This window comes from Gadus morhua, chromosome 22 (assembly GCF_902167405.1).
Source record: "Gadus morhua chromosome 22, gadMor3.0, whole genome shotgun sequence".
NCBI classification, from domain to species: Eukaryota; Metazoa; Chordata; class Actinopteri; order Gadiformes; family Gadidae; genus Gadus; species Gadus morhua.
In genome coordinates this window covers 11,435,426-11,572,826 of record NC_044069.1, presented here as the reverse complement: position 1 = coordinate 11,572,826, position 137,401 = coordinate 11,435,426, and the positions used below count along the sequence as shown (strand labels likewise).

At 46.4% G+C, this 137,401-nt stretch overlaps 15 protein-coding genes across 35 annotated transcripts in view; 11 read left to right on the top strand and 4 right to left on the bottom strand.

Annotated features, from left to right (window-relative positions):
- LOC115536079 (SH2 domain-containing adapter protein E) overlaps window positions 1–2,755 on the bottom strand; it is a 7,402-nt gene extending 4,647 nt beyond the window's left edge. The window contains exons 1-2 of the mRNA XM_030347731.1: window positions 1,700–2,755; window positions 220–337 (exon numbers count right to left, since the gene is read on the bottom strand). Coding sequence (XP_030203591.1) covers window positions 220–337; window positions 1,700–2,191 — 610 coding nt within the window. The 5' untranslated portion in view covers window positions 2,192–2,755. The remainder of the gene's footprint in view (window positions 1–219; window positions 338–1,699) is intronic.
- An 828-nt stretch (window positions 2,756–3,583) lies between these two features.
- On the top strand, window positions 3,584–8,561 carry pygo2 (pygopus homolog 2 (Drosophila)). 2 transcript variants are annotated; one of them, XM_030347156.1, is made up of 3 exons: window positions 3,584–3,800; window positions 5,205–5,254; window positions 5,405–8,561. In XM_030347156.1, the coding sequence occupies exons 2-3, from the start codon at window positions 5,213–5,215 to the stop codon at window positions 7,025–7,027; spliced, it is 1,665 nt and encodes a 554-aa protein (XP_030203016.1). In that variant the 5' UTR covers window positions 3,584–3,800; window positions 5,205–5,212; the 3' UTR covers window positions 7,028–8,561. The 2 variants fall into 2 exon arrangements, with proteins under 2 accessions (XP_030203016.1, XP_030203015.1); XM_030347155.1 differs by having other exon boundaries at window positions 3,584–4,622.
- Window positions 8,562–9,011: 450 nt separating this feature from the next.
- On the top strand, window positions 9,012–33,882 carry cgnb (cingulin b). 3 transcript variants are annotated; one of them, XM_030347542.1, is made up of 21 exons: window positions 9,012–9,079; window positions 13,079–14,303; window positions 14,401–14,501; window positions 14,588–14,657; window positions 17,309–17,424; window positions 17,676–17,808; window positions 18,798–19,010; window positions 21,683–21,810; window positions 22,105–22,131; window positions 22,618–22,732; window positions 23,404–23,604; window positions 23,819–23,917; window positions 25,439–25,699; window positions 26,061–26,231; window positions 27,235–27,396; window positions 27,904–27,993; window positions 28,447–28,530; window positions 28,829–28,947; window positions 29,329–29,437; window positions 29,736–29,899; window positions 31,201–33,882. In XM_030347542.1, exons 2-21 carry the CDS (start codon window positions 13,110–13,112, stop codon window positions 31,301–31,303), a joined length of 3,660 nt encoding a protein of 1,219 aa, XP_030203402.1. In that variant the 5' UTR covers window positions 9,012–9,079; window positions 13,079–13,109; the 3' UTR covers window positions 31,304–33,882. The 3 variants fall into 3 exon arrangements, with proteins under 3 accessions (XP_030203402.1, XP_030203404.1, XP_030203403.1); XM_030347543.1 differs by lacking the exon at window positions 9,012–9,079 and adding an exon at window positions 9,641–9,755; XM_030347544.1 differs by lacking the exon at window positions 22,105–22,131.
- A 1,539-nt stretch (window positions 33,883–35,421) lies between these two features.
- On the top strand, window positions 35,422–50,464 carry tuft1b (tuftelin 1b). Of its 3 annotated transcripts, none has more exons than XM_030346792.1 (13): window positions 35,422–35,544; window positions 35,992–36,036; window positions 42,867–42,953; window positions 43,693–43,794; window positions 43,926–44,012; window positions 44,207–44,281; window positions 44,375–44,464; window positions 45,793–45,903; window positions 46,372–46,595; window positions 47,043–47,148; window positions 48,532–48,615; window positions 49,014–49,114; window positions 49,414–50,464. In XM_030346792.1, exons 1-13 carry the CDS (start codon window positions 35,437–35,439, stop codon window positions 49,487–49,489), a joined length of 1,296 nt encoding a protein of 431 aa, XP_030202652.1. In that variant the 5' UTR covers window positions 35,422–35,436; the 3' UTR covers window positions 49,490–50,464. The 3 variants fall into 3 exon arrangements, with proteins under 3 accessions (XP_030202652.1, XP_030202655.1, XP_030202653.1); XM_030346795.1 differs by lacking the exon at window positions 35,422–35,544 and adding an exon at window positions 35,809–35,823; XM_030346793.1 differs by lacking the exons at window positions 35,422–35,544; window positions 35,992–36,036 and adding an exon at window positions 39,132–39,285.
- A 26-nt stretch (window positions 50,465–50,490) lies between these two features.
- LOC115535528 (uncharacterized protein C1orf43 homolog) lies at window positions 50,491–53,845 on the bottom strand. The gene is made up of 7 exons (XM_030346803.1): window positions 53,093–53,845; window positions 52,884–52,985; window positions 52,635–52,743; window positions 52,455–52,508; window positions 51,781–51,947; window positions 51,413–51,471; window positions 50,491–51,087 (listed from the first exon to the last, which is right to left on the bottom strand). Exons 1-7 carry the CDS (start codon window positions 53,153–53,155, stop codon window positions 50,877–50,879), a joined length of 765 nt encoding a protein of 254 aa, XP_030202663.1. The 5' UTR covers window positions 53,156–53,845; the 3' UTR covers window positions 50,491–50,876.
- Window positions 53,846–53,926: 81 nt separating this feature from the next.
- On the top strand, window positions 53,927–75,959 carry ubap2l (ubiquitin associated protein 2-like). 12 transcript variants are annotated; one of them, XM_030346779.1, is made up of 30 exons: window positions 53,927–54,029; window positions 55,546–55,684; window positions 55,947–56,024; window positions 56,407–56,517; window positions 56,897–57,071; window positions 58,289–58,393; window positions 59,152–59,221; window positions 60,764–60,808; window positions 61,747–61,853; window positions 62,401–62,460; window positions 62,570–62,622; window positions 62,756–62,847; window positions 63,153–63,336; window positions 63,582–63,783; window positions 64,264–64,556; window positions 65,563–65,741; window positions 65,980–66,100; window positions 66,261–66,300; window positions 66,428–66,620; window positions 66,709–66,775; window positions 67,091–67,394; window positions 68,133–68,221; window positions 68,828–68,881; window positions 68,997–69,078; window positions 69,487–69,704; window positions 70,310–70,415; window positions 72,214–72,339; window positions 73,404–73,471; window positions 73,824–74,021; window positions 74,151–75,959. In XM_030346779.1, exons 2-30 carry the CDS (start codon window positions 55,589–55,591, stop codon window positions 74,244–74,246), a joined length of 3,612 nt encoding a protein of 1,203 aa, XP_030202639.1. In that variant the 5' UTR covers window positions 53,927–54,029; window positions 55,546–55,588; the 3' UTR covers window positions 74,247–75,959. The 12 variants fall into 12 exon arrangements, with proteins under 12 accessions (XP_030202639.1, XP_030202641.1, XP_030202640.1 ...); XM_030346781.1 differs by having other exon boundaries at window positions 67,088–67,394; window positions 68,834–68,881; window positions 73,827–74,021; XM_030346780.1 differs by having other exon boundaries at window positions 67,088–67,394; window positions 68,834–68,881.
- A 334-nt stretch (window positions 75,960–76,293) lies between these two features.
- On the top strand, window positions 76,294–79,592 carry hax1 (HCLS1 associated protein X-1). Its single transcript, XM_030346801.1, has 7 exons — window positions 76,294–76,479; window positions 76,764–77,026; window positions 77,188–77,393; window positions 77,491–77,551; window positions 77,653–77,786; window positions 78,547–78,667; window positions 79,072–79,592. Exons 1-7 carry the CDS (start codon window positions 76,409–76,411, stop codon window positions 79,143–79,145), a joined length of 930 nt encoding a protein of 309 aa, XP_030202661.1. The 5' UTR covers window positions 76,294–76,408; the 3' UTR covers window positions 79,146–79,592.
- A 93-nt stretch (window positions 79,593–79,685) lies between these two features.
- On the top strand, window positions 79,686–83,098 carry LOC115535527 (aquaporin-10-like). Its single transcript, XM_030346802.1, has 6 exons — window positions 79,686–80,234; window positions 80,681–80,807; window positions 81,156–81,293; window positions 81,559–81,677; window positions 81,975–82,192; window positions 82,640–83,098. The coding sequence occupies exons 1-6, from the start codon at window positions 80,148–80,150 to the stop codon at window positions 82,860–82,862; spliced, it is 912 nt and encodes a 303-aa protein (XP_030202662.1). The 5' UTR covers window positions 79,686–80,147; the 3' UTR covers window positions 82,863–83,098.
- Window positions 83,099–83,559: 461 nt separating this feature from the next.
- aqp10b (aquaporin 10b) lies at window positions 83,560–87,469 on the top strand. Its single transcript, XM_030346799.1, has 6 exons — window positions 83,560–83,811; window positions 84,622–84,748; window positions 85,114–85,251; window positions 85,565–85,683; window positions 86,233–86,450; window positions 86,624–87,469. The coding sequence occupies exons 1-6, from the start codon at window positions 83,587–83,589 to the stop codon at window positions 86,823–86,825; spliced, it is 1,029 nt and encodes a 342-aa protein (XP_030202659.1). The 5' UTR covers window positions 83,560–83,586; the 3' UTR covers window positions 86,826–87,469.
- Window positions 87,470–89,141: 1,672 nt separating this feature from the next.
- On the bottom strand, window positions 89,142–99,337 carry znf687b (zinc finger protein 687b). 3 transcript variants are annotated; one of them, XM_030346773.1, is made up of 10 exons: window positions 99,251–99,337; window positions 96,218–98,557; window positions 95,728–96,047; window positions 93,565–93,749; window positions 93,124–93,300; window positions 92,634–92,796; window positions 92,205–92,531; window positions 91,313–91,413; window positions 91,128–91,215; window positions 89,142–89,924 (listed from the first exon to the last, which is right to left on the bottom strand). In XM_030346773.1, the coding sequence occupies exons 2-10, from the start codon at window positions 98,541–98,543 to the stop codon at window positions 89,199–89,201; spliced, it is 4,413 nt and encodes a 1,470-aa protein (XP_030202633.1). In that variant the 5' UTR covers window positions 98,544–98,557; window positions 99,251–99,337; the 3' UTR covers window positions 89,142–89,198. The 3 variants fall into 3 exon arrangements, with proteins under 3 accessions (XP_030202633.1, XP_030202635.1, XP_030202634.1); XM_030346775.1 differs by having other exon boundaries at window positions 95,752–96,047; XM_030346774.1 differs by lacking the exon at window positions 99,251–99,337 and adding an exon at window positions 98,892–99,084.
- Window positions 99,338–99,539: 202 nt separating this feature from the next.
- Window positions 99,540–104,398, bottom strand: LOC115535523 (26S proteasome non-ATPase regulatory subunit 4). Its single transcript, XM_030346798.1, has 10 exons — window positions 104,267–104,398; window positions 103,590–103,730; window positions 103,332–103,446; window positions 102,605–102,691; window positions 102,420–102,488; window positions 102,035–102,250; window positions 101,754–101,862; window positions 101,373–101,504; window positions 100,932–100,984; window positions 99,540–100,173 (listed from the first exon to the last, which is right to left on the bottom strand). The coding sequence occupies exons 1-10, from the start codon at window positions 104,290–104,292 to the stop codon at window positions 100,000–100,002; spliced, it is 1,122 nt and encodes a 373-aa protein (XP_030202658.1). The 5' UTR covers window positions 104,293–104,398; the 3' UTR covers window positions 99,540–99,999.
- A 3,932-nt stretch (window positions 104,399–108,330) lies between these two features.
- mrps21 (mitochondrial ribosomal protein S21) lies at window positions 108,331–109,838 on the top strand. The gene is made up of 2 exons (XM_030346804.1): window positions 108,331–108,494; window positions 109,255–109,838. Exons 1-2 carry the CDS (start codon window positions 108,412–108,414, stop codon window positions 109,433–109,435), a joined length of 264 nt encoding a protein of 87 aa, XP_030202664.1. The 5' UTR covers window positions 108,331–108,411; the 3' UTR covers window positions 109,436–109,838.
- A 1,479-nt stretch (window positions 109,839–111,317) lies between these two features.
- On the top strand, window positions 111,318–115,012 carry ciarta (circadian associated repressor of transcription a). Its single transcript, XM_030346800.1, has 6 exons — window positions 111,318–111,553; window positions 112,398–112,745; window positions 112,875–112,950; window positions 113,077–113,155; window positions 113,275–113,428; window positions 113,610–115,012. Exons 2-6 carry the CDS (start codon window positions 112,407–112,409, stop codon window positions 113,973–113,975), a joined length of 1,014 nt encoding a protein of 337 aa, XP_030202660.1. The 5' UTR covers window positions 111,318–111,553; window positions 112,398–112,406; the 3' UTR covers window positions 113,976–115,012.
- A 526-nt stretch (window positions 115,013–115,538) lies between these two features.
- On the top strand, window positions 115,539–130,561 carry rprd2a (regulation of nuclear pre-mRNA domain containing 2a). Of its 3 annotated transcripts, XR_003974515.1 has the most exons (13): window positions 115,540–116,024; window positions 119,830–119,959; window positions 120,267–120,427; window positions 121,035–121,087; window positions 121,832–121,958; window positions 122,144–122,319; window positions 122,952–123,300; window positions 123,731–123,937; window positions 124,384–124,539; window positions 125,307–127,338; window positions 127,375–127,530; window positions 130,101–130,172; window positions 130,326–130,561. XR_003974515.1 is itself a non-coding variant. In XM_030346788.1 (10 exons), the coding sequence occupies exons 1-10, from the start codon at window positions 115,853–115,855 to the stop codon at window positions 127,169–127,171; spliced, it is 3,396 nt and encodes a 1,131-aa protein (XP_030202648.1). In that variant the 5' UTR covers window positions 115,539–115,852; the 3' UTR covers window positions 127,172–128,199. The 3 variants fall into 3 exon arrangements, 1 of the variants encoding a protein (XP_030202648.1); XR_003974514.1 differs by having other exon boundaries at window positions 115,539–116,024; window positions 125,307–127,530; XM_030346788.1 differs by lacking the exons at window positions 130,101–130,172; window positions 130,326–130,561 and having other exon boundaries at window positions 115,539–116,024; window positions 125,307–128,199.
- Window positions 130,562–134,426: 3,865 nt separating this feature from the next.
- celf3a (cugbp, Elav-like family member 3a) overlaps window positions 134,427–137,401 on the top strand; it is a gene marked incomplete in the record, with an annotated part of 11,675 nt that continues 8,700 nt past the window's right edge. The window contains 1 exon segment of the mRNA XM_030346797.1: window positions 134,427–134,503.

Here is a 137,401-nt window from a genome sequence, read left to right as displayed (position 1 = left end):
TTCACCCCAGAGAAGCAGAGACGGAGCTGGAACAGAGAGTTCACAAAGCCTTCTGGCTCAGCTGACGCGTTGTCATCAACAGAAAAAGGAAATGCACACATCATCCATGTGCTAAAGGGCCAACAACTCTTGGTACCCAATACCAACCCTGTCAAATCTCCCCCAACCAAAAACCCAGAAGGTCCCCTGGGTCCTCTCGTATGCATACTGGTCCCTTACCAGTGATCATCTGCTGTGCGTCGTAGGGCTCCATGTAGCCGTCGTTCTCCCCCGCTCTCTCTGCCTCTCTCTTCTTCTGGGCGTCGAAGGGGTCCGCATAGTCCTCCAGGATCACCACCTTGGAGGGGAGAACACAGCCAGGTGTTATCTCATGGTTTTTGGTTCGGTTTGACCAGCTGTGAGACGAGACTGTCTCTCGTTTGGGCGTTCTGTTTCGAAGTTTTATAAAAAAAATGAGTTCAGAAGACAATATGATTTTAAAAATGATTGCTTGATCATTTTGCGGAATGATTAATAACAACTTACAACCCCTTGTTGTGATGTATTGTGTATTCATTGGTGCAGTGTGTTGTGGGTTTGGCTGTTGTTGATGGGACTTTAAAAAAAGGATGCTTTCCACAAAGGGAGAACAATGGTCAGATAAGCAGCAGCAGTACGAAAATAAACCCTGAGCTGCTCTATTGTAAACCTGTGATGTCCAGCAGGCTTCATGGCCCATCCCAGTGGTGAAGTGCCTGTTCTCTTTTATGGCGGCTACTATTTGCTAAGATACAAGTCTCTCACGGCCTACTGCACGGACGTCGGTCCTTATCTTCGCTGTATTCCACTGTAGGTCTAATCCTCTGAAATGACCTTGTGGAGGCCGTAAGTGTTGTAGGACTATACAGGACTCTGATTTATGTCTCAACTGCAAAAGGAACAACCAACCACATTGCCGGAAGGATAGCACACACTGGGGCGCAGACACACAGACACAGACACAAAGACAGAGACACAAAGACACATACAAAGACACAGACACAAAGACACATCAACACACACACATGCACACACACCGCATATATCAAATAGTTCCAAGATCAAACTATAACAAACACGCTAAGTGTTTCTGCCGGGGGGATTTACCATTATTTGAAACATAAAACGCCACCCTCTAACTGAAGTCTCTCCTTCCCCCCATCCCATCAGTTCTCTTTAGTCGTCTCCTTGCCTTTTCTATTTATCTTCTTTTTATCTTTCAGTCTCCCCCCAAGGCCACCTGGAGGGTTCCTGTGTTAACACCTGAGTGTCAGATCACACTGGGGGGGGGGGGGGGGGGGGGGGGGGGGGGGGGGGGGGGGGGGGGAGTGAAAGAGAGCAAGAGAGCATTAGGGATGAGGAGGAGGGGAATACTGGGGAATACCGGGGGACAATAGGGAGGGAGGAACTGACGCAAGATACATGTTCAGACCTTTGATTGGGTCTATAAACATAATAACATCATGCATGTTTCAGAATCATGTGGCAATTGACAATACAAATCAATAGGCGACCAATATAAGTATAATAATAAATAGTAGGCTATAATGGTGAATAAGCTACTCATGGATTCTTACTTTTGCTTTGAATCTACAATTAGGCTACTAGTATTTAATTAGGCTATAGTGATGGATGTCAATGTAATTATAAAGTAGGCCCACAGTTGGCTATTACCACTTACCGTTTCGGTTTTGTTGGGTGATTGGGGTTTCTCTCTCTGAGTTTGGTCTACCACTGGAGGGGTAATGGCAGCGCTGTTGAAGTTCGGAGTTTTGTCTTGTTTGTCCACTCTGATCAGACGATTAATGTAAGCGTTTGCTGAACTACAGCTCTTTGATGTTCGCTGCTGTTGCTCTTCAGCGACACACTCTGTTTTGGAATTTTTCCGACTTTTGCCAGGTAGAAGACTATCCCAAACCTTTGCCTCCTTAGGGGAACTATTTTTTTCGGTTTTACCCTGGTCAGGGGCAGAATTCTTTCGATTCCTCCCGGACAAGAGAGAGCCAACTCCGCCACCTCCGCTGTCAACAGATGAGTTCTTGCTCTGACCTTTGGAGCTCACCGCCTTGGTACCGATGCTTTCCACCATCCCCAGTTTGCCTCTGGATTCCGAACGGGTCCTGTCGGCACCGTTCTTCAGATTGCTGGGAAATTCCTTGAACCACTTTGCCATCTTAACTAAGACACAATTAAAAATAAAAAAATAACGTAACCCAGTTTACCAATGCGGAGGAGACGCACCTTTCCAAATAAGTATTTCTGACAAAAAAACGTCCGTTTCGTTTCGTTTACTTCTTTAAGTCCTATCTATGATGTTGAAAATATGATATCACGTTAAGGCAGTGTGCCTATGCCTATATTCCTCCAAAAGTATGTAGGCCTATTATACTGTAAAATGTAAAGTAGCCTAAAGATAATTAAATACTAAATGAGCAAATAAGCATAGGTGAAAATATTAGCTATTTAGGCCATTTAGCAAAAAAAAAAAAATAGGATTTTCTTTCTTTATCCCATTTGTAGTTCTTGAGAATATGTTCCTTGTTCCAACACTTATTCTCTTTGAACGAATAGATGCCTCTTGAGTAGGGAGACTCCAAACACTCGGAAGTTGTTCTTGCTTCTGATTTGTGGTCCCATTCCAATGTTATCTGGTAGCCTATTTTACAACTTGCCACTGCCGTGCGAGAGCTAGTTGATGCGCTTCAACATGTGAGGATTTGTGAAGGTGTGTGGGACTAGGGGTGGGTTGTGTCGTGTGTGTGTGTGTGTGTGTGTGTGTGTGTGTGTGTGTGTGTGTGTGTGTGTGTGTGTGTGTGTGTGTGTGTGTGTGTGTGTGTGTGTGTGTGTGTGTGCGTGCGTGTGTGTGTGAGTGTGTGTGTGTGTGTGTGTGTGTGTGTGTGTGTGTGTGTGTGTGTGTGTGTGTGTGTGTGTGTGTGTGTGTGTGTGTGTGTTTGCGCGCGTGCGTGCGTGTGAGCGTGTGGGGAGGGGGAGTTCTGAGAGGTGCTGCAGCGGCTGAAAAATCACAGCAACAGTTATGGTCCGAATAAAGCCAATGGACTCGTGAGTGCGCGAGGCGGCTCGAATCTAACTATATGCATACCATAATAATAAAATGAAAGGTTAATCCATAAATTAGAGCAACTGAAGTTTTCTTCTGAAAGTTTTGCGGACAGGAGTACCTACCCATCACCACTGACATATCCATGGCATTACATTCACAACTCAACGGATCGTTTAAAAAATACATATAAAAAATTGTTATTGACGTTAACCGTATGTTTAATTGGTGATATCGACAGTGAAACGAACAACGGCACTAATTAATCTCATTAAGAATTGTTCCAAAGCGTTTCGTACCAAAGTGGTTTGGTCTGGGATGTGCCACATATGCAGATGACAGGGAAATAGGGGACACATTATTAGAACATATGGAGGTATCATCGTACAAGACTCACGACTCCCTGTCTTTTCTTTAAGTCTTAAATATTATGAAAATTATAGCTTTAGTTTTGACGTTTAAAATATTTGTATCCAGGATTAATCTTTAACGACACCCCCGTTTTTCCCCAAAGTTGCAATGTTCCGCGGTGTGCAATACCTTTGCCTGTCCCTCTTTGTCCGGTGGCGAAAGGCCATTATTATTATGGCAAAATTTGCGTTTTTAAGCGAAAATAAATAAGTGTTGGAAGGAAACAGCAGATATACACTAGAGGTGGACCGGTTTACCTGCAATGACTCAACAGGGCGTTTCTTTTTAAAGGACAGCAGAGCAACGGAGAAGGGTATAGTTTGCTCTAAAAAGACTGCAAGCTGGCTAGCTAATTTCACTAGCATGCTAACGTTGGCTTGAAAGCTAATGTTAGCATGGTAAACACCATATTCCGAGTACACGCAGATTGTTTTAATTTAAGGGGGATACAATGAGAAACAATGATCGTAATAGTTGATTTATTTTATGCATCCTGTTTTTGAATAGCCATTTACATGCCACGGTTATTCAGTGAATTATACAGTCTACCTAGCTACTCAAATTGGATAACGTGGCTAGCTAGTTAGCTGAACTTTGGCTAGCTGGTTAGCTGAGCATTGGCTAGCTAGCTGGTGCTAGCTAGTCTAGCAGCCTCACATCTGTTAGTAATCATCTCAGAAAGTGAGGAGGGGGTTTCTTCAACTTGCATGCACTGATTAACCGGCCAGGTAGCAAGCAACCCGTTTCTCGGGCAGCCGAACCTGTCTTGTGCCTACTAAAATATATCCGTTTTATATAGCTTGTCTACTTGAGCTAGCGCTATACATTTTTGTGCAATTTGTTGACCAAATCCCGGCGTGACAGACAGCGTGGTGAAAAATTTGCAGCTGGAAAGTACATTTCGCAGACCTGGGCAGGCGAGATAATAGTTAAAAATACGTTATCCTTATAAAGCCGTCGCTGCGAACGCCGATACCTGCCCGGCTATAGCCGTCAAGACTATAGCTGTCGTCCTTTTTACCTTTTTTCTTGCACATGAAGGGTGATATGCAAAATCACCCACACTCTTATTAGCTAATGGCTACCGAATCGGGGAGACTACTGGCGGGACAAGGTCAAGGAAAACGAGGCAAAGGTAGGAATAAATTTCACCCATCTCCAAATCCGATCGGAACCATCCATTACTACGCTGGAAAGGGGCTGTTCTGTTGCTCTTCCCAGATCCCTAATTGCCTCCCCATTCCTAAACTTCACGACTATCTCTCGGTGGTGGTTGTTTTTAAAGTGGATCAGTGATACGGCGGGCCATGTCTTTCCTGCTATCAGTGTAAACTTTGTATCCTCGTTTTCATGTCTCCGTCTTCTCCTGTCTCCCTCATTGATCTTACCTCCTCCTGCCTCTGTTTTCGGTCTCCCCCTATCTCGCCTGGGTCATTTGCAAGTCATAACCTTGGTGATGATAACATCTGGATGTTCAACATCTTGTTCTCATGCCAGTCTATGTCCCCTCATTGAATCCATCTCAACTTGTAGACTGGAAAGAGAGAGGGCCCTAGGTCTAAAGCTGCTACTCTGTCACTAAGGGGTATTGGCCAATTCAAATGTGTTGTTTGCAGGTTATTGGTTGGTAGATAACAGGTAGATAAAATGTAGAGGCAGTAATTAGTTATTGGCGGTATTCCCAAATACCTCGTTCCATTCATATTCTCAATTTCAGCCTCACAGATGAAGAGCCCGGAGAAAAAGAAGCGGAAATCGAACACTCAGGCAAGTAATGCCCTGATCAGATTATGTCAGTGTCTGTTGCCTGTATCTCAATTCCGCATTTCTATGTCCAATTTAGTCATACCAGTGTTGCTATCATGTTAAAAAAAAAAAACCTTTCATTGTGTTCACATCCTTGCCCCACACCTGCAGGCGGCTGGGTTTTCCCATCTCTCCGAGTTCGCCCCGCCTCCCACCCCCATGGTGGATCACCTGGTGGCCTCCAACCCGTTTGACGATGATTTTGGTCCCCCATCTCGACCCGTCGGAGCAGGTGGCCCAGGCGGTTCTCCGTTTCTTCCCGGCCAGGGGGCGCCTGGAGGCGGTGGGTACGGGGGCGGCGGCAGGATGGCTGGTGGAATGGGCTTCATGGGGGGGCCGGGTGGACCAGGTGGCGGGCAGCCCGGACGGCGGCCGCCTTTCGGCCCTCCATCTAATGCCGGACCTCATCACCAACTGAGCTTCGGCGGGATGCCTGGCTTTGGAGGAGGCGGGGGGGGCGGTCCCGGAGGTGGTGGATTTCCACCAGGTGGCCCGTCCCAATTCAATATGCCCCCCAACTTTAGTCCACCCATGCACCCAGGGCCAGGTTTCAACCCCATGCTGTCTCCAGGAGGAATGGGGGGGCCAGGCGGAGGGGGCCCCCCGCACCCTCGGTTTGGCATGCCCCAGCAGCAGCAGCATGGGCCAGGCGGCCACCCGTTCAACAGTCCGCCGTTACCTGGTGGGGGAGGGCCAAGGGGACCCCCGCATGGCCCCATGAACCCCATGGGGGGAATGCCTCCTGGAATGAACATGATGGGGGGCATGGGTGGTGGCCCTGGTGGAAACATGGGGGGAGGGCTGCCAGGTATGCCCCCACAAGGACAGTTCCCTCCCTCACAAGACGGCCCATACCCGGGTCCAAGCCCCCCAGGACCAGGGAACGAGGAGGGCAAGAACTTTGGAGGAGGTCCTCAACCTGGCCCGCAGCAGCAACCGCCTAACTTAAACCCGGGCGGCCCCCCTCCTAACAACACTACAGCCGGGCCTCTCCCGAACTCTGGTCCTCCGCAGCCCGGGGGAGGCTTCCCTGGCCATCCGGATGCCCCACAACCCAACCCCAACACGCCCGGCCAGCCTCCCTCTGCTTCCTCCCAGCCTAATCCCAACTCGTCACCCACCGGCCCTCTGAATGGCTCAGGCCAGCCCCAGCATCCGCCACCCAATCAGCTGCAGTCCAGTAATCCCACTAACTCAAACAACTCCCAGCAGCAGCAACCACAATCCACTCCTCCTAACTCCGGCCCAGGATCCAGCCCTTACATGCAACAGAACAACACTCCAGGTTCTGGGGGCCAGATGGCCAACGCGCCCCCCAACTCAGCCCAAAACAGCATGACCAACAATGGAGGCAACACCCCCGGCAGCAACCCCAACCCCCCGTCCAACTCCACCTCGACCCCCAACACCCAGTCTCCCCTGCCCTCTGGCCCGGCGCCCCCTTCCACCGGTCCAGGCTCTGGCCCCGGCAAACTGGGGGGCCCCGGCATGGTGTTTCCGTGCGGCTTCTGCCTAGCGGAGGTGCACGACGACCAGGATGCCATCTTGTGCGAGGCGTCGTGCCAGCGCTGGTTTCACCGGGACTGCACGGGCCTGACAGAACCCGCCTATGGGCTGTTGACCCGGGAGAGTAATGCCGTTTGGGCCTGTGACTTCTGCCTCAAGACCAAGGAGATTCAGGCCGTGTACGTCCGCCAGGGCCTGGGCCAGCTAGTGGCGGCCAACGAGGGCTAAGGGCTATGGAGACGGAAGACGCGTTGTACAGGAACGACGGTCAGCGAGGCAAAGAGACAGTATTTGCTTGAAATCGATGCCGTCTGTAACATATGAGCTACGTGCTGAACCTTCTCTTCACTTGCCCTTTACTTGCTTGATATACAAAAAAATAATTTGTCCACATCGTTGCTTATCCATATACAGCACTTTTAGTGACCCTAGGCAATTACCTGTTACCCTCGCTCCACAGCCAGTCATACCATGCAGTGAATGTCAAAAGCCCACAATCCTTTTTAGATATCTCCCAACCAGCATAGCACTGACACCAACACACTACCTCGCATACTTTGAGACTGACTAGTGAAGAAGCTCCTGTATTAACAAGAGACTGACTCAGCCCGAACGAGTGTTGATGCCTTTGTCACGTTCTAAAACACTAAGGCAAATGATAAGGGTGACGCCTTCACACAGTAAACCTATGTTCTGTGATTTCAAAGAGATATGCTCCTACACATTTTTAGGAAATAAGGTTTTTGATAAAGTGTTTGACAACTGGTAAGGACTTTAGCTATACCTAGTGTGACGCATGCTTGTTTTATCAGAAACAATCAAATTTGTTCACTTAAGCAGCCTAGGAAAGTCTTAAGGCTGATATACAGTCAAACTAACATAGGCTAATTCATCTGAAATACATAAATAGTGCAAAATTACAAGTAGCATTCTAGTGTCTAGTGCCCACATAAAGCAGACAATAAAATATTTCACTTTCCTTATGTTTAACTTGACTAAGTGCTGATTTTATCCAAAGGAGACGCGACTTTACCCATAAGCTCCAGAAAATAACTGCCATTTAAAATGTTAACTTCAGCACAGAAGACAAGCCTGGACTATGTGCCTGTCCATTATGAAATGGGGAGACTAGTGATGAACAAAGATGAGAGTATGATTCTTTTTTTTTTGTTTTAACTACATTGAGTCAACCATAAGTAGTTTTTTTTATATCAGTCGAGACTACACACTAATTGTGGAATCAGTGCTTTTGGGTGGTGTTGGCATAGAAAGTAGTGGCATCATGTTATAACCGATGTGCAATGTTGTGCATCATATTGTTTCTCTCTTTGAGTTGCATGTGAACCAATGCAGTAACTTGTCATTTATGTTGAGTGCTGGTCTCTGCTAGGGGCCTTGAAGTAGACCAAATAACTAACAGGTGAAAAGTGTCCATTTCCCCCCCCAACCATTTCCGCTGTCACGGTCGACGATGTTTGTAACTTTCTCCCTCTTTTTCTCTGTTCTTTCTTCATTCGATGTCCAAGTTGCCTTGTTTTCAGTTGATCCCTTGTTTTGTACTGGTATCTGTGCTGTTTGATGTGCTCTCTGTCAACCTTTGGTAGAACCAAGGGGGAAATCAGTGAACCTTATGAGTTGGGGACGGGAGGAAAGGTACTGAACTCTGAAGTAAAGACTTGTTTTTTTACTTGTCCATGTCTGTTTTATTTTTCATTGGTTGCTAATTGTATTAAAATGTGGTCTTACCGACCCGCTAAAAGAGGTTTTCCCATCTTATTTCACTATTATGTGTTTACATATTTAAGATGGATATAAGCCATACAATGAGCTGCTAATGATAGTCTTTTCAGATAAAACTTAAAATACAATCAACCCTTGGCTTTAATGATAAATTGGACTATTAAAAACCGAATGTAGCATATATATTTTTTAATGTTGAGTATCAAAAAGAAGGCTAACGGGTCACATGGGCAATAATATAATGTGAAACTGAATGGCAAACTTAAAAGAATACAAATCACTATTGAGTTTGATTATTTATAGTGTATTTAAAATCGGTATAGGGTAGGTAATTAAAACAAACAATATGTCAATATTGAAATCATCCATGAATTTTTCCAATATGATGATGGTGACAGACTGGAAAAAGCTCAAAGTGGGCGTGGCTCGACCATGCAGTCTACCAATGGGTTTGGTGCTGAGGCGGGACGAAACGTATCCGACATACAGGCAACAGGTTGCACTGTTTACACGGGGAAATGTTCTCGGATCTCCACTGAAGTAGGTGCATCTTTTTTCTTCTTAAACTACGAATAGCCTCCGCAATACGCACCGCTACCCTCCAGTAGTGTGACGACAGATCCCGTGAATTGTATTGGCGTATGACTTAACCTTGCAGGTGTAGTATAATCAAATATCTTGTTGGCTTAACCCAGCTGTTTGAATAGTGTATATTTTTGATGGTTATTAGATAATTTACCCCATCGGTTGGGATTTTGAGGGGTTAACTAGGCTTGGCGTGTATACCAGTAACCTTGAATGCCATCTCTGTATTTCGCGCAGTCTGCGTTTTCCACAACGAGCGTTTATTACGTCTGGATACGCAATAGGTACACCTGTGGCTTAATCGCTGCATCGGCTGTTTCACCTCACTTTACTCCGCTCTTCCTCGTCTCGATAATAAGGATACAGTGCGGAGAATGCCCCTTTGTCTCCTTGCTATCATGATCGGGATGTACCATTCACACACACAGTGTGTTAGCCTGGCGCCTATAATTGGATCTGACAGTAGTAAAGAGGATATGAGTGGAGGCTGTAAATAGGACGCGGACACGTCTTCACGTTTCACAGGTGAATGGTGCGGCATCCCTGTCGGTCGTTTCTGCTGATCTGGGGTCGGATGGTTTCATGTACACAAGCTGGTTTCGAGACACAGCGATACTGACTGACCGGCTAGGTGGGTGTGACGCAATTTATTCACCAGAGACACCGCTGCTCCATGTGGTCTTATTTTCTTTTCTGACCAACACATTTCGTTAGCTTAAAAGCAGAATACACGTTTACTATGGCCTCTTTCCTTATTTTTTGCCCATAAGCACCAGGTAGACCTGTTCATAATGCAATTTCGCATTAATCTCTATCCTAATGGCATATGGTTTGGTTACCTGTCTATCGATTTGAAGCTTGACATGTTTAACATCGTTACAGCACAATCAGCCATGAACAGTTTCTGAATCGTATCTATTCATAAGAAAGGTTTTTAAAAAACATATAAATCACAATGTGTGATATCAAAACGTGCCCCCGGGGCAGGGTTTCGGGGCTACTTGATTGGCAAAGAACCTGCTTATGTCCCAAACAACCTGCTGCAAAACAGAACAATAGCATCCAAAACAATGCTTAGGGACATGTCTTGAATCCAAACAGTTCATCTTGAGGTGTATGCCTATAAGTCCACCAGTCATTGTGCTTTTTTTATGGGCTTTTTTTATTTTATACCCCAAATTATCCTTCCATACCATGGCTCCGTCACTACAGTTAATGATGAATTAACAAATATCTAGAATACAACTAAATCAATATATATTGACATATTTTCTATGGTTTTATGATTAATTTATATCAAAATGAGATCAAATACATTTACTTTCAAGCGTCCAATCATTTTCAGTCCTATAATCACACCTCTAATTTACTAACTCCCCAAAACTCAACACACCTTTACAGGAAACCTGTCAAGTGTGAAATTCCCCCTGAAAATGATTACGTTTGAAAACGCCAACAATGCTTGCGATTTATGGCCAGTAACAATAACTAACGAGAGGGGACAAGATAATGAAGTGAAATAAGGGTGTAGACAGAGCGAAGGGGAAGCGCAACAATAGCGACAGTCTTGTTTGGTGGCATTCCTGTCTTCCTCCCTCCACAAGGCCCGTCCTTGTGTCAAGAGGTGAGCTAATATTCACGGGGGAAACTCAAACCAACGCTACCGTTTCGATAGGTTATTGTACAGCTGCTCTTGCGCCGGCAGCTTGTGTTTGCTCAGGTAATACTTTAACCTGAGCGATGCACTTTCAGCCACCTGAGCTGCATTTCTCCCGTTGGAATTCACCCTGTGTTGATGTTGGGGATCGTTCCACCTGGTTAGCACTGCTGACTAACATGAGCCAAAAGGCTGGTGTGTCAAGGGGTTAAATATGACCCCTGTGTCTGGTTTAAAGAGTTGTATGGCTTCTCTTTACTTTTGGATGGAGGATCCTGATTGAGTTACTATTCGTTTTAAATCAATTGTTCATGAGCAAGCTTTCGACACGCTGAACATTCATCCTCCTCTGCACAGCATGTGTTACTAACCACTCCTCTGGTTGTACAGCTTTGCCCTTGTATGTTACTCTTCACAAATACATTCATAACCACGCGGTAGCCTGGATGGCATTGGAGGAAGAATGCCAGACATTCCAGGCTGAATGATTACAAGGGAGTGGGCAACACTCATTTGATGATTTAATTGTGTGTAACACCACTCGCCACGGTCCTCCAAGGTTACACTGTAACCAGAGGTCGGAGCTAGTTAGTGTTTAATGCACCTGCGCTCGGCACCTCCTGACAAACACACAGCGAGTTCCCATAGAGTTGTTGTGCGGTTTAGCCTTGTATTGAAAGTGGGGCTGAGGTTAGGAATCAAAGCAAACATGGTCTTCCTGCAAGGGATTCTGTTGATTGTTAACTATGCATCGAAAATACATGGCCTAGTTGACAAATTTCTAGTTGGTTCAAATTGTAATTTCTAATTATGTTATGGTTTTTATTTAGCTTTTTCTCTGTGCTGTCATATACTTATTTCCTTTAGGTTATATAAGCGTAAACAAACACGATGGTAGGCATTCACCGTTCCACGCGGACAAAGCATCAATAGGGCTGTGTGTGGGTGCGTGTGCACACGTCGCTCCGTGTGTGCATGCTTGCCCAGCTCAAAGTAAACACTGTCCTCCCCAGTTAGCCTCTTCTGATGTCTGGAGACCGGCGGGGACATTTTGTGGCAGGCAAGGATAGGGGCGTGGGGGGGGATGGGAGGGTGCCAGGCCGGGGGCATTCCTCACATAGCCCCTAGTGTTTAATGCTCCACAGGTCCTGGACAAAAGCAGGAGTATCCACCTTTGCACGGTTCTGTGTGCTCCTTTTCAAAGCAGGACTCGCTCATAACAACTCGGGCAGCTCTGATACTGTCCGGGCCGGTTTCTGCAGTGCCTGGCGGACTGTGATAACGTAAAAGGCTTATTTGGAACACAGAAAACCCACGGTTCCACTTGTTTTCCCCTATGGGGTCCCCTATGTCAGAGAAAGGTTGTTGTTAGTTTAAACAACTTTTTGATCAGGGCCCTGATCTGCCACTATCAACCTTCATTATCCTTAAATGACTGCTGAACTCCCAACAGGGAAAACCAGGTGTTCAGCCACACATTTGTCACACATTGTTGTGCGGTGAGATGCCTCTCCACTCCCTATGTTTCTAGAGACTTCTAATTTTTCGGTCATTCTTTTTTTATTCTCTCTTGCACTTGCACTTGCTCTCGCTTTCACTCTCTCAAATGCACACACACACACACACACAGACACACACACAGACACAGACACAGACACAGACACAGACACACACACACAGACACAGACACAGACACAGACACACACACACACCTAGTAGGACCCAACCGCACAAAGAAAAACCTTATTGTCTCAGTGGCATATCTGCTATGGAATGAATACCTATTGTGGGGGAAATAATTGGGGTTGAAATAGTACCAACATTTATAGCAGTAACCCATACTCTTTAGTGAGTTATTTTGGATCGTATCTGACAGGAAAGTACTCTTTTTAGTAGTACATTTTATGAAGCTAGGGAAAGACGAGCAGACGAAATAGAGACTTTAAAGCTGATGAAGTCTAGGTATTGTGCCTCAATGGTTGATCGTATATTGTAGGGGATGACAAGTTAATAGCTGCAAAATGGCTCTACATAAATAATGAAATGTCTGCTGCATATCATAGCCTACTAAAGCAGTCGGGATTGTTTGTTTTCAAGGTATTTTCTGTAGTCGTTCATTTCGTTCTTTTTATATTGAAGTTTCCCTACAGAGCCCAGATAAAAACTCAAAACTGGGCTCGGAGAAGACTCACTTCACTCCTCTTTGCATGTTTTGTACACGCTGTTCCCTTAACCCGCTTTATTGGAGTCAGCTGATTTGAATTTGCGACCCTTATGGCCCTTCTCTTTCTGTGCAGGTCGTCCGGGGAGATACCAAGCCAAGTGAACATGAGCGCGCTCTCCACAGACAAGAAGCCACTGGTGGACTACGGCGTCCAGATCCGCTTCATCAACGACCTGCACGACACGGGCGGCGGGATCCCCGAGAAGAGCCGCGCCGCCGCCGCCGCCACGCCCCCTTCCAACAAGTACGGGGTGGCGGTGCGCGTCCAGGGGATCTCCGGGCAGCCCTACCTGGTCCTCAAAGACGGCGAGAAGGGGGACTCGTACGGCGTCCAGCTGAAGGCGCAGGCCATGCCTCAGAGTCCGAGTCTGAGCCCTGTGCCAGGCTCCAGGTACAACTCCTCGGGCAGAGACCCCAAACCGCCTGGGTTCCCGAAGCCGTACGCCCCCGTCGGAAACACAAGGAGCTCCTCTGTGTCACCGGCAGAGGAAGTAGAGGGGGAGGTCTTTGGGAGTCCCCTGAAGAGACCACCCGGGGACGGACAAGCCGTGGGCCAGGTGGGGGACGGCGAGAGAGGAGCCGCTCCGAAGGCGGACCCCCTACCCAAAACGGTGACCAGCGGTGGAACGGGGAAGAAACCAGAGTGGGACAGTGGGGACGAGTTTAACGAGGCCGGACTGAAACGCGTGAAACGAAACGGGGTGGGGACGAGGTCGGTCAAGCAGAACGGGTTCACCTCGGCCGGATCGCTGGGGCGCCACAGCGGGAAGACCGTCATGCAGAACTTCCCCCTGGAGTCTTTCCCAGAGGGCCTTCCCCCTCCGCCCTCTCCGTCTTCGTCTTCCTCGGCGCGGGCTGAGGAGGAGGAGGAGGAGGAGCGGGCCCCGGCCATAGACACCGAGTCGCTGGCCCCCATCAACAAGCTGATCAGCAAGTTCAACAGCAGCGGCCCCGGAGGCTGCCCGCAGACCCGGGGCCGCGCGGGGGCCCGGCAGCGGCTGAGGTTTGACGAACGCAAACGATCCAGGAGTCTGGACGCTCGGAGAGAGGCCGTGGTAGCCCTTCCGCTGCCGGCCTCTCCCACGTTCGACGCCGTCAACCCCTACGCTAGTACCCCCACGCCTCGATCGGCCCCCTCAAAAACGTCGGCGTCACCCGGCTCGGCGAGCGTTGGCCCGGGGACGAGTGCCGCCTCTGTCACCACGGCGATGGCGTTCCCCACCTCCAAGCCAGGCTTCAAGTCGTTGCGGAGCTCGGTTGCCAAGGACACCCCTCATCCAGCCATACCAAAAAAGCCTGTAGGTATTAAAATAGTAGCGCGGCACTTTGAACTAATTTCTCTTCTGCTGCTACTAATTGGGCTGCAGAGACTCATAACATGTTCCCTCTTCAAAGGAAACGCCGGCTCCATTAAGGCACCAGAGTCGAAGCTTAGACGTGTCCAGTGATGAGGACGAACAGGCAAAGCAAGCCATATACAACATCCTCAAAGACGGGTAAGATGAGGACACTTGGTAGTTGACAAACGTGATATTTTTAGTTTGTGTTTTCCAAAACTTTTTTCTTTACTTCTGCTTCTCAGGTCAAGTGCGAGTGAAGCGTCCATCAAAAGAAAGGTCAACCTCATCTATGCAAAGACCAACCCTTTGAAGGTATCAATCTATAGTCATATATATTCAATGCTATATAAGTATACATAAGTAAGTCAGATATCCAGGATGTAGGTCATGAGGAAAAGCAAATGACGTAGTGCATATTTAATCTGACCTGTAATAGTATCCCAGCACTGAATGGAAACTGTGAAGAAAGAAATGCTTTCCAACTTTCACAACACACATATTAAGCAGTACTAAAATAGTGTGACTATATTTATGCTTTGCCTAGAAAGGGAATCTTCAGTGACATTCTTTGTGACCGAATGCTTTATATCTTTGGTTGTCACTGCTGTCAATGCAGTCGGGTTTCATTAGCACATGAAACGCCATTTTAAGGATTCTCTTCTGGAATGCAAAACATCCGCCGCCCAAATGAAACAAGGGTGCTGATTACTTGGCCGCACTTAAATGCAACAGAAGAAGGCCCAAAGGTAACCAGTAGCTCCTCGCCCTGGTAGTAAATCTGAATACATTTCCATCCCCAAGGGATCTCATTGAGTTCTCGCCTTCCCATAATGCAAGGCGTCTACATTGCCCTCGCGTTAAGCACCGGGAGTGTTTATGAGGCCTTATTGCATCGCCTCTCACGAGAGCTTAATGACCAACCCGTGGCTCGCTCTCCTCGTTTTGTCTCTTGGCAACGCATGCACCTGAGGGGAGGGGAGCTGATTGCACCCGGCCCGGCGTGTTAAAAGCGCAGTCATTGATATTCATCCATAATTGAGCGGAGGTGGTAACCTGGTAGCAGCTGGTGGGGCTAGCCGCCTGTCCGGGATGAGCTCCGTTTCAGGGAGAAGGGGGTCCGGGCTTGAGGGCCGCCATGTGTTTCCTCCAGGGTTGCCACGGTTTCCTTTTGTTAGTGGTGTGTATTCAGTGACTTTTAATTGGGGTGTGTGTGTGTGTGTGTGTGTGTGTGTGTGTGTGTGTGTGTGTGTGTGTGTGTGTGTGTGTGTGTGTGTGTGTGTGTGTGTGTGTGTGTGTGTTAGTGAAGAGGGGGTCACCTTGGACACGGCCGTAGCCCGGTGGTGGCTCCCCTCACAAACAAAAGCAGTCCATTAAAGTTGAAACAGTGAAAACATCAACATGGGTATTGTGTATACAGAATTGACCTAATAATTTGCCTGAATCAATAGCAACACAATGGGATTTGGTAAAGAAGTTAGAATAGTTGGTGTGAATCCCAGGGTCTTAGTGATAGGAGAGTTTGCATTAAAGCTCACTGAATGATGATGTGTGGTTTTCTAAGGTTGCCTAGTATCAAATATAACGTTATGGTGAGTTAAGCTCATGTCAACACATCCTAGCTATCGAGAAGTTTAAAGGGGTGGGGGTGAAGGTTCTTATCTCTGTTAAGCCCCCCTTTATTTCTTGAGCGGGGCTGTTGTGAGTTGCTGGGTTGAGCATATTCTGATGTAGCGGCGCAGAGTTAGCTCCCGATAGCGCTGTGTGACGCTAAGGATCGAGATGGTCTCAAACTATGTTGATTTAGAAGACTTTGAATATAAGAAGTCTTTAAACTGGGGGAATTCTCTGTAAGTCTGCTACTTCTGGATAAGATGTATGTCTAAAGTGGTAGTTTTAAATTGGTTTAGACTCGCATAAGGGAGTGTGACCTGTTATTTAATTTTTAAACGCCTAATGTTTTTTCTTAAAACCGTTACAGTATTTGAAACTTGTAGCAAGAAGTTCTCCTTGAACCAGAGTTACCTTATCCTCTTTGATCTTTGTACTTGTTAGGTTTGTTATCTTGTCTGGGTGTGCCTATTTTGACATCACCCTCAGACAAATTGGATAGGCCTACTTAGTTTAAATCATGGCAAAGATTTCATGCCATCTTTCTTTTTTAACAACTGCTCGAGACCTTGAGTACAAAGCTGAAGCAATTTACACCAAGGGCTCAATCCAGGGCTCAGCGTTGTTGGATGGCATTAGAGAAAAGGCTGCTGCTCATTATCTCTTCGCTGGAGCGCAGAGTACATGAAACAGGCTCCACAATGGGGAGTTATCTGCCAGCTGTTATAGCGAGGGCCAATCAAACGAAAGACATGTGTGCAAGCCTCTTCTCCCCATCTACTGCTGATAAGAAATGAAGCGGAAATCGTGAACCCTCCTCCCCTTAGGCCCTCTGTCTCTGTCTGACTCTTTGTCTCTCTCTCGCTCTCGCTCTCGCTCTTGCTCTCGCTCTCGCTCTCTCTCTCTCTCTCTCTCGCTCTCGCTCTCGCTCTTTCCTTCCGTAGAGGTGTGTAGGAGGGCTGTACAGCCTGTCTCTTCTCCTTCTGTTACTTCCCTTGTGTTCTCCTATGCAGGGAACGTACAGGGAGGCTAAGTAATGAAAGCACAGTGGGGGCGCCAGCCCGGCAGCTCTGCAGTTGTACAGTAAACCCGTCTGTAAAAAGTTGTTGACGGCAGAGCATGCTGACAGGGCCCATAAAGTACTTTTTTGTAACTTTCAGAAACTTTTGAGCCGTAGAAGTAGCTTTTGGCGTATAAGAACAAAGTTGGGGTTGATATACAGTGATATATATATAGTTCTTAAGATCCAGACAGACCATCTGCTGTGCTTGACGGCGTAGTTTGTGGAAGATTCTTCCCGATGTAACTTCTGTCTTCCCCCTCTCGGTCCCACTTTTGTGTGTGTGTGTGTCTAGTTCCGAGGATCAATGGGAAATCCAAACAAGGACGGTGACGAACATCTAAACGAGGCCAAGGAGCTTCGGGAGCAGCTAAACCGACTCAAGGCGGAGCTGAGGGAAGCCCATGATGAGTGAGCAGATATACATCTTTTACACATCTGTGCGCTTGTATGTATGTGTGTGGGTGCATGTGAACGTGTGTGCGTGACGACGATTAACCCAAATCTATAAATCACGGCCCATACCCGGATCACTCGCAACCCCCCCCCCCCCCCCCCCCCCCCCCCCCTCGCAATCAAGTACCGGCACTCATCCACTCGATAACGGGGCGTGGCCCTGACATGAGCTGATGCTGGCGTGCAATGTGTCTCCCGGCGTGCAGACTAGCAGAGGGGCGGATGGCCAGGGAGGCTTCAGAGTCCACCGTGCGTCAGCAGGAAGACCAACTGGCCGCGCTGCAGGAAGAGCTGAGGAGGATCTCGGAAGACTCCCCCTACAGCGACTCAGTGCAAACGGTATTGACGGCGCACACGCGTACGCACACACAGTGATGCAGATGTATGCACACACGCGCAGGCACGTACTTCTACACACACGTACGCACGCACGCACACGCACATAAAGACACATACATGCCCTTATGCAAAAATCGGCGCAATGCATCTTGACAGACTGACCCAAGAATGGACTGACATTGCTTTGTGTACACACACACACACACACACACACACACACACACACACACACACCTCAGCTGAAGCCATACACACAAATCGTTTAGACATTATGTCCAACATTATTTACATAGTCACAACACTTCTGCAATCATTCCACACAAAACGATGTGTGCTCGTGTCACTAATCTTTGGAGGGATATAATCTCCTGCTCCTGTACTGCTGTTTGTACTTATTGTAAACTGTTACTTTATACTGTTGTCATCAAAAAACAGATGTTTTTAATTAAATAAAGATGCTTTAGGATTGTAAATAGAGAGAGAGTATGAAAAACACATCCTCTTTCTCTGCTCCCTCCCTCCTGAGTTACTCCGCCATTGTTGCATTTAATTATCTATGATTGACAGGTAAGATGGAGCCCCCGAATAAATCAGGGTAGAGATGCCCTGTTTGTTTAGAAAAATGGCAGGCAGTGGCCTAAAATCTAGTTTGGCTCATGCAGAAGCAGATATTCTCACAGCGCATTTCACACACTAATAGCTGAAGGATCGGCTATGGCATTTCTAACAAAGAACACTCGCATGATAACTCTTCAACCTTAAACCCAACACACCTTTACATAAGGTAAAACAAAGACCCCCTAATCTCTCTCTCTCTCTCTCTCTCTCTCTCTCTCTCTCTCTCTCTCTCTCTCTCTCTCTCTCTCTCTCTCTCTCTCTCTCTCTCTCTCTCTCTCTCTCTCTCTCTCTCTCTCTCTCTCTCTCTCTCTCTCTCTCTCTCTCTCTCTCTCCCCCCCTCCCCCTCCCCCTCCCCCTCCCTCCCTCCCCAGGACGTGGCGACACTGCAGGCCGAGCTGGTGGAGGCGGCCATGCTGCGGCAGCGGCAGGAGGAGACGCTGCACCAGCGGGAGCGGGAGCTGACCGCCCTGAAGGGGGCGCTGAAGGAGGAGGTGGAGTCCCACGACGAGGAGGTGGAGAACCTGAGAGAGCAGTACAGCCAGGACATGGAGGTCCTCCGGAGGACCATGGAGGAGGTCTCGCAGGTAGGAGAGAGGAGAGACTGGCTACGAGGTAGCTCAGAGGCTAGGCTAGTAGGCTACGGGTGGGGGTCAACTCCCATGTCTCAGAAAGGTACTGGGCTTTATTCCTAGTGTACACAGAGGGAGACCGGTAAGCATCCTAGGGCAAGAGGCCCTAATCCCCCTTAACTGCTCCCCCTTAAGTCTGTGTTCATCCCCCCTACTTGCTCCTCAATGACATGTTTACAAAGTCTGTGTTTATCCCCCCTACTTGCGTCTCAATGACATGTATACAAAGTCACTGTTTATCCCCCGACTAGCTCCAGAGTGACATTTATACAGGTTCACTGTTTATACCCCTACTTGCTCCTCAATGACACGTATACATATTCACTCTTTATCCCCTACCTGCTCTTTTAATGGTATCTGAATTCAACAGAAGCTGCTTTGGATGATCTGTTAAAATGAGTGAAGTTTAAGTCCTAGTAAAGGGAGGATTTGTATGAGTAGACCAATGTAGGAGGAACAAAAGCTCACAGCTTCTGTTGCTTCAGTGTCAACAAGCTCAGAAGACACTAAGGAGACAACAACAGATGAGAAGGAATACGTCGTCTCTGGTCGTGTCTTTGTTCAGTTCTGGGCCGTCCCAGATAAAACAACAATACCGCATATCCAATTCAAGGTGACAACGTGTAGGACTGGAATATCGGCCAGTAACCATAGGTGCTGCAAGTTTCTTCCTTATGAGCCTTCTATTTTTTTTGTCCCGCCTACAAGATATTGATTGGGTCAGTGAAGATGAACACCGAGCCTAGTATCACCCTGGCAACCTACCCCAAACCCTGAATCGCTGAACATAATGAAATTGGCGTTAACTATCCCTATTCCTCCATATGTACCCCATTCAGTTATTACTCAGTCTCCAACTGTGAAGACTAGAATGCGTATATTTCACAAAATAGACTCAGAACTTTAAGATATGTTATTGTTCAACTCTCTCAACCCTCCACACACTATGACGGCGGCCTGGTTATACTTGAACGTCAAGTAGCAAACTCAACTGATGGAATTAGTCAGAGGAGGAGGCTGGAGTTAAACATAGTTCTTTTTATGGTCTTGTATGCGTCTTCTTTAAGTCCTACCCGAATGCCTCTCACATACTTCTTCCAGGTTTCGTAGTCCTATATAGTGTCAATAAAACTGCCAACCTGAAATGTGTGCAAACACTGACTCCAGGGCCGAAACTGCAGTGTTTAAACACCGATCCCGTATAATATTCACATATGCAAAGCTGGGGAGGGCTTAAGACGTACAGGAGAATACACAAAGGGTAGCAACCGGTTGCTATGTGGTGATATTCTGGTGGCGGTAGCTGGTGTTCAACAGAGTTTTTTGATAAAGTGTCCCGGGTGCCACAGGTAGTCTATTTTTGGATCACAGAGCTCGAGGACAGGCGGCAGCCGTATAAGAAAACACAACACATATTCGAAGAAAGGAGTTCTGTTTTGACATTTATTTTTGTCTGTGGTAGTAAAAACAAATGCTCACAGCCTCCCCTCGCCTTGCTGATTGAGTCAAAATGTTTCATTGCATTGTGTATTCACTTTCGGCTTTTCAGAAATTTGCATGTCATCTTTTATTGATGAAGATGTGTGTCTGGTTGTGGTATAGACTGAGACTGTGGGAATAGTGCCCTGTAGGTAAAGTTGAACACCTTCTGCTTGGCAAAGTAAAAGCCCCCCTGCTGGTTTTGTTGCTCCTCCACGGAGGCAAGCTAATCTCACTAATGAATGAGTTTCTGGTGCTGATTAGCGCGACCCAGGTTGTTGACTCCAAGCGCGGCTCCTATTTTTTTGAACCTGGAAGTTCCACCTCTCACTCTTGTCTTGTCCCACCTGAGAACGTACACCTGCATCACAACTCAGCATGACCTCCGTAAAGTGCCCCAATGTCTAAAAAGGAATATAGAGCCCTAGCTTGGACACTATATTACAACCAGAACTCTCGAGGCTTTATCTTATGGGTATCTTTATCTTTACCCATAAGTCCGCTTGTGTTAGCGCTGAGCGTATGTGATGTTAAACAGTCGGCTCAGCATCACATACATTAAAATCATCCACGATTGATGTTAGATATGCGTGGCGCTTGCTGCTGCAGCAGCAGCAGCAGCAGCAGCAGCAGCAGCAGCAGCAGCAGCAGCATACTGTATTGCTCGGAGCCTCAGATACCCTACTGTGGAAATGTGGAGTTCTGAATGTTTATACCCAGGATTTGTTTACATTTAGTTGTTTGGCAGACAATTTGATCCAAAGTGACTTCCACGTGAGGCTGAGGACAATCCAAGAGAAAAACGATAAATATTGGAGCAAATACAAGTGATGCCCGGGTAGATTTAGGAAAAACACAACAGGACAAGGTATCTGGGAATCAGCTGGTATCTGGTAGGACTCCACTGGTATCAGTATTATATAATTATAATAATGATTTATCTTGATATTATATTATTAGATGATATTCAACCCAAAAAATAATCTAATGGTCATCTATTCATTATCTCTATTTAACCAAGTGAGGAAAGGCTGTCTGTGTACTCTTGTTTACTGAAATGTATTCATTTTACCAACTTAATTTACTTTAAATGGAACATTAACTCAATTCAACATCAATTCATAATGCCCTGATAATGTGTGTGTCAGTCCCAGGAAGACATCGAGGAGGAGAGGCAGAGGGTGAACGCCTCCATGGTGTCCCTGGGGGATGAGCTGGACAGCTGCAGGGACCAGGGGGACACCTGGAAGACCCAGCTGGAGGCCACCCAGCTAGAGTGAGTCCCCAGCTAGCTGTTAGCATTGTGTTGCTGTGTCAAGGCATTAGCCTAGCCGCAACGCTAGGCCGGTATGTGAAACGTGTCCACACGCTTCACATACTTTTTGAAGGTTTCCCAAATAGTGGAATTTTGAAGGCTGAAAGAATAAAATAGTTTTTCTGGTAACCTTAAAATATATCAGGATAAAATCAATATTAACCTTATAATATGGTACATTTTTGTTTCCGCATAATTTACTTAAGTGGGTTATTTTTTAATTTTTAATATTTTGACTTAACCTGTGATCCTCAGGACTCAATGGAAGGACAACAGTCAAATGTGAGAGAGAATACAATCTGTGTGGTTTGAGTTTAGTGGAGTTGTGATGCAATGTGACGAGAAACCCTTTGGCTTGTCGGAATAGGATCGCTTTCAATTAATATAACTTGTCTGTGTGTTAAATGATGTAAATGATCCTGATCAATTGTTTACGTATTTTGTCTTGATTTTGTTGAATTGATTTGACTTTAACTTTTTGTTTATGATTTTCCTCTAAATCAGGGTGCTGTTGATTCAATAACCCTATATCGACTGATCTTTTATGAATTTTAAATCCAATGATGATGTCGCTATAACAACACTACCAATCAATTGTGCTGCAAATTCTTTATTCTCATCCAATCCCCCTAAAAATAGTGAAATCGCGGTTTGAAACCAGTGTCTCGACCTTGTCTTTGTGAGTGTGTTTGTGGGTGCAGAGCTGTCTCTCAGGGCTCCATCTTCTGCACCTCACAACCCCACTTGATCCTTCCCTCCACGCCTCAGGCTGCAGCGGTGTCGCCGGGGGAGAGAGGGGCTCGAGGGGGAGTTGAGGGAGCTGCAGGACTCGGTGTCCTCCATGAAGAATCAGACGCCCGGTGTGGACGATGGGCGTTTTGAGGTAAGAATCCCTGGCGTGCGCCGTGCCCTTGCGCAGAGATTATGGGTTGTCAGGTTGGCTTGAAGGCGAAGGGCTTATCTGCTCTCCTCAGTTGTATGGCTTCCCTTTCATGTTTTTCAAAAATTGCCGATGGTATTTATTTATTTTTTTGTGCCGCTCTTTATCATTGCAGCCGGTCATACATATTCATCAGCTATTTATATTCTAATTCCACGTCTCTATTCGTCCATGTATTAGTGCGGCTCTGATTTTCCCTGTCTGCAGATTAGTTCATCCCCTCTCTGTCTCCATCACCCTGTTTTTCTCTCTCTCTGTCTCGCTCGCTCTCTCTTTCTCTCTTTCTCTCCCTCTCTCTCTCTCTCTCTCTCTCTCTGTCTCTGTCTCGCTCTCTCTGTCTCTGTCTCGCTCTCGCTCTCTCTTTCTCTCCGTCTCTCCGTCCTTCTCTCTGTCTCGCTCTCGCTCTCTCTGTCTCTGTCTCGCTCTCTGTCTCACTCTCTCTGTTTCAATTCACTTTTGTATCACTGTTTCTCTTCATCATTGTGTCTGTAAAATTGCCTGGTTTACGCACACACAAACACACACACACGCGGCCCATATAACAAGCTTTGTTGTGTGCTTAAGCATATTCCCGTCCTCCCACATATTATTCATCTTTGATTACCTGCCCAAAGGCCGCTCAGCGTTGCCATGACGATCTGAAGCGGACTCGCGCCGAGTTGGACAAACAAAAGGCAGAGTTGGAGCAGAAGTGCGCCGAGCTCCAGGCCCTGAGGAAGGCTGGCGAGGGGGCGGAGGCCGGGCTGCGGTCTGAGATGAGCAGGCTGAGGGACCAATCACAGAGCGACAAGGCTGAACTGGAAAAGGCAAAAGAGGTACGGCATTGTGTGGACAAAGAATACCACCTGATAGGGATCTAGGAGATCAGTAACAATTTGTTTGTTTTTTTGTCTCTTCCACCCTGTGATTGGTTGTTTGTTTTTGATGGAAGGGCGGTTATCGCCTTACATTACATGCACTGGTTTAACTCTGATCCATCCCGTCCCTCTCACATCCCTCCTGCTCTTTCCCCCGCCCTGATTCTTTCAGTCGCTAGCGGGGTTTTCAGCGAGACCCGTGCTGGAACAGGAGTCGGCCCAGGAGCTCCAGGAGGCCAACGCCAGACTCCGAGAGCGGCTGTCTCGCATGGTATTAGCCGTAAACACTGTGTGTCTGTGTCTCTGTGTGCTGTATGCAAAACACAAAGAAAGGCCGTCCCACGCACATCAAACATTCACCAGTCCATTGACTCCAAGCCTGAGGCGAGGCAGCGCACCGTATTCATGTCTGTATATGCCTTGTGAGTTAAAGGCAAACACACAGACTGAATGTATACGACAAGGGAACGTATTTTACAGAGAGGATGTATTTGAATGTGTTGTGTAGGCGTGGAGAATCCTATTGGTTTCAGTGGATTAGGAGAGGCTGTTGCTGCGCTCAGGGTAGCAGAAAAAGAGTCTAAATATGTACACTGGCATACGGTGAATGGTACTTAGAGCTGCTATGGGAAAGATTTGAGTGAGAGAGAACAGAAAAGAGCAGATGAGAGGGAGATTTTGAAACTAAGCAACCAAAAGCCAAAGTCCTCTCCCTCTCTTCTCCCTCCATCCCTCCCTCCCTGTCTTACGCCACCATTGAGTCGTGTTGCATTTCCCGCCCCTCTGATTGACAGCCCAGATGGAATACCTGAACCAATCAGGGAAAATATTCCATGATGGCTCAGAGATGCCCCGGTTTGGTCTGTTTCCAGAGGCAGGCCCTGTCAAATCAAAACAGATACTTTCTCAGCACATTTCACTCTAATAATGCTATAACACTTACGATGGCTATGCCAATTTTTAACAAATTAAATTCAAATACTAGCTCTTGAAATCTGCAGCACCTTTGGTGACATTGAAAAACGTTGATACTCTTATTAGCCTCACAAAATCCTCAATGCTTTACGAGATACCATGTCTATTTTGTCCTCCGAGTATGACTGCATCGACTGCAAGTCCAACCAGAACCCAGAGTGCTGTTTCACTTATTTCATGGCTCAAACCCACGTCGATACTTTCCGTGTAGGTGAAAGCCAACCCTTTGGTTCGCTTTACCACCGATACTTGCATCGCGGAGGGCAGCAAAACTCCCTCATTACAGAGACTGTTGAATCTAGTCCAGGGACTGACTGTAACGTGCGCGTTTGGCTGAACCCAAGTGCACAGACTGGCGACGAGCGTGGAACAGAGTCAATAGTTTATTTCGTCGACAGGCGAGTAGTCAGACAAGCAGGGATCAGGAAACAAACGGGGTAGTCAGACAGGCGGGGATCAGGAACCGGCAGGAGAGTCAGACAGGCGAGGATCAGGAACCAGAAGGAGAGTCAGACAGGGATCAGGAACCGGGAGAATAGTCAGACAGGCCGGGATCAGGAACCGGGAGAATAGTCAGACAGGCCGGGATCAGAGAGCAGGCAGGAGCGGTGGTAGGTCAGGAGTAGAATCGCGGGAAAGCACTGTGAAACACAAGAGACAATCTGGCAGGGAATGTTTGGGAGGAGAGGACTGATATAGGGGAAACACAGGTGAAGGTGGTTGGGTTAATTGGGAGTGATCAGGGTGGCAGGCAGGTGAATGAGAAAACCAGGGGCGGATCATGACACTGACCCTCTGTCTCCCCCCCGGCCCGCAGACCACCAGGCGCTCGTCCACCCTGCCCCTCAGCCCCGGGGCGGAGGAGGCCCTGGAGGTCCTGGAGGACGAGAACCGCGCCCTGAAGACCCAGCTGGAGGAGGCCCGGCGGGGGGCGGCCCGGCTGGGCAAGGAGAAGGAGGAGCTGGGCCGGCGGCTGGAGGAGCGGGACCAGGAGAGGGAGGCGCTGCGACGGGGGAAGACGGAGCTGGAGGAACAGAAGAGGCTACTGGACCGCGCCCTGGACAAGATCAACAAGGAGGTGTGTGTGTGTGTGTGTGTGTGTGTGTGTGTGTGTGTGTGTGTGTGTGTGTGTGTGTGTGTGTGTGTGTGTGTGTGTGTGTGTGTGTGTGTGTGTGTGTGTGTGTGTGGACTTGTATAAACAGTGTTTTCAAATTTTGGGGAAGCAGGAGATTTAGGGATTTTGTAAGCTTTAGAAAATAATTATCCAAAAGGTCTCGTCAATGCTGGATTTAACAACAGGACTGCCTAATGACTGACCTACTAGTATGGTGCAATGTGCAGACGTTGACTGGGACATCTATATTCTATTGTATTCTATTTCCCACTCACCCACTCTTTGCCTCCCTCTCCTCCTCTCCGTGCTCCTGCGGGCGCTCCAGATGGAGTCGATGATGGGCGACTCCCGGCAGTCTGTGATGGGCCTGCAGACCCAGCTGGAGGAGTACCGGGACCGCTCCAGGAAGGAGCTGCTGGAGGCCCAGCGCAGCAGCAAGGACCGGCTGGCAGAGCTGCAGAGGAGCCAGACCAGCCTGAAGGCCCAGCAGGATGAGGTGAGGACAGAGTGGGGGGGCAGGATGCAGTGATGGTGGCCATGATGATTATGATGAGGAGGAAGATGATGGTGGTGATGGTCCTGATGATGGCGGTGATGAGGATGATGGTAATGGTAGTTATGGTAATGATGGGATTGGTGATGAGGATAGTGATGATGCTAATGATAATGGTGATGATGAAGAGGAGGATGGTGGTGTTGATAATAAGAAGGGCGAGGATGATGATGTTGTCATGTAGGAAGAGGTAGTAATACAGTTCTGTGGGACTGAACCGCTTACAAGCTATTCAAAACAAATACTGTAGGAACCCTAATACCTTGTCATCAAGGTTAAGGTAAGATAAAATGGTACTTATCTGGTCTGTCTGTCTGGTAATCCCAGACAGGATTTCCGGGTTACATCATAAATATGATTGCAGTCCTTTTGTTTATTCTGTTTCTAATCTGTATGGTTTGAATGCTCTAGAATCCAGACTTGTTGTTTGTCTTGACTTAATAGCAGTCGTTCCCAGAGAACATGAATTAACTTTCAAGCCAACAGGGAAACTTCAAATTTGGCAGAGCATAAAACTTGGTCTTAAAACGAAATGTAGAGCAGTTTATTTTCTTTGGAGACATCAGCAGTTTGCATGCGTTTGCCTTCCACTATGAAGAATGGTGCTAATCATAGCCAGCTTGTCCTTGCAGTTGCAAAAGAACATATATTTATTTTAGTCTTTTTCAGATAATTGAAACCCATCTGGGCCATTTGGACATTGCCAGCAAAGATCTCTATCCCTAACCACACACACACACACACACACACACACACACACACACACACACACACACACACACACACACACACACACACACACACACACACACACACACACACACACACACACACATAGACACACACACATACACATAGACCTTTTAAAGTTATTAATCTATTCAAAACGAAACTGCAAATTGGGGAAAGGTTATTTATGCCGCATTACGTTATTGCCCTGGCGTAGGTCTCCCGCCTGAAGAAGGACCTGCTGGCGGCTGGCGAGGAGCGGGACGGGGCCCAGCTGGAGCGGGACCTGCTCAACGGGCGCCTCAAACACATGGAGGAGGAGCTGGAGGCGGAGAGGAGCACCTACACAGACCGCTCCCGGGAGGTCCGCAGCCTGGAGGTCAGTCCGGCACGCACGCACGCACGCACGCACATACACATACGCACGCACACACAGCTCCCTGGAGATCCGGAGCCTGGAGGTCAGTCCGACACGCACGCACGCACGCACGCACACGCACTCAAAGGTCAAAGGTCAAATGGGGTTAGGGCAGCATAAGTTATGCGGGACATGATGAGTGGCGGGCACCTCGCAGCTGTGTCCCGGGGTATCTGTCGTGCAGAAAGGTGGAAGTTCAACATCAGAAATACCCAGAGTACTCCTTATCTTATCGGAGTAAGTTATTTGGATCGTTTATGACCCTAAGCCTAAGCTCCCTCTGTCAATATTAACATTTCATTCATTCCATTGGCTGCCCTTTTGTCAACTACTGTTATCGTGGTATCCCTTTCTCACGTTCATTAACTAACTACTTTGCTTTCTGTCTTTTAAAGTTGTGGAGGAAACATTAGTAGATGTCTCTGAACTGTTCATTAAAGTGTGTGTGTGTGTGTGTGTGTGTTGCAGGATAAACTCAAGTCACTTGGGATTGAGCTGGACGAAGAGAAGAGCAACGTGGAGCTTCTCAATGACCGAATCGCCCGAAGCAGAGAACAGGTACACACACACACAGGCAGACAGACACACACACACACACCCTTCGTCACGTGGAGAGGCATGCAAAGCGAGCAGGAAGTAGGGCTACTGTGTCACAGAGTCAAACAATAGCACTGTGACCTATTTTACCAGCCACTCCTATGCGTGATGTGCTTGCAGTTGATTCCCTGACACCCCTCCCCTCCCTCCCCTCTCTTCCCCTTCTTCCCTCTCTTCCCTCTCATCCCCTACTTCCCCCTCTTCCCCTTCTTCACTCTCTCCCCTCCCTTCTCTCCCTCCCTCTCTCCCCCCTCTTCCCTCTCTCCCCTCTCTTCCCCTCTCTTCCCTCCCTCCCTCTCTCCCCTGTCTCCCCTCTCTCCCCTGTCTCCCCTCTCTTCCCTCTCTTTCCTCCCTCCCCTCTCTCCCCTCTCTCCCCTCTCTCCCCTCGCTCGCTCCCTCCCCTCTCCCCCTCAGGTGGAACAGCTCCGGTCTGAGCTGATGCAGGAGCGCTCGGCCCGACACGACCTGGAGATGGACAAGAGCTCCATGGAGAGACAGGTGGGGCTCCCGCCGCCATTTTTGTTTACGTACCGCACGTAGATCCTCTACTTCTTTAAAAGCGTTGGTTGCCGTGTATCATTTGAATGTCGTCTCGCATGTCTTAACAAACTGCCACCTTGGACCAAGCAAAGGGAGTTCTGAGGAGAATTTATTTTTATTAAAATTAAATTCAAAATATTTAAATTGAGCTGAACCCAACCGACAGACCGAACCCAACCAACCAGTCGATGGGACACGGGGGCTATCCCTGCCCCGTTGTAACACTGATGTTCTGCCTCTGTTCTCCTACCTCCAGCTGAAGGAGCTGAAGTCCCGTGTGGTCGACATGGAGACCCCGTCGCGCCCCTCCGCTGGCCTCGCTGTGCTGGAGAAGAAGGTCCTGGAGCTGGAGGAGACGCTGCTCAGTGAGGAGAGGTAGGGTCCGACACCCGCCCAGGGGAACCGGGGGTCCGGTTCAATCTCCGCCAAGGCCTTAACAAATATCCTTCCCCCTGAAATGCACAAAAGAAAACATGTATTTAAATCAATTGTAATATTTAAAAAAAGATTGGTAGGAAAATGTAAGATATGTGAAGAATGGCGAAATGCCACGGGTGGCTGTACAGTACAATGTCTACAATATTAAAATCCCAGCCTTAAGGTACGGGGTTCAATCTTTGGATAAAATGGTGTGCTAAATGACCAAATAGTAAATACTCTACAGGCTCTACAGCTGGCCTGTTACCACAGATATTATTGGTCCTTGTAGTGCATGGGTTGTGTATGTGCTCATGTGTGCTGTGTGGATGTGTGCAGAGAGAAGGTCACCATCATGGCTTCCCAGAGACGCATGGAGAGGAGGCTGAAGGACCTGAACGCCACCCTAGACCAGGAGAGGAACCAGTCCGCAGAGCAGAAGGATCAGGTAGAACAAACTAGCTATATCGATATTGTAAATACGTTTGCCTTTTTAGTCTGATTAGTACAAGTGTGTAGAAGGCCTGTCCTTTCTGGTCTGATTCAGCCCCAAATGGAAAAGACTTGATCTCCACCCCTTGGTTGCAATCCACACATACAGTTCATGCTGGCCAGACGGTTAACCTCCTGCCACACTATGCTCCTAAGACCCTCACTTATTCTGGAACTTTCTCTTGTTTCACTCTGACCTCTCTCTATCTCGCACTCTCTCTCACCCTCCCTCCCTCCCTCCCTCCCCCGGGCAGCTGTCCCTGCGCGTGAAGGCGTTGAAGCGGCAGGTGGACGAGAGTGAGTGTGAGGTGGAGCGTCTGGAGGGCGTGAGGAGGAAGGGCCTGCGGGAGCTGGAGGAGCAGCAGGAGCAGAGGGAGGCCCTGCAGGCCAAGGTGACGGCGCTGGAGGCGGAGCTCAAGTAAGACCAAACAAACACCACCGTAGTTCAGCACGGAGCCACCGGGGGCGTGATGCTAGGGCAGCTATGGAGGGTTGTCCGACATGACTTGAGTCAGAGAGAGTCTTATGAGAAAGTGAGTGAGGTCACTATAGACTACCTGGTAGGATTTCACAAAAGTATCCCCCAGTAACATAAAATGCGACATTCTAACGAAAACCAATTATCATTTTTTTTCGGCAAGCGATATATTTTCTCAAGTCCACAAAATAGTATCCATGCAAGGCATACCAGTGTACTTTCAGATCGGTGGCCCATTTAGAAAAAGATCTGAGGCTAGAACCCTTTGTTCTTGCCAGAATCAAGGGCAAGGACGTGCGATTCTATAGAGAACATTAAGGCGGCTGTAGGTACGATTCGGGAGTTCTAAAGAGAACAAACAAGAGAAATAGAAGAGCAAGATTTAGCTCTCCCCATAACCCCAACACTTCTCGGCTATTCAGAATGATGCATTTTACGCATCCATGATTGATTCCCCCAACCAGTCAGGGAAGAGGGTCGCTTATTTGTCAGGATTATGGAATTCCCCTAAATTGCCCCATACAGGGGCAGGCTTGGTGAACTCTAAACAGATCTGCTCACAGAGCATTTCCCTCACAAATAGTGGATGGATGGCTATAGAATTTCTAACTAATTAAACTCAATCTATAGCATCTTTGACCGATATAAACTAGTACTAGTACTTAACTGTGTAGCAACTGCAGTAGCTGCTATGATTGCTGTAACACAGGGAATTGGTTAGCCTAGCGATTGTTGTACTTGCACTTGGTTCTATGAACATTCTTTCTGTACCGACAGCGATATATTGATGCACTTCTTATGACAAATGTACTTATTGCTAAATGCCCTAAATGTAAAAATGTAAATGTAGAAACTGAAAGTTTAATATCACACTCACAGCATGGCAGCTTCAGAGCACCTTGCACACATCTAAAAATATCACTTGTTCTAAATAGTGAGTTTAGAACAAGTGATATAGTGTGATATAGTGTTCAGTTCAACTGAGTTAAATTGAGCTGTATGATCCATTCATATTTAATGAAGATCAATACAAATGATATCCACCAGATGGCGTGCTGTACTAGCTTCAATCCCTAACTGGGTTAGCTACCTGTAGGTGGAACTGTAAACCTTTTATAGTAACCTCCTATGTCTTCATGAAATAAAAACAAATAAACCTCAAGCAATAATTAAAACCAAATGAATAACAGATAATGAGGAATTGTGTCTAAATGACCGTATCATCCTTTTGGTCCGTGAAGGCGCAAGGTCCAACATTCACGGACTTTGGCTCTGAGCTCGGTGAACCTCAGCTCAGAAGACGAAGACCTCCTCACCGAAATCCACCTGCAGAACAACAACTGATGGAGGGAGGGAGGGAATAGGAAGGTTAAATTGGATATAGGAGTATTTATGACTTTTTTCGGGAAGGAAATGGAGGGGGGGACAGGTAAAATATAGATCTATAAAGATTTGTAATACAAATCGAAATGCACATATAATACATATTATATTTTTTAGTCTCAAAAGACTCCTATTGTAGTAGATCGTTAAAGGGGCACCTCAGGGCTCAAGGAGTATTGTCATATGACGGAAGTTGGATCGAGTGAAGGATGCTGTGAAATACAGCACTGCAACAACGGAACACTGAACTGCAAGCAAAGGCATACTTCAACAGTAAAAAGGCTGTAATGATGTATTCTTGGCACCGTACACTGATGTTTTAACACTGTTTATTTTCAGCTCAAAGGTATCAGCTTTCAGCGATGTTAAATGAATACATATACTTCTCACCGGTTGTAGCGATTCAATGTAATGAATGCATGTTTTTCTGAGCGATTGCTGAAGAACAGACATATGGTGTACATTTGGAAGTACAGGGTTTGGTGTGCATTGCTTCAAATCGACATGAATGCATTTTTACTCCATATAGCCATGGTACTCTATACTAATGTAGCATTCTGCATGCTTTATTTTGTATTTTGACTTGACTACAGAAATCATTCAGAATATTCCTAGCCTAGTTCCTGCATGAGTTGTAAACTTGTAGTGCTCATGAATCAAATACCCAAGTACATTTGTGTTTGGTTTGCTGTCAGCCTCCGCATGATACGTTGTGTACATTGTTGTAGCTAGGTGAAGGTACACAATAGTATTGGTTTTCAATGTATATCAGGAGTTTAGATCTAAGCTTGTTTTGTACACCTGACTGTGACGGTGGAGATGCATTTTTAACTGAGCCTTTATTTTTTACACTTTGACTATTCAAACCCTGTATTGAAGACAATCAAAGGTGCGAACGCCCCAGATTTGATGTAGCCGTATTTTCAAATACGTTTTTCAAAAGCTTTTTTATAAACTGACGGAAATGAGTGCGGTGAGCTACGTTTTCTGTTTATAATACTAGCCTGTGTGCATGTTTTCACTCAGAAGCCTTAAACATGATTATGAGTTAATTGTAGATGTTGTTTGGAGCTTTATGCCTTTGATGTTCAGTGTTGTCTGTTTTGGTGTTGTCTTTCGTTGCTTTTGAAAGGATTTCATTTTTTTAGTCATCTGTGTGAATGCCAAGTTTTGAAGTGGAATAGACATTCCTGTTTGAAGTGTGGTTACTTGAGGCTACACATGTTTTGTTGTTTTTGTCTTTTGTTTGATGTTGTTGCATATGCCTTCTGTGTGTTATTAGACTATCGCTGAATGCATTTCTCATGAGATTATTACCTTTAAATGTGTCACTTTAAAATGTATTTTTACTGCATCTCAAAATTAGTATTGAGTATACATCAATGTTCACAATGTGCTGTTGACAATTGGTGACATGTGGTTCAATGCTTGGTACGATTTTTCCAAAGCTGTTATACCAGATTTATATATTTCAAATAAATTTTGGACATGGTGGAAATATGACATTTCTTTTACTTTGTTTTCCAAATACAAGAAAATAGAATTTGCTGTGTATTTTACATTGTGTACACTTCTTTCATTTGATTTGACAACAGTGATAGTTACAATGTCCTCAACGGCAGGCCTAGTTTGACTGTTTTTGTATTTTTACTTCTCTTCTAATCTACCCACTAGATTATCACAAAATATGTAAAATGCACATTAATCAATAATTTATGGCATACAAGTCGGCCCCTTCAATTATTCGTAATAATTTAGTAGTTTATTAAGGTTTTTGTGTGATGGGTGCCTCGTGTATTATCTGGGATCCACACATATAAACTGCGGAGCAGATAGGACTGTGCTTGTCTTGCCATGCACATAGCGTTCTCCATCACTGCTAGTTGGCAGCGTCCCTCTCTGGAGAGCCAAGAGGGATGGAGATGATGCAGAAGATGGAGGAGAATGTTGTTTTTGTCCCCCGACTAATACTTGAGATTACTGAGGTTAACCACCATGGCTTTCTGTACGTTTAATGCTTTTGAAGGGAAAAAGGAAATAAATAGTTTCAATAATATTCTGTTTACAAATTGTAATCACAAATTGTAATTGTTTACATTTGTTTTTCTTTGAAAACGAATGGAGGTGCAATAAGATTGTTGTGGTTGAACCTATCTCTGTTCTCTCCTGGGTTACGACATGTCTGGTTGTAACCTCGTGATGGACACCTGGTGTGTCCTGGGCGTGACCAGTGACATCACATCTGTCTGTTCCAATCTCTGTCTCACCCTCTCTCTCTCTCTCTCTCTCTCCCCACCTCCCTGGGAATGACTTTGGATTAGAGACATGCCCGAACTCTAGACAGAGTTGGGGCATGAAGATTGCTTGAAGATTGCTTACTCTTCAAACATTAAATGTGTCAAATAGCAGATTGAAAGCTTGGAGGGAACCATGCTTATTAAAAAACACATACTAAAACCACTTTAGTCAATCATTCAATGTGTCAAAAAACAGAAGGAAAGCTTGGGGTAAATCATGCTTATTAAAAACACATACTCAAACCACTTTATAATCGTTTTTTTTTCATCTTCTAAATAATTTATTATGTTATTGAACATTGATGTACATATCATCGAGTGCCCTATCCTGCTGCAGGAAAGCCCACATGGCTACAGACAATATATAGTGTCTGTAGCGAGTTGCAAGTCCCCTTGCCTTGAGTTGCATGGCTGATTATCTTCAGAGGGCAAGAGTCGTGTGCGACCTTAGCACTGCCCGAGTGAGTGTACCGCAAGGGCTCCTTAATCTCTGAGTTTAGTGTAATTGCTGCAGACATCAGGCTATTATCATGTCACCTACCCCAGTCATCCATACGTGTTGCTTCTGCTTTCCACAAAGCTGGAGTTCAGTGTACAAGCTTTACTCATACTGTGTATCGTGATGAGTGCATGTTGATCTTAATGCATACAGGAAACACACCTACTGACAATTGCATACAAGCGTAATTACATGGCATCAATCAGGATCAAAAATTGACATTGGTGGTTATTTTAGCCTAACTGTTTAGTGTTTGCTTAAGGTTAAAATTTGTTCTGCTGGAGAAGATCAACAGTGTGCGTGAGAATCTATAGCAGGTCGATGAGAACCAGCATAAGCAGGTTGTGAGTTATGATAGCAGTTCTGCCGGGGGTTAAGCCTCCTGTTGAAATTTATGACAGTACAAATGCCATTGCGGGATGTTTTACGGCACTTGCACAGAACCCTGTGAACATACCATGCTGGCCTACTGTTATTAGTTTCATGATGTGTCTTAATGATGGATGGCGACAAGTTAAGGACTTGACCTAGCCAGGGGGAGTTTTGTAAATAAAAAGCATGTTTACTTTTGGGCTCGGTTACAGTGGACTTTCTTTTCAATGTGATGACCATTTAACCTTTGGATTACATTCCTACCCAAGGGGTTTATGTGATTTGCACAAAATTCAAAGCTGTGTGAAGCCCATTGTGTTAGTTAGTCACACATAATTGCATGCCTTGACTTCAATTGTTAAATATAGGAGGTAGGCCTTTTGTTTTGTGTCTGGAAAATGGATGGGCTCAGCTAGTTTGTTTCCTGCTCTTTGTGCAGTGTGGTGGAAGAAAAAAACACAAAAATGTTCTTCTGATGTGAGAGATTTTAGAGGATCCCTTTTATCTGTTTATTTATCTAATGTCCACAGGAAATGTGTCATGAGTTAAGTTTATTAAATCAGGTTTTATTTTTACCAGTATTTACACACCGTCTGTAGGCAGGGCCATCTCCCGCCATATCTGCCAACAGGGAGAAAGGGAAAGAGTTCAGCGGTGTCTTTCCGATTGAAGTGAGCCTAAGTAGCAACTAGGCTCTTAATCTATCAGACACCTGGCAAGACTTATCAAACAACTCTCGGCTAACATCTACATCCACTGCCCTGGCAAAGAATCAACGTCTGTGTCGTGTTACTTTTGTGCAGAGTGTCAAAGGTACATCGAACCTTTTTCAGATATCCATTTCGGCAGAGATGGAAGAGCAGTAAAGCTTTTTCATGTGTTTTTTTTATTTACGAAATGAGAATACAAATACTACGGAAGGGCACATGGGATCCATGTGGAAGAAGATCAGACGAGCTACAGAGAACAAAATGTTCTGGTTCAACACCAATATGAAGTATCTACCAGATGGCGGGGCTATCCACTTCCACCAGGTGAGGACCTGAAGAAGTCTTAAATTGAAGTAAAGCGGTCGCTTGTTGTGTCCACAGTTCCAGTGTAATCGACGGTACCATTGACTGTAAAATACGGTCATAAAGTGGCTATGGCCAAACTATTGTCCTGCCTCCCCCACGTGTGCACGAGTCTCTTGTTTTCGCGCATTCCTCGGGAGGTGATAAATTCAAGGGCGAGTGGGTTGACTACCAAGTTGAGCACGAGAGCCCGTCGCGGAGGGAGGCGAAGCACGCGCAGACGGAGACCAGACACGTTGCGTGAGCGAACGCCGACCTCTGTTATCAAAAGTTGGATTCAAGCTGCAGCATAGCCTGTTGGCTAAATGGTTGTGATGTTTGGGCGGAAAAAATCGACGACACTGAATGGCTGACCTTTAACTCTCTCTGTTCATCTGTTGTGTTCTACTGCTCTGCCCTTCTGCGAAGATGAGCGGTGGGGTCGCATCTGGGAGCAAACCTTCCAGGACTGCTGTGAGTTGCATTTAGACACGATGTTTGGCTGTTGTGTTTTTTTGTTTTTTTCACCCTTTTGTTTTTGTTTGTTGTATAGGAAATTATGTCCATTGTAGCCTACTCGGTAGACGTGGCAGGTTGAATTTGCATTCGGTCTAGAGTTTCCATTACACAACTTTAGCCGCTGTATAATGGCAGTATTCAATTCATTGTAGCCTACGTTTTTTCCATTTAATTTATCTTATTAATTTTGACTTGATTCATGATTTATAGGTGGAAGGGTTTGGGATATATATCCGTGAATATGACTTGCCTCAGTTATGCCAGTCAGCCAGCCAGTTAATTGAGCCATGGGGCCATTTATTACACAAGTATTACATTTTATAACAACACATCAGCTATCAAATATTACAAGGCTTATTCGTATAAAATAAGATACATTTTCCTTGACTTTCAGAATAGTGCCAGTTCATGCCTCACTCCCACTCCCTTCCCTCTGAGACCGGTGTCTTTTAGCCATTTATCTTTTTTATTTCGCATGCAATGTTCTTATGGCACTTTGTGGAGCCTCTGATCATCTTGAAACTACCCTGTGATGGTTGTCAAGACATCCTTTCTAATTTCCCATCCATTAGGACTCCTACATCTCCGCAAGAGCTATTGGTGTGTTACCTTTATGGAGTATAGTTAATAGAGCAGTGTTTCCTCTGAATCTAGTTCATCATTATTCTTAAGTGTGCACGATGCATTATTTCCGGCCTAGATACCTTTGCCACTGAATATCAAGCTAATGAATTTGATCAGAAAATCTATTTGCTCAATCGGTTGACTCAAGGTCCCAATATATCTTATCTTGATCTTTGTCTCCCTCATAGGGTAAAATGTCAAACCTCAAACCAATTCCCTTTCTGTCAATGTTTGTCCATTTGTTAAATATGATCATTTTATCAACACATTGGATATAATAATGTGGAATATTTTCTGATATTCCTTGGAAAAAAATCTTTGTATTCAATCTCTTTTCATGTCTTATGTTGGAAGTCATTATTTGACAAGCTCTCATGATGCATTTTTATTTTTACAATGGCTGGAGATTGGACTGCAACTTCTTTAGAAGCTGAGACTCAGTGAAGTTCTTGAGAAAAATACTGGCCTGTCATCTTTGAATCCATAATTCACAGTCAACTGTAAAACCAGGAGTTCAGAATAAATCATAAAATGTATTATAAATGCATTTTACTTGTGTGCACAGGCGAGGCAACCTCAAAACCAGAGGAAATATTTATTCACCAAACAGGAAAGACTGTACTATAAAACATGGTTACTGCTGTAATCATGTTGATTACATGTATTTCCTTGTTCCTTTTTAATAACGAGAAAAACGCAGAATTGTTCCAGGATATGATGTCAGGATTTGAACAAAGTGCGTAAATGAGGCCCAAACATCATATTAACCTCATCAACCACTTGTCTAGAAGGTATTATTTGCATCTGACTGAGGTATTCACATAATTATAGGTGAGTTGTTATTAGATGAGAGAGGTGAGAGAATTATTTGATCTCAAAATATGCAAATGCAACAGGCTACAGGCTTTAAACAGGCTTTGCAAGCCGGCATTCTTTTTTTGTTACATTGTCTGTACGTGCTGGTGTGTTAAAAAAAAAGTGAAATGACTCCTCGCTAGGAGTACACCAGGCTAGGAGTTCAGTTTTCAATCTACAATTATAGACACAATTATAGTCAAGATTTATTTTCAGAACAATGACAGTGCAACACTGTGTGTAACACTTCCTATGATTTTTCTTGTCACACATGCCAAACAGGGTAATGACATACCTGCAGACTTTGGATGAGCGTGCCATTTCAAAACATCGACGCTTGCACATTAGTTGGAAAAGCTGCTCTAGTATGCACTTTAGTTCTGCCAAAACAAACATGCCAACTGAGTAGGGTGTTATCACTACAACACCATTGACCTGAGCAAAATGGTTTAATAGCTCATAGTCTCATAACATAATAGCCTATTAGTGTCTAACCACCGATGATTAAAACTCAACTTTAAGTAAAACATTAATATATGAATGTGCAAATTGGATGCCCAAAGGACACACCAGGGTAAAACAAGTATAAACCACCACATATACACACTCAAGCAAACACACACACGCACAGACAAACACATGATTAGATCTTTTGGACTTAGTAGCACTGAGATGCAAGATGCTTTGCTTCTGTTTGCACAGTTCACAGTAATGTTTACACAACACGAGTATAACTGCCATACCAGTTCATACTGTACAGAAATGCCTCAACAATCACTTATATAACCCACCAAACATTCCTCACACCTCTGCTACCAACAGGCGACATAGCATTCTCGCTGCTGGAGAATATCAAGGTTATGCTTCCCCATTCTACCCTAGAACCCCATGGAGCCCAGTTCATTAATAATGTCTCTGAATCTGGGAGCTTTTTACATGTTTTCCCCTGATTTTCAACTAATTGTATTGAAAAATAATTAACAATGTGCGAGCTATGTAACTTGACTTGCGTCTAACCACACGTGAGTATGTTAAATCACTTATCTTCGGAATTGTTATCTTATCGTCTCGCCAGAAAACTCTTTTCAGCTGACTCGTCCACGTAGTTGGCTTCGCTCCAGCCATCAATGTTAGAGTGTGTGTGCTTGTTGGTTTGTTTGTGTGTATGCATGGACGTGTGTGTGTGAGTGAGAGAATGTGTGCATGTGGTTGTTTCTGTGTATGTTTGCGCATGGAAGCCTGTGTTTGGCTTGTGTGTGTGCTGTGTGCGTGAGTGTGCATGTTGTCTTGTGTGTGTGTGTGTGTGTGTGTGTGTGTGTGTGTGTGTGTGTGTGTGTGTGTGTGTGTGTGTGTGTGTGTGTGTGTGTGTGCACCCATGTGGGCTTCTGTGTGTGTGTGTGTGTGTGTGTGTGTGTGTGTGTGTGTGTGTGTGTGTGTGTGTGTGTGTGTGTGTGTGTGTGTGTGTGGTTGGGCTGGTGTGTGCGTGTGTGTGGCCCATACTCGCTCTGCTGTGAGTACAGGATAACGAGTGAGGCTGAAAGGGCTGGGCTGCTGTTGGAGCCGCACCCCCTCTCTTCCATGTAAGGAGAGCCAGAAGCTGCTGGCTGTCTGACTTCCCACATGCTTAGTCACACAGAGCCAACGTCTGACTGTTTCTTTAACCCTCGCTCGCTTCGTCAGCAGCAAGAAAAGGACGAGTTGCCAGACACTGTCTTCTGTCCGGGGGTAAATACTTAACTTAAACACTTAGCTCAACACAATTGTCGTTCTAATTTTTGTATGCTGTAATGGTTATTGTGATGGTGTGTGTGTGTGTGTGTTTGCCTGCTGCAGAGTTCATTTTGATTTATTTGTTAACTTCACCATTAACTTTGAGACGTTACCGACGTTAAGAATGTGAAAGTGAAATAACCGAAAGGAATTTGCCTTTGGCCGAAAGTAAGTCCTCATTAAGTTCTCTTCATATTGAGCCCCAGTTGAATCCAAGAAATCTTTCAGTATGTGATAGAGCGACACCACTATTGAATCAACCTCTGCTGGTATTAGTTCTAAAAACGGCTTTTACAGTTGGTTTGATGGGGTTCCATCATCCAGGTTTTCATTTAAGAGCACTTCTTGTTGTTTTCCCATTCGTCAGAATGAACAATGGTGCAGTGTTGCTTGCCGTGATTAGTGCCTCAGCAAACTCCCCAATAGTGTAAATATATAATTTAGTTTGTCGGCTTACGTACAGTGTTGCTAACCCTGAGGCAGAATGTTTTCTTTACTAACATGGCATTTTAGCTTGGACTGTGGATCGAGGGAGTGAATAGTTTGGGGATTCGACGGGAGCTGATTTACAGTGAGGGATTTCCCAGGCGGTCAGTGCCCTAGAGCAATGATGTCATTTCCCGAATGAGTAATTCACAGATTAAACCAAAAAGTACATCGCCATTTTTAGCTCTGCAAGTGCCAACTGCTGTAGGTTTTGGTGTAATACATTCACTGGTTGTTTGAAAATGGGCAATAGTTGTAGTTGTAGTGTATGTTCAATCACTAGCTCTGTGTTTGACCACTCTCCCCTTTGCTCTGGGATGTTGACTTTCTACGTGTAAACTAGGGCTACGTGTGATGACAAAGCAGCGCGGGTTGCTATACCGCTGGTCTTTGTGTGGCCATGTACCCCACCAGGTGTACTGTAACATGGAGCGAGGCCAGGTCTCAGGAGACACAGAGGCAGTATCGGTGAGCCATGGGAAGACTATAATATTTCCAAGATACCTGACGCACGTTCAAACCCTGTGGTGCACTTAGTAGGGCGATGCTAGGGTGAAGAACGACGCCTTGATAATGTGAATCTTTATTGTTCGGCATGGGTGTTTTTTAAGTATATATCTTGGTACTGAAAAGGCTGTAGCATTGCTACAGTGTCTTTGTGTGTGTGCATGTCTTTGTGTGTGTGTTTGTCATGCCCGTGTGTGTGTATGTCTGTGTGCATGCCTACATTGCATTCCATTGCATTCTTCTCCCTAATTAGAAGATGCTTCAATATGCAAAAGACATGATTTGATAGTCAACAGCCTAGGGCGGGAATTGCGTGTGCTGGGTGGGAGGCGGGGAATATTGAATCTTTACGTCAAGTGATGTGAGAGTGGTTAGCACCGCACCTTCCAAGGTGTGTCTCTCTCTCTCTCTCTCTCTCGCTCTCGCTCTCTCTCTCTCTCTCTCTCTCTCTCTCTCGCTCTCGCTCTCGCTCTCTCTCTCTCTCTCTCTCTCTCTCTCTCTCTCTCTCTCTCAGCCCTGAAGCTGCCACTCCCTCAGCTCAGGATTTGTTCCAGAGACATGATGTTAGGGAACGAGACAAGGTGTTGTCCCCTGGGGAAAATGGCCTTTGGCCTCTCTAAATACTGTCACAGATATAAACAGTAATTATATTTTAGAACTGTTTATATTTTGTGAAGTTATCCATCCAAGAGATTTCTTTGATCCTATGCATTAATTGTTCTACCTTCCACGTGGTCCAGTTCATCTGCCATTGGCAGGTTGCGGGTGTATGATAACTGTGAGTTAACGACTGCATTCTTCCCTGGTATATACTATGCATTTTACACATTCCCTACATATGGTTGATATGATTAACTTTTTGTGAATAGCCCCATGTGTGATCTGCCTGACCTATACCTACACACATACATGAACCATATGTACACATGCTCTGAATCACGAGCACACACACAGACACACAAGCACACATGCACACACACACACACACACACACACACACACACACACACACAAACACACACACACACACACACAGCCTCTGAGACGGGGTGGTGAGTTCTGAAAAATTCAAGGCCTGTACAGACCAGCCACGGAAGGATGCATCACATCCTTACTTTCAAACAGGATGTTTAGCAAACCCTGACAGAGTGTAACAGGTTTTTATATCAACTGTATATCTTCCTTAACACACCTGTGGCACATTCAATTATTATTCATTTATTTAAAAGCTCATCCGACCAAGTAGCTGTTGTTGTTTAAAATTGTTGGTGGTAAGATGTTGAAGTCCTTTGTCATCCTAACCAATACGTTTGGATAGTTATTTATTGAATGGATTGCTTAGATATACAAATACATACAATTGTACATAAGGTAACCATAAAAGCACCTTTAGTCTGAGCGGTTTACTGATGATGGCCACTTAGGTCTACTGAGACTAAAAACTCCCATCACAACAACATTTTCTTCCCTGCAGCAAATAAGCCTCAAACTAGCCATAACAAATTTCCCGCCTGTGTAATGCAATGGAAGTCCCTCTGATCTGATCTTATGATAAGATTTTAGGGTAGAACACAATACATGAGGAAGAAGCAGGCAGCTCTTAGATCCTGGAATGTAAATGTTAGCAGTTGTACAATCGGAAGATTAAAGACTTGATTGCTATCAAAAACACATAAATCGCAAAACACAACAATATGCATTTGCTGCATATTGTTGTATGCATTTGCACAAGACTGTCATGTAGAGAATATTGTCATACATATGTTTACCAATACTCATGAGAGTACCAGTATTATAGTATAGTTATTTTGTCCGAAACTAAATAATGGTGAGGGTCCTTAGAGTGGGGTGAAATAAAGACTTAAATTGTGAGTTTTGATAGAAGAGCTCTCTGTTGGGGAACATTTTGAGTCCATTACACCCAGACATGTTTTTGGACATTTTAAATGGCAAAAATAACATTATATGGTGATGGGATTAAAGTTAAATACTTAAATAGGCTGGGTTGACACACCCTGACTGGTTCTGCTGATCTCCTGAACTGGATTTCAACTGTAGATTGTGTTCACAACATTAGCTTCTAACTTCTGTGGAGGTGAGATTATGTTTGATTCACTGCTAAACAAAAGCAGTGACAACAGAGTGTGCCCCGCGCTCCGGCACCACAGATGATGGTATTTCTGGCCCTTAAAAGCGGAAGTTTAACTTTTCCAGTCTGTAACTGGATAGTGCGCACAGTACCATTCTACAGCAGATCAGGAAGACGGGCTTTTCCCTCATAGACACGTGTCTATGATGTTTTACAACCTGGCCTTGTACTGCACCCACACTAGACCTTTGCTTCAAGACAGTTTTACGGGTTTGTCCCTCCTTTCGTTGCTGTGTATCCTCACCTCCCCATGACGGGCAGCTCACACATTCTTGTTGCGGTGTCTTGTCCACTCCTTGTCTACAGGCCTTGTCTAGCAATATGCTGAACCGCTTTTCCTGCGAGCTCCTCAAAGACACTCTACGTAATGGATTACCTGTATGTTTGATTTAAGGAGGAAAGGAGGAAAGGCAGACAATCCAAAGGGAGCTCACAGAATCGGCTTCACTTGCCCGATACTCCAGAAGAGCCGTGGAGCCAGGTGAGAGAGAATCAAACCTAAACCCGATAATAACTTCCTTCTACCCTGGAACATTTAGAGAAATAAACTGCACTTCCTTCTCTTCATGAAGCAAAACATTTCCATAGCAAATTCGAAGAGCATTTAGTGTGAGAGCGACTCCCCACCTATTTATACCATAGCAGTAGCAATTTTGCCTAAGGAATCACTGTGACATGTGGAAGTTTGGACAAAGAAACTGTGAATCTGGTACTTTAAGTACTTTAGTGAATCTTATAATTTCACCAAAGGGTTAATGCTAGTGTTACATAAGTGGCAGGTACGCTCACGTTCAAAGATCTAAGGCCGACACAACACAACAGAGTCATCTGGAACAATTATATTGGTAACACTTTTCAGTGAAGTGGATCGGAGACAATAACAAAAGAAAGGTTTGATCACACAAACCGGTATGAACCTTTAATGATTAATTCTTCAATAGAAGTAGACGGCTGGTGTGTTTCGCAACCATTGTATTCTCGCAACTATTATTTATTGCAATTCATTTTACTCTCATAAAATAAATGCTCAGTCCAGCACTAAATCACAAGCGAGCTGGTCTGCCCCCTAGTCATTTCTGTCATGTGTTTTTTCTGTCGTGCTTCTTTCCCATGCTTCGGTGCTCAAAGTATACCGACTGCTATCGTTTAAACCTACTTACCAAAATAACTAATGCCACCTGTGAAATGATTTTCTCCCCTCCTGATGGTCTTCTATGTAGGTAATCAGTGACACTGTTACCAAACGAGAGGATCGTGGTTTGGAACGACACCAGACAGCCGAGCCGATCAAGCACACGGAAGAGCAGGTGGAAGTTATTAAAGTGAGTGTCATCATAGTTATCCTTATCACTCAGTTGTTCTTCTGCCATTCATGTGTCAGCCGCCGACTCTGACATGTAGACAGCCTATTCTCTTCCCAACCTGTTCCAAACCTTCTCGTCTCTTCTCCCAGTTCTACCTGGAGTCGCGCCGACCAGGGGGAGAGGGCCACCGGGAGAGTGTCAAGATGCTGACCGACGAGGTGTCGCAAATTCAGGAGGTGGGTGGGATCTGAACCGTAGACACACGCCTGCGCGCGTGTGTTCATGTTTGTTTTGGTTGTATGGTCTCCTAAGTTTGACGTCCCTTCCTTTGGGTCCTACACACACAAAACCACACATAAACAAACAGGGATGGAAATTCACATGACTGTCACCTATTGATTCTCCTTTGGTATACTTCTATCTCCCACAGGTGAGGTACTGCTTGAAGACGCTCCGGGCGCAGATGGAGGCCCGAAAGAACCAGAACCACCACCACCACAAGAAGGTAGGGGGACTCCACCATGCACCCTGAACCGTGAAGCTCACAGCACACAGCGCTTCGTACCCGCACTGATCCCCGCCCTGCTTGTCTTTTCAGAATCCAGCCACTGACGTGACAGACCTAGTGTCGAATCACAAGCCGCCCTTACCCAATGGCGTACCTGCTCAGCATGACTCAGAGAACCTGGTACGCTCCCTTCTCCAACCTTGAATCATACGGATTGTTAACGAGTCATCGACACACACCTTTAACTGGTACCGTTTCTGTGTAGTAAATAGTTTGTTGCTTCATCAGCGTAGTAGGCTGAGGTTTTCTCTAAGGAAGAAGGGTGTGGGGTCGGTTTGAATGCAAAAGGATCACAATTCAAATGATGGGTTTAGGTTTCATCACAGATGAATTATGCATACCGAAACCGCTCCTGCCAACTGTCTGCTGGTTTGACATACATTCATACATCATCATCCACGTACAAACACACACACACACACACACACACACACACACACACACACACACACACACACACACACACACACACACACACACACACACACACACACACACATACACATACACACATGCACAAACATACACACATGCACAAACATACACACCACACACACACACACTGCATGTTATCCAATCTCCCATACATTTTTTATATCCTAAGTATTCAATGAATGATCAGCCTGTGCCTAAGTAGTATATAAACAGGGACATTATCAAAAACTCTCTCCCCTACTTTTCTACTGCTCTTCCATTTGTGAAGCTGTAAAATTGTACAATAATCCAAAGTCCCCTGTTTAATTGCATTGCCTAAGTAGGATTGTGGTGCTAACAATTAAGGCTATATACAGTATATGTCCTGTATATAGCCATGTAATATAGCCAAAATAACGGATTTGCTACGATACTTTGGAACACAACTTTAAAATAATTACTGTCTGACACAGGACATATCATTAGCCTCTATGTGTGTGTTGCGTGTCTCTTTCTGCCTGTCAGCCATTATCTCTGCCTCGCTCTCTCCCCTTCTGTCATCATTAGTGTCTCTCTGTGTCCTCCTCTCCCTCTCTATTTCTGTTATTATCTCGATCTCTGGCTTTCTCTCTCTCTCTCTCTCTCTCTCTCTCTCTCTCTCTCTCTCTCTCTCTCTCTCTCTCTCTCTCTCTCTCTCTCTCTCTCTCTCTCTCTCTCTCTCTCTCTCTCTCTCTCTCTCTCTCTCTCTCTCTCTCTGTGTGTCTCTCTCTATCTCTCACTCTCTCCACATCTGTCATCATTACTGTCTCTCTGTGTCTTCCTCTCCCTCTCTCTTTCTGTTATTATCTTGTGCGTACACACTCTCTCTCTCTCTCTCACCGTCTGTGCCATCTCTCTCTAACTCTCCCCGTCTGGTGTCCCTTTTACCTCTGTCTCCCTGCCCTTGGGTTCAAGTATTTGCAAGCCTAAAGTTGATCCCCCATGTCGGTTTCGGCCCGCCCTCTCTCCCCCACTTCGCCCGCCCTCCCTCTCAGGTCAACCGGCACCAGGAGGAGAGCGTGACGCTCAGCGAAGCCACAAAGCGTCTGTACGTCCAGCTGACGGAGGCCGAGGACAGACACCAGGAAGAGAGGGACAGACTGAAGGTCTGCATTTAATACAGTGAAATAATTCCATGGAGATATGAGTGGGCTTGATGGCTCCCTTCAAGTTTCTGGGATGTCGTGGAGTAAAAGTACACTGTGAAGTAGTAAAGGAGAGTTTGAATGTCTAGATGTAGTTTTGGAGGGTGTGCTTTAGTGTGCCTTTTTCAGAATCTCTCCATTCTGACGTTGGCAACTGATTTTCTGTGGTTCAAGTCTTTGCCCGATTTAGTCGAAGGCTGAGTCATCCAGAACCATTAGTCACATGGAAAACATTATTCGGGACGGTAGTGTTGGGTTCACTTCATGAATCCTCAAATAAAATACAACCTTGTTGCCAACTCATAAAATGTAAAGACTCCTAACTTATCAATCCCACTCAGGCTAATCTACCATTCATCAGTATGCATTATGTACAATGGCTATGAAAACATGTTAAAAAAAAGCCTCATGCTCTGTGGCCCCCTACAGGCGGAGAACAGCGAGCTACAGCGCCGCCTGGAGGAGCAGACAGCGCGGCTGCAGCGGGCGGAGGGGTTGTCAGAGGACCGGGGCCGGCGGGTGGAGGGGCTGGAGCGGCTCCTGGGGAGCCTGGCGGTGGAGAGCACCGGCCTCAAAGAGAAGGTGGCCGCCGGGGAGATGGAGCTGGGGCGGCTGAGGGAGCAGACGCAGCAGGGCAGGGAGGAGCAGCACAGGTAAGGGCCTGATGGTCCGAGTGACTGAATCCTGGGGAAGGAAAAAACGTTTTCCTATGAGACCGACCTCACCATGAGATAGAGGACGGGTTGTTTTGCTGTCGATGTTGTTGGAGTAGATTTCTACTATTCTTTTGTTTTTTTATTTTTTTTTATTATTATAACCCCCGTGCATATGTATCAAAACCAATACCAAAAGATTATCCTGTAAGATCAGTAATCTTTGGTCCAGTTTGATCCGGTTTAGGTTACTAATACTAAGGATAGTTTACCTTTACCGTCACAAAACTATTTGTAAACATACATTTTGAGTATATTTAATTGAAGTATATTTATTAAGTGTGTGTGTGTGTGTGTGTGTGTGTGTGTGTGTGTGTGTGTGTGTGTGTGTGTGTGTGTGTGTGTGTGTGTGTGTGTGTGTGTGCCCATGTATGTGTTTGGCACCAGGAGTGAAGCGTTGGAGAAGGAGTTGGCCAACATGAAAGAGAAGATCCATCAGCTAGATGACATGCTGAAGAGTCAGCAGAGGAAAGTTCGACACATGATCGAACAGGTACAAATAAACACACACACAATTTTAGGCATGGCACTGAATGTTTGATTTATTCCACCTGTGTTTTCGTTTTATTGTTTCCACATACATAAAGGGCCATTTAAATCAACTTGCGTTGTTTCCCCGGAAATAAATAATAGGCCTGAGGCTTTAGGCCTTGCCACGTCCCTCCCAGGCTCATTATCTTTGGCAAATAAAATTATGAGGAAGCCGGGGATGAAACCGGTGATAATCAACAGGATGAAACCTCTTCCTCATGGAAGTTCCTGCTTGTTTTAGAAGAAGCCAATATGCATGGCAGATGCAGCCCCCGTAAAGTGCAGAGCACACTACACAGATATAAACACAGTGTGGGATCAGGAAGTCCAGCATAGTCCAAGGTAATCAAGATTTAGATTCGTCAAAACACGTTTCATTTAATCAAGGCTCAACTTTCCAAAATCGTTGGGTGTGTGCAAACCAAAGACCCTAACCTCATTGAGAAGATTCAACAGCAAATTACAATTGTGAGTTGGCAACTGACAAAGGAGGAGAACGGTAATCTTTATTGTAATTGTTGGTGTCATTCTGATGCATTTTTGCGATTGCAAATCAACACAACATTGTCCAACAGTTGTTATTTATGCAGACAGAAAATCTGCCAAAGAAAGTCATTACTTCTGTGCTTCCTTTGGGGTTCATTATGCACTTGTTCTGTTGTGCTAGCTCAAGGCACAATGACGTGGACATATTTTACCTAATAAATAACAGGGTTATGATTACAGGTACACAAGTCACCTGACCTCCTTAGACAAGGCTGGCCAAGTACAAGAGACTTTGAAGGAAGCGCACACATTTAATTTGCTTTCTCACTCTGAAACAACCCATGCAAATGCAGACCATCCTTTACCTCCCTCTGACGTACACAAACCACCCACACACGCACACTCATACACACTGACAAGGACACACACACACACACACACACACACACACACACACACACACACACACACACACACACACACACACACACACACTCATTCTACAAACACAATCACTAAGCAAATTGACCATCCAGTTCCTGCATGCACACAGGAAACCATTAAAGTGGAAATTTGATCTTAAATCTATCAATGAGTAACGGTTCATCGATGTTGGCCGTTGAGCTAAGCGGAGCCTCTCAGACATGTCCTGCCTTGAATAAGTTATGTTGCATTGGTCTCTTGATTGCCAGTTCTTGCTCTCATGCTTGTGTGTGTGTGTGTGTGTGTGTGTGTGTGTGTGTGTGTGTGTGTGTGTGTGTGTGTGTGTGTGTGTGTGTGTGTGTGTGTGTGTGTGTGTGTGTGTGTGTGTGTGTGTGTGTGTGTTGTTCCATGTCTGTGTGTGTTTGTCTGTGTACAGCTGCAGAACTCTCGGACCGTGATCCAGGAGAGAGATCGAATAATCGTGGAACTAGAAGAGAAAGTGGCCTACCTCGAGGCTGAGGTCACTACAACTTAAGCATTGTCCCCTGTACTAACTACTAGTCATCTCAAATCATTTGTTATGAGGTCGCCCTATTTGTGTTTGATACCCTCAAAGGACCTCACAACCTTTATTCATTTCAGTTGAACCACCTGCGTCCATAAACTTTCCTTCTTTTACTTTACTTACCTAATTTCTAAAGGGCCTAAAGCTTTAGGACTCCTGCCTTCAGATCTAAAACATGTTTGGATAAGAAGAGGGGGAAAGAGTGAAGAGAGAGCCTTTTCATATGTGTAACCGTTGTGCATGCTGCAGCATGCGGCTGTCTCTTCCACAGATATAAAGAAAAAGCCCCAGTGCGCTACATGCAATCTGAACCCTAACCCCCTGTACCCCGACTCTGTTCCTCTTGCCTGCAGAACCGGGAAATACACGACCGCATGGAGTACATCTCCGGCTCCCCGGACCCCCCACCTCCAGAACTGACCGAGTCCGAGGACAGGCAGCAGGTGGTTTACAGGTAACACGCACATCTCACCTGAACACACACACTCTCTCACATGGGCGCAATGGCAAAAACATGCACACAAACACATTCACATATATATATATATATATATATATATATATATATAAATATACACTTAAACACACACACACACAAATGCGCGCAATGGCAAAAACACGCGGACACACAGCCACAAATATATATAAGCACACGCAAGTATATATATATAGATATATACACACTTATACACTCACACACACAGCCTAGTCTCCGTCAGATGTTTCACTTTGTTTTTTCTTTCCCTTTCACAGTAAAGTCCTCATGCCATCCACACATGGCAGCTCAAAGAATCTTCCTTACATAAAAGTCATCGAGATCAAGTCCTGAGCCGGAGAGAGTGAGGGGCGAGGGAGAACGCTGTGAACAGGACCGCCTTCCTCGCTATGCACCCGGCTGAACTGCCACAGAATTCACCAGACTGTTATTTGTAAATAGGTATTTATTCACCCCATTACGATATGTTACGGTTATGACTGGTTCGAACGAGTCTGACAGTTGGGACGGAGTGGACTTTTGGCGAGTGCTGCTTTTGGCCGGTAACACTGTGTTGAACGCCTTCACTCTGCTCTAACGTTTATTATCTTAGTGATGTGGAATACACAGCAGGAAGGTTGGTCGTTTATAGCATGTGTTCAAATCATTGCAGGGAATGAGGTAGAGGGCAGTGTCGTCACAGTAATTTCTTTTTACAGTTTTCCTTTTTGCCTTTTCTTCGCCTTTCTACAGCATCTGTTAATAATTATTGTAGGTAGATGTGTGGCAGAGAAATGTTGACGATCAGGTAGCAATGTGTTTTAAGTGTGTCTGCACTTAGTTCCACTTAACTTGAGTTTAAAAGCATTAGGGTCAACAGGGGGGGTCAAGCTCCTGATTACTTTGCAACCCATTGACGATGGCATATATTATACACAGAAGGATGCTCATACTTCAAAGATTCAGGTTTAACACCTCCGTATGTACTATTTGATTGGGAAATGGACAAGGAGTCTTATGTTTCTATCCTAGATGATAGCCTTATAGTTTCGTACCTCCGGCTACCTTGACAGTACCTGGAGATGTGAAAAATGTATATAAATACCTGAAGTTGCTAAATAAATCAGTCTAAATTGATTAAGATCTGATGTATTCAGGTTGTTCGTTCTTATTCAACTTTCTCTTATTTAATTATTATTATTAGTTCTGTCTACCCTAACCCTGTTTTTCAAACTTCTAAGCTTTTCATGTTTTTCTTTACTGTACATTAAAACAAATATAAGGTGATGTTATTATACATTTTCTTTCAATAAATCCTGTTGAATTGCGCATTTGAGTACTGTCTTGTCTTCCTCTGAAGTTTACAATTTTATTACCAGAAATGTTGCTCAGTCATCACATCACTGAGTGACTGCTGCCACCTAGTGTGCAAAAAAACAACTAGCAATAATACAGGCGTGTCTGACGTTTATCTCAGATCACACATCACAATGAAACACAAAGCCACAAACACCAATACACAACATGATTTGAATAAGTTAACGCATTCTGTACAAATATGTCTCTCTAACCCATCACAATATGGATCAGAAGATACATTCAAGTCAAGTAAGAAAATATAAATGCAGTATTACTCCAAATTGTTCTCCCATTCCCCGCATTGACCTCGTCCCCTGTTTGTTCTGAGCATCTCTCTTTTTCTCTGTGTGAGAGCATTGGATCCCCTCCGAAAGTCTCTCTCTCACAAGGTGCTCTCCAGAGTGTTGTAGTTGTCCTTGAAGCTCTTGAGCTCTAGGAAGTGCTTGGGCCTCTTGCTGCGCTGGCTGGTGGAGGGCAGGTAGGTGACCTGGATGGTGGAGGGGGTAGTGCCGCGTGCGGGGGAGCCCGTCAGGTCCTTTGCGGCACACTGGTGCTGCAGGTCCAGGCTGGTGCTGCTGGAATAGGCCTTCACCCTGAGGTTTGGGAGAGAGAGAGAGAGAGTACAGTCAATAACACCCACAGAGATGAGTGGCTCCCGATTCCAGGGAACCGTTGGATTACAGTTACTCCCTTCCGAACATTACCCAATTAGTCCTTTGTTTAACGGTTCTAATGCTTTGGCAATGGTGTTTGGAAAAAACTACATTATCCAGATACTTGCAACTTAATCTATTTCCTACACTTTTATTTACCCCACTCTTGAGGAATAGTGTGTATTCAAGTGTTTCTACCAAACTGCTTACAAACCAATGAGATGTTTGAATGTATTGTAGCGGACACAGAAACACAGACACTTACACATCCGCTAATTCATCTAGAGCTCGTTGGTATTTCAAATACTCGGCTTCCCCAAAAACCTGAAACATAAAGCAAGGTTTATCCACTGGTGACAGTGCAGCAAAGGTTACTGCAGAGTTACGTGTGTCACGCTGAAAAGAGCTTTGCAATTGTGATCAATGATTCATATTCTATTCTATTCAGATGAATGTAAAATCAATACATTGGCTGCTTATGAGAGAAAGCATTGACTTTTGAATGTCCACGCATCAATCCACAATCTCTATTAGTGGCCCTAAACAAAACCTCAACAACAACACTCAAAAACATTCCAAGCCTATTCCTCAGACCAATCGGCCAATCGGCACGCGGACTCCCCGGCTACACACCCCGGTGCCATGGCGGGCGTTGTCGTAGCCTTCCAGCAGGCGGTCGATGAGCGCGCTGCGGCTGCTCTTGATCAGGGAGTGAGAGTTGCGCAGCTCCAGCAGCCAGCTCCGGAAGCTGCGACCGGTGAACGCCCCGGGGGTGTGGCTTATCTCCTGCAGCGTGATACCTGAGGCCCAGCGACAGGTGAGGGCGGTAGGGGACATAGCATCGGTGGGGTAAACCATCTGCTGCTATTTCAAGAGTATGTTTTCATCCAAAGGGACTTAAGGTGGGATGGTCTTTTACAGGAGTAACGTAAGAAGACAGATGTGGGGGTCGAATCTAGGAGGTAAGGGTCAGGCATCTCAAGGATGATAACAGATCAGCTGAGGACATTGGAGATGGACCCCAGAACCTTTTGGCTGGGACTCTGGGGCTCTGCCCCTATGTTCTGATGTTAAGGCCCAATCCCATTTCTACCCCTTACCACTTCCCCTTACCCCTTCAAAACAAGGGGGAGGGGTAAGGGGAAGGGGTAAGGGGTAGAAATGGGATTGGGCCTAAATGTCTAGGTTGTAAAAACTCAATAAATGAGCTTAACAGTTGTAGTTTCTTCATGGATTTCTGGCTGATCAGAGGTTACACGGAAAGCAGTACCTTCATTATGCAACAAAAACATCTATAACTCTCTCACCTGAGTCGCGAATGGCATCAAGGGCTTTCATTCTGTACAGGTAGTTGTAGCAACCTTTGAATTACAAACACATGCCCATGACTCAAAGTCAACATGTTTATATGACAGTTATAACAATTCAACAACGAATTTGATCAGACACAAATGTGAACTGCATACAGGGAAAACAAAGCGACTCACTGATTTGTGAAGGATGCTTCAGCCTATCGTCCTCCTCTGATAACAGACGTGGCTCAAAGCGGATTTCCTGAACCTTGGTAAGCCTTGAATCGATCTTCTCCCTCAAGCCCTGTAATTCATATACTTTATTGCATCATGCTTTGATTCTTATGAAGATATTATAGGGATAACATAAGGCTATGCTCCATTGTACTGAAGAAGCCAGCACTGTTATAAATGCACAGAGGAAAGAGCGCAAAGCAGCATTACCTTAGGTGCATTGTGTCCAATGGGCGCATGGGGTCCTCGACGAGATCGCATGGCAAAACGCATAATTTGCCTCTTAACGAAGATGAATAGCAACACAAACACCTGCACATAAACGTGGTAGACTGAGCTGCTACATTGATGCGACATCCATACAGACTAATTATCTATTATTGTAAAACCAGCTGGGTTGGCCATGCAATGATACTCACCAGACTTCCATAGGCCATTACTAGAACTACATTAACTCCAGATAATGGTGAAGAATCTGCCATTATGTCTTTTTATGTGTGGCACCAGGCTGAATGAACAGCTCCCTGGACCACGCAAGTTAGCAATCTAGCTAGACCATAGACACCTGACTGATGGCTAGCTATGTGCCCCTGGTTTTAATATCACTATGTACAACTAGAACTTGTCGACAGGATGCTCGCTTTGCAAAGCTACATTTCGCATTGAATTAAATCCTCTCAATTTGTATCAACAAAGCGAGGTATTTCTCGTTAATGTCGCTAGCCATGAAAAATGATAACAGCACAGACGATTAGGAGACAGTATTTGCAACCCTTAACAACACCGTAATAACGTCGTAGCAGGGCAGTACAAATCGGCGGCACCTGCGCACTGGACCATTGATGATTCCTGAGGTAAAACCTATTTAATACAGTCTATGGATACAACTTTGAATTCTCGTTATTATTAGGTCTTATTTTATTGAGAAATCATTTTCATTCGAAGAGACGTGCAGTATTCTGATATATAGTCTAATCTGATCAACATTTTAAAAATCATTATGTTGTCATCTTCCTTAAGACCATAACCAGTTCCATTATTTTAGGGAAATGGTGGTTGCATGTTTCTTTAAATATAAAATGAATATAATGGATAGTAAAATAGTATGCATATCACAGAATGGCGTTAATTCATGATTAAATCTTACAGTAAAAAGGGGTATTGTACAAAAATACAAATTTTTGGTAGCAATATTTTTCATTTAGATTGGTGAGCATCTATATCAGACGTAAAAAGATCCATATTCATATTCCAGCTAAAAGTGGGTTGATCACATGTCTCCGGTCCAGTTTCCTTGAATCTCTGGGTGAACCACGTGACGCAGCTATCTGTGGTGTCAGAGTGGAAAAGAAACAGGTAAATTCAGAGACTCTCGCTTGTTGTCTGCATGAGTCGGTTTGACACATTTCATCAAGTTAGCGGTGTTGACTTGAGGCTCAGAAACTAGCTCATGGTCTACATCCAACTCGGAACTCGACAGAGAGGGCTCTTGGTCGCTTGTATTACAGAATACCTAACACTGAGCAGCGTTTCTGGTCAGTATCGTGCTATTTTTCATCTTTGGGGCCTATAGGCCTTACTTGTGCCTCGTACTCTTGTATTCACAAAGCCCGAGCAGCAGATGGATTCGGGGCTCAAATTAGCGAGGATTGTTCGAAGTGCGTTTGCAGATCGCTAGGTTGCTAGCTAACTAGCTAACGTCCGGTTATGGGAAAGCAGTACAAGTTAGCTTAGCTACAACCTAGCCTGTTTACGGTCAAGTCAGTCCTATTCTCCCCTTACTTATACTTGGTGATCCAACCCAATGGAGCTATTTTATTGAACGGATGAAACTTGTCTTAATGGGAGCATTTTAGGGTCCATGTTAATTTCCTGTTGATTTATTATCCAGTGGGTCGACATCACCGTAGTGAACGTCGCCTGGTTTTTTTTTTTTGCCATGAGGTGAGGCTGCGAGGAGCGGAAACCCATCGAGACTTCAAGGCTAGACCTTTCCCCTGAAGTCATAGCAGCTAGCATGTTGACCATGCGGTGGGTTAACGCTGTCGGTTGTATCCGACAGGCCCTGGCTGTATATTCTCATGCTAGCTCAAAGAGGACTTTACGTAACGATCTCCAGATTTCAGTCGAAAGTATACATGTGCGATGTTTGGAAATGATTCGAGGCTTCAAGACGAGATGCACGGTGTAAATCCCGCATGATCCGGTTCTCAATATGAACGCGTTTATTTGATGTTGAATAATCGTTGTTGATCAAGAAAGTGGGTGTTGTTTTCGCTTCTTTATAACGTGTGGTACCCAACGGTACCACACCATGCTCTGCTCCTCTCGGATGACACCCCGTGTTTCGCATTGGCCTTTCGACACCGCCTTTATTTGATAATCTAAAGCAACTGCACCAGTACAGAATGTCTAATGCACAATAATAACTGCAATATATTGCTGTTCAATCTTTGTGGTTCAATTATAACTACTCCAGGCGTGTCCTGGATAATCGGAATAACGTTCCTGCATGGTTTGTCAAATATATCTACCCAATTCTATAATAAGCTTTAAGTAAGACTTCGTTCGAGACCCAAACCAAGTTTAAGACTTTCTTTATTACGTATGTAGGGTAGCACACCAGTAACATCAAGACACTAACCAATGTACTGAATGCCAACCTATTAAGAAAGATCCGTGTGACCTATTCTGAATGGATTAGCGCAACTTTAATTTGGATTTGTAATAGTTGGATGTAAAATGTTGTTGCCAGTGTCTGCTTGGATGCAAGTGTTTCACATGTGAATAAGTACATGATGAGATGCAAAGTGTCCTGGATGCCAGTCAAACTTTCATCCTCCTCTAAGGCTTTTTTTCCCTCCATCTCCAGGTGTTTTTTCCTTTGTAAATACTGTTATTTGTATATACTGTAAATGATGACGTCCGTGGGCGGAAACCGGGCCCGGAGCAACTGGGATCAGACGCAGGGCCAGACACAGAGCCAGACACAGCACAAGCAGAGGCCCCAGGTAACACCATCACAACCGCTAGCTGCTGTAGGAAGTAACTTGCTCCCTCACTCTGTGGTTTACAACCTCCTCATTTTAGTATGTATTGGTTACAGAATGTTCACAAAAGCATTTTTAGTCACCGTTTTTCACTAGTCACCAGCTATGACCTCCACAGCAGGTCTTGATTTAAAATGCTTCTATTATTACATCTGCCGTGGGGAAGCCAAATGTGTCAACTTATGCATGGTTAAATAGCTCATTATAACTTCTATTCTTTTAGGCTACTGCTGAGCAAATCCGACTCGCACAGATGATTTCTGACCACAATGATGCAGACTTTGAAGAAAAGGTCAAGCAGGTGAGAGGAAATAAGTTGTCTTCTTATTTAGTATGTAATTCATGATGTCCCGTTGGACGCCTGGCTCAAGTTGAAAACCACAGGATTGGATGTCTTCTCTTTGTCTGGTGTTACAGACCAGTTCAATGTTTTCTGGAGGGTCCTACTTATCATTTCTCAAAGTAGTGACCTCATTGGCAGGACCTGTGCCCTAGAATTACTTCAACAAATTGACTTGAATTGACTACAACATTCAGTTTCTAATCCTAAATAATGATCCCCCTAATTAAGAAAACCCTATAAAAAAATTTGCCGAGAGCTGCATTTATTCGTAGATTGTTTTGATCAGTGACTTGTGTCCATCCAATACAGAAGTCTTAATGTTCCACCCTCCCTCCTGCAGCTGATTGACATTACAGGCAAGGACCAGGACGAGTCAATGATTGCGTTGCACGACTGCAACGGGGATGTCAACAGAGCCATCAATGTGCTACTGGAGGGCAGCCCAGACACTGTGAGTATGGGCTTTGTATGGGGCCAGAGCCCCTGAATAAGTGGGGTTAGCACTGGGATAAACGAGTGCAGTGAGATTAACAATAAACACAAGTTGTAGTCACCGGGCGGAGCATAGCCCGAGCACTAGCAGGACCAGATGCTCTACAGTACAGTGAAGTGCAGTCGTATAGGGATGAATGCTTATGAGAGTAAGGTGCTTGAGTACAACAGCTACACTCAAAGTATTTTACTAAACACATCACACCAGAAAAAGTTTGAGGATGACCTTTAGCCTGGACAAATGTGCCATATCCAGAGTTGGTTATGACACTTATGACACGCTGTCGAAACCACTTACTGGAAGGTCTGACGGACTGTGTTCGCTCTCTGTTCCCAAGGACTCGTGGGAGATGGTGGGGAAGAAGAAGAGCTTGTCGGGCCCCAAGGAGTCGATCCAGGCTGACACGGGGGAAGACGGGAAGGAGAACCGGGACAAGGGCGGCGAGAGGGACGTGGCCCGCCGTCGGGGCGGTGCTCCGCGTCGGGGGCGTGGGGCCAGCCGCGGACGCGAGTGTGAGTCCCTCCAACGCTCATGCGCGCCGCTAGTCTTCGTACTCATGACGAGGCGCCCCTGAAGGGTCGTTCTTTATACAGGATGTGATCTCTATACGTATACCTTTTCAGGGAAGTTTGTTTGGTCATAATGGACTGATTTGTCATTCATCAATGACATTGACGTCCATCCAGTAACTGCCAACAATACATGCTCATTCTGCATCTACATTCAGCCTAGAATTCAGTGCTTGCTTTCATCCCATTTTAAGAGGCTCTGATATTGAAAAGGTTCACCCACTTTTGCGTCGTTCATACTGCTGCTGCTGCCAGCCTCTTTATTTTCTCTTAATTGATATGTTTGGTTAATTTGCCTTTCGGATTTGAATTACCGACAACGTTGGCAGTCAGGCGCACATACAGTCAACTCATCATATCCTGTGCTGTGGTCTTGAGGCAAAGCTGGTGTGCCAGTGAAAACTAAGAGCGTGAGACATCCATCTGTCGCATTATGAGGGATTGATTGCACACCGCTTTTAGACAGTGTTGGACCTGTTTTAAGTTTCCTCTTGGTCATTTCATACCCTTTTTTTATTTTTATTGAACTAACCGTGCTACTACAGAGAATTTATCCATGCAAGGGCGAATTCGGTAAAACCGCAACCCCAACCTGAGCAGGGCAATGATGGAAGTGCAGCGTGGTGCTTTTAGGTTGACGATAGGTCATACTTGTTCCAGATAAGTCTTGTTCGAAAGACATTGGACAATATTTCACACTATTGGCTCTTGGTTGTAATGCAAAATTGTTTGTCGTAATTATCAAAATGAAATGTGATTTTTATGTTTTGGTGAAACATTATGATGTTTGGCTTTGGCTCCAATTGCAATCCTACGGTCTGTTGAGTCGGGCGAGCTGTTGGCTTTGCCCTTGTACGATCAAAGCACCCTGACATGGGCCTCGCACGGTTGGGTGGCAGCGGCTGTTGGTAGTTTCACGTCCACACAAGCGTAGACTCTGGACGTATTGCAAGTTTACACTTGCCCCTAGAGTAAGAATAATGGTTTTTGAGACTTTTGGAGTTGGGCGGTAACCGGGCCACCCTGCGCAATCCATCCTGGGAGCTAGCCCGGCCGCCTTGAGTTGGACTGCGAGCCGGGGGGAGATAACTGCCCCCCATCCCCCCCTACCACCTTACCATAGGACCAATGTCATGCCAGCCCTTGTTTCCCCCCTCCAGTCCGAGGTCAGGAGAACGGCCTGGACAGCAGCAAGGTAGCCGGGATCGCTGGCCGAGGCATGGAGAGAGGACGACGAGGCAGAGGAAGAGGCAGGGGTGCTCTTGGTAAGTTACTTTAATACAGAGAAGGGGTTAGTGTTCCTTGACTGGACGACAACGATCTGGCGGATCAAACTGTCGTGACCGTCTCTATCGGCTTTGCTAAAACATTTGTCCTATTTCTTTGTGCGTGGGTCCATGCAGAGTTTATGGATGCGACAATAGTGAATGACCATGCCACACCCGACTCAGCCGACTTGGGTAATTTGCTTATGCAGAATCTGCCCTAAAAAAGGATTTCGACAAGTTATATGGGTAACGGCAGGAGAGACGTACATTTACCCAGGAGTTCTCTCGGACCAAGGCCTTCCTTAATGATCTACCTGGACAAGCTCAAAGCATCCCACCAAGTGTCGTCGGTCAATTGGCTTCAGTGTCGCCAGACTTCCGGTGTGCCGGCCAAAAATGCATTAGGACAAATTGGAGCCGCGCTGTTTCTTTGGTCAGCAGAATACATACTGGCGGGTCCTGTTTATTGGCACGGCATATATTGTCAAGCAACCACAAGGAAGGGTTATTGCCTGTGACACAAATACCAGATAATTTAGTTGATTAGACGGATGTATTCTGCTGACGAATATGTCTTGTGTGTATGACATGCTGGACCTACCTATGCTACTGCTTTGTAATGCATCTTCTTTTTTAACTATAATATGATCCCAGAATTTTGGAGTATACAGCTATTTTTGGTTCAAATATTTGTTCGTAAAAAAATTACCTTGTGAAATGAGTGCGCTAATTTTCGAACTCTTTTCTCTCTGAAGATGGCTCTCTCCTCCCCGGCCCCGCGCTGGCTGGAAGGCGGGGCGGCAGGTTCTCTGCACAAGGCATGGGGTAAGGAAGCACTTATACTGCCCCCAAAAACCAGAATGCCCTCTTATCTGTTGCCATGGTCACCAGAGAGCAGGACCCCAGCCCCCCAGCTCATTGTCTAGCGTTAATCCAAGGGAGCCTCGCCACAGCGCGGGCCAATGAGACGGAGCCGTGTGGGCGGGACCCGGCGGTTGTTGTAACTCAACACCTCAGTGGCTGCATCTTGGAGCGTGCTTTTGAAGGGCTCTTTTAGACTCGCAAGACTTGCAGTTAAATTTGGGACCAACCCTAACGGTAACCCTAAAACCTTACTGCTGTCTGGCCGTGGCATGTGGTTTGAGGCGCCTTTTTACTTTTTTTGTCCTGTTCCTATTCCATGTAATGTTTTGTGCTTAGTAAAGATTTTCTTTGTTTATGTCTAGAAATGATTTTAAGACGGGGCTCGTTTCCTGCTTCCGTCGTCACTATCTCTTCCTAACGAACTGCATGGTTATATTGAGTTAATTAGTGGCTAAATAATCAGGTCATTACTTAAAATCCAAACATGTCTCGACTAGGTTTGCTCTGGTGCTCTTCCTGTCCACAGTATCAGCAGCACCATAACCTGTTGAGGCTGTGTGGATGTATATATTTAGTATTGCATGTGGCCTCCTTTATTTTCCCCTCTTTTTTAATATCGACCCACTAACTGCCTATCGTAGTGAACTAAAACCTGCAGCAGCCACATTTCGTCTCCAAAGACGCACTGCCCGACACCAGCGAGCGTGGTTCTTTTCACAAGCGAAGCCTGTCCCTCAGCCGGGCTTCAAGTTCAAGTAGCAAACTAATTTCTTCACTCTTTTAGTGTGTTCAATAAAGTGCGGTATTCCACATGGATCCAATGTGTTGATGACATGGCTCCCCTTTTTGTTTTGACAACGGCATATACAGTCTGTTTACAGAAGATGGGCTTTTATTACAACTACCTTACTTAAAATGCCTGCCGGGATTTGAGGCTTACGAAGCCCTTAAGCTTGCATAGGTGTAGGAAGTGGAGAAGGTGTATGTTGCATAAGTACTCCTCATCCATCCGCCAGGTGTGCATTTCTGCTCCAGTTGAGGTAGGCTTTGCCTTCTGTAGCTGTATAGTCGGCCCCTTTGAGGGAGAGCTTACTGCACTGCTGTGTGTTGTATTTTGATCACGGGCAACCAGGAGTCTTCTCTACTACATCCTAGAATCAACAAAGGATGTTTTTTTTGTTTTTTTAAATATTAATTTAGTCATTCGGGACGGTGAGATTTGATGCTGGAATGTTGTTGTGTGTTTACCGTGCGTGCCGTTCCTCTCGGTACCTGGGTTAAAGCTAAATGAGCCTCTGATCGCACAGTGAGGTGGTGGCACACATGCGGTGCCGTGTTCAGACGATGTGTTGCGAGGAAAGCCCACAGAAATGTGGGAGAGTAACCCGAGACTATGCTGTTGTTCTTTTAGACTTGCTAAAAAAAACAACCACAAATATGAAATGCATCCTTAATGACCCCGTTGTTTTGCTGCTTATAATGAATGCTATTTTTCCTCTAAAGCCAGATTGATAAAGAGGCCAGATATGATTTTGCAGGGGATACGAGGTGAGTGTACTTCCCACTGTGTGAATCTTGCTTTCCGTGTGGCGGTTTTTATTTTGAGTGCCCAACATGTGACTGATGTGACTGCTGCTGCTGCTGCTGTTGTGCGTGCGGGGAGCGTCGGGAGATGCTGCTCCTCAACACTGGGAGTAAGCGCCGGTTTGCTCGCATGCCACTGGTATGCAGACGTACGCTAGGAATGCTTACATTCTCTCTAACAAGGAGCTTCTGTCTCGAGGAGGGGGTTGAGTGGGGATTCCTCGACGGCGAGGCAACGCACGCTACTTGGGCGTGCTAGTCTGGAGCGAGCGGCGATGGTTTTCTGTCTTAACGTGGGATGTTTTGGCACGCGTATACACAACGTCCTCGGTGTAACTCACTGACGTTCGGGTCGGTGGTCGGCTGTAGACGAGCTGAGAAACTGAGGGCCGCCACTGGGATGTCTTCCTGCTTCTGGGTCCTTCTTGTTTTAACGCCTTCCTTTGCATGCCTCGACTTGCTCCGACGGCGACCACGTCGCCTCAACCCACCATCTACTTCCTGTTGTTGCTCACTTCCTCCTTGTGTTGCCCTGTTCTACAAATAGCATCTAGTTTACGCGACCGCAATGGCTTTGAGGATGTGGTGTGTTTGTGTGTGTTTACCGGGGGGGGGGGGGGGGGGGAAGAAGAAGAGGTTTATTCATATGTAAACCTAAAATAATACTAAGGGAAACGATACATTGTTTTATAATTACATTTGCCAAGTGTTAAACGATAATTGCCATGGACGTTCTGGACAATACCTGGGTGGTTGGGGATTGGATCCTTCTGCACAGGCAGTGCAGCCCGCCCAGGCCGGCGTGCTCTTGCGTGGCGTTGTCGTCCTCGTCCAGTAAGGCACGGGCACAGGCGGGGTAGTTAAGAGATTCACCACACGCTTGTCTCTCTCCCCTTTGCCAGGACCTTCAACCCGGCGGACTACACTGAGCCAGCCCAGACGGACGAGAGCTACGGCGGGGGCAGCACCTGGAACAGCACAGGAGGCGCCGAGCCCGACGACGGCGCACGTAAGTCGCCCATTGCAATGTGGTCGCTTTTAAAGTAATCATCTCAAAGGTTTTCATCACCTCTTCTCCCCCCCCCGTCCCCGTCACTTATGTCACTAGCTCTCGCCGAATGACGTAACGTCATGGGGATTGAGACTGTGGCCCATTGATGAAGGCCTTTGCAGTATTATGAATGTTAAGGACTCGGGGTCAGTGGTGGATTTCCATCACCCGGCAGTGGTTGTTCCGCCAGCGATGGCAGGCAGACCTAACGCAACAGACTCTCTCATCAACTCGCTTGTGTGTGTGAAGCGGCCTCTGCTAGTTGTCGTCAGAATAGCAACTGCCAACCGACTGTCACAGAAGAGACACTGTTTGGATCGCGAAAGAAAACTCGTCTTCAGGATTTAAACTCGAATGCATCCTGTTGAAAACGAGCCCCCCTGACAAGACTACTGAAGTCCGGCTTAATAAATGATAACGGGTTTAAATAAATCACCTTTGCTGGATTGGCGTGACCTACTGTTGTGCACGCACCTCGTTAACCGCGCGGCGTGTTGCTTCACAGGCTCTGAGCTCACCCCGGGAGAAGCAGCAAATTACCAGCCCAAGTTCGACTCCGCTCCTGGTCAGTCCGTTGCCCTTTTTTTTTTTAATTCCTCCACCATCCCGATACATATTTCCCTTTGAAGCTGCGGCGTGTCGGGGATATCAGTGTTGTTGCCTTTGATCCGCAGGGCCCTGGAGGTCTGCCACGGAGGAATGGGGCACAGAAGACTGGAATGAGGACGTGAGTACCACCCTCCACCCCCACCCCCACCCCTCACAACATCAAAGAGAAAGGTCTCGGTTTGCTCCCCACATGACCAGGTGCCGGGTCTGTAGGGTTCTAATATCTGGTGTTTGTTTTGTGGATCCTGCAGTTGTCTGAGACCAAGATCTTCACGGCGTCCAATGTAGCGGTGGCCGCCGCGCCGCCACCTCAGGAGAACGTCACCATCACCAAAGGACAGAGGTGGGTGGAGTCGTTTGTGTTGACGTCTGCTCTCAGGGGTCCCCGTGCACGTCGCTTTGACGGCTGCCGATACTCGATATGTGATGAGCACACCGTGAAAAAGCGTTTGTCGATCTCGCCCACGTTCAAGCGCGGTAAAAAAAAAACGCACTCCCACGTTCAAAGTCGAGTTTAACCAGAGTGCTGCTTCAACCCTACTTCCCCCTTATTTATTTATTTCGCTATTAGTTAAAAATAAACCCTGCGGCTCACCGTGTTCCATTGTGCGGTGTTGCCCCAGTCTGAACTCTCTCTGCCTCTCCCAGGATCGACCTGGCGGTGTTGCTGGGCAAGACCCCCCCGGCCGCCTCCTCCGAGGCCGAGGCCGCGCCCCAGGAGGCCGGCCCGCCCGCCTCCCTCAACCAGTCGCTGGTGTTCAGCAACTCCAAGCAGGGCGTGCCCCTGTCCCCGGTGGCCCCCGGCGCCCCGTACTCCCAGCAGCACAGCATGGTGAGGGCCACGCAAGCACTTTGCTGTTTTTAAGAACGGATGAGTGTTTGATAAACTCTGTGATTTATGCCCGGCATAAAACCAAAAAAATGAGCCATCTGCATGCACTTCACTGTGAGACAGGAGATGTGGTGGCCTCCCGTCCCTGTACTCATTCAGCCATTACCGTTCATCCTCCCTGCCAGACGTAGTACTCTGCTGTGATCTGACGCATCGCCCTTTTCCCCCCACCACCGACGCTGCAGGTCAACATGCTGAGCAAGGGCTTCGGGGACGTGGGCGGCCCCAAGGGCGGCAGCACGGGGACCACCACCGGCTCTCAGTTCCTGGAGCAGTACAAAACGGCCCAGGCACTGGCCCAGCTGGCAGCCCAGCACTCTCAGGTGGCCCCGCCCGGCGCCAGCCCCTCCTCGTGGGACACCGGCGCCTCAGCCCAGGGCCAGTATGGTGAGACGGAGAGACACACGCCGACGGCCACACCAGACTAGGTCATATGCTAGACTTCAAAGCTCCGATATTACACCGTCAGGTATGAGTGGGTGTTTTAGTGACATCCCAAGTGTCCACCTAGAAGTATGACGGAGAGATGAGCAGCGTTTGCTACAGTCCACTGGGTAGGCTGGTAGACTGATCTATCCAGCACACATCTGGATGGACACGCCTACTTGTGAGGCTGATTTTCGTAACGGCCAATCACGCTCACACCAGCTGGTATAATACGGGACCTTTTTTTTTTTTCACGACAAAATATGGTTTGAAATCTATTATTAGCATCAGATGAAATTCCTCCTGACCTGCGTTCCACCTCGGGTTCACCTGCTCGCAATAGTTGTCTTAAAGCGAACCGACATTTGACTTGCAAATCATGCCCTCCGCGTCCGCCTAATCCGGCGACACTCATCCCCGCTCCGTGTCCTCGCTCCGCAGAGGCGAAGCCGGAGCCCGCCGCCCACAGCCCCTTCACCAAGCGCCAGCCCTACCAGGCCACGGCCGCCACCTCCTCCATGCTGGACGCCTTCCTGCCCAGCGCGCCCTCGCCGCACGCCGTGCCTCCGCCCGCCTCCTGCCTGCCCAAGATGACGGGGCCGCCCTCCTCCTCCTCGTCCCTGGGCCAGCAGCAGGCGTCGCCCGGCTCCTCGGACACCCAGGGCTCCAGCCCGCTGCCGCTGCAGCAGCACAAGCTGAAGCAGCAGAAGAAGAGGACCTCCATCACCACCAAGGTAGGCCGGAGGAAGTTGGAGTCATGACGTAGAGGGGGGATGTCAGTTGGTGGTTTACACTGGTGACTGGTTCTGAGGCCTTGAAGCACCCTTCCACCGATGCGTTACCGTTGTTGTTTCGTCTGCTCCCGGCAGTTGGAGTTATACATATTTGCCGGGACTTGTAGAGCTGCCTTACACAACCCTGAAAGAAGTATAACTGTCAGTCAGGACCTTTTGGAAAATGCCTAATATGGAGATGCACTCGCCACCCAGAATGCATTTCTTCCTGTTTACTAAACAACGGAGGCGGGTCATTCTGCCAGCCCGTACCTCGTACCAACAGAAGGCCGTTAGAGGCACTGCAGGTTGGTCTACTGCCTGGCCGTCACAAACAGATGCCATGGTCGCAGCTTATCTGAAATAGGATTAGGCCAACCGCCAATGCCAGGCCCTGACCCTGAGACATGAAACCGTTTTAATAAAACTCAGGCGTTACCAGGGAAACAAAGTTATGGCTTGTGAAAAACGTTATATTTGGATTGTAAAACGCATTAAAAAAAAAAATGAATGGTCGTAATTTATTTTCTTTGGCAAGTGAACATGGTATAAGCAGGATAATACCCTTTGAGGTGTCCTACATTAGTTCCATCTGTTAATTCTTGTTTATTTGAATGGGAAAAAATGTTAACGGTCCAAATGTTAAAAAATCAACTCTGACCCTCGGCAATGAATAATCGAATATTCCTATATTCTGTCCCATCCCTAGTGTCAATAGTGCAACGTGATCTTCTGAGTTGTATAAAAACATGTAGGCCCTGCTGAATGGCATCTTCTTGTTTTGAAAGGTCTGTCTTTGAACTTGGCTCAATGTGTCTGGTCGGAGCCTATTGATGTAACCCTGTCCTCTCAGGATGATGTACACTTTGTGTCTACGACTGTCTGACGAAGAATTCACTCAATAAAATTGGTGCCGTGTGTTTTCGTGACCCTTCATGAAAAGAGTTTTCCCCCCCCCCCCGCCCAGATCCCCGCCATGGCAGTGGAGATGCCGGGCTCCTCAGACATCTCCGGCCTCCATCTCCAGTTCGGAGCTCTGCAGTTTGGAACAGAGCCGGTGCTACAGGAGTACGACTCCAACCCCACCGCCGCCGCCGCCGCGCCCAGCCACCAGGCCCAGAGCAGCCTCTACGCCGCTCCCAGCAGGTGGGGACCCCTCTCGGCCCTTAGCATGACTGGGAGGGAGGAGGATTTAGGATTTGAGATGTCACACTCTGCATCTTGATGCTTACTTTGTACTTTTGCCCGATGTCTTTGGCTCTGTCTTCTATCAGCCTTTTGTGACACGTTTTCCGGCCTCTACTCTGGGACGGTTTTGTAATAAAATAGACGTCCTCTTAAGTGTACATCGTATGTGAACGGTGTGGTCCTCCCGTCCCTCCAGTGAGTCGGGCCCAGGCCTCCCCAGCCCCACCCAGATGGAGATGTACGAGCAGAGGGCCTCTCAGACGCGCCGATACCCCTCCTCCGTCTCCTCGTCTCCCCAGAAGGACATGCAGCCCAACGTAGGACAAGTCCCCCCGTGCTCGCACAAACCTGTCGTCTTGTTAGACTTTACGTTCCCCGTGTCATTTATTTTTATAGTCATTTTATTGCCACCGCTCACTCATACTCTAGCCTGTTGTGATCAAGGAGAAGCCCTTATTTGAACCTTGTTTTAAACAGAATGGCTTCCATTCAATGCAGACGGGACCATCTGGGGACGGTGAGTTTTCACCGTCTTTTATGTTTTTGTACTGATGGTATTGACTCAGAAAATCAATTTTAAAAAAAAAAAACTCCAATCCTCTTTGGATTTACTTCAAGTAAAGGATTCCTCTAACCCCACTCAGCTGCAGGCGGCTCTGCAGCCTCTGGGAAGCTGGTTTCTGAGGCTCTCACAACGGCGTCGGCCTCCAGCATGGGCACGCTGACGGACACCGGCCCCACCTCCTTGATGACCACAGCCAATCAGATGGCCCACGCTGCTCTGGGCCACAGCGAGGAGCTGACCCAAAGCAGCGTCTCCCAGCCCCAACACATCAAGTAAGAAGAGGCGCTCGATGTAATTATTAGAACCTGTTCAGCTGATGTTTACTCCCAAGGAAATGAACCCCGTCTATTTCCTCCACAGCTCGCTCTCTTCCCAGCAGGGCGGTCACCCCCAGTCTTCAGGGAGAACGGGGAACCCCAGCTTAATGGTGAGCCGTGTTCGAGGGCCTCGCTGCTCATTAATCAACCAATGCAGATTCGCGTCGGCAAATCACATTTTAAATGATGGCACAAAACGGAACTCCCAGCGAGACGCGTCTTTTCTTTTGACCCCTCGATTGTATCCACCACAAGTGCCTTGTCTACACCCCCCCCCCCCCCCCCCCATCTGCTGTTCCTCGGCCGGCGGATGCATTAGTTTCTCCAGCACCGGCCCTCATGGAACCCTAATGGCCCTTTTATCTCTGACCACATCCCTAACGGACTCGTCTCTCTCCCCCCCCCCTCCCCTGATGCTCCAGCAGCACCAAGGCATGGACGGCGACGGCGGCCTCCACTCCTCGTCCTCCTACGCCCCCTCGTCGGCCCCCTCCTCCTACTCGGTGGCCAGCTCCACGCACGTGGCCCTGGGCGCCATGCCCCAGGTGCTGTCCATGGGCGCCACCACCATCTCGGCCCCCTCCGGCCTGGGGCCCGTCAGCAGCCTGGCCATGGGGCTGAACGCCGCCTCCATGTGCCAGCCCATGGGTGGCGTCGGGCCGGGCGCCGTCTCCATCGCCCCCCCCGCCTCCTCCGTCGCCTCGTCGCTGCGCGGCTCGGTCTCCTCAGGTAACGGGGTGGGGGGGGGGGGTCTCTACGTCCGTTCTTGTTGCCATCTTAGTCCAATTTTTTCTTTTTTAAGCAGTTATATTTGTTTCCTTATTTATCGCATATTTTCCTTTCTTTGTTTCTTTCCCTCCTTAGTGAGGTGTAATGAGAACTGGCTGTGGAAGTGCATACCAGATGGATGTTAGCCTTTTAAAAGCTGCGTTTACTGCAGCGTACATGTGGTGAAGCAGTGCTGATGTCAGAGTCCCTTTATTGCAGCAGTCACATCCTGACTGTGAAATTGATGTGAAAGACGATATGAAAGTCCTTTACAACATGTCTGTGTATCAAGGGTGGTAGTGTTTTAATGGCACCCATTTCATTGAGCCGCTTTGTGCAGACAAACCTGCACCGTATAGCCTGACATCTGAATGATGGCAGTAGACGCTAAACACAGTAATGCCTCTGTGGCTGACTCTAGATAAGGTTTATATCCCCTTCCCTTTCTCGTACAACTTTTCTTTGTGCTCGGTTGAAACAAAATAGCTTTATCATCATCCTTTGTCACTGATTCATGTAAATTCGTGATCTATGTGACGGGGATCATGACTGTAAAGTAGAAAACAGGGAGCGCATATGATGCACCAACTGCAGCAGCCTGTTCCAACTCGGCACAAGAGTACTTGTTGTACTTGTTGTTCAATCAAAACCCTTTGTTGGTTGGTTGTTCACATTACCTGTCTCTATTCCCCCCCCCAGGAAAAGCACCACCCAACCTGCCCCCCGGAGTGCCCCCGCTGCTCCCCAACCCCTACATCATGGCCCCTGGACTACTTCACGCCTACCCTGTAAGTCCCTCTCACCCCTCGGGGCTACGCCACGGCCCGAAGCCTCGTACGCAGTGGGACATGAGACAAAGGGCTCCTCTATTGTTTACACCATCATGTCCTGCTCGGCCTCTCTTGGGGTTAGCGGTGTGTGTGTGGGTATGCCGCATGACAGCGGCGTGTGTATGCCGCATGACAGCAGGGGACACCAGATACAGTCACACCTCGACCTCTGGTCGTACAGAGCGAGCCGCCACACGTATTCTGTCTCTTCCACACTTCCCCTTTTTTGAACTCGTGTTGCCCAGGGAAACGGAGCAGGTGGGGGGGGGGCTTCTCTTAGATTGGTGTAGTCCTCCAACCCCCCCTGCTGGTAGATCGTCTCTGGCTTCAGAATAAAGGGAGTCGTTGATGCTGTGGGCCTGCCACAAATGGTTGCATGGGGGCGTACCTTCTACAACAGTTTGCTGTGCGTTGGTTGATTTAATCTTGTTCCTGTTCACAAGCAAAAAACAAAAAAGATTATTGTAGAAAATGCACCAGAAATGCCCATTTGTCGATCATGTTGTATACATTTGTTGCCACTGTATTCGAACTCCTCTGATACTTCCTGCCCTGTCTGGCCAGCCTCAGGTGTATGGCTACGATGACCTGCAGATGCTCCAGGCCAGAATACCCCTGGTGAGTTGAAACGCTCACTCATTTGTACCGAGGCATTATCACATGGTTAACGGTGTCTTGACGCCTTCCATTGAAAACCTTTTATTTTTTTGTTCCGTTCCTGTCCTTGCCTCAGGACTACTACAGCATCCCGTTCGCAGCGCCAACAAACGCACTGACAGGCAGAGACGGCAACCTGAACAACAACCCGTACTCTGGTGAGTACCCCTCCCCCTCCCAAGCCTCTCCGGTTACCGAGTAACGACTGGCCGGATGCACACACCTGGGAACATTGTTCTACGTTTCCATGGTGAGGCAGGGTGGCCGGCTGGGATGCAGTCTGACCCCCCCCCCCCCCCCAACACACTCACCCGCTGAGGCTGTCTGGAACTAACGAGCTGTGTCATGGAAACACTCAGTCCACCCCCCCCCGGACTCTGTGTTCATTGACATGCGTGCATTATGGGATGCCCTTTGTCTTGTTAAATCATGGCTGCTCCCGAGGACTTTTAAGACTCAATGACTCTTGATCGTTTGGAACCTCGGTCATCTCTAATGGCACAAGGTTAATCGATCAGCGATGACGTTTCTAAACTCAGTCCTCCTCCGACCTCACCCCCACCCAGGCGACCTCTCAAAGTTTGGCCGCGCCGACACCTCGTCTCCGGCGCCGGCCACCACCATGGCCCAGAGCCAGCAGAACCAGAGCCAGACCCACCACACGGCCCAGCAGACCTTCCTGAACCCCGCCCTGCCCCCCGGCTACAGCTACACCAGCCTGCCCTACTACACCGGCATGCCGGGCCTGCCCAACACCTTCCAGTACGGGCCCGCCGTGTTCCCGGTGAGAGCCTCCTCCGTCGCGTTCACTCATTCAGCGTCGCTCTCCCGTGGTTAAACATCGAATACTGAAGGCCACGACGGATGGCTACAGATAATAATTATAACCAGAACATCGTTTGTGTATTATAATTAATGGAAATGTATCGTCAAGTGATTCCATTTGATGTATAGAAGGGGCACTCTGATCTGCAACGCTATCACGGTTATTATATAAACCTCCGTTACTCAACCAACTCGTGTTGTGCACACCAACCATCTCTATGTGGCAGTCCCGTCTAGAGTCTGTGCCGCAGACATGATGATGGTGATGGATGGCACTAAACGCTTCACCCTCAGACCAGGCTGACTGGAAGAGGAGGCGCTGCTATTAGAAAGGCCATGTGGTCGCCCTAGTGCCGGGCTTACTTATTTGAAAACCCTGTCCCTGCAGAGACGTAGACAGGGATAACTGTGTCTGCTGCTCACAACACGGCAAAGTCCACTGGCACTGGTTTGCTTTGCCCCATGTGTCCTGGCTCAATATTGATTGGCTGCGTTTTTCCTCACTTCAATTAAATGTTGATGTCAAGCGGTGGCATTCTGGAATTGACCGGCTCTGTTCCCCAGGTTGCTCCTACCTCGTCAAAGCAGCACCCTGTGAACGTCGGAGTCAACGCCTCTGCCACGCCCTTCCAACAGGCCGGTGGCTACGGCTCCCATGGTTACAGCACTGGTAAGGCACCAAAACAATGCGCCCGTCTCGGTGAAAACAGTACGCGTCTCTCACCAACCTCAGATGCTCTGTGTTGAACCCTATGGCCCGTTCCCTCTGGGGTTTGAATACATTAACACTCTTCCCCCACGCCGAGCCTGGGACGCTGTCTAATCACCGGGCTCTTATGCAGTACGTGTTGGCTTTGTCTCGTACTTCCGTCTCCTGCCATTGGAAACGGCCCGTTTTGGAAACCCTGCTTTCTGTCAAATGTGTGTGGCTGCTGCCTAGCACAAAAAGCTGTCATTAATATGCATGAGTTTAATTGTTCCACAATGCCTCGTGATCAACGTCACGGTTTCCAAATGTGGAATCTGAGCAGCCGGTATCCCTTTGGTGTCGCTTCATTAGCATCCCTAGCTGCGATCAATCTAGAATGTATTGTATTTAATTTGAAGGAATGACATATCTGGGGTCATGTCGTCTGTCGCGGGCTGTAGCCTTTCACTACAGTATGTGTTTTAAAGGATGTCTCTGCGTTCATTCCTAGTCGTTAGTTCTGATATCCGATATCTCGCCTTGCTTCTACTTCCCGTCCTTTTTCTTTTTCGCTTAATACAGTGACTGCGTCACATGTCGTCCAGCTATCTTTTCTTTAATAGATACACCTCTCACCGTCTTCATGCGTGTTCATGCTGCACCGGCATTCACCCTGCTACAGCCTCATAGCCTTCCCTCGTGTCCCCTCCCCATATGCCCACTCCCCTGCCAGGCTTGGGTCAAATGGTATTACCCAATTATTCTACCCCACTCTCATAACAGATGGGCATGACCACATAGCAAGCAATGTGTCTGAAGGCTGAGCCCTGCCCTGGAAGGTCCTCTGAATCCCCCTTCCTTCTTAGATTGGTTACCTGCCAGGGCCAGTTTCTTTCTATGCTTTGCCTGGTGTTGTAAAGAAGATAGATCCCTGCACAAAACAAATGAAAAGCTGATACAAGCATGAAAAATATTAATTGAGAAACAATGAATAGTTTGCAAACACCATTGGCCCTAGCCTGTGCATTCCCCTCTGTATCTACTGCTCTGGCTGGGTGTCTCGGCTGTTGTCTAGTGCTTCGTGATGGTTTTCTATTGTTGTGAATGTTTTCTAGTGCTTTGACTGTTCAGTGCTGTGTGAATGTTGTCTAGTGATTTGACTGTTTAGTGCTGTGTGACTGTCTAGTGCTTTGATTGTTCAGTGCTGTGTGACTGTTGTCTAGTGCTTTGACTGTTTGGTGATCTGTGACTGTCTAGTACTGTGTTTGACTGTTGTTTAATGCTGTTTCTGACTTGTCTGATGCTGTGGCTGCGGCAGTGCGTATGACTGTTGTCTGACTGTTGTCTGATGCTGCGGCAGTGCGTAGGACTGTTTTCTGATGCTGTGGCTGCGGCAGTGTGTCTGACTGTTGTCTGACTGTTGTCTGACGCTGTGGCTGCGGCAGTGTGTCTGACTGTTGTCTGACGCTGTGGCTGCGGCAGTGTGTCTGACTGTTGTCTGACGCTGTGGCTGCGGCAGTGCGTCTGACTGTGGTCTGACTGTCTGACGCTGTGGCTGCGGCAGTGCGTCTGACTGTGGTCTGACTGTGGTCTGACTGTTGTCTGACGCTGTGGCTGCGGCAGTGCGTCTGACTTTGATAATGCTGTGGCTGCGGCAGTGCGACTGTGCCTGACTGTTGTCTAATGCTGCGGCCAGTGTGGCTGACTGTTGTCTGACGCTGTGGCTGTCTCTGACTGTTGTCTAACGCTGTGGCTGCGGCTGTGTGTCTGACTGTTGCAGGCTATGAGGATGTGGGCCAGGCGTCAGGGAGTGGGGATTTCTGTAAAGGTGGATACGGCACCGTGGCCGCCGCCGCTGCTTCCGCGCAAATCAAGCCCGCCACCTCTGTCACGGGGCCCGGAGTCGGTGAGTGCTGCCCAGAGCCCACCCACCCCCTCACGCTCGCTCCCTCTGGGACTCGAGCCGCTGAAGGGGCCCTCCGACCGCCCCCGCTCGTGGTCCTCGGCCGCTCGCTGTGTTTGGATCAGCCCCTGCAGAGAGCGCCCTAGAGATCTGGTGGGGGTCCTGAACGGCCCACCAGCCTGGCCCGCTAGCCTCACCCTCCTCCTCCACCCACCCTTCATCCCACCCACCCAACATGGCTACTCATCACATTGGCTGTTTGATTATCCCTGGGGTCATTGGCTCCCTGTTAAAAAAAAAATGTAAAAGGGTTGAGTGTCGAACGTTGAGCAGGTCACGAGAAGCCCCTCTCCCGTCCGTGTCCGCGTGCCGCTTGCATGCCGCCCATGGCTTGAGTTTTTTTTTTTTTTTTGTGTGACGATTCGTCACGTTCTGTGGCTACGGAGGACGAGTCGTAAGCGAGGGGAATGCAAGCGTTCCAAGAGAACAAATCGTGTATCAGAACTAATTAACGGCACACTGTTTTTTACACGGGTTTGCCTGCATGTGGGGTTGCCGTGTTTGAGTAATACGATCAATGGTTATTTTGAGCACACCAAGCTGCCCTGGTTAGCCTGACCAGTGGCCATCCAGGTAGTCTGTGTGTGCTACAGGAATGACGGCTGTAAACACTGAACGCAGTAATGCCTCTGTGGCTGAGCTGGAGAGGAAGAACTGCCACACTACGTCTTGTATTCTCATTTTAATTTAAAGTGTTTCGTTATTGGCTTCTGCATATTATATTCTGCTTTTGGTTTTGAATCTTTCCCAACTGATCTTGGTTTATCAAGGCATGGGCAGACGATCCTGCTGTTCACGGATGTTTACAGTGGCCATCGTGAGAATGATGAGACCCTCTACAAACCAAAACATTGTTTTTTTTTCAGAAAGTAAAATCCCTTATGTACTCTAGTTAATTTTAGGTGTCAGGAACCTGTCCGGGGTAGCCCGGTATGTAGTTGCTCTACAAAAGGTATGTCCTCTACAAATGCCCTTAGTCAGTTTGTGTTTGTCCATTCTTTTTACAGGAGTCTCAGTGACCTCAAGCAACACCGGCGTACCAGATATTTCAGGGTCTGTTTACACTAAGACGCAGGTCAGTGCTATTTATGTTTACTAGCTGTATCATTATCTTAGCCTCATGTCAAGATTCGTAATAGTACTACCTTAAACTCTATGTATGAATCTGAAATTCGTTCTCATTGCTGAGCCCATTTAGCTATAAGTGGTAACCACCTGATAGCCCAAACTGACTACACAATAATACCAATGGGCTAAAGCAAGCTATTCTTTTTGAACTACGGCACTCGGGAGCATGCCGAGTTGTCATTTCCTTCCGATTTGTGCACGTCAAAGGCTACTTTGCTTTTTAAACGAGTGCTAGTTCATCACATGACTGGTATTCAAATAAGCTTTAACTCGTCGGCGTCTCGGTTCCCGTTGCCCAGCAGTCGTTCGACAAGCAGGGTTTCCACGCCGGCACGCCCACCGCCTCCTTCAGCCTGCCCTCGGCCCTGGGCAGTGGGGGCCCCATCAACCCTCCGGCCCCCGCCGGCTACCCCCAGGCCCCCTTCATGCACATCCTGGCGCCGCACCAACAGCAACACTCTCAGATCCTGCACCACCACCTGCAGCAGGAAGCACAGGTAGAGTCCCCGGCCCCGGGTTGGTTCTAGTGGCTCGGGGGGGGGGGCGGGGGGCACGCCTCGATCCCTGGTAGTGTTCCCCCGTCGGAGACTGACTCCCTCCCCGGTCTCTTCTGCCCCTCTCTCCAGACGGGCACAGGGCAGCGCAGCCAGAACGCATCTCTCCAACAGAAGGCCCAGATCAACAAGTCGGCGTACAACAGCTACAACTGGGGAGGGAACTAACTACGAGAGGCGCTGCGTCCGCCGTCGGCAGCAGCCCTGCCCTTCCCAAAGTCTCGGCCAAGAGTGCAGCGACAAAGTTGTTGTTGCCACTCTCTTGTCTCTCCCACCACCACCACCGTACAAATTGACCACATGTGACCCCTGACCCGTGTCTCTCTGGGATGACACCGTTATGACATGGACTTCCCTCTCCAGCCACTGTGCTCTGCAGCTTCTGATGACGGAGCGCTGCATGGCTGGAGAGGAGAAGGACCTGTCGGCAGTGGAGGGGGCCGGAGCGTGGTGTGTAGCTTTAGCTAGATGTTGGTAAAAGAGGTGAACTATGTCACTGTTGGGAAGTTTGTAAATCTCTCCATCCTATAACCTTACCTCCCCCATTTTTTTTCCAGTTGTAACATAGAAGTGTTTTCTAACTGACTGTTTTTGGGTTGTACTTTTTATTTGTTTTTTTTTTCCCCTTATTTTCTCCTTTTTAATTGATGGGGAGAAGCTAACTTTCTTACGGTGAGGAACAGGCTGGTTTTGTATGTCTCACCATGAACTCCTTGTCCCCCCCCCCCCCCCCCCCCCCCAACACGCACACAAACACACATCTTCAGTCCCGCTAACATCTTTACAATGTTGACTTTTTTTTCTTTTGTACGCTTATTTTAAGTTCAAAGATAATGAATCTCTAAATTGGCAGAGTTGTGATGTTTATTTGTATTAAATATAGATATATTATAAGTAAAGATGTATAAGAAAGCTCACTGGCTTGGAATGCGAGGAAAGTGTATTTTTTTTGTTTTCCATGTGTCTGCACGTGTGTTTGGACATGAAGAGGCCATGGGTGTGTACAGCGCCGTCTGTTTGGTTGGTGTTTTTGCGTTTGGACTAGGGACAGGATTTGTGATGGCGTGTGAAGTCACTGGCCATTGTCCAACTATGTACAGCACGGTTAAAATGAATTAAGGGAAACCGAAAGAAAATTCCAATACCATTCTGCAAGCAATGTCGAGAGGGAACGTCGTGGGCGACTCACACACCCAGTTTGCCTTCTTGCGTGTTTCTTTATTTTACCCCCTATATTCTCCTACCCTTAGCCTGTCTGCTCACATACTGTATGGAACGATGCAGAGTTAAGTACTGATGGACAGAATTGTAAAATGGGTTTATTTCGTCTGTATTTTTTTTCCTTTTTGTACTGTGCGTTTTAAGATTTAAATGGATGAACTTGTCTTGTACATATATATAAAAAAAAACACAAGTACTGTAGTCCTTGTTTGTCGGCTTTTCCCTGCCCTCTTCAGATCCTTGCAGACTTGTTAGCTTTTTGTTTTGAAATGTTTTTTATTTTGTAAAAAATATATAAATATTAAGTAAATAAACGGGAAAGACATTTTCATCACTTTGGATGTGAATGTCTTTTTTAAGAAACTTTATTTTTGTATCTGATGTTGCTTGTAAATACAGCATTTTTATCCAAATTAAGCTTGAATGTGATGTCGAGAACTGGAATGGGCTTTGCAAGTTATTGAGTCTGCTTACAATTGTAATATTAGTTTGAAATAGATGTAACATTTGAAACCAATAGCAATGGATTCAAGGAACCATAAGGATATAGGTCTAAATACATTTAAGTCAGAGGGCATCTGATAGCTAATTGGGCATTCACTATCTTGTAATTAACTCTGAAATAAAAGAACCAAATAAAACTCAAACAATATTTCTCCATATCGTTTGCATTTTGTTTAATCTGTGAATCCCTATCAGCTAAGCCCAGCTGTATTTAAGGGGCAGCCTCTCAAAACTCTTGCCAAAAACAATAATGAAACAAGACTGCAGTGCCTGAACTGTTCATGCCAAGTGCAAAATCCATTACATCAATATTTCGCTAGAATGAACCATCGGATAAAGTAGTGTTTTAGCTATTATATGAATCAATCAAGGTTCGTCGAAGATGTTTACGTATACAAAACAAATATTTGCGGTATAACAACTAAAGAGCGTCTTACGAAATATTACGATGATCATTGTGGAGTGTATTACGGTAAAATATTTACGACATCCTGCGTCATTCTGAATTTGCTAGAATGCGTTACGACATTGTTGACAACTGCGTGTCCTACGCCTGACGCCTAAACTTTCTCACGGCCTTCTCATTTATCTAAGATGAACCGAATATGAGTGTTTTTGATTTATTTCGCGGCTTCTTCGGGGTTCCCGGAGGACAGTACCGTGGCGACGGCCGAAGGTAAAACCACACTGCTGTACGGGCTCTACGAATGATAGCTAACTAGTACGCACACCGTATTAGCGGAGAAAGTCCCCCGATCTCGCAAAGTCAAAGGCACCTGGGATTAGTAAATACAATACTAGTTTGGTAGTTTCCCCATCCCATTCTCCGGATCAATAGCAAAAATTATTACCGTTTCAGAATTGGTTACACTTTATCGCTATATTTAACAGACTACAATTTTATCCAATTCGACTGATTGTCATGTATTTAAAACAAAATTAAATCTGTATCTGTACCAGGGACCCATTTTTCGATGGCATGACCCACGATGATGATGATGATGATGATGACGATGCCTACCAGGAGGATGGATTCCCCCAGGATGGTTACTGCGGAGACCAGCGTGAACCCTTTGATAACGCGTTGAGGTTCGGTTTCAGTTTTGGACCCAATGGTATGAGAATCGATGAGCCTCCTCTTTTTGGTCACGTCCTCAGAGGGATGGAGGAAATCTTCTCTCACCTGAGTCGGTTCGAGGAACAGCATGGAACCGGCCCCTTCGGTAAATACCTACATGTGCGCTGTACACATTTATACATTTAGAGTTGCAAAAAACTTAATGCAGATGTCACGAATAATATAATATTATGTTCTAACGTCAGAATATAATCTGCCCCCTTTTCCTGCTACCCCAACTCATTTATGTTCTGTTATACTCCTCAGATATCCCAAGAATCATGCCCCCATCGCATGAGGGGTCAGACAACAACGGGCAGAGATCCTCCAGTGGCAATGCCCTGAGGGACTCCATGCTGAAATCACAGGAGGACGCCATACATAGACACCGGGCCCCCGCAGTGCCGCCCAGGGATGAGGACACACCAAGCCTCCCCAGCTCTCCTTTTCATGGCTGGAGCCCCTTTCCTAAAGTAAGGAACCAAACAATGTGTTGGCCTCCTCAGCACAATAGCAGCCTGTGTGTCTGGGTCTCATTAGTACATATGGCTTTTCTCTTGTTCTCTGTAGTTCAATGACATCTGGACGCAGGGGCCAAAGGGAAGGCCAGAGGGGCGTAGGGAAGATGGAGGTGACACATATTTCTAACGGCCCGTTCTTTTACATGCATATCTACATTTATAATTGTGACGGCGGAAGGTATTGTGACCGTTGAAGTATCACTCTGTTTAGATCTGGATTCTGCAGTTTCCTCTGGCGGCCTGGATAAGATTCTTACCCCGCGTCCTTCCGAGACGCCCAGCCAACCAAGGTCTAGGTCTTACTTTCAGTCGGTCATCGTCAGCAAGGTGGTGAAACCGGACGGGGTGAGAGACAACGCCCGATATGGCTGCTCGATTATGGAAAGAATCATAACCGCTATTATTTTGGTCGATATTGAAATCACGATTATTCAAACGATTATTTTTTGAGTTTGAAAACATCACAACACCGATTATATTAGTTTTGTGATCGTTTGACGCTAAAGATTAAAATTTGATTATTCGCACAGCCCTACCGCCCGCCATGCCTGACTAATACTACTGCTGAGAAAACTATGACCATCTATGGCGTTTGCATCTCATATGACACCACGGTAACATCAGCTACTGACTCGACTCACTTAAAGGATCTGCTAAATGTAATGTGATTTCACTTTCACTTTTCACTTTTCGTTGTTGTCATTCTCTTAAACCCACATTCATGTGCCACACGCAACAAACAAAAATGGCATGGGATGATGCTTTTGTTGCCACACGTAACTCTTCGAGAGCGCACGGGCGCGATCGCTGCTGAACATGGCGGACGTCCATCTGACACGTGTTGACAAATGACAGCTGCAAAGACAAGTTCACCAGAGGTGGTGCTGTGCCGGCAGTTTGATTCTAGTGTTGGGTTACTATTGAAAGCATAGAACAGCCACCCACACACGTCCTTATGGGGCCGATGGCAATCTGGCACAACCTTTGTTGAACCTAGCGTTCATAAAATACATCAAATATGGAGCGACGACTTGGCAGTGAACAGCGTCTCAGAATACGGGTGGAGGTTTTCTGAGACGCTGTGCATCTGTCCCGCTTGTGTCAGTCGGTGGAGGAGAGGCGCACCGTCAGGGACGGCCAAGGGAACGAGGAGACCACCGTGACCCGCTCAGGAGCCCAAGGGAGCCCAGCGGCCCCCACTAAAGGAGACGGACCCCTGGGGCCCGGTTAGTACGCACTGCTAAGTATCTGCTGCTTACAGGGAAATGACTGACCAAAACATGAGGCCTGTTGCTGTGTTGTTTCAATGAATCTGTGTACAGTAATCTTTTAGAATGAATCACATAAATTAATAAGTTAATTACATTGCTGTGCCTTGTTTAGTTTGGAATAGGGATTTTGCCGATTACGTCATATTATGGCAAACCGCTGCAAGTGTTCAGCATTGGCTCTTTGAGAACCTTTAATGAAAACATTGATTTGATTTATTTGGAACACAGACGTCTCCAATGGCTAGAAAAAAACATTCCAAAGTGCAAGCACTTATTTCCATCATGGTGCCTGACATGACTGGTATTCTTTTGAGGTACGTCTGTAAAATGTGCCCTCCTTGTGTTCAACCCCACCTCAGGCGGTGGACAGCTGTTCTCGGACCTGCGGGACGATGGCTCCATGTTCCCAAGGTTCTTCGGCGGTTTCAAATAAACTGGAAACGATAAGGGAAGATGAAACTTTGTGTTCGTTCAACCGGCTGCGACAGTCTTTTTGTTATTGTAGGCTGATATTTTATATTTTTCTGTTTGTGTGTGTGTGTGTGTGTGTGTGTGTACATATGAAGTTGGGTGAATAAAATGGCTGGGAAACTTCCACACTATTAATGATTATATGGGTTATTGGGTGAGCTGGCACTGCCAAAAGAAACGCCTTGCCATTACGAGCCAGTTTAATAAATATGAATGATTTAAAACAACAGTTTTCTAATTGGGCTGCACGGATTCATTTCTAAATTGATTAAAATGAAAACATTAAAAATTCTCATTTCAATGATATAATCATTTACTATTCACATGATCTCACTTTATTTTTATATTCCCCGGCTTTAAGCCTATATGTGTATGACCATGCAAAATAAAGTCTTAATATATTGATGAATTATTTGTACATTTATTTATTACATTTATTAACAAAAACGTAAATTATCTTCTCCAATAATGGGAGGAAATGTGTGTGTTGATCAGACCCATAACAAATGACAGTTCATATAACAGACATTCAGTAAAATAACTGATATTCAGTAAAATTAAGGAAATATTGAACACATTTGAACATGGCCTTTTCCTCAGAATCATTCATTTTGTTGATGATATTCCTGAAAGTGTAGCTTGATGGCCTTGGTTATAACAACTCCCTTGAAGGGAAGTCAATCTCGTAAAAATACCTTTCTGTTAGTGTAACTTTTTAATCGTGTAATAAGATACTAATGCCACTTCCCGGACTAGAGCTTTATCTTTGATTGTAACAAAAGTGGAACACACACACATACAAACAACACTTTGTCTCACTCGAGACAAGACTTAAATACTAAACAACAGTAGGATTGACTCTAAAGGTGGATGACCATAACACAAGGCCACATGAATATATTTCTAGAACCTTGAAAAAAGAGAATTGATCCCGTTCTGAGATCTTTAGTGGACAGAGAAGAGGATGGAGAGCGGGAAGAGGAGCCTACGAATCAGGAATGTCTTACTCCGTCAGTGTCTGAGTGAATTCTTGTGTAGCTTCATCGTTATTGTGAGTAAATCCAACTTTGCTTCGCTTTTGCTCTGATGACAATATATACTGCTTGTAATTCTGAGGCTCAATGGTTTATTCAAGGCTCATTACCTGAAAAAAAATGTCAACTAGTCTTCCTGGGAATACACCTAACACAAAAGACAAAAGGAATACGATTACACGCAGGAGTTGAACGTTATTGTATTCATCGCTTTTTTGTGATTTGGGGCAGTGAATACTTCTGCAATAGAGGTCAACATAGTTGCAACCAAGCATTAAGAAACAGGTTTGGTGGCTCTGGAGGAATATCTCTTTGTTGTAGTGTGAGGTGTTCAATGATCTCTTAGCGATACGAATGCGTGATCGGCAGGCATGACGCCCTGCGCCTGTAACAGCCCGCTTGGCCTCCTCCTCCTCCCCCTCCTCCTCCTCCTCCTCCCGCTCCTCACCCGCCCCCTCCCCAGATGTTTGGCTGTGCAGCACTGGCCCAGATGAAGACCAGCCGTGGAGCCAAGGGTCAGCCTATGTCGGTGAACATGGCTTTCTCAGCAGGAATCATGGTAGCCATGTACCTGGGCCGAGACATCTCTGGTAGCCTCCCACCCCCTCAACCATGAGCTCCAGGAGCCAACGGCTGCTAAGGCTAACATGTATACCTGTACTTTTGTCAGTGTGCAAGTAAAGCATTCGATAAATATTGGTGATACAATTATTCCAGTGTTTGGATTCTAAAATAATTGTTTGAAAAAAAGGCAAGTGGACTAATTAACACTACTTTATTAATATCGGTATTTAGACCAATCAGAAAAACATATTCCATTCCCGATTAGATATAAAATATAAAAATGGCAACGATAAATGAAAGATTTCCTTGACATCCACCTCAGCCTAGGCCTCGTCTTCAACCTTTGACCTTTCCTACCGGTATGCTCCCAACAGGAGCCCACTTGAACCCAGCTCTGTCTCTGAGCTTCTGTGTGGTGGGCAGTCTGTCCTGGTCCAAGCTGCTGCCCTACTGCCTCTCTCAGGTGCTGGGGGCCTACGTGGCCTCCGCCCTCGTCTTCCTCATGTATTATGGTACGCATGATATGTCCCCAATGTTAAGATTGCTGATGTTTCGGGAAGCTAATAAATAAGAACAATATGTAAGGCCCTTTGAGCGGCTTGAAAAGCACTGATTAAATGCAATTAATCATGAACTATGAAATTATTCTTATTATTGTTATTATCAATATATGTTTTGGGGGATTTGACTTCATTCATGAATGAGATAAAAGTGTTAGGTCTCCCTCCTGAGTCGTGCTATATCTGTTGTGTCTCTTTTGGTAACTGTCCCAAGAAGAAGCCATTATGGACTTCAGCGGTGGCGTCTTGGCGGTTTACGGACCAAACGAAACGGCCTCCATATTCGCCACCTACCCGTCGAGCTTCATGTCTCACCGCGGCAGCTTCCTGGATCAGGCGAGGCTGAATGGGTCTTAACCGCCAATAGTAACAACAGGAAACATGTTTGATGCTGACAATTATTTTGGGCGTATTTGACCGAACAATGTGGGGCGAATCCAGGAAAGGAAAAAGGCTTTGAACTGGGAATCATTTGGAGGTCAATAAGTGAATTTTCAAACACTTGGAAGCACAATCAATAATAAATAGAATTATAAACGAGTCAAATAAAAATTGACAGATGACTTTATTTTTTGCCCAGTTCATTTCTAAACGTGTGTGTGTGTTTGTGTCTTCATCTCCCCCCACCCCCAGGTGGTGGCCACTGGGATGATGATGCTGTCCTACCTGCCCCTGGCGGACCCCCAGAACAGCCCTGCGTCCCGGGACCTGCTGCCCCTGCTGGTGGGCGTGATGTTCCTGGGGGTCTCCTGCTCCATGTCCTCCAACTGCGGGGGCGGGGTCAACCCGGCCCGCGACCTGGGGCCCCGCCTCTTCATGCTGTTCGCCGGCTGGGGGACCGAGGTGTTCACGTGAGTCCCCTACTGACGGACCCCCTAGAGGGGGTTAGGGCACGGCGACCGGGGCCATTCTCCAGCTGGTCCACCTAACTCTCAGACTCATTATACTTTATGTCATGCTTCATTTATCACATTTATCTCTGGTAGCCTCACAGCCCCTCAACCATTTAGCAGTCGATAAATATGGGTTTAAAAAAATTATTCCAGTGTTTGGGCTCAAAACTAATTTGTCCCATTCTCCCTTTATTCTAAGTTATACAATTAGAATTAGAAAACACAAAAGTACAGCAAGGAAAGTAAAAGTATTTACTACCAGAGTATCGTCAGGCTATGTCTACGTCTACGGCTGGTCACCTGTTGCTATACTGGCTGATTATGTTTTCAGTTTTCAGTTTCAGTTTAGTCATGTGATTCGTGTCACAACCCAATCGGCTCTGTCCTGCGTTTGAAAACCTGCAGGTGCTACAACTACTGGTTCTGGGTCCCTATCGTGGCCCCCATGCTGGGGGCCCTGCTGGGCTCCGGGGTGTATGCCCTGTTTATCCACTGGCATCTGCCCGGGGCCGGGCAGGACGAGCCTGACGACGCCTTGGTCCTCACAAACCTCTCCAACTCTGGGGAGAGACGATCAACAAACGTCTCGTCGAATGGAGAGGATATGGCCCAGATCAGGCTGGATTGAAGATAAACTGTCGGTACATATTGGAGGGAAGAGTGCAAAGAAGAAACTGGTACAATGCAGTTGGTTTTGTTTCAGCTGCACTCCTTTTAAGCACTGCACTACAGCCAAAGTATCCTTCAATAGGCAACTCAGTGCCAATATGTCTTAACCAGCACCTGCCAATGCTAAAGAAAAAACTAAGCTAGGCCAAGAAAAATGTAATCACTAGTTTGAAAAAAAAAAAAAAATGTGTTTCGTTCTCTGGTTGTTCAATGAAATATGCCTTATCTTCCATTATGGATGTTTGATTGAGCTAATTGCAGTAAAAAAAAATTCATATCTTATCAATTTATTGATTTAATCCGAAACCATAAAAAACAATTGCATTATATGTGCAAAGAATAATATCTGTATACACTATTTGTAGTCTGTCACCAGAGTTTGATGAAGAATAAAGAATGACAATTTTGGACAATGGTACAAACGTGCTGAGGAATGAAGACTCTACTGCTGTCAACACCCAATCAAATACCAGTGATTATCAAAGGTAATTAATATCAGCTGAGAGAAAAAACCAACACACACAGCCAAGCTAAAAGCCCAGTTACCAGTTCAGAGGCCGACGTTGTCCAGAACATACGAGTATGCTTGCAAAATGAACTATACTCCACTGGCCCAGACCGGGTCACCACCCCCACCACCTCATCAGTGCCATAAAGTGCATGACGTGGTTTACACTTCGAGTATGAAAAGGCAGGCTTTGCCCCGTCAGCCAGAGAGCGTAGTAGCGCTGCCCGGGTCAGATGTGTCTTTCAGGGCCCCCTCTGCAGTAAAAGACCCCCACTGGCCGTACGCAGAGGATCTGGAAGAGTCGTCTGGCATGATGGAGAGACTACTGAGAAAGTGTAGAGTCCAGAATCAGCTGGTGAGGGAGTGCCTGGCGGAATGCCTTGGAGTCTACATCCTGATTGTGAGTTTTGATTTGAGGACTGTTTGTGTATTTCGGTTTGTGTTATGTTTTGTAAATTGGTTTAAAGTTGGGGTTTGGGATTAACAAAGAATGGTGTCTTGAATATATGGACGATTTTAATTAAAGTTATTGTGAAAATATGCAGTCTCTTGCTAGTGTTCAACATGATGTTGACAACAAACACTGTCCATGGTGCCCCCTGAGTGTATTCTCTCAATGGCTAACCAAGGACTTTGGCCCAAGCCACAGAGAAAGAGAAAGACACATGTGTCAGATGAGGAGAAAAGACAGATATTATGGAAGTGTTTAGTGAACAATTTTGAGTGTGAAAAAACTACAGGTTAGTTTTGTTATATTGCTTTCTTGATGCTGTCTAATCTAATCTGAAATCGCTGCGCTTGCGTTTTCCGAATCATTTAGTTGGAATAGGGGGTCCATAAACATCTGCACATACTTTGATTAGACAGACTGACAAGATGTAAAATAGGTAGATTGTTTCTAAGGTGTGAAAATTCTTTCAAATAACAAGAGATTAGATTCCGTGTTATTCTCATTGCACAACAGGCAATGAAAAGTACTGTGGTATCTAAGCAGATAATGTTGGAAACCGAACTGCACATGCTACCAAATCTAATGCAGTGTACGTGTGCAGTTAAGGCTGCACAGGTAAATAAACTGGACAATAAGGGCAGTGAATTAAACGACATCAAGAAAGGCCCTACGGTTCAAAGGTCATCGCCGATAGTGACAATGCAAATATGTCTACTGGAGAGATGCATAACCCAATAAAGAGATGGGCTTTGTGTGCAGCTGTTTGGCTGTGGCTCCGTTGCCCAGGTGACAACCACGGAGGACCAGAAGGGCCAGTACCTCTCCATAAACCTGGGCTTCGCTCTGGGGACCTGCTTCGGGGTCTTCGTCTCCCGGGGGGTGTCAGGTAAGACCCCGGTAACGCGTCACTCAAGCGTAGCGATGGAGAAGTATCTACTTGGTTGTTTGAGTGCCCGTACACGATATACTGTAGCTTCGCTAGACTCTTTTGTTTAGACTTGTCAATGTCGTGGGGTCAGGGGAATGTTGTTGCGAGTGTGTTCGACTCCCAACTGAAAAGCTCCTGGGTTCGACGGTGACGGCCGCCTACCAATGAACAGGCTCCTTAATGACTTGTGTCTGAATACACTGCACGCTGCTTTGACCTAAACAGCACTCGCGCTTTTATTGTACTAATCGAGATTTCAATTTTCGGTTATTGACATCCAACGTTTTGTTTTGATTTGTGCTTGTTGTTGTTTGTTGTTCCAGGTGCTCACCTCAACCCCGCCGTGTCTCTGAGTCTGTGCTTTCTGGGCAGGCATCCGTGGATCAAGCTCCCCTTCTACGTCTTCTTCCAGGTCTTCGGCGCCTTCCTGGCGGCCGCCACGGTCGCCCTTCAGTACTATGGTGAGGCTGCGGCCTGCTGGCTCCATTTATAAATCACACACACACGCGTGTCTTTGCCTAGCGGGTAAACAGGCCGTTCATACTGTAACTACCCACCCCATCCCATCCCCTTTTTATTCTGCAATGTAGCTGATCACTTAGAACAGGTGTGTGTGTGTGTGTGTGTGTGTGTGTGTGTGTGTGTGTGTGTGTGTGTGTGTGTGTGTGTGTGTGTGTGTGTGTGTGTGTGTGCAGCTGTGAGTCGCCAGTCACTCATCATGTCCCCAATGCTGCCCTGACCCCATCTGACCTTTGAACCTGTGCTTGTGCACAGAGGCGATCCTGTTATTCGGCAATGGTCAACTGCTGGTCACGGGTCCCAGGGCGACGGCGGGAATATTCTCCACCTATCCCGCCGGCTACCTCAGTCTGTGGGGGGGCATCGTGGACCAGGTGAGTCCCCATGGCCACGACAAACCCCCCAGCAAACTCATTTATATCTATGAAGAGAAAGCAAAGGGATGAATGTTGTGTCTCTAGCTAGACCCTTTACACAGACGTTCATCATAGGACACTCAGGTACATCATTTGATGTGCAATGGCACATGGTCCATGGTCAATGTTTGGTAAGGTCACTAGTCTACTACCCAAATCCTGGTACATTAAAGGGCAGACGCAGACCATAATTCTCATAAGGACGATGAAAAGGGTCTAACGGCTTCTTCAACTCAAGGTCGAAATCACATCACCCCAAATATGCATGTTTTGCGCATCTCCAGTAACTGCACCATATTGCTGCTTTTTAATGATTTATTTTGTTCTAATGTAGTATGTTCGACAAGGGTATATAGACTATACATATATGCCTACGTGTTTATGTATCTGCCAAGCGAAGCTAGAGGCAACGTCCCCCCCGGTGTGGACAATAAGGTTGTATAGCATCTGTGGCGTCATGCTATCGCCGCTTTAAACGGTGGTCTGTTTTGAAATTCCCCGTCCCAGGTGATCGGCACGGCGGTGTTGCAGGTGTGTGTCCTGGCTCTGGGGGACGCTAGGAACTCCCCCGCGCCGCCCGGCTCGGAGCCCGTGATGGTGGGCGCGGTGGTGCTAGTCATCGGGGTCTCGATGGGCTCCAACAGCGGCTACGCCATCAACCCCGCCAGGGACATCGGACCACGTCTGTTCACCTACGTCGCCGGCTGGGGAGCCGAGGTCTTCCAGTAAGTGTTGTTTTGATGAAGTGTTTCGTTCAGATTTGTTATTTACATTTAGTCATTCAGTCGCAGTAATCCAAAGCGACTTCCAAGCTGAGAATACAATAATAAAAAAAATGGTGTAGCAACAATAAGAAGCACCATCAAGGTCTTCATTGAGTCGGTTGCTGTCGTGGCAGGGCTGGAGGTGGCTGGTGGTGGGTGCCCCTCGTGGCCCCGTGCCTCGGGGCTCTGCTTGGATCCCTGATCTATGAGCTGTTCATTGAGGTGCATCACCCGGCAGACCATACCCTGGATCAGGGGGCCGCAGAGGGGACCAAGGCTCTGGAGCTGGTCGACTCTGTCTCTGACCCGCCAATGAACAACAAGGGAACCTCGTAATGGTCACTGATGTCTTACACCCTTGAGGTGGTCCCAATGGGTGACTGCTGCAGCTTCTGGAAACACGGTGGTGAATTTAAGCTTGGTAGGCCTAATTGTATATCTTTGTACATGTATATGACCATGATAAACAACTTGTTGCCTTGTGGTAATGAATAGTGATGCAATGGGTGATATATTTGAATACGTCCATGATCGGTCTAATAGACGGGTGTTTTGCATCAGCGCCTAACCGGCGCGTGACTGGTGGTTAACCAGACCAGTTGATGAAGGGTGATGCTGTTAAAGGCACACAAAGTCACCAAGATGAGTTTGGTTCTGCTGTAAGTATAGATCATTAAAAAATGTACGATTTGAGAAACCAGCAAGTCTTTTCTCTTTCACACATTTATTTTCGAAACAGCACAAAAGTGTATGGCATTTCAGCAAGCAGACCACAACCATGGGAAAGGAAAGGACAATGAGTTCTCCACTATTGGGTTATATAAATATGATATGACATAAAAAGATACAAAAAATATCCATCCATAGGCCTCCTTCAGGTCCTAAAGGAGGTTGTTTCACAACATATAAAAAAAAAGTAAAGTGAATACAGCAAGCACTGATTTTGTAGATTTGAAAAATAAAAAAATGTCTCAAGATGAGTGTTTGTATTCATAGACATCAAGACGACCCCCCCTCCACAAACAACATTCTCCCTCTGCATTGAGATCACAACGTATAGCTACCTCTGGGTTACGGATTTTCCTTTTTGATACGCTTCAAATTTTTCAAAGAACTTAAATAAAAAAAGTGGGGAACAGTACAAGTACAAATACTATATATATTCACATTTTCCATCGCAGGCAACGAAGCTTTGATGTTTTAACTTTGACGTGTAGTTATATATATTTACATGGGAACTCTTGGTGTGTACAGCCGGTGGAAGGACATCTGATCTCATTCGCGTTCAATGACCTCGTTCTTGTGCAACACGGCTCATAGAAAGTTCTGGAACATTTATAACGGAAAAGCCCGCTGGGGATTCTCTCCTACCGGCCGTTTTGTGTTAAAGTATCTTTAGCACTACTGCATTATCCAGTAGAGGGATAGATCGCGACATACATACACAAATAACAGCAGTAATAGTTTTATATTTATATATATTTTTATATATATAAATATTACAATATCGCAACATAAAAATCAGTGTCTAAATTTTCCAAACACTCGCTCAGGCTTCGGAGATCTACGATAAATAGGACTGGGAGAAAGATCTGGAATTTAGTTGGCCTTTTTAAAAGAAAGATTCAGTCAAGAGTCTCCCCATTTCAGTCTGAAGAGCTCAACGCAGGGCGATTCAAAGCTTACACTTCAGTCAATGAATGCCATGACCAATATGGTAGATACATATATATTAATTTATATAAAAAACCGGCACTACTGCGAAGAGTACTGTGATAGACACAAGGAGAAGGAATTATGTTAAAAACAAAAACGGGTCAGAAAAACAGTCAGTGCAAAGTAAGAGCATCGTTAATGGTACAAAAAAACAAATGGTTGTGAAAGACAGGCATGGCTTGTGTAAAAACTAGTGCTGTCAGTTAAACGCGTTATTAACGGCGTTCACGCAAATCAATTATAACGGCGTTAATTTTTTATCGCGCTATTAACGCAATTTATTTATTTATTTTATTTATTTATTTAAAAAAAAACCTTTATTTTTCTTTGGCTCAAAACAAAGAAGCAGTAGCCTGACTGCAATGTTCAAGGCAGTATGTTTGTATGTTCATCGTTTAATTGCACTATAGGCTTTTTTTTGTATCGTCCTGTTTTGATCAGTATATGCCAATGTTGTTATCAATCAAAAAACATTTGCACAAGGCAAGCCGATGCACTTCTCCATGTGGATAAGAGCATTAAAATGAGAAAAATGTATGGGACAAAGAAATGAAGGGATATTTAGCATAAAAAAATATTTGCGATTAATCACGAGTTAACTATGGCATTAATGTGATTAATTGCGATAAAATATTTTAGTCGCTTGACAGCACTAGTAAAAACAGAAGTTTCATGATCCCCCTCCCTCTTGGGCATGGAGGACGCCTCCGACATGCGCTTACAATCTCAGACAGCTTCAAACGATACAAGCGCCCCAACTTCCTGGGAAGCTTTTCACAATAAAAGCGCCGGAACGCCCGAGCGCACAATGAGAACCGTGAACCCTTTCTGTACTTAAAAGGCTTCTCTTTTTTCTGGGTCACATGACAGCCCCCCCCCCCCCCCCCCCCCCCCCCCCCCCCCCCCCCCCCCCCCCCCCCCCCCCCCCCCCACAGACTCTGCGCGTGTGTGTGTGTGTGTGTGTGTGTGTGTGAGAGCACCAGCGCCCGGCCGCTACTGTGGCTTGTCCGTCTTGTGGGCGGTGATGAAGGCCATGCCGTGGGTCCTGAAGTGTGTGTTCAGGTCCGAGGCCTTGTCGAAGCGCCGGCCACACACCTTGCAGCCCATGCCGCCCTCCCCCTCCTCCCCCGCCTGCTGCGGCTGGCCCTGGGGGGAGAGCAGGGAGGAGGGGGAGGAGCCGCCGCCGCCGCCGTCGCCCGGGGAGCCGGCCCCGCCCGGGGGCCCGTGCGACGAGGGCGGGGGCTCGCCCTGGGTGTCGCGCACGCGGTGGGCGATGAAGCGGTGGCGCCCCAGGGAGCCGGCCGAGGCGAAGCACACGCCGCACTGCAGGCACTGGAAGGAGGCGGCGTCGGCACGGTGCTGCGGCACGTGGCGCTGGAACTCGCCGCCGTCCTCCGTGGTGAAGCCGCACGGCACGCAGCGGAACATGCTGGCGCTGGCGGCGGCGGCGCCGCCCTCCTCCTCCTCCGTGGGCTCCGCGGGGGGAGGGGCCACGGTGGTCGCGCCGCGGGTCCTCTTGGCGGGACCCCCGCCGCCGCCGCCGGACCCCCGTTCCCGCTCCTCGCCCTCCTCAGGGGGCTCTTCCTCGTCCGCCGCCCCCCCCGGACCCGTCCTGGCGCCGGAGCCCGGGCCCCCCTCGCCGTCCTGCTCCGAGGAGCTGCTGGGGCCGTCGACGCCGGGGGCGGCGGCGGCGGACCGCTTGCGGGTCTGAGGGGCGCCCTGGGGGAGACACAGCGAGGGGGGCCGGACTGTCAGGACTCGGAGGAACCCGGAAAGATCCCCAATCATCAATGACGAGGAAATTGCGTGCAAGCCAGACCCAAAGACATTTTCCATTACCGCCGGATGCTACTTTTACGACCGGTTGGCAGGGAAAGAGCTGAAGGCCCATAAAGTCCTGACAAGGACTGCTCTGATTAATGCTCTCCTCGTATGGGTTTGTACTGCGTGGTGCCATTTGGCAGCGAGCGCACAGATCGTTATTGTGAAACAGGGATATCACGCGGACTGAACCGGTCTGGGTGATAAAACTATCGTGAGTTCCTTCACTAAAACACATTTCTTCAATATTGCTTTCATGAAACAATAACAAGAGCTCTAGAACATTGGTCTTTGTGATAAGACTTCATTTTGTCGACAGACTTCAGGCAGATTATATAAAGGGTTTGGAGTCCTCCAACCTGTAGGGGCAGACTAGGCCACCCAGAGTCGCTTCATACCAAGTATTTAAAAATGGTGGTTTTCCAGGAAGTGCGATTAAGGAGCTATGCTAGTGACATGCTGAACTAGCTGGGATCAGACCCTAGTTAGTGATACATGAGAGGAAATCTCAAAAGAAAAAACGTGCAGTAGGTCTGGTGTTTTCTAGCCGGTCAAACGGGGGCCTTGGGTTGGACTGTCGGCCTTATGATAGCTGCTGGACCAGACGGTAATAAGATGTTTTACGTTGTTTACTGAAGTTTACTTTGATTTACTTTTGGAATTACGTCTGGAGTTTGTTTTCTGGATTCATCGTGGAAATATTTTTGATTTGATGACTAAAACCAAGAGATAAAGGTGAACTGACATTTATTGTGGGATTGACCTGATATAAATTATATTTGAAATTTATACTTAGTTTGACACTAGCTCCCCTTACCACTTATTGCCATTTTGGATTTGATTGAAACAACGGTTATAAAAGATTCAAAAACTCTTCCGCCACACGCGTTGATTCCAAACAACTAAGCGGTAAAAGCCATGCTTTGCATGCATGGCAAGTCATTTGGAGAAAGCACACTGGTCACTCGTTTTAGTGAGGCATTTACGACGGTATCACCCAGACCACTTTGTTCCTTGTACGGCTCACCTTTCATTTTCTACTTCAGGGCTGATCTCATGCGATAGTCAAACCCCCCCCCGAAAAAAAGTATCTTAACCAACCTGTCCATCTGTGGATCTGTGATGAAGACGAACGTGCTTGTCCAACAAGAAGCGGCTGCCAAACGTGCGCTTGCCTTCTGTGCAAAACCTGTAACGTAAACGTGAGGTCGGTTACTACGGGCAGCGTGACTTCATCAGCACGTTGCGCGGGGCGATGTGGACAGTGGGGCCTGGGGGAGACTCACTGGCAGTGGAACACCCTCTTGTTGCCCTCGTGGATGACCCGCTCGTGACGCCGTAGGCTGGACGAGGTGCTGAACGTGCCCCCGCAGATACGACACGGGAACTGTGGACACACACACACACACACACACACACAGAGTTAACTTCAAGGGGGTACATTCAATCACTGAATCCAGATGGTGCAACACCATGGCTGCCTGCTGCCATGCGTTTCCGTGGAAACTGATCAGGCCTGGCCTTGGATGAGTGACCAGATGGTACTGGTGGGGTTTACTTCCCAAAGACGCCGGGACGGAGACGGAGGTCTCGGCTGTCCCAGAGCAGCACTGTCTCCCGATGACGCGTTAAGCCAGGAAGTCCTTACTCCCCTATATAGTCGTAGGGGTGAGGAGTAGGGGGGCTAGCCCCGGCAAAGTACCCAACCCTGCTCTTGTACCGACATGGCCCTCTAGTCATCCACCTGCTCTCTAATGGGATACCTTCCTTCCGGATAGGCTAACCAGAGTGGGGTGGGCATTGTGGTGCTTCAGGTGTGGTATCCTCTGCGCACACACAAAACCACTCAATCCCTACCATCACCCAACTAACATAATCAAGTTAAAAGGTTTTTTTTTCATTAAATGATTTATATAAGAAATAGAACGGCTGGATACATAATTCTACATTATATTTCAATTAACATTTTCTATTTGGACATTTTTTTTTTTTTTTTGCTGAATGCATCATGTTTTCAAACAAAAAAACGAATCGTTTGAATAATCGTTATTTCTATATTGACCAAAATAAACGTGATCATGATTTTTCCATAATCAAGCAGCACTAGCACGGCGCTGCGAGAGGCAATAAAACGGTGCTATATTAATGCTATTTATTATTCTGATTAGTAGGACTGACCTTGCCGTGCTCCATCTTGACGTGACTCAGGTAGTCGTCGTTGTCCGTGAAGGTGGCCTGACACTGCGGACACGTCCACTCTGAGGGCGCCTCAAAGTCCTCCCCGCCGCCCCCGCTACTGTCCTCCTCCTCTTCCTCCTCCTCCTCCTCTTCCTCTTCGTCATCCTCCCGATCCCGCCCCCAGTCCTCGCCGTCGGAGTTGTCCGTCTTGTTGCCAAAGGGCTTGGGCTTGGCTGCGGTCGGCGCAGCCTGATTGGCCGGGGTCAGGGCCGGGGCGGGGCTATCGGACTGGGCGTCTTGTTTGACGGACAGGCCTCTGTGTGCGGTCTGGATGCGGGGGGGGGAGGGTGAAAGAGTGCATTGCCGATATTTCATACACACACTTACATAATGGTTACTCAATATGACATCCATTGGCTCTTGCTGTACCTTGATGTGCTCCATCATGGAGCCCTTCTGTGCATACAGCTTGGTGCAGTCGGGACACTTGAACACGTGGACCTTCTGCTTGGCCAGATGGGTGTCAAAGTGCATGTACAGCAGGGGCTTCTGGGTGAATACTGTGTCGCACATCACACACTTGTAGATCATTCTGGAATTGAAAAGAAAGAAAGAAATTTGGAACAGACGTATATCGTGTTGGTATCTTCACTTTACACTTTGAACATGACCTCAGCATCATTTGAAAGACCGAAATAATAAGAGAATCTGGAAAAACAGAGCTATGACATAGGGAGGACCCAGACTGTTTGTGTACATTCGGGGTCAGAAACGTTATTTCGTCCGCATGTATTCGGGATAACGTGACTTGGAATTGTAAATGCAGGCAGCTATGGGAAGATCCGCGGCGAGTCGTGATATGGATCTTGGTAAGTGTGCTTTGCGCAGAACTGTTAATTGAGCTTAAGGTGACGCGTACTTGGCCTGTCCTCCGGTGAGGGTGGGGTGCTGGGTACTGATGTGGCTCTGGGCGCTGGGGGAAGACTTGAAGGCCATGGGACAGCTGGGACACTTGTGGAAGACCTCGCAGTGGGCCGTCTGGATGTGGGACTTGATGGAGTTCAGCCCGCCGAACACCACCTGGCAGCTGGAGCACCTGCACACAGATCACAGCGTTCACTACGAAGGACGGGATATGGAGAGAAAATGTTTTAATGTCGCTTTAAATGACGGCACTTAGTCAGCCACTACTCTTTACAAGTAAGAAGTGAAGTGAAGTAAGTGTGAAGGACACAATTCTCCACCGGAATCTAAAGAGACAGGGTTTCAGAACGTCCCCAACCAAGTCAAATCAACTGTTTATTATTTGAATTATAGCGATGCATCCAGAGAGGTAATTATTCCCGAGACGTCTCCCAACCTGAAGCCGATACGTCTGGCGAAGTGCAGGCAGGCCTCGTCCAGGTGGGTCTGGAAGCCGGCCTGGCGGGCCACGCCCCCACACTCGGGGCAGACGTGGGGCGCGCGGTGCTTGTGGATCCTCTGGTGGGCGGAGACGGCGCACGAGTTTGGCAGCATCATCGGCGGGGAGCACTGGGAGCACGTCTGTTCAGAACCAACCAGCGACCGGGAAAAGGGTCATTGGAAAGAAAAAAAATCATTCATTGAAAAAACTAAAAGTCTACTCAGTGTAGAATGCAGTGCTTTTATAGTTCTGGGGCCGTATTCACAAAGCATTTTATCTTACCGCTAGGAGTGCTCCTAACTCGCGCTAAAACATTTTACGTAGGAGTTTTTTCTTAAAAGTTATTCACAAAGCCGCTGAGACCTACTCTTACTAAGGATAAATCACAGAGTGAACTAAGAGTGACGCGCCGTTGCTATGGATTACGTCAATTCTCGTGCACGAGTTTAGAAGCGATCAGTTCGGTGATTGGTTGTTCAGACGAGCCCACTGAATCACCGAAAAACAAGGAAATAGCCTAGGCTAGAATTGAATTCCTATTAAGTAGTTATAGTGCAGTTAGCAGAATACACGCATGATGACAATTTTGTGCAGACCACGATAATGACGTTGTAGCCTGCACGTTTGAGAGAGAGAGAAAGCAAACAATAAAAATACGTAAAATCTAAAATGAAAATAAATGTTATGAACTACCTAAGTGTTGACTGATTTGTGCCAATGTTTTTTATCTAAAATGTGTTTTCAAAGTGATCCCTAAATGCCTGTCCACTCGGTTCCACACGGCCAAATTCCTTGTAATGTTGATCGCCATCATCATCATCATCATCATCGTCTGGCTGTGGAATGTTCCTCCGCTGGCAGAGGTTGTGTAGAATGGCACATACAGTGATTACTGTGCTTGCCCTCTCTGGGGTGAGGCGTATTTCGCCGTGGAGGACATGAAACCGACGTTTCATCTGCCCAATTCCTCTCTCCACAACATTTCGTGTATGTTTATGTGCTCTAGCAAAGAGCCAATACGATGTGTTTTACGCATAGGACTAAGCGTAATCTGCGTAATCACTTACATGTTACACTTTAACTGTGCTCCCGGTTGTGGATTGAGGTAGGGTGTCTAGAGCCACGTCTTGCATGGATAGTCACTGTCACCCAGCAAGTGACACCCAACTGGTACATCTCAAAAAGCTGCCTGGCACCATTAAAATGCGCGAATCATGGGTAGCTGAAGATCCAGGCCACTTTGCAACAACATCCAGTAGGCTATGTTAAAATTTGCATCAAAAACAACCTGCGTGTTGATGGAATGCACTTTCTTCCTATTGACGAACACGTCCTCGTCTTTTGATGGCGCAATTATTTTTATGTGCGTCCCGTCAATAGCACCGACCACACCGGGCATACCCGCAATTGCCATGAATTTGGCTTTGATCCTGTGTAATTGTTGAATGTCCAAAGGAAAGTTTATGGCACGGCTGACTGATGGTTGCGATAATTTTAAATCGTCGGCATTGCAAAGTTGCATTTCCCCTGTTGCTAAATAACGTAGTGTGGCCAAACATTTTCTTTCGGGACTAATCGGATTGTTCCTGTTAGTCGGGGATGTTATTGCATCGCGCATTAACTCCACAATAAGTTGAATACCCTAACATTTCATCTCGCAAGCATTTTAAGATTCTTTGTGAATAGGTCTTACTGAGTTAGGAGTCCTCTTGAGGACTTTTAAGCTCTCCTAGACTTAGGTGCTACTTTTAGTCCTAAAATACTTTGTGAATTGCTCTTAGTGAAAAAAGTTAGGAATCCTAAATTTAAGAGTGACACGCCCATTCTTTTTAGGAGTTACTCCTAAATTCGCCAGTTAGGACCTACTTTTAGCCCTAAGATCCTTTGTGAATACGGCCCCTGGTGTCTTGGAGTAAAATATGGCATTGTATTTCTGAAAAAGGTCTGTTTACATATGAGCCACGTTTTCACAAAAATGACCCCGAACTTTCAGTCCTTCAAAATCAAATGACGGAATTTTATATCAGGCACATAACAAATTAAATAATTCTAGAAGTTATATAATAATAATTGATCCGTATTAACAAGTTATAAACAGAAGCAAGGAAGGACCCTTACAGCATTCTCATCACCAGGACTCACTGAGTTGGGGGTCGCTCGGATCTGCTGGAAGTGGGTGACCAGTTCGGCCTTCCCTGAGAACTGGCTCTGGCACTCGGGGCACTTGTAGTTGTTGTACTGCAGCGCCTCCGCCTTCTTGCAGGGCAGGGGCATCAGGGCCTGGGGTCCCTGGGGGGCGCGCCGCACCGGCCTGGGCTGGCCGCCGGCCGGGGAGCCGGCGTCCTTGGCGGGACTGGAGCTGTTGCCGGTGGCCGCCGCAGCCCCGGAGGGCAGGGCGGAGGGCGAGGAGACTGGCGGGGAGGAGGACGAGAGCGCCCCTGCTCCGTCGACGAGGAGGGGGGCCGGGGAGAAGACGTGTAAAATGGTGGACAAATTCGGACTCAACGGGGATGCATCAACAACAACAACAACAACGGAAACCATGTCCGCTTTAGGTTCGTTTCTAAACCATTTTTGTGAGACAGCGTGAGCTGAAAAGGGGCGTTACCTGTCGCGGGCGTGGCGTCCTGCTGTCCGATCATCTGCTCCACGGTGACGGGCCTCATGACCAGGTGGGAGCACTGCATGACCAGCCCGCGCTCCTTGTGCTCGCGGGCGTGCAGCAGCAGGCTGCACTTGTTGAAGAAGGCCAGCCGCTTGGCGCAGTGGTTGCACGTCACCTCGATGCGCAGCGAGCGCCGGTCGTAGTGGCGCGCCAGGCTGCGCTCCAGCGCGAAGGCGTCGCCGCACTCCAGGCAGCGGTAGCCCGCGGCAGGCAGCGGCAGCCCCCACTCGGGCGGCGGCGCCGAGAGGTCGGGCTTGTAGCTGGGCAGCAGGTTCTTGCTGTTGAGGATCTTGTTGAAGGCCTCCACCAGGCTGGACTGCGTGCGGGAGATCACGGCGCCCGTGCTGTTCACGATGGACGCCGGCTTGTTGGGCTGGAGGTTGCCGGCGCCGGCGGCGGTGCGCACGCTGATCCCGCCGGCCGCCACCGAGAACTTGGGCGAGGAGGCCGGCGCCGGCGTGGCCGGCAGAGCGGACGACTTGGTGATGCTGACGGCCGTGGCGGACACCTTGGCCTTGTCGTTGGCCGCCATTTTGTTTTGGACCTTGGTGGCGGCGGCCAGCATGACGCTGCTCGCCGCCAGCGTGGACACGGGCAGAGCGTTGAGCGCTTTGACTTTCTGCTGCGACGCGGCGGCCGCGTGGCCGGGGGAGGCTTCCGTCTTTGAGGCCTTGTTCGCTAGGACCTTACGCCCGGCGGTCTGGCCTTTACCTTCCGAACCCTTGGCCGAGGCCCCACCTTTGGGTGCGACCCGGGTTACAGTCCTGGTGATTCCCCCTGTGGACGTCTTGATGGTTTTAATCCGAACTTTGAGGGGTCTGGAAGGGGCGCCGGGCGAGGGGGTCGCTGGTGTGCCCACCCCTCCTCCTCCGGTGGACTCGGGCTTAGTCTTACCCTCGTCCACCTCCATCTTTTCCTCGACCGCCTGTGCGGCGTCGGGCTTCTGCGTCTCCGCCTTACCTTCCACGACCCTGTCGACCCCGTTGCCCACCTCCATCTCCTCCTCCTCCTCCTTTGGCTCCCGGAGGTCCGAGGCCGAGGGCGGGGTGGCGGCGGAGGCGGGGCTGGAGCAGCGCTGGGCCGCGGCGGCCACCGTCGCTTTGGGCGTCTCCGGCTCGGGGCTCTCCGGCGAGTCCCTCTCCTCGATGACGTGCTCGGGGTTCCTCTGCTCCCCCGGGGGGCTCTCTGTGGAGGACGTTTGTGGCGCCGACGAGGTGAGGCCGGCCCCTGACGGCGTGTCCCCGGGCTTAGGGTGAGCGGCCGCCGCGTTGGGCGAAGGGGCGGAGATGGAGGACTCGACGCCGCCGCCGCCGACTGCCTTGTAGCGACGACTCAGCTGAGGGGGCGCATGCGTCGGGGAGCTGGGGCTCTCCTGGATCACCAGGGCACCCCCCAGATCCGAGTCGGAGTCGTCGTCGTCGTCCTCTTCCTCCGATTCTCGAGGTCGGAAGCCGGCTTTGGCGGCGCCGTTAAAGGGTTGGGACGACGGTGCGGACGTTTGCGTCGGGGGCAGCGGCTTGGACGTGGGGAAGAACGGAGAGGACAGACCGACGGAGCCGCCCGTGGTGAGAGGAGAAGGGACGGCCGATGGAGAGGAAGAGGATGGTAAGGAGGCTTTCCCCCCGTCCACCCTGTCTTGGACCCCTTCCTGCTGCTGCTGATGCTGTTGCTGCAGCAGCTGCATCTTCCTGGCTCGGCCGACGGGGTCTCCTGTCCCCTGGGTCACCAGGGGTTTAAGTCTATTGAAAATGTTCCCGCCCTGCTTGTGAGTCTTAGTCCCTCCCGCACCTGCCTCTAAGGACATCTTTGGGGTACTCAGCGACCATGGCGATCCATTGGACTGGCTTTGGCTCAGTTGGATAGGAGCGGGGACCCCAGATGCCCCAAAACCGTTGTGGTTAAGGGCCTCCGATTCAGTCATACCAGAGGCACACGCGCCAAGCCTGGGGCCCACGTCGACCCCTGCAATAACATCAATAGGATTCTGTTCCGCGTCCCGATCCCCTCCATCCACTGCCTCAAGACGGACTTTATTCTTGACAATTACACTAACAATAGAAGTATCGGCCTGAGGGTCAGAGGGGCTTTGTGGCCTTAAGGACTGGCCCACACCCACAACACTGTCTGATTTTCCCAGGGGGGCCCCAGCAGGCCCATGGTGGCCCTCAGCCTCATCCGGGGCTGACTGAATGGCCTCTTTGGCATCGATGTCAGGTATGTCAAACGCTGCCAGAAGGTCGTCAAAATCTGGGGTCTTCATGTCCCCCATACCGGGATTAAATCCTTAAAAAATAAAAAGATAATAAATGTAACAATGGAGTCTGTGTGTCAATTCAACTGTTATAAACGTCCCCCGTTGTATTGCCCACATCGCTGTCAATAGCTTGAAATGCCACACGTTATTCTGCACACACGACGTTACATATTGCATAAATATTGGATGTTGAATCTTATACATGCCGCTTGTTCATAAATTCAAGAACTGACCAGATATAACAGGTTAGCGTTTTATGTATATGAACATGTATCATTGCAGTTATGGCAACATATAATGCTAGCTAGCGCTACCGAAAGGGGCTAGCGTTCCACTATCATCTCTTCAAAGGAAAAAGCTCACCACTTATGTGCGGGTGATGTTTACAGCCATTCTCAAAATCGCTTTATGCACTCCAGTAGTCGTGCAATTAGGAATATTGCAGTTTCAAATGCAACCTTAACTGGCTGCAGAAATGGTTGTTGCGAGCAGTTATTTCACGGTCGCCGTTGGCTAGCTGGTCGCCGAGCTCCAGCCAAAGATGCAAGGGGTCATTTAGCTAACTAGCTAGCATACGCCATTAAATACAATCAAACCGAGCCTCTGTTGTAAAAGGTTTCTTAGCGGTACAAAGGAAAGACAAGCACGGTCGTCATTGTGACACTGGAGGATAGTTGGGTCTGTAATGACTCATTTATAGTGCATGAATTTGGATTGTTTACCTGGATGTACGATTCCCGAGTATTCCTAGCCCGTTTTTCAGCCGAAAAAGCTGTGCTTCCCGTCACATGACCATCATCTCATAGATTTTTTATTAATCTAAAACTTAAATTGGCTACTGCTCATGTACTTCATGTAGCCAATAACCAGATCTACATAATTTTGGTTAAATAGATGCAAAGTTAACAATGCAAAAACCTTCTTTGGCCAATATCACTTCACACAAATAAGGGAAATCCTGCTATTACACATTATATTGTCAATTAACCACTCAAAGAACTGAGGTAAACAAATAATTCAATACACATTTTTATTGCAAAATAAAACTAAGTAAGTAGGAAAAATTTACGTCAGAATTTTGGTATTCCTAAATACAATATTACCTAAATTTGGTATGACAGCCTGTACACTTCAGGTAAAGAAAGCAAAAGGCTATCGGTGTAGGCCACGATATACTTAAACCCCTAGATATTATTGGGTTTGTCAACTGTATACTCCAGATTCAATACACAAATACTATGTTATGGTGGTTATTTTACTGGTTGTCCAACCAATTCCATTCCGAATATAGAAAATAAAGCAACAGATGTAATGCAAGGGAGTGGGCTAGGCCAAAGTAATAACAGTATTTATATATGTATATTTTCATTAACCTGCGGTAGTATGCAATATCATGTTTTATCTCGCAATTTCGTGTTTCATCTTGACTGTTTGGGGCCTCCAGCCAGGAGAGCTCTCATTGCTTGCTTCCTTATTTCTTTTTTTCCTCCTCGTCCTTCTTGCCATCCTTTTGGCTTCCTGTCTGGGAGGCCAGGGAGCCCATGGCGTTGCGAATGGCCTCGTTGTTAGGGTCTACACCCGGGAGATTCTCCAGGACACTCTGAAGGAACTCTGGGTCTTGCATCACATCATAGTCATCCTCCTCCTGAATAAAAACAGCTTGTGTTAGTTACAAAGAAAGACCACTTACTTTTCCATGTACTTTCACAAAATCTTAAATATTACATTGTGCACATAGCACTTCCTGGCATATTGAAGACTCTGCTGCAGATGACATGAAGAAATTAGAGATCTAATTTTCGGAAATTATTTTTTATAAATGAATTAAATAGGTGAAACAGATATTCTCGGAAGACTTTCCCAGGTGGTTGGTTGCCCTACTTGCCAACAGAAACCAATGAGAATGGGAGTCGAGTGGGACTCAAACACAGATGTATAGTACTGAAACTACCTAAACAAGCTAGCTATTGTGGTTGCGGTGTGCTTCTGCATTGTATTTTAGGCAGAGCACATTTCTGAAAGTAAAACAAATGTTTAGTAGTCTAGCTGTACCATGGTTGACTACTCTATACTTTATCATTGTCAACAAGATAAATTATGAACTAGAAGTTATACGCTATACTAAAGCAGAGGTTCACACCAACCTGGCCAAAAACTTCTCAATCTAGAGTCTTTTCACATACCTTGGGATGACCTCAACTCATTTCAAACCAGTGCGGACAACTCTCAATCAAAAGATAATCCCTTTAAAATCAGTTGCAGCTATCTATTTATTTATATTTTTAGAGTCCCTTTCCTTCCTATTGTTGCAATACCACAATTGACCACATGGTGCCGGTGGCCAGGCAAGAGTGAGTCGAGCCCATGGGATACACAGTGAATTGCTGCACGTGAATACTTCACCTTGGCTGTTTCTGTCGTGTCCATCGCGGCTGCGGTATCCATCTCCCCGTATTCTAACGGCAATACAGAGAAGAATATCCATTAAAGAGATCCATGGCACCTTTACATGCAGCATAGGCCTACTCAGTTTACGGAACATGATGGCATCGTGTAGGAGGCCACCCTCCCTGCACCAAACTTGCATTATATGTAGTGCGGTTCTAAGCCATAAGCATTTGTATTGTGAACGAGCTACTGCTAAGGTTGCCCATTACACATAAAGTAGTTTAACTGGTGTTTGCCATCAGGAATTTTATACTAAGTTGAACATGACATTTTTCCCTTTAAAAAGGTATTTTTGCAGGCATTTTGTCGACCTTTCGCCACCAGCGGTGAGGTAAACGCAGATGAGGTGTATAGCGAACACGCAGTGAAGCCGTGGACATGCATGGCTCAGCGTACCTCCTCCGGAGAGAGACATCTGCATGGCGTAAGCGATCTGCTCCTCCTCCGTCATGCTGCTGAAGTCTGGGAGCGCCTTGACGCCAGCCTCTGGCTGCGCCTCGGCCGTCTTCAGCCAAGCCTCTTCTGGTTCTGCAACAAACCAGACAAATCCAGTCAGTGACAGACCCCCAACCTCCTCATGCCCCTTCAACTAACATTCAAGGCTCATTTCCCTCCATAAGCCCCCGCAGCCCTACTTTTACTTTCTTTTTATTATTATTGTTTTACATTCCTATCTATGTTGCTTTCAGTTCCCTGTCAAATGATTTTGCAAACAACAAGGGCTCTTCATATTGTAATGTTTACCACTAGTTCAGGTAGTGTGTGTGTGTGTGTTACCCTCTGGTGTTGACACAGGCATGCTGCCGTCTGTCACAGAGGCCACCGCTGCTCTACGGCTCTCCTCCTCCTGCCTCTGTCTCTGCTCCTCCATGGACACGCGCAGCGCCTGGTTGGGGGGGGGGGGGGGGAGGCATACACCATGCCACGATAAGTGGACATATCCGAGGCGCACTGGCTGACCATATTGGTGGACCACAGCTATACTATAACCTACAGCATGTAAATAAGGGCCGTCTAAATGTGTCAATGATGAACTAGAATGTTAAGCGTTGCATTACCAGCGCCAGCTCTGGGTCAGCACTGGGATCCACGCCAAACTCAAAGTCGCTGGCCCCGAGCCCCATCATGGCACCACCCTCCCCGGCCAGGATGGGTGAGGACAGCAGTGTGTCGGCGAGGCTGGGGCCTGGAGGAACGGTGACCAGGTGAGAGCCCGTTCCCTCTTTCCCATTCAGGGTGTTGATGAAAGTAGTCAGCTTCTCTGTGTTTAACTCCTGGACGGCCGCAATGGGGGCAGGGACGGAAAGACGGCAATGTAAAGAAAATAATACATATCGGAATGGCGCTTGGCATTAAAGTTGTTTTCTTTTTAGACTACATGCGCGTGTCTTGGTTTTGGAGTAGAAACTAACTAAGTAGTGACAAACTAACATGTCTTCTCACCTCTTCACCAAAGTTGATGATATCCACATTGACCTTCTCTTTTTTCAAACGTTTGGCCAGTTTGACAAGCTTTATGGTTGAAACAAAAGGAGGGTAAGTTGACAGAACAACGCAACAAGTGTACTGCAGGAGAGAAAAACAGCCAACATGTTTAAATTATAAATGGATTTCTTTTGTATGCTCACATCTTTCTCGTTGTCCTCAACTGGGCTTCCAACAAAGGCAATAATCCTCATCTTGTGGTTTTTCCCCTGCCTGTGTTTGAGCGCCAACTATAATAAAAGAGACAATGCTTTGAATATAGAACAGGGGGCGCTTCAAAAAAGCAGGTTAAACATCTTAAAACTTAAACCAGAACTGTGAATAGAGCAAGCACTTCTCTGAAGATGGGGATTTCCGGATTATCCATTTCTCGTCCTCTGACTCCCATAACGAATAAAGATATTAATTCGATGTGATAAAAAATGAAGGGTTGACAGGCTTCAAAGCCCTCATTTATTGCATCCGGAAAAGCTAATTGGTCATGGATCACTGTTAAAGTATCCTACTAATGAGGCCGCAGGTGGGTTTAAAATACTTTTAACTAGGGGTTTAGATTCTACCTACATCCCAATTTTGATAGTTGAAGTTCATTGATAAAATCTTGAAAAGAATACACAAATACAATTCAGATCTATTCTTGTCCTATAAATAACGATTGTATCTGACTTTAAATGAACATTATATCTAAAGTCTGATGCCACAAATCTGAATGAGCGTGGTGTTTAACTTTACATTTGTTTCGACTGAGCAATTGGCATACAAACTCGGCAGCAGTATGTAAAAAAAAAAGTCAAATGAACACCTGGACTGGGAACTGAGTGATTTCCAACGAGGTATAACACAACAACATAAACAACTGATGTTTCTCACATGAGCCACTCTGATGCCAGTACAAAAGCAGATATTGCCACGGGGTGTGATAGCATGTAGTTTGGACAGGATTCGACCCATATCTGGGGTCAACGTGGTCAGGACTTCACAGTTACTGTAGAGAAACAGGAAATATCAAGGTTTTCTCTTTAGAACCATCATAATCGAACGGCAAATATTTGTGTTGAGATTTCGACCTTTGATTTTTCTTAGAAACATTCGTCATAGCATGAGACATAAGTCATTCGGATGGATTACTTTGCCATGGTGATGAGTCCAACGTTGTTCTCTGGGTTGCTCCGTGTTTTGGAGTGGCAAACGATGTTGACAGCATCTTGCTGAGCCTGTAGACGTGTGGGTAGGAAGTCTCCATTCCTCATATACTCACTGTTGTCCACACTGGTGGGGGGAGGGGGAGAATGAATGTGTTATGACGGAACCACTTCGTTTTTCACAGACGTAAAGGTGTTAATTTGCCGATTACTTAACTGAACAGCAATAACAACCTAGCGTCTGTATTGCCGTTAAACAATATCAACGAATTTGGAAAGGAAATGTTTAGGAAGAAATCGGCTATCCCTCAAATAATAAATGGGATATTGTAGGCCTACCGTTTTCAGTATTTGCTAACGCTATATACATCCCAAGGCAGGTGCCCAATAGTCAACCTTAGTAAAGTAGTTAAGACTATACATCTATTATATCTATCTTCTTCCGGAAAACATAAATAGTGTATTAAAGGCGACGGGTAAAACCTGACGATAGCTAGCGTTAGCTACAATGACTCAGTCCATGTAGCAGGATTGAATACATTACCTAGCTAACGTGACTCGTTTAGATTTGGATTGAGACCAAATTACCATTGTTATTTACTCAAAAATAAATGTAAACTCACTAAATGCAATGACAGTAATAGATATTTGTATCATTCTTACCAGACCATAGTACTTTCAAGCCCCATTTTGAACTTCTTGTTGCTCTCCCTGGCGCATGCTCTTCTTCGTCAGCCGTAAACCTGTTTCACCCCCACTTCTGTAGTGCATTAGCGCTCTCTACTGGATCGGATTAAAACCTCAAAGATAATAATGCGAGTAATATATTAAATATTCAACTGTTATTTGAATATCTCGAATAGTAAACTATTCTCTTATCGCGTTTATATGATTATCTTGAGTTTTCTGACATAAGTAGCATGCGTCAAATATCTTTGTTAAAAGTAGAGTGAAGTAAAGTATTGTAATGACCACAGGCGAGGCAGTGAGCGAAGTAAGGCTACAGCGGGTTTATTGAATTCCACAACTGGGACAGGTAGGAACAGCTCGACCGGAAAACCACAACAACCACCCCTGCGCAGAAGGAAACACCTAGAACCCCCTCTGAGATGGCCCGCACCTATCTCCCAAACCCTGTGATGCTAAATTACCCCCCCTTCACAAAGTTCCTCGCCCCGAGGAATCACAGAAAAAAAACACAGCCCTCAGAATAACTAATTTCCCTTTAAAATAGTGACCTTCAACCCCCAATATAACAACAGGCACAACACTGAACAACATTACTTTTCTTATGCGCGTAAGCCTTGTCTTAACTACGCGCCTTGACCTTGTCGTAACTTGGCGTTCTAAGTCCAACCTAACCGTTACGCCGGTTGCACCAACTGGGCTTGGCGTTCTTTTCACTAAGACTAGGCGTAAATCCTACGCCTGGTCAGGGGACTGCGGTCAAGTGAGCCGTCATTCGTCCATCCGCGGTTAAACCAGCCGTCACACAAAATCTTCGTGCGCCTCTACTCTGAACAGCCTTTGTGTGTTATCTCGCAACGTTTTCAAAGTAAAAGCCTTCACCTACGGTTGTGCGTTTGTGTGGATCGCTGCGAACGCTACCAGATCGGCGTGAAAACGTCCGGCAGGCGTAGAGTTGAAATTCCAGGCTGTTTCTATAGCAATTACATCCAATCCAATGCAGCGCTACCACCATCCTTGCAACTGCTCATGCGCTTCGCTTCAATGCAAACCGGGCATTTCAAAACACAGCTGGCAATATGATCAGTGTTCAGATCGACCGCCTGTCGGGATATCGCTGGCCGATTAGTCCGTTCTCAACTTATAATCAGTTGTGAATGTTGTTTTAATTATGTTTATATGTTTTATATAGGCCGACACATTAAACAGATCTCTCCTAAAGTCTCAAAACAACTCAATTTAGCTCCTTGTCATTTGATGATGTTCAATGCATTGCTTCTGTCAAAAATAACCATTCACGTCTAAATGCCTGCTCGTTGTAAACCAGACATTACCAATATTTTTTTTAATTACATTCGTTTGCAGTGTTTTATTGTTAGGCATTAACACAATTGATGAATGACAATGAATGAACGAATGAATTATTTATTTCGGTGTTCAACAGCATGTCAAGTAAAATAGTAAATAGCTGTTGTCACGTGGTATCCTAGCAACGCGGTGATATGCGCATTCCATGGGACATTCACATGGCCGCGCTTGGCTAAGACCGGGCGTAGTTAAGGCCAGGCGTAAGTCACGTTGCTCCAACCGGCGTTAGTTCCATTCTAACGCCAGGTCTTAACTAAGACCTACTTAGCAGTTACGACAAGGCTTAGTTAAGACCAGTTGGTGCAACCGGCCCCAGGACTCCGGTGTAAAGGGTATGGGGTTTTCAGCCCCTTGGAGGGGAAGGGGGGACGGGGGGCAAAGGGTATCGGATACAGGGGAGGGCTGGTGACCCCCGGTAGCTGGGGGAAGGGCGACAGACCGAGGCCCCGCCGGTGTAGCCGGGGGGGTGGGCTGTGGGGAGGCAGGGCGGCAGCGAGGAGTCGCTGGACCCCCCTAGGCCAGTGGGGCGGCACCCCCTCGGTACGATGCCAGTCTGTCTCTGTGCAGTGCCACCCTTCTTCCTTTAGGTGGTAAGTGTAACCAATACACCACCTCACCCAGCCTCTCCAGAACTCGACAGGGACCCACCCAAGGACTGTCCAGTTTAGGGCATCTCCCCGTCTCCCTTTGGGGATTGAACGCCCAAACTAGCTCTCCTGCCTGGAAATGCCGGCCTTCGCTTTTTTACATCGTAGTTGCTTTTCTGTCTCCCCCCTGCCCTCTGCTGCTGCTCCTGGGCAAATAGGTGGGCCGACGCATGGCTTTGAGAGCCTCGGTCCGAGCGGGGCAGCGGCCCCACTACATCTACCGCCACCCTCTCCATAGGTGCGCCCACCAGAAACTGCTGAAGGGGAGCATGTGAGCGCCCGGTGGGGCCCTTTCGTGCGGTGCAGGGGTCACACCGCTGGCAAAAGTCCTCGACATCCCTCCGGGACCGGCACCAGTTAAAACCCTGGCGTAGGCGTCCGAGTGTCTTAGCAACCCCTAAGTGCCCCGGCCCTGCGGCTCCATGCATGACCTCGAGCACTGCCCCCTGTAGGCCCTTGGGGACCAAGACCTGCCACCTCTCTTCGCCCATGGCCGGCTCCTTCCAGGCCTGCTGCAGCACGCCCTGGCAGAGGCGCAGGATCCCAAACTTGGCCGACAGTCCCTTGACAACTCTGGAGAGGGCGGCCACCCCTTCCCACGGTGGTTTTCGCTGCGCCTCCACCCACTGCAATACCGGCCGAAGGTCGGTATCCTGCTCCTGATGCTTTCTCCAATCGCCTCCCTCTATGGTCTCCAGCTCTCGGCAGACAACCTCCACCTGCTGCGCCGCGGCGCATCCCCGGTTTTCGTATTAATATGGCCAGCAACATTTTACACCAGTTTTAGATTGTTTTACACTACAACAGACCTGTTGAACCACAACATGCTTTATGTCGAAGCAGATGAGTACCATACTCAGCTATGGACAGATCACACACGGAATGCAGGTTTATTTCTAATCAGAAGACTTAATTATTGACAGAGAGTCACAGCTACGCTATACGGGTAGCAACAGAACAAGGCACATGAACTTAACTATAAAACGCACACTAGCCTACTATGCTTTTGCTGCTATGACTGAGGGGTCAAAGCTTAGGAATTTGACTTATTATAATAACATAACAATAGAGAAGTTGAACTTAACGTAATAACCAAATAATACGTTTTCATTTCCAGAGCGCCTGGCTGGGAAGTAAAACTCTGTTGGTTGGCAGGGCTCTTCACCAACAGAGTGTTACCGCAGGTGGCAACCGGAGGGGGTTCGCATTGCTGCAGTCTTTTTCTCCGCTACATAGCTGCTCTGAACTCTCCCCCTCAGGGGTGCTGGCGCTGCTGTGGAGGGACAGGGGGCCTCTGGCAGGGAGTCGGCTGTCTGGCTGCTGTTTTGCAGTTTGGCTTTTTGGGGTCAGTATTCTAAAATTCAGAAATTCGCTTCCGGGACATGTTGCAGCTTGCAGCTCTATAGATCTCTCACATGGTTTATAACCCTAAAATTAGTTTTGCCTTTCCTTTTTATTTCAATATATAATAATATTTGTTTCGTAGAAATCCACGATTACAAGCTAAACTGACGGCAAGATATAAGAGCTACAAATATAAATGGTTCAAAAACACTACGATCGTGGCTCCAAACGAACTAGGCCTATTTAGAATAGAAATGCAGACAGGAGAACCATATTTTGAGTAGAACTGTAAAAAACTGTGACAAAGCACAGCTGGCTGGTGGTAAGTATATGGTGATGTTCATAGAAATGAAAGCATCGCATCCTAAACGCCATCTTACAACCGAACACGCAGCCCTCTCATTAGTTTTAATGCTTTTTCAAAAAAAGGTTGTTGGTATACAATTGTTAAATGTACCTCATGCGTTAGCTGTGCACAGCTGAATAGGGCCGCAGGCCTACGTTACAGTATTGTTTTTATATTTTATAACATTGGTCATGATGGTGGTAGGCCTACTTGAAGAAAAATGCTTTCTGAGGTGGAACGCGGTATAAAAAGTTAGAGAACCACTGATCTATAATATGTAGGATGTGACTTTACACTCCAGTGCATTAGGGGGCGATATATGCACCTCTAAACTATTTTTCATCCGCAAATTAACGACGAAGAAGAACGAGTCTGTTTCTGCCCGGTCCGTTTTATGGGAACACTACCGACTGAACATGGCAAACCACCTCCGCTTCGTTGCACGTACAGTAATGGTTCAAGAAGGCAATGTCGATGCCGCGTACAAGACTTTAAACAGGTGGAAATATGAATATTGATTTATTATAGTTTGTATTTTTTTCTATACCATGAAGACAATTGTAGTTCTGTACATATTCTTATGAACCGCTTGCTAACTTCCGCTCCGGTTCAATGTCAAAGTAACCTCAGCTGTGCAACGTAATTAATGCCCTAGATGTTGGGTTTATTCATATAATTGAATGATTGTTTATTGGAATAATCATGAACTGGGGAGATAGGAAATGAACAGAATCCTTCAATTAAGGGCACAGTGGCTTAAAACTGCTTTGGTATCGTCTTCTATAACACAATATCATCAAAAACACACACCCTTTTTACAGAGGGAGCGTTGGTAGAGGCGAAACTAGTAAAGTGATTGGTCCTTACATTTAATTGAAACACTTACGATTTTAACTAGTTTGCGGTAGATATTACCTAATATGTTGCTTGTGTATGGAATACCAAATCTCAATGTTTTCAGTTCTATAACCTTAGTTTACACAAATGTAATTTGCCGTAGCTTACACAAATGTAATTTGATTGAACCACAAGCAGTGGTCCATGGACAAAGATAAAAGGGGTTTACTTGCAACACAGATCTCACCTGGACAGTCATTTGAGGTGGTACTTTTTTTTTTTTTAGCTAAACAACAAACAGCACATATTCCGTCTTTCTTTAAGTTTTGTCCACTTTGGCGTGAGCAATGTCCATTATTTAATCTTTCAGCTTAATTTTTTCGATATGCCATTCTTAATTTATATTTGTCTCCATTCTCAAGAGTCCTGGCTCATGATGGCGTCATTGAGGCTGTGAAGCGGAAACGCTACTTTGAGAAGCCATGCCGAGAGCGACAGAGGAAAAACTTTGAGAACTGCAAGCGTATCTACAACTCCGACATGGCCAGAAAGATAGCCTTCGTCTCCAGGACGTACAGAGACGATGCCTGGGTGGGATGTTAAATCAAAGGAAACGCTAGGATTGCGGGACCAGGTGGTTAAACGAAGAAAAACGAAAGTGATGAATTCCTTGTGAACTTTGAGGAATATAACTAGATTGGGTCCTGCAATTCATTGACTGATGTATACTCCAGATGTAAAAGGAAATATGTGCATCTTTTTGACAGAATTGTCCATGTTATTTAAATAATTGGCAGTGCCTCGAATATGTTTCAATCTATATTGCTACACTCTGATTATTGATTTTGACTATTTCATCTCCAGATTTGTATCATGTTTAGCAAACATAAAATTGCATGAACTCAGTCGTACAACTGCTTCTTAGGTAGGATCCCTTTTTAGTTTTGTTTTCATCAATGTGGCTGGTTTTGCCAAACAATAACTGTAAATAAAAATAAAAAAATTATGTACGTTTTCATTATTGCTGTCCTGAAGCCCATTCATTGACCAATTGGTGAGCATCTGTATGTAGGCCATTTTTTGTGATGACAATTTTACTGTTGGAACTGCAAAGTGGAGTAGTAGAGCGTAGACTGTTGATTGACAATCTGAGGGCCAGCCTCCAACAATGCAAACTATTTAAAAAAAAAACTTTATTAATGCAAACTAATTTTGTATTCAATACGAAGATGAATGTACATGTTTTCTGGATAAAAGTTAAGATACAGAAATAATGTTTGTTCTAAAACTATTGGTTCAACATGCAGGAAGAGTGATACCCAAGTGTTCAGTTGATTTGCAATCTATTTTTATATTCACTTCATGCCTGATGCGTTGGGTGATTTTACTATAGCTAATGTGTTGAAATAATGTTTAATTGGCATTATACGGATCATGAGAACAGAACGGTGGATAGACAATATTTGAACGCGATGGGATAAACAACAATCGCTAAAGTAGGTCTGCATGTTACAAAGGGGTCATCATGAACCCATCCAATACTCAGTCCAATACTCAACTACAAGGACATAGGTCTACATTTTATGCTAAAATGTAGCCTACCTTTTTGTTGAAAATATGCTTGTATTTCTAAAGAAATATAGGTCAACAAATAAAGCTGCATTTGCGTGGGGTTGTATTTATGTCGAAACAAAGGCCGAGAGACGACGTTGCACAAGATGATCAACATAACTAGTCAGACAACAGTGTCTTCCGTCAGCGACCATTCAGCCTAGCTAGTAAGGACCGTTACAGGAGGTAATTCCTGCCCACCAAAATAGCCACCTATGACTCTCCTCTGTGCGGGAGAGGGAAGTCCCCCTCTGAGTGGCAATGCACATTTGATATTAAATGTTTTTTAATCTAGTAAAGTAATTATTTTACTTATATATATTTTGTTATTCTATATTCTGACTTTTTACCTACTACCTACTATTTAACGTGTCTACTTTTAACAAGTTATGTTTGTTCTTGGCTATTTATGTGAAATGCTGCTGTAACACTTGAAGGTCCCTTTGGGATGAATTACAATTAAGTATCGTATCTCTCTATCTATTAAACCCCAAATAAGTGTATGGCAGTTTAAATGATCAAGTGCATTAAACTCAATGTATGCATTTTATCTGGTCTCATCTTTTTTTGTATTTATTGGTATATTTTGTACTTTCGCAGAGTTCGTTTCTAAATGACGATATGAGTAGCTTACACTGTGCAAATCAACACGACAAAATAATGCCGCGTGTCTTTTGTTCACCATGTGTACACCAGCGCACCACACGATCAACACGTGCGGGGGCTGGGTCAGAAATCTACTTTTACTAACCAATCAGCGCTACGAATGTCGCTGAATGGTGCAACTTGGAGCAAATGGGAGGCTACTCTTATTTACGGCAGCCAATTGCATGGCTAGATTCAGCACGTGTAATGCCCGTGGAGAAGTGTCACTTTTTCACATGTTTTCCTGACCAAGGCTTGGACTGACAAAGTAAGGGGTATCCAAAGCCGACAGAAAGGGAGGGAAAGGGAGCCAACAAGACAACATCACAGGCTACATAGAACATACACGCCAAATTACCGTTGGGAAAGGCTGTCTTCACTCCACATTGTAACTATCTGCAACAATTTGCTAACGTCATTTCGTTATTTGCGTTCCTGTCTACGTTATATCCACTCCTACTTGAGGTGAGAGCTTAATGTTTGTCATTGTGTTGTTCCTTAACCATAATAGTCGTTATTATTTGAGTGAATTTTTTGTAATTACCTTTGTTCTGGTTAACTGCGTTAACAGATATAACGGAAAAGCTCATGGTCAAAATGTTTCCAAATGATTATTTTTATGCTTTGTTATAATGTATATTTCTAACATATTATTATATTTTGATATACCATAACCTAATTTACAGTAGCAAAGTTAAAGTAATTATATAGTAACAAAAACACCGGGACACGTTTTGCTGATATGACTTTTCTTTTTTTTATAGTAACACAGTATCGAATGTGATAAACTAGACTATGTGATCAACACATTGGGAGGACGACACCCATAATGTTTTTCCATAAAACAGTATTTGCCTACTGTAAGATTAATTTATATCCAATCAAAATAACATAGGGTTTTAAGAATACATCTCCTGTGGTTGTTTCTCTTTTCCTATTTCCGACTTATTTCTGGAGGTCTTATAGTAGTGTTAGTTACTTAGTGTTAAAACGGAGTTGAACACACTTCTTTCTGTTTAAAGATTGTGTTCTGGACTGGTATGCTGTAAGTGTAGCCAGATGTTAATACAGTTCTGTGTAGGTTTTTTTTCATTGTCGTAATATATGTGGGCGGGGGTCGTATGTAGATAACTGGAAAAAAAAACGGTGGTGGAATGTGGTGTTCAGCATTCTGTAATGTGATGTTTTAGCAGTAGGTTGAAATGTCAATGTTGATGTTCTCTATGCTATGCTCCCTATATTTCCCTTTGGTGATATAATTACAAATAGAGAATTGTTTTTAACTCCTCGTCCCATCTCTTCTTTCAAGGTTTGAGGGATGAACTCGCTGAGCACGTCGTCCAAATGGCCGTCTTACGACTCACTCTCCTCCACCCCAAGTCTTCTCCTCAGCGAGAGCGAACACACGGAGGACGAGGCGGACCTCCTCTCCTCCGAGGGTGAAGGGGAGAGCAGAGGAGGAAGTGTGCTCTACTTGGCCGGTCGCGGTACAGGGGCCTCCGTGGTAGGCTTCCCCTTCCCGGGCCACCCCTCCGACAAGCAGTGCCGCAAGTCATGTCCCGTCGAGGCTTCACTGCCCGCCAAGGGCCCCTCCCCCGGAGCTGTCACACTGGGCTCCTCCTCGGTCTCACCGGGGGACACAGCGTTCGCTCAGAAAGTGAGCATGCCGCTTACATAATGCCCGTAAACCCTGCATGCTAAAGCTTTGAACATTGACTTGAAGCCGATACGGCATTGAGTCATGGCTTGGTTTTAATGTGCATTCTCTCCTTCTCTTTCCCGACAGTGTGCTGATTTGCAGAAATTTGTCAGACCGCTGATTGAACTACTGAATGGGCTGAAAAGGGGACGATTCGAGAAAGGTAATCCTTCACATGATAACAAGCTCGTACTGTGGATTGAGGGAAAGCCCTGCGTGTTGTAAATTTGTTATTTCGATCTATTCATTTTCAACATGTTCTAATCAAAGTCCCTTTGTCTGCTATCAGGTCTAACAGGCTTCCAGCAGAGCGTTGCCATTGATAGATTGCAGAGGATTTTAGGAATCCTGCAGAAGCCTGACATGGGGTAAACAATGAAAATATTTTAATGAAAACGTCTGGCAATAATGCTTTAAAGTTGCGCTTTTTTTTTATTGCAGCTAATTATCCATAATTAATTTCCCTCTGTTTTGTTTTTGCCCACAGTGAAAAGTACCTCCAGACCATTGTCCAGGTTGAGATCTTGCTCCGAATGTGGTTCCCTCAGATAAAGCCTCAGTCTTCCATCACACCCACCAATGAGCGCGTCGTGCTGGGCCCTTCACGCTGGCGCCAGAACCAGTTGCATATCCCAGTCAAGGCAAGCCTTTGACTGAATCTTTAAAAATCTCAAGACAGTACCATTCCCCAGCCCACATTACTCATCTCCTAAGCCTCAGTAATCCACTTGCACTGTGTATGGTTATGAGTTGATCACATTGGTGTGTGTGCCACTGCCTTCTCCTAATTGTCCATCTTCATTTTATTATTTCTCCCACTAGAAGCGAAAGATGAGCTGGTTGAACCCTGACCCCTCTGACACCATCTGGCCACAACATCAGCAAGCCAAGCGTCATCAGAGCGGAGATCTGGTTGACTGCTGCCACACAGTGACTTCAAACAATGTTATCTCGACGCGCCTACCAGGGACATCTTCACAAAAGAGGGTAAAGGAGGAAATCAAATCTGGGCTTCCAGCATGCGAACTCTTGGACATTGTCGACCGGCGACATTCGTCTAGCAGGAGGGAAAACAGAACATGGAGAAGACTTCAGAACTCCCCACCTCCCTCCCTGCGTAGCAACCCGGCTACACAAGATGGCTCTGTCTCGTCAAGCTCTGCCATTCCCACGGCTGACTCACCTTAGCTGCTCCCGGTTTATAGGTGTAAGGCTGCCAGACAGTTGAGGCCTGAGCATGCCAGACAACGTGTAAACAGGGCGGGCCCCGAATGACATCACTTCCCATCTAGCAGTGGAGTCGTTAGCGACATGAGACCTTGCCAAGGCGTTGCAAGGGAGAACTGCTGCTTATTTTAACACTCAATCGTGGGAGGAATATGGACACTACGGACATTGCACTAAGAAAACCTTCATTTGCCTATTGTTCTTTCTGCAATTTCCTTTTCATATGTCAGTTCATAATACAAATGTGTATTCATACATGTATTTTATGGGTTTAAAAGATAACGGTTTTGATAATCCAATGTTTGATGCATCTTCCCAATCAGTGCTCTATTTTCGATTTTGTCGTATCAAAGAACAGACTCTGAGAACTATTCATGATTTTTGGAAAGGCAGACATGTAGGCCTGTCCTTAAACTGAAGTAAAGGATCTTCCAATGTATCAGTCCTACTTATAAATTAGGACTTGCACAAATCCAACATTTCTAGCTACATCAATCTGTAGTGTAAACAGGCATTAAGCCTTGGATAAAAAGTGACACAATGGAAATAGCCACAATTGTAGCTATTAAAAACAATATTGCACAGACAATTTACAGGCATAAAATGCCGGCTAAAATATGATATTAAAAATTGTACTCGCACTTTGGATGATTACGAGGAGATATTAACTAATGCCAATGACCAATCATCTAGGTATTCTTTTAAGATTTACTCAAAATAAATACAACTTGAAAGCAATGTTCAAATGGCTTGTAGCCTGGTGATTGTGCAATCAGAATTTTGTTTGGTTCTTGACTGCACTTATTTATTCTAGTGTTTTTATTTTTACTCATGCTCTTTTGACACTGTGGGTTTGATATTCTTGTTTTGTCATTTACAACATTGAAATACATAGTTGATTGCCCTATTTATTTCAAATGGGTTTAATGTAGCATCTCAAAATAAGAATTATATGTGGAAGACAATAAACCAATGTGTTCTCTGTTTCTACAATTGTACTATTAGTGAGATTTTCTTTCTCTATTGACATGAACTCAACATCCTCATTGCATCTAGGTTTTATAATATTCTAGTCAATATGACATTTTTTATCAAACTATTTCAGGTGGAATTACGTTAATAACAGGGAAGTGGCTAAATTATCAGATTTCAAAATATTTATTATTTTTAATTTTTAAGATAGTTAATGATTGCCAATTCACCTTAGCTTTATTTGAGTCCTGCTACGAACAACTGAAAGATCAAAATTGTCCCTCAAATTAGGTTTTTGTAATAATGTGAAGAGATCACCTTTTGCATTAGGCCATTTAGAAAATTGTAAAAACCGGTGAATACCTATACCTGCAGTTTCATTATGACATCTTTGGTAAATTTACTGCCATCTGAACTCTGAACCTACATTGAAAAACGATAACCTACACGACAATTAATTTGGAATAGTCTACCAGGTGGGGGCGCTAAAAACCAAAAGATGCACATGTACTGGGTGGCGCGAAAATGGCGCTGTATTTGCGGAAGCGACTCCACGAGCAACAGACGAGTAAACATACCCTGGTTAATCAGACCAATGGATGTACGAGACCAACTCACAATGTCACACCGCTACTACAACTTTTAGCTCTAGCTGTTGAATGCAAATTCTAACGAAATATTGATTTTTTGCACGGTGGATAAGTTTCCTTTTTATCAAGGCCGAAAGTACAATACGTTAACTACCATACCAAACGAGAACGTTTCCCCGAGCGGCATTAGTCGTGTCGGCTAGCCGAACTAGCATGTAGCATCGGCTACGGCTAGCTGTGTGGTGATGGTCGTAAGCAGCGCTAGCTCCTCCAGAAATGGCTGCAGGATCGGGCGCTTCTGGCGGCTCTCTAGAGTCCAAACTAGACAAGAAGTTTCAAACCGTTTCGAATACGATGGACTCAATACAAGGACTATCGACATGGTGCATCGAAAACAAGAAGTTTCACAACATGATAGTGAAATATTGGATGAAATGGTTAAGGAAATGTAAGTTGCTTAACTCATCTCGAACTGGTTAGCCATGCTTGCTTTCACTATTAAGTATTTTATAGGCAAGACAGATATTGGATAATTATGCAAATAGTGTTCTCCTTACTATTTTACTATTTGTAATATATTGAGAATGATCTTGTGTTTGGTCCAATATTGATCATGCTATAACGGCTTGTTTGGTATTGGCTAGCTAGCTCGCCAGGCTCAGATGCTGCTCAGAAGACAGCCTGGTAGTAACCAGCTACCTCGTCAGGCTCAGAAGCTGATCGGAAGACAGCCTGGAAGTAACCAGCTAGTTAGTCAAGCTCAGAAGCTGATCAGAAGAGTCTGATAATAACTAACTAGACTGATCTGTTTCGTAAAGTTTGACTTTAATTACAATTGTTAGTATGCATTTCCCCTCAATCCCACCCTGCCCCGATAGCTGAAGTCCAACTTCTCGAACTCTAATTTGACATGTCGTGATATTGATCAACGGACTATTGCTTGATAGACCTGCTTCTTAATTATGACGATCATATTTTTTGTCAGGGTTATTCATGAAGCAAATTATTACTGAATGCTTTGTTTCAAAACTGGACGTATTCTTCTAGTATTCTTAATCACTAGTTTATGGATTTATCTTCTGTATTTGTGTCTAAGATAAGGTGTCATGTTATTTTCCAGTGCTTATTATATGAGACTAGCGATGTCTTTTGGCCGTCCATGGTTGTTAACCTAAATATTATCTTCCGGATCTGAATCACATTTTCTGATCTTATTTATCTTCCATTAAAATATAATATAATTGTTTTTTCATGTTGGATACAACTTATTTGAGTTCATTTGAAGTGAAGCTCTTAAAATCCCCATCACTCCATTTTGGTATGTCTTAATCGCATCAGCATGTGTTAGTGTCTGAGGTGATGTTTCAGTTTATTATAAACAAGTCTATTATCAAATGCTTGCTTTGTACGGGTGTGTTGACATTTGACCATGATCCCTGTCTTGCAAATGTTTTGTGGCCAATTTAGACGTGTTTCCTGTAACACAAACTCAGTGAAAGCTGATGGTCTCACCTTTCAAATTAATATTTTACCACAGTAATCAGGGGAAAGCTTGTCTTTTAAATAAATGAAAGATTCTGAGTGTCTACCACTAACAGGGTGAGATAACAACAGCACTGTGTTTTAATGAGTGTTTTTCGCATCCCATTTGTCTGTAAATTAGTGAATACAACCTCTAGCCTATATTAATTAACCTGACAATGCTGTGGGATATTTTTGGAATTGTCAAAATAATGCGTATAACCACTCCTATTAATATTAGGCTAGTATTCTCTTTAGATATACTTTTGCAGCACTCCTAAAATGTCATAACCATTTGACAATGTTTTAGTATGATGTTATGCTGCCATCACATTCACCCTCATTGAAGCCTTCATTGGACTACAGCCTTCTATGCAAGTATTCATTGTGGTAGATGTGGCAATATTCAGGAATAACTTCTGTTGATTATAACACTGCACTTCACCGGGATCAACAAGGTGATTCCCTCAGGCCGTCGGTCACGCTGTTAGGTTCACAATGTTGCTTGGTTGTCTTTTTTAAAATTTAATGCAATAATAATCTAAGTTTTAGTGTTTATATAGAACATTGTAATTAAGTCACTGCTTAAAATCAGCAGGAAAAGGGGAGCTTTCGAACAGTGAGCAGGAGCTTTAAGATGACTAGCTTGTATATTTAATGTAACGCTATGGCTACAGACATCCCTAATAGCTATAATGAAATATAATTGAAATAGGTTACCTTCTTAGATTTGAGCTTTTAATGGGACTTTGAGTGTGTTTGTGTTTATGTGCTGTACGTGGTGAATGCTTTTATACAATTCTATTTACATAAGAGGTTGGTTTATAGGCTGTTGGTGTGCTTGTTCCTTTTGTAGCGATACCGTTTCTACAGGGAAATAAGATGATGAATGGATAGGGCAGTTCTGTGTCTGCTTCAGTTATATTCTGGATAGGTTTGGTTCAGTCCATGGATTGATATGTATTTTGGTTGTAACATGAATATTAGTGATCTGTTGCATTTATTGAGCTTCATTCTTCTTGTTGCGTTAAATGTGTCTTTGTCACTTCGGAAGCTCTCAGAATGGTTTTGCCACTCTCCTCTTGTGAATACTATAAATCTAGTCTTGATAATGCACTCCTGCTCATTGCCTCTAACGGCAGGTTTATTTGTTTCATGTTTTTCCGACCAGCATTTGGTCTTGAAACAGTATTGGCCTACTTAGAACTTACTAAGTAACAAACATACTAAGTAAGGTGTATTTATTATAAACCACAAAAGTCTTGTTACAAATCGGATTATCAGACGGAGAACGCAAGAGCAGCGCCTTTTTACCGGGCTATTAATATTATATTACAAAGCCTTGTATTGCTGATATTGTATTATTGCATCTTGCCGCTCAATTCATTGTTTAGTGCAGATCAACACTTAAATGCTGGCTATTTAAGCTAGAAAAAATTGTGTAGCGTTGTAGGCCCTAAGGTTTGCAGAAAAGGGGGCTCTAGGAGCCAAAGTGAAAGGCTTGCTCCCAGAAATCAAACACAAAGATGGCCCAAAGAGGACCCTTATGGTTGTTTGTCTTCAATGGTTGATGACTGAAAAGCGACTACAAATTGTTTTACCCAATTTTAATATAATTCCTTCCTTGTCAATCCAGGTGTCCCTAATATTGCTCAATGTATTTTGTGGATAGGCATACTCAAGGGTGACTTTTAGCCAATAAGAGGGTTAGTGGAAAATAACAAATCGGATTACGTGAAATGGAAACGTGTATGTCAGTGTGTGTTTCCTGGATGTGTTGTCTATGAACTGTGTATGAACCTCTGTCTTTATGCGATTTCACACTGTTATTTGTCTGACCCAATTTGTTGCATATAGTTTGAATATTTTCTTTGATTTGAAATATTAATTAAAGTAGTCAGCGGCCCTTAATAGTATTGTTTAGTCACACACAATTCAATGTAGTATTATGCCATCTTTTCCATCATTAGTTGGGGTTGTAGTTATATCAAACATTGTTCTGCCCAAATGAATGCTCGCAATAAATGGGTTTTAAATGACATAATTACATACAAATGTGCCTCTTTTCAGCAGAGACAATTAAGCATTCTCCCTACAGAAATGATAATTTAAAAAAAGTATAAATATATATATAATCATCCATATTACCAAGCCATGTGGTTAATCTCATATGGTCCTTTGGTTTTATTGTTCGCTAAAGGAAATAATTTTGCTAATCATGTCTTTTTTTTGCCAAACATAACAATTTTTTACCATAGCACGCGGTCTCTTAAAAATGTGTGTTATGTTGGAGCCTGCATTTGGTATAGCACACTTCCTCCACTGGTAAAACAATAGCAGCCAGCAGTTACACATTTATGTTGAACCTTTAGGGAGAGGAAGGATATTATTTGTTAATGTTGGCCTGTTTGAGCGTGCTGACACGTGATAGGATTTGGTTACCAACTGTCGAACTGTAGATAGTACAGAGTGTAAGTGTCTTTCTATTAACAGTTGTTTTTGTTTTACTGGTAAAAGCTGAATCCAGTTACATCTTGTGCTATGAAAATGAAAAATATTGATCTCTTTACTGGCCTCATGTTTGCAGACAGATCTTTGGACGGACGGGGATTTGTTACTCTCTCTAAGAAATATCACTAAAGCCAAATGTAATGTAGTTGTCAATTCATTATAATGCAGTCGTGCATTAGAAGTCGTTGCTCCCACTTAGTTTTGTATCTTGCGTCCCACAGCTGATGCAGCCCACCGGCTCAACCTGGTGTACCTGGCTAACGACATCATCCAGAACTGCAAGAGGAAAAACGCCATTGTGTACCGAACGGCCTTTGCCGAGATGCTTCCCGACGCATTCCTCATGGTCAAGTGAGTGGTCCGACACGCCGCACCCAGCTCCGGAGCAGGGCTCGAGTCCGGCTCGCTCAAACCTTTTGAGTCCTCCAACCTCTGGTCATACAGGGCTTGAACCCACACGTTTGCCCACGTTTAACAGTTTTGTGTGGGTGGATAATGTAGATTTTTTCGTCTGAGTCGAGTGAACGGGGCTATTTCAATAGTAGTGCACCAGGTGTTTTCTCATCATGCTCGAGTATTCCCCGCCCAAATTGCCGAATGTTAATAGTGAACGTTGGTGTTGTCGCTCTGTGTTAATCTCCCGCTCCCTCCCCTGCAGTAACGACGGTAACCCCAAGGTGATCCGGTCCGTGGAGAGGATCCTGACCATCTGGGAGGAGAGGAACATCTACACGGGCGCGCTGATCGGCGAGCTGAAGGGCTACCTCAAAGAGGAGGTGAAGGAGGAGTCTCCCCCCGACACGCCGGCGGAGAACAAAAGTACGCCGTCGCTTGTTGTGTTGTGCTGACGAAGTGACTTCCCAAGCACTCTCACTGTGTTTTTAACAGGCCCCATCCAGAAAATAGGACTTGTGAAAAGTGGAATGGCATGCCAAACCAAACACTATTGACAGCGTGAGATTTTTAAGTGATTCGGTAAAGTGATGTACTGTTTATGCGATCCGTTTGAATTTTTTCGTGCCCCAAATTGGAAATTATAACACAGCATGGTTATATAGCATGGTTTATTTATCAATAACGGGACCCCTCTGCCTTGGGACGTTGCGTTACAAATCTTAAATTAAAAACCCCGGTCAAACGCAAAAACATTACGCTCAAATCGCGGTAGAAGAGTATTTACATTTCAGCGTATTAAATATATTATTTTGAATAATGTATTATGAAAAGATGCCTCTGCTTTTCCTTTGCCACATCGCCAGCCCCGTCGTACATTATTTTCCAATAACGGGACACGAGTGGAGTGTTCTTTTACTTACTTATCTGGTATCACTAGCTTGCATATGTTTCCAAATGCGGAATAACTCCAGAGATGCATTGTATATGTTATTGCTTTTCATTTTCAAAAATGTAATTCCTTTTCTTGCAGCTCCATCTGACTCCAAAGCTGCCCTACAATCCAAGATTGTTGCAGAGTTTGTGGTGAGCAGTGAACCTTTAACCCCTGTCTGAACCTTGCCAATGGTACTCTGCCATTAATAATATATTATAATACCATATCGTATTTTCTTTAGAGGTACAAGTAATGGATGCCATCTCCAACAGTAATAGTAGAAAACAGTGAGTGGATTAAGTCAACTAAGTCTGCATGTTATAATGAATTGTAGAAGAGTAGGTCAAATTTGAACAACAAAGGGAAAGCCTTGTTTAACCAGGCCGCGGGTAGAGCCTGTGGCACTATGACCCTTGACCCCCGCCGTTCTGTCTATAAATGGTGCTGACGGCTACCCAGTTTGCCTCGCCGTTCAAGGTCAATTTGACGCAGAACAATAATTCAGGCTCTTGAGTGCAGCTCCGAGCCCTTAAAGCTGGTGGTGTGATATAAAGGGTGGCATGGGGTGTGCTGAATATACTCTCTGAGCCATCCATTCATATTAAACGCCACACTGCTTGTTTAAGGACAAGAGATTTTGGCTTGGAGCCTGGAAAGGGTGCCTTTCAATAGCTGATCCAATACAATATACTGTACTACGTATTACTACTAAGATGCTTCATTTTGAAAAACATCTAAGAATTTGGTTTTACAGTATTTTCACGGGTAATGCAAAAGCCGCATTTGAAACACAAAGTGTCTCCTATTTGGACGTGCCAATGACCCTCTTATTGTGGCCGGATCTTTCCACAATGTGTAATCATGGAGTGTGTCTCCCCCCCGGTCTCCTCCAGCCTGCGGCGCTGGTGGAGCGGCTGTCCACCTACAAGAGCTCCGTGGAGGAGGTGGAGCTGAGGGAGAAGCAGCTGGCCGCCATGAGGGTCGACGTCTGCAGCTCGGCCGCACTCAGAAAGCTAAAAGGTACTCCCAGTGTATCCCAGTGTATCCCAGTGTATCCCATTGGCTTCATCCCACTAGCCTTATCCCACTTCATCTCCATAATAACCTAAACCTACATTTAGCCGGACGCTTTTATCCAAAGCGACGTACAACAAGTACATTTGTCAGAAGAAAGAGAAACCTAAACCTACGTTTGATTTCCGCAGACAAGGCCGGAGGAAAGCGGTTCTCCCGGGACTTTGAGGAGGGAAGCACCAAGCTGCAGGACTTTGTCAGGTTCCTGGAGGAAGAGAGCAAGGGAGGCTCCGGATTACTGGAAGCCCTGGGCAACGCAGACATCTTCTATGAAATGCAGTATCAGGAGGTCAAGATTGTAGCCAATGTAAGTGACCTGAATAAGCACCCCCACAGTACTTTGGGTTGGTCCCTTGAACTATTCAGAAACCGAAATCAAATTAAAACAATGTTCTTTGTCTAGGCGAGTGTACACACCAAACATCACCCATGGTTGCTGTAGTGACCATTTCATGTTATTGGGTGCTCTAACATTGATGAGGCCATTTGACTAACGGATCCTTAATGTTCTGTAATGCAATGACTGGCCATAGCACAATGAGTTTAATGGCTTCAAGTCCACTATCAGTCCTTGTTTTAAAGCTAAACGTGTGTGTGTGTGTGTGTGTGTGTGTGTGTGTGTGTGTGTGTGTGTGTGTGTGTGTGTGTGTGTGTGTGTGTGTGTGTGTGTGTGTGTGTGTGTGTGTGTGTGTGTGTGTGTGTGTGTGTTTTAAGTACTCCACCCTTGGAGATAATTGTAAATATTTATCCTCCAACCACATAATTTGCAAAAAGATGGCCTGCTTGCAAAAGAATATAAGGCAAAAATATGTCGAAGACATTACAACAAGGGCGGCTCACAGTACTATGCAGTGCATAGGACTAGCCCAAAACTGGCTACAAGAACAAGTTCTTTGTCCACTAAGTTAACTACCGTCTTCTGACCTCTCACCTCTCAAGGCGTACCAGACCTTCGCCAACCGGGTGTCCCACCTCAAGCGCAAGCTGGACGCCCTGAAGAGCACGCTGCCCGACCTGGACGAGTCTCCCATCCCGTCGCCCTCCGCCGACGCCCCCTCGCCCACCGGCTCCGAGTCCCCCTTCCGGGGCATGATGGACCTGTCCCACCCGGACCCCGACCTGGACGGCTCGGCCATGGACGACGAGGCGGAGCGCCCGGCCCCCAGCCCCTTCTCCTCCCCCGGGGGCTCCCCGCCGCCCGTCCTCCCCGCGGTCGGCGAGGACGACAACCGCGACGTGGAGGACATGGAGCTGTCGGACGACGAGACGGAGGGCGGCGGCATCATAGGTAAGACGGCGGTAGAGGCGGAGGGCGTGGGGGAAGCCAGCCGGGGCTGTGCCCAACAGCCACTCACAAGGACCCCCGAGGTGTGCTTTGACTTGAGGTGGCCAGGCTGACTGTGGAATGCAATTGGAAGCGTTCATATGTACATCCCAAGGGGTTATTCTTACTAAAGACATTTGAACAATATTTTTCTTTTTTAGTGGACACCTTAGTGTTTGAAGAACAATCAAACATATTTATGGAAGTAATATCTGAGGACAGAGATACTCTCTATTCAAAGTAGTGATAAAAAAGTATTTCCTGTAGGCCCCAAGCCACCCTTTCACCAGGGACTCGCGCTTTGTAGCTTAGCAAGAGGCTAACTGTAGCGTTTTGATTCCAAGTGACCCCTATGTATAACCATCTCCTATGTTTTAACCACTGCCGCCTGCAGTGGAGGAGCAAGTCACGTGCCCCTCCCCGCCCATCCAAGTAGCCAATCCCGTGGCAGCTAACGGTCATCCGCCGTCGACAGCCACGGTGCCACCGGTCGTCCCGACCCCACCCTCTGTGGCTCCGGCCCCAGCCAGCGTGCCGGCCGTGGACCTGAGTAGGATAGGTGCCCTCCTCAACAGCCTGACCTCCGCTTCAAAGACCACAGGTGAGTGCTAGCCGCCATGTTGTCCATAAATAGATATACGAGGACTGTAATTGGCTATGATTATCCAATTGTAAAGCATATATTGGTGCTCAGACTTGATTAGCCTGTACAGCAAGTGCACCGGAGTGCACTTGCTGATTCAGAGCATTAGCTGGGAGGCTTCCTCTATTACCGGGGATTTAGTAATGACTTTGGGAGAAGCTATGGCTCGTACTCGAAAGAGTGGGTGCGCATGCAAGCATCAAGGGCACATCTATGTTTGGCGTCCTTGCTAGGAGTTTACATGCATAGCCGATGTATACAGAAAGAAAACGTAACAATTGACGCATACTTTTAAGTGGCAGATCGGTTGTGTACATGCAGATCGGTTGTGTCCAATGACACCACCAAAGTGGTGTCATTGGACCACGCCTCGACTCCCCCCCCCCCCCTGTTTCTCTCCTCAGGGCCAGCATTGGACAGCCCCACCTCCCCACCCCCGGCCCCCACCCCTCCAGCCCCATCAGCCTCTCTGGGGAACCGCCTGTCCAAGGGGGCCGTGACCCCCGAAGGACTCCTAAGTGCTCTGACCAAAGTCCAAGGTCAAGGAGGTGGCTTGCAGGGTGAGAACACACCTAACAGAGGCTACTGAGTAGTACGGGGGGGGGCGGGGTGTCGTGCCTCAAGATTCAATATGTTTGATTCTTGGGGTCACAATTTTATTCTAGATACTTAATGTTTCCTGCTAGAAGCCATTCTCTATTCAGTACATATGGAGTGTAGATAAGACGATGTCGTTTTATATTGGATAAAGTTATATCAACTGAGCATATTGTAAACACACAATGCCGAACATAAGACGGTCAATAAATACATTTTGAAACATTTTATTGCACCCCTACTGTCTCTGTGTAGGAGGGATATCGATATATTGAATAAGCTTGAGCCATTTCTAAACATGTAGAGTGACTTGTAGTTCCTCCCTACATAGACCTCGGAGCTGGGCCATATATTGGTGTCGTATCAACATTGTGTGATGGACTATTCATTGCCCGGTTCTTCTTCGTCTTTAAGCAAGCGTTGTGACCGGATACAATTTACCCGGCTTATTGTATCGCATTAGTAAATAGACTGCATGCTTTATTTCCTAATCCACATGACTATGAATTGTCAGAGATGCCATCCAGAATGGATGGGAACATCTGAATTCAAAATACTATTGTTATATTTTTTCAATGTCCAGATATTTTATGCAAATCTTGTGGCCTTCAGTTTCTTCCATTATTGTCCCGCTTTATGACCATATCAGATTTCCTGGCCTCAGATGCTAGTTTTCTCATAGTTTTCTTATTTCAAATATCATTATTCCCTTTTCTCCTCGCCCCGTCAGGCCTGACCTCTATGCTAAACAGGCCGGCTCACAAAGTCCCCGCTGACTCTCAGCAAAGCAAAGCTCCACCCTCCCACCCTCCCCCCTCCACCCTGACTACACCACCACCAACAACAACAACAACAGCAGCAGTAGCACCACCTCAAGCCATGGGCAACCCTCCTCCCTCTCTGCCCTCCACACCTCCTCCATCAGCCTTTGCGGCGAGGCAGAGGGCCGCCCCTCGGCCTGAAGTCCCCGTTCCCCCCCGTGGGGCCCTGCCGGCCCCCAGTGCGGCCCCCGCAGCCGCCCGTGCAGCCTCAGCCCTGGTGCAGGCCCTTCACCGGGACATGGACCTGGCCCCGGAGCCCGAGCCGGCAGCGGGGGCGGCGGGGACGGCGGTGGCCTCCGACAGCCTGGAGTCCAAGATCCACAGCTTCCTGCAGGGCAACCCGGGCTTCAGCGCTTTCAACCTGAGCTTCGGCGGCGACGCCGCGAAGACGGCGGCGGCGGCGGGCAGCCACAACCTCAGCCCCGGGGCCGGAACAGACACCCGCGACGGGACCCCCGTCCGGGACGAGGGCGGGGGCACGCCTACTCAGGATGAGGTCATGGACAACCAGGCAGCGCAGAAGTTCGCCTCGGAGCCGCCGCCGCCGCAGGGTACAAAACTGTCTGCCCAAGCGGCGGGGGACATCTCGTTGCCTGGCACTTACCAGAACAACACCTCGCGTGCGCCCGGTGACCCCCCACAGCAGCCCCCCCGCATGCAGCAGCATCAAGGGGAGCCCCACAACGGCCAGGGCTACCAGCCGTACCGAGCCGCCGGCCAGGAGATGGCTCTCCCTGGGGCGGCGGCCCCCGCTGGACACTACCAAGCCTTTACTACAGAGCAGGGGTCCCGCCTGCCGCTCCTGGGGGGCGGCCCGGGCACTGGCGGCGGCGGCCCACCCGGGGAGGGCTTCCGGGACGACGGACACAGGGGCTGGTACGAGAGTACCAGGGGCCGGGGCGTGGTCGCACCAGGGACCGGTGAAGAGCCACCGGGACGGTACCACTACCGCCAGGACCCCCATCAGGAGCCACACAGCGTGGCTGCTCCACAGGGTCCCGGACCCCCCTCCGAGTTTTACAACAGTAACCTCCCGCCGGTGCCCAGGCTACCCCCGCCGCCCGCGGGCTTCGACGAGCCCCACGCCGCAGCCGCCGGCGAGCGTCGTCCCGCCCTCGCCCCGGAGATGGAGGGCGCTCCGAGGCCCCAGGCGGGCAGCATCATCAGCGGGATGGTGGTCCACGACCACCAGCACAAGTCCGTCTTCGGCCTCGACGACCCCCTTTACGATCGCCGTGACGACCACTACCGTCGCCCCGAGGACCTGGCTCACCCGGACGACCCGCGCTACCAGGACGACCTCGGGCACTACCGCGAGGGCCCCTATCGCCCCGCCGCTCCCCCTTACGGGGACGAAGGGCCCCCCTTCCGGCCGCCCCGGGAGCCTTACTTCCGCCCGGAGGATCCCTACTTCCGAGAGGACAGCCCGCCCCATGGGTACCCCAGGGGGGCGCTCTCCCCGTCCGAGGGCTTCCCCTATGACTTTCACCCCCATGGGTCCCCTCCCCTCTCGCACCAGAGGAGGCCGCCGCCGCCCCCCCATTCTGAAATGCGCCACCCTGGCCCGCGACCCCCCCTCCGCCCCATGCTCCACCCAGGACACCACCCTCGGCCGAGGGGGCCCTGGCACCCAGGGCCGCCCGTCCCTCCCTTCCACGGCGGGCCCGATCCGTGGCTTAGAGGCAAACGTCCGGGTCCAAGAGGCGGGGGGCCCGGCGGCCCCGGGGGTCTCGGTTTCCCCCCGAAAAGACCTTTCCTCCCACCCCGCTACTAACGGGGCCGGCAGCACCGAAGCTCTATGTGCACGTTGATGGAAGACGACGGCAGCGGGCCGTGGAGCCCAGACATGACCCAGAAGGGAGGCTGGACGGGGCTGGGCTGGGCTGGGCTCAGAAAGACAATCGGGGAAAACTAAAGCAAATGGGTTATCGGGTGAGTCCGGAGCGGAGAGCCGAGCGGAGAGCCGAGCGGAGAGCCGAGCGGAGAGCCGAGCGGAGAGCCGGGCGAAGAGCCGGGGATGAGGAGAGGAAGCCTGAGGGAACAGGAGGCCAGAGGGAAGCCAACGGAAGTGGAGGTTGTGAGAGGATGCTGCCAAGCTGACGGAAGAAGACAGAAGATAAAAGAATATAAGAGGTGGCTATCTAAAATTCACTATTTTTTGTTAAGTTGTATTGTTTCTATTCTAATATCCTTTTATATTAGAGTTCATAAAGGAGCTCTGTCTTGACAAAGTCCACAAGAGCTGCATGGCATGCTACTGTGCATGGACTCAAGGAAACATTAGTTATTTAAAAACAACAACATTATTTCAGTTGAATTCGACCAAGTTCTTTTCTCGTGAGGTTGACAGAAAATCTAGTTATTGTTCTACTGTTTCTCTGTGAAAACGTCTTCAACGGCTCGTTTCAACCCATAGCCTTCACCGCTTTAAAACTCAACCTTGTTTCAATGTTGTCGCGAAGAGTTATTTTAGATATTCTGGTCCTCTTTACTGTAATGCACGTTTGTTCAGACAGGGAAGTAGATTTTGTAAGTGTTGCAGCACCAAATGTTGTGTTTTGAAGTGACGCTTTCCTTGTTACTGCGATGATTTAAATATGGCGGCAGACTTGCGTATAGTCCAGAAGCTCAAATGATGGTTCTGCAGCTTAATTTAAAGGGAGAGAAATTGGTCTTTGGGAGGATTTGCTGTCTTTAACAACGGACGGAGAAGATACGAAGTTCATTTTGGAAGACGACGAAGATTCTTCTCCAGCAACATTTTATCTGTCCTGACTTAATAAAACTCTGACTTTAAAAAGACTGTTTTCTTATTCATCTGCCCTCATTCCACTGCCTGAAATCATAAACCATCACATATCGAAACAGGAGGTGTTAATGAGTATTTGATAAGACTGCTATCCAAATGTATACTTCCTGTTCTTTGAAACTTGCTATTCGCTTCAATCTTTTAAAAATTAGATTAGATTTAAATGTCCTCGTCAGTTGATCATGCTCAAAATCTGTCATGATTGCAACATTTTAATTCAATGAATGTTGTTCTAGTTTAAATAAACTGAAATATCATGTGAAATTACAAAGTATCAAGTAAGGAGCCGTATATTATTGTGCCCGTTAACTTAATGCTTCTGCTCATTACAAAATCGTGCAATTTCACCAGGACTTGGGAGAGCGACAAGGTCAAACTACTCTTCAAGTCACAATGATTGAATCAACTTCAGCACAGTGGTAGTTGCGTATTCTAGTTTGGACGTCAAGTGTTCTGCCTCCATCCCGAGGGACTCCAACCGTTTAGAGCAGCATATTATCTTTCATTGCGCCGTAGAGTTTGTAATTAGGTGTGAATGCTTGTTGGATGGTATAAATTATCTCCTATCCCCTCAGATTCATTCATTCTGCTGTATTTTCAGTTTGGTTGGGAACAATTCTGTATTTTTGGTTCCTCACGAAAGAAACTAATAGCCGAGTGCTTGCTTGTTTATTCCAACAAAAATGTTTTCTCCATTTGAGCAGAGAAACAGACTAAAAAGTGCCAAATTTGATTAAATTGTTCAGTCTTTAATTGTCCACTCTTATTTTAAACATATTAAAACAATTGAATGGAACTGACTTTGTTGCCCCTCTTAACATTTTAGTATGGCAACCATTAGCAATGCATTCAATTAATAAAGACCTTTTTTGAACACTCCTTCCCAATTCTCAATAGTTTATCCAATGCTATATAATCTAAAGGGCTTGTACTGCTTTAATTCTTATTGTAGTGTAATTGCAAGGCCAGTTAAATGTGTAACACCCTTGCAAACTAGATTTTCTGACGTCTCCAAGTGGGAATTCTGAACTGAACATCAACATTCAAATCCAAATTCTAAATTGATTTAAAAGTAAAAAAATAATTAGTTTCCGTATTTGCTATATACAGTATGTATCTAAATCTTTCTCATTTTAAAACTATAAGGTTTTAATTGCTAAACTTTCATTCACAATTTCCCTATATTTATCTTAAAATGATTTGACACAAATACTTAAAAACAAAGCTTTAGCCATAATTGTAAAAGTGTTTAATACATGTTTAATACACATCGAAATGTATTCGATTTTATACAAACCCCATTGTTTTTTACCCCGTTAGTTGAAAATGATACAAAGGTTGATTCCTTAGATACGACTCCCCCTTACTTGGATTTGACTGTTTCTTGACTTAAAGGTCAAACATTGTAGCGCGTTATTTGTTCAGAATACTATCATATACCTAGTCCTGCCGCTAGGTGTCAGTAGATCTTTTCCCAAAGGTTACATCATATTTAGTAAGGCTACTGTAGCACGTCCCGTCGAGCAAACACCGTGGCCCAAATAATATGTTAAAACACGGGCTTTTCTTCCCTTTATTCGTATGTGTTTACTGCATGGAATGGCTAATCAACCCGGGATGGTTTTGTCCGCATAAACCCTACCACACTTGTTGTCGTGATGCTTCGCTCATTGGTGTCAATAGCAAACGGAGTGGTAGTAACATTAGATCGCGTTTTTGTTTGGATGACATCCAGACGCGTCGACCCGTAACATATTGACGCACTTAAACGATGCATCACGTGTAATGGCATGCTTACGTTTAGTGTATGACTGTTCAATCATTGATTTTTTTTTTATGACTAATCTAACTTTGTTCTCTACTTCCCCCCAAAACACACCATCTCAATTCGCAGGCCATGGCCAGCGATTCCGAAAGCGACAATCCCACCCAAAGATTAGACGGTGTCTTGTTCAGCCATTTTCACGTTAGTATGAATCATAATCAACATGTGCCCTTTAATCAATTATTTTATCTGTTTGTTTGCTTGCTTTGTTAGCTGAAAAGACGTTCACAGATACTACTTTTTGTTAAAGCAATATTAAATATTATTAAAATAAATATTGTTACCTTTCTTTAGATTTGATTGGAGGAAAAACAACGGGGAAGGTGAATGGACGAGTCGGGTTGAGTAAGTATACCAAACACACGACCTTTGGCTTTCCTGCTTGATGAGGCACACATCGCTCACATATCCAATGTTAATTTAAAACATAATATTACTAGTTAAGCCCTTTTAAATCGTTGTGTGTTACATGTTGACGAATGTTTTCATAAAGTGTTTTTTATGCAATAAAATCGACTGCCCTTATTGTGTGTAGGTCTATTATTTACAGTGTTTCAGTGTGTCGACTTACTATTCGACTGTTGAATCATAGTCGTGATTCACTGTTATGTCGATGTCCAAAAATCTAAAAAAAAAACCGGCAACCTGTCAATTTTAGGAGAGTAACCTACCTAGCCTACTTTATATTTTTTATTCTGAGAATTATTTTCAATTTAGGCCTACATTAATTGTGTAAATAAAAATGTCATTAATGTGATGATTTTAATATTCATATGACAATACCAATCTCATGCAATAATAGGCTAATTTATTGACAAGCGATGGTAAAATATATATATATATATATATATATATATATATATATATATATATATATATATATATATAAAATAAATTAAATGTAAATGATGGGCGTGGCCAGGAGGCGTCACATCACGGATAAACGAAGCACGCGCGGGATGATCTCTGCTAGATAAAGTCCTTCAGCGACCAGTGTATATTGAGGCTGAAGGGTCGGTCGTGGGAAGAGATAGGATTTAGCAACCGATGGCAGATGGTAGTCCCGCCATTTGAGGTTAGCTAAGAAGTCTGAGAATATGTTGTGAATTTGAATTCAGCCCCCCTCCCCCTCCCCCCATTGAATGTGGAGTGAAATCCAAACCAAATATACTATATTCTTGTTATGGTACATTCATTGCTAGCTGTAGTATGTTGTCGTGACTCTTTGAAGTTTATCCCCCCTTTTTTTTTTCATCTGGTGTGCGCATGCCGGTTGTGTACCTACCAAGTCATGTGGGCTTATTGTTTACATGCTTGGTCGGTGTTAAAATAAAACCAAAAAAGGCTTGAGTCCTTTTATGAATAACATTTTAGGGATGAGGATCAATGTTTCATCTTGTATGCTGTCATGATTACATAGTTATTTCCACATGCATGTGACAGACACGTATTTCAGCACCACGGCCAGCTCTACCAAGAGAACAAAAGACGGATTTGCGTGCCTTGATGTCGGGGACCGTCTGCATGTGTTTTCCCAGCACGACATTCAGCGCTCCGATATGCAAAATAAACATCCATCGCTCTTTTTATCTGCCCCACATCAGCCGTAGGGCTCTATTAGGATAATTCGTGTCTGTATCCTACTGCACCGGTTTTTATCAAGGTGAACCAGCTATGTCGGAAGGAATCACATTGCATGTCTCTTGATAGTACATAACACATCACGGATCCAACGGTCCGTAACAGTTTGACACTCATCACATTCAATTCAAAAATAAAAAAGAGGAACAATGTACCATATTTTTCTACTTACAACTCCTCCCACGCAAGCTATACACACTCACATCTAAACATGTTGTACAATTTGTATTAAATTGGTTTCCAATTGTGTGTCTAGTTTCTTGGGAATGATTTTTAGACGGTCCCTGCGGAAGACATCACGGCTCGTACAACCCAAGGGAGGGATGGAGCTGAGATCGACAGGGAGGGAGACACCGGCTTACGACGTCAAAGGAGTAGCTACACACAGACACAGAGAACGAGGCAGAGAAGAACCAACCCGGGAGTAAGCGACTGCCCGTTCCTCGTACACCGTTCAAGGGAGCGTACGTTTTCACATATAAAACAAATCTTATTTATCAGGGATTTTTCCACCCCACATCTTCGTATATATTTTTTATATTTTATTTTTTGAGCGGAAATCAAATTCCGGATAGAATCTGTCAACAAAGAAGAGAAGAAAACAAACAGATCTTGGGAAAACACGCTCATACCGGATAAAGGACCCGTTGGATTTGTTAGTTGCGTTGCCATAGGTGGTATATAGGCCTAACTTGTGAGAAGATTCCAGACATACATTTCACAAAAATAAAAGAAAAATCTAATTGGACAAGAAATTATCGCAGGAACAAAAGGGGACACCATCCAGTCAAAATTCAGGTACGATTTCTTTGACGTATATATTTGTACGCTTCTAACACAATTTCATGAAATGTGATAATCACGTCTATGTCATTGTCACCGTCTGTTGGGAAAGAGACAGCTTGAGTCTATATTGACACACTGTCACATATCTGTAGCCTATGGGCTTCAAAATGTCTAAATCCATGAAGGACAATACAACAAAGGATTTTGTTATCCACAACCTTTTATTTACCATGCAATTTGTGTTTGGTATTAATTTAATCTGCTTTAATAAAGATGTAGTAGTCGATTCTGGACAAACCAAAATATATATAGTTATGATTGTATTATGCATTTAACATTCAATGTTTCACAACAGCTATCTGGGGGTGATGACACAAACTATTGAGGTCACGATTATATATTATTAACCATCCACAGTGTATGTTCCGTGGCTGTTTATCGCTTGCCTTATTAAAAAAAAAAGAAGTACATACATGCAATCAGGATGTCTGCCACGAGCTCTAATAAATCTCAAATACAATAGCACAAATATAACAGAATCTGGTCAGAAATCAACAAACATTTCATGTCTTAACACTGTACGAATGTGTGTGTGTGTGTGTGTGTGTGTGTGTGTGTGTGTTTGTGTGTGTGTGTGTGTGTGTGTGTGTGTGTGTGTGTATATGTCGCGCAGCGTGAACAGCCCTGCCACTCGTCTCCCACGGCTGAGGACGTGGCTCAAGCGGCCTCCACCTGAACCTGCCTTTCAGCGCTGTTCCCTCCTCCTCCTCCCCCCCCCTCCCCCTGGACAGAGTGGATACCTCCACCCACCGCCTACCCTCCACCACCACCACCACCACCACCACCTCCTCTTCCTCCGTCACCTCGCCACCTCTTCCCAATGAAGGAGGCGGACGCCATCAAGCTGTTCATCGGGCAGATTCCCCGGAACCTGGAGGAGAAAGACCTCAAGCCCATCTTCGAACAGTTTGGGAAGATCTATGAGCTGACGGTGATCAAGGACAAATACACGGGCATGCACAAAGGTAGGAACCCCTTTGTGGTATTCATTTATTGATAAGGACAGGGATCGGCGGATGGGAGTCTGGGAAGCCAGAGGGGGTGAGTGGGAGGCGGGCCCGTCTGTGAGCAGCCTCCTGACAGCCTGGGCCTTTGACAGCAACCAGTTGAGTGCTCCAGCATTTCTTCAAAGATACCCACCTGCCCCTCTGGTGCCATTTTAAAGGGTATATCACCGCAGACACGGGCTGAAATAGCGCTCGCAAATTAAAGCCGATGGTGAAATGTCACTTGCTCCGTCTGCCAACTATTTTTGGGTCTATACAGCAGCTTTACATCACTTTGGATATCGCTATAACAACGAACACCTCTTCGGCATTCGTTAGCATATTCCTCACTTGTATGAGCCTCTCTCTCACTTGTACGAGCCCTAAAGACTAATCAGAGGCTCTTCTGGATTGTGCGTGACAGCCGACACACATTGCCTCCAGTGAGAAGAGTGACCGAATCTTTAACTTGGCTTAACGTACCCCGGTTTCGTACACAGATTTCGTTGTCCCTTTTTTTTTTTTTTAACAATTGTCTCAGTCGAGACATTTGACACAGATTTCCACTGACAACCGCCTAGTAAAACAGCTAGAGGACTTTGGATCAAACCTATTAAAAATGGAATGAAAACATTTCTTGAACAAGGTCAAAACGTTTTGGTGGCTGGTCCGAGATTAATAATAAATACAGCAACAGCATAGTTCACTACGAGCCTTGAAGGCTGAAACGATTTGGACAAATAAACAGCAATCAATAAACACGGCAGTCTCATGTATCGTATGTATTTAGAGGCTGCCCACTTTTACAAAGATGTGGTTTTAATGAAAAAAAAAAAAGAACTGATAACAAAATTCAGTGGAGCAGCGAATTTAAATTATTTAAAATCATCACACCTTCTTTTCCCACCGTCCCCAGGATGTGCCTTCCTCACATACTGTGCACGTGAATCTGCCCTCAAAGCCCAGAATGCACTGCATGAACAGAAGACACTACCAGGGGTAAGTGTATCATCACCCAAACACAGAATAACACACCCCCGTGTTCGGCCCATTTCTGAACCCAATGCTTTATATAAACACACACACACACACAAACACACACACACACACACACACACACACACACACACACACACACACACTCACCCCACAGACATCAGAAACACACTGAACACAAAACTAATTTGCTCTGGCACGCGGGCTTGACTTCCCCTTAAGCTGATGCGCTCCTATAAAGGTCAGCTGGCCCTATGTGCCATATGTGATGCATCCAGACGTATCCACCCAGCCGAGGCCTGAGTCATCCCGCTCCCCCCGTGTCTCGCGCGGGGAAGGAGACGGCTCGCGGGCATACCGCTGGAGTCTCTTCTCCACTTCTGGCTCTTTCTTACAGGTTCACTCGCTCTCGCTGTCGTTCTCTCTCTCGCTCTCTCTCGGGCTAGGCTCCGTCTCTCTCTAGCTGTGTCTCTCATGCTCTCTCGGGCTGGCTCTGTCTCTCTCTATTGATCTAGCCCTTTCCTTCCCCAAGCATGCTAATCAAAGTTAAACCTAGCCGTATTAGCATAGGCAGGCAGCAGGTGTGCGGCGGAGTGACATTTACGGAGCTAAATACAACACGACAGCCCCCTCTACGTAATAACACACTCCAGCATCGGGAACAGGGTTTGGAATTACACAGACAAGCACTCTGGCTTTTTTTTCTCAGATTCTTTGTCTTCTTCCTCTTATTATTCTCTCACTTCACGTTCCTTACTGCATTTTTTTCAGTTTTTTACTTTCTTGTTTCTTTGGAAAAAAAACTAAATTAACTACATTTTCTCCGCTTCCTTCAGGGTTATTTCTCCTTCGTTTAACTCTGTAGATGTGATGGACGTAACGGTGTGTGTGCTTTTTATTTTCAACCTACCGCTCCTCTCAGTTTGAGACATGAGAGAGAAGGAGAGAGACATTTAGAGAGAGAGGGAGAGAGAGAGAGAGAGAGAGAGAGAGAGAGAGAGAGAGAGAGAGAGAGAGAGAGAGAGAGAGAGAGAGAGAGAGAGAGAGAGAGAGAGAGAGAGATGAGAGCGGAGGAGAGGTTGTGTACATCATGTAGCAGGTAGAGGCGGGGGGGCGGGGGGGGGATTGACTAGGAAAGGAGAGCGCGGTGGGGTGGCAGCAAAATAAATCCCATTATTAGCATGACAGTAGTCTGACCTTCTTGACCTCGCTCAGGGGAGTAAGGGGGATGGGGGGAGGGGGGATCAGCAAGCAGGTCCCCCAGGGCTTCCCCCCCCCCCTTCCCTAAATCCCTCTCCTTCAGTCTCTCTCGCTCTCTGTGTCTGTCTCTGTCCGTCTCCATCTCTCTCTCACACTCTCTCTCTCCCCTTCCCTATCTGTTTCTGTCTCTGTCCGTCTCGATCTCTCTCTCTCTCTCTCTCTCTCTCTCTCTCTCTCTCTCTCTCTCTCTCTCTCTCTCTCCGTTTCTGTCTCTCCCCTCCCTGCCCCCTTCTCCCCAGTGATTCCCTCAACCCCCCCCCCCCCCCCCCAAACCTAAGCCTTGTCTGGAGCATCCAGAAACACGTTGACCCCTCTGTGGTACACCCACCCCCACCCCCACCGCCCCCGTCTCTCTCACTTCAGATCCCTCCCCTTCCAGAAAATAAAAGATGTAAGCTGACAACATACACACACTCACTCAAACACACACATATACACACAGGCATGCACACACACATGCGCAAGCGTGCACACACACACACACACACACACACACACACACACACACACACACACACACACACACACACACAAACACACACAGGCAAGCGCACACACACACACATACACACACACACACACACACACAAACACACACAGGCAAGCGCACACACACACACACACACACACACACACACACACACACACACACACACACACACACACACACACACACACACACATACACATAGAAAGGTACACATGCACACACACTCAGCCATACATACAAAGACGCCCATGCGGATAAGAAAGGGGCTGCTACCCACACCCCCACCCACACCAGCTGTGATGTAATTGTCGTCTAATTGCACCTGCACTGCCAAAGGATAATTAACTCTGGCATCTCAGGGTCCAGGCTGATACAAAAGGAATAACATGAGAGCAATTAGAAGATAGAAAGAGAGATAGAGAGAGAGGGAAAGAGAAATAGGGAGAGAGAGAGAGAGAGAGAGAGAGAAATAGAAATAGAGATGGAGAGTAAGAGTAAGAGCGAGAGAGAGAGAGAACCTTGATGTAGAAGCGGGATCTGAAGAAGGATGTCATCAACACCTTCTGTCGCCTTTTAAAAAAACAACAAACATCTCCGCTCACTAGTGGAGACTCTTTCCACTACTTTTGTTTGAGATGATTCCCCGCTGGGTTTGGTGAAAATGGAAGGATGGGTGGGGTGATAACAAAAGATGTGACTCTGCAAGCAAAGGTTGATGACAAACAAATTAAAGTTAGAGCAGTAGAAGAAATCAAGAGAAGAGAGCGGCAAGGGAGTGAGGGAGGTGAACAGATGGCAGCGCTGGGGTTTGCACCTGGCCTTGTGTTTAATTTCAGGTGAGAGAGTGAGCCCCTCTCAGATAGAGAGAGAGAGAGAGAGAGAGAGAGAGAGAGAGAGAGAGAGAGAGAGAGAGAGAGAGAGAGAGAGAGAGAGAGAGAGAGATAGAGAGAGGGAAAGAGAGCGAGAGAGAGACAGGGCGAGAGAGAGAGAGAGAGAGAGAGAGAGAGAGAGAGAGAGAGAGAGAGAGAGAGAGAGAGAGAGAGAGAGAGAGAGAGAGGGAAAGAGAGCGAGAGAGAGACAGGGCGAGAGAGAGAGAGAGAAAGAGTGTCAAAAACACATTTTCGTTTCGTGCGGACGGCAAGAAATTGGTG

Coding starts and splice junctions, on each gene's coding strand:
- rprd2a (XM_030346788.1), top strand. CDS start 115,853: ATGGCTGCAGGATCGGGCGCTTCTGGCGGCTCTCTAGAGTCCAAACTA. Junction 122,320..122,951: donor AGGTCAAGATTGTAGCCAAT/GTAAGTGACCTG, acceptor TCACCTCTCAAG/GCGTACCAGACCTTCGCCAA. Junction 123,301..123,730: donor GGAGGGCGGCGGCATCATAG/GTAAGACGGCGG, acceptor TGCCGCCTGCAG/TGGAGGAGCAAGTCACGTGC.
- hax1 (XM_030346801.1), top strand. CDS start 76,409: ATGAGTGTTTTTGATTTATTTCGCGGCTTCTTCGGGGTTCCCGGAGGA. Junction 76,480..76,763: donor TACCGTGGCGACGGCCGAAG/GTAAAACCACAC, acceptor TATCTGTACCAG/GGACCCATTTTTCGATGGCA. Junction 78,668..79,071: donor AGACGGACCCCTGGGGCCCG/GTTAGTACGCAC, acceptor ACCCCACCTCAG/GCGGTGGACAGCTGTTCTCG.
- znf687b (XM_030346773.1), bottom strand. CDS start 98,543: ATGGGGGACATGAAGACCCCAGATTTTGACGACCTTCTGGCAGCGTTT. Junction 91,414..92,204: donor TCAAGATGGAGCACGGCAAG/GTCAGTCCTACT, acceptor GTGTGTCCACAG/TTCCCGTGTCGTATCTGCGG. Junction 89,925..91,127: donor ACAGATCCACAGATGGACAG/GTTGGTTAAGAT, acceptor TGTCTCCCCCAG/GGCGCCCCTCAGACCCGCAA.
- LOC115535523 (XM_030346798.1), bottom strand. CDS start 104,292: ATGGGGCTTGAAAGTACTATGGTCTG. Junction 102,489..102,604: donor TTGAGGACAACGAGAAAGAT/GTGAGCATACAA, acceptor TCAACCATAAAG/CTTGTCAAACTGGCCAAACG. Junction 102,251..102,419: donor TCATCAACTTTGGTGAAGAG/GTGAGAAGACAT, acceptor GCGGCCGTCCAG/GAGTTAAACACAGAGAAGCT.
- mrps21 (XM_030346804.1), top strand. CDS start 108,412: ATGGCAAACCACCTCCGCTTCGTTGCACGTACAGTAATGGTTCAAGAA. Junction 108,495..109,254: donor GCGTACAAGACTTTAAACAG/GTGGAAATATGA, acceptor TCCATTCTCAAG/AGTCCTGGCTCATGATGGCG.
- LOC115535528 (XM_030346803.1), bottom strand. CDS start 53,155: ATGGCAGATTCTTCACCATTATCTGGAGTTAATGTAGTTCTAGTAATG. Junction 52,986..53,092: donor TAATGGCCTATGGAAGTCTG/GTGAGTATCATT, acceptor GTTTATGTGCAG/GTGTTTGTGTTGCTATTCAT. Junction 51,948..52,454: donor TGATGCCATTCGCGACTCAG/GTGAGAGAGTTA, acceptor GCTGGGCCTCAG/GTATCACGCTGCAGGAGATA.
- LOC115535527 (XM_030346802.1), top strand. CDS start 80,148: ATGGAGAGCGGGAAGAGGAGCCTACGAATCAGGAATGTCTTACTCCGT. Junction 80,235..80,680: donor TGTGTAGCTTCATCGTTATT/GTGAGTAAATCC, acceptor CCCCCTCCCCAG/ATGTTTGGCTGTGCAGCACT. Junction 81,678..81,974: donor GCGGCAGCTTCCTGGATCAG/GCGAGGCTGAAT, acceptor CCCCACCCCCAG/GTGGTGGCCACTGGGATGAT.
- aqp10b (XM_030346799.1), top strand. CDS start 83,587: ATGAAAAGGCAGGCTTTGCCCCGTCAGCCAGAGAGCGTAGTAGCGCTG. Junction 83,812..84,621: donor TTGGAGTCTACATCCTGATT/GTGAGTTTTGAT, acceptor CTTTGTGTGCAG/CTGTTTGGCTGTGGCTCCGT. Junction 84,749..85,113: donor CGTCTCCCGGGGGGTGTCAG/GTAAGACCCCGG, acceptor TTGTTGTTCCAG/GTGCTCACCTCAACCCCGCC.
- pygo2 (XM_030347155.1), top strand. CDS start 4,565: ATGGCTACCGAATCGGGGAGACTACTGGCGGGACAAGGTCAAGGAAAA. Junction 4,623..5,204: donor TCAAGGAAAACGAGGCAAAG/GTAGGAATAAAT, acceptor TCTCAATTTCAG/CCTCACAGATGAAGAGCCCG. Junction 5,255..5,404: donor AGCGGAAATCGAACACTCAG/GCAAGTAATGCC, acceptor CCACACCTGCAG/GCGGCTGGGTTTTCCCATCT.
- cgnb (XM_030347542.1), top strand. CDS start 13,110: ATGAGCGCGCTCTCCACAGACAAGAAGCCACTGGTGGACTACGGCGTC. Junction 14,502..14,587: donor TACAACATCCTCAAAGACGG/GTAAGATGAGGA, acceptor TCTGCTTCTCAG/GTCAAGTGCGAGTGAAGCGT. Junction 25,700..26,060: donor TGGACAAGATCAACAAGGAG/GTGTGTGTGTGT, acceptor CGGGCGCTCCAG/ATGGAGTCGATGATGGGCGA.
- tuft1b (XM_030346792.1), top strand. CDS start 35,437: ATGGGATCCATGTGGAAGAAGATCAGACGAGCTACAGAGAACAAAATG. Junction 44,282..44,374: donor ACCACCACCACCACAAGAAG/GTAGGGGGACTC, acceptor TTGTCTTTTCAG/AATCCAGCCACTGACGTGAC. Junction 48,616..49,013: donor TGGCCTACCTCGAGGCTGAG/GTCACTACAACT, acceptor TCTTGCCTGCAG/AACCGGGAAATACACGACCG.
- ciarta (XM_030346800.1), top strand. CDS start 112,407: ATGAACTCGCTGAGCACGTCGTCCAAATGGCCGTCTTACGACTCACTC. Junction 113,156..113,274: donor CTGCAGAAGCCTGACATGGG/GTAAACAATGAA, acceptor TTTTGCCCACAG/TGAAAAGTACCTCCAGACCA. Junction 113,429..113,609: donor AGTTGCATATCCCAGTCAAG/GCAAGCCTTTGA, acceptor TTCTCCCACTAG/AAGCGAAAGATGAGCTGGTT.
- ubap2l (XM_030346776.1), top strand. CDS start 55,589: ATGATGACGTCCGTGGGCGGAAACCGGGCCCGGAGCAACTGGGATCAG. Junction 56,518..56,896: donor TGGAGGGCAGCCCAGACACT/GTGAGTATGGGC, acceptor TCTGTTCCCAAG/GACTCGTGGGAGATGGTGGG. Junction 62,623..62,755: donor CAGAAGACTGGAATGAGGAC/GTGAGTACCACC, acceptor TGGATCCTGCAG/TTGTCTGAGACCAAGATCTT.